General features: G+C 35.0%; 7 protein-coding genes across 9 annotated transcripts; 2 read left to right on the forward strand and 5 right to left on the reverse strand.

Moving 5' to 3' along the window:
• Positions 1 to 13,075: 13,075 nt before the first annotated feature.
• Positions 13,076 to 16,371, reverse strand: LOC149415478 (uncharacterized). The gene is made up of 2 exons (XM_089642426.1): positions 16,208 to 16,371; positions 13,076 to 15,587 (listed from the first exon to the last, which is right to left on the reverse strand). The coding sequence occupies exons 1-2, from the start codon at positions 16,217 to 16,219 to the stop codon at positions 13,449 to 13,451; spliced, it is 2,151 nt and encodes a 716-aa protein (XP_089498552.1). The 5' UTR covers positions 16,220 to 16,371; the 3' UTR covers positions 13,076 to 13,448.
• Positions 16,372 to 52,202: 35,831 nt separating this feature from the next.
• On the reverse strand, positions 52,203 to 59,300 carry LOC149415479 (uncharacterized). The gene is made up of 3 exons (XM_089642222.1): positions 59,181 to 59,300; positions 53,975 to 55,840; positions 52,203 to 52,402 (listed from the first exon to the last, which is right to left on the reverse strand). The coding sequence occupies exons 1-3, from the start codon at positions 59,298 to 59,300 to the stop codon at positions 52,376 to 52,378; spliced, it is 2,013 nt and encodes a 670-aa protein (XP_089498348.1). The 3' UTR covers positions 52,203 to 52,375.
• A 4,174-nt stretch (positions 59,301 to 63,474) lies between these two features.
• Positions 63,475 to 68,323, reverse strand: LOC149415480 (uncharacterized). The gene is made up of 5 exons (XM_089642224.1): positions 68,302 to 68,323; positions 67,946 to 68,102; positions 67,738 to 67,849; positions 64,297 to 64,423; positions 63,475 to 63,605 (listed from the first exon to the last, which is right to left on the reverse strand). The coding sequence occupies exons 1-5, from the start codon at positions 68,321 to 68,323 to the stop codon at positions 63,475 to 63,477; spliced, it is 549 nt and encodes a 182-aa protein (XP_089498350.1).
• A 4,667-nt stretch (positions 68,324 to 72,990) lies between these two features.
• mldr (mitochondrial ribonuclease P catalytic subunit) lies at positions 72,991 to 78,838 on the reverse strand. Its single transcript, XM_089642427.1, has 5 exons — positions 78,611 to 78,838; positions 76,000 to 76,816; positions 75,233 to 75,610; positions 74,871 to 75,063; positions 72,991 to 73,145 (listed from the first exon to the last, which is right to left on the reverse strand). The coding sequence occupies exons 1-5, from the start codon at positions 78,714 to 78,716 to the stop codon at positions 73,005 to 73,007; spliced, it is 1,635 nt and encodes a 544-aa protein (XP_089498553.1). The 5' UTR covers positions 78,717 to 78,838; the 3' UTR covers positions 72,991 to 73,004.
• Positions 78,839 to 79,616: 778 nt separating this feature from the next.
• On the forward strand, positions 79,617 to 85,162 carry crn (pre-mRNA splicing factor crn). The gene is made up of 5 exons (XM_089642668.1): positions 79,617 to 79,750; positions 79,838 to 80,023; positions 82,564 to 82,679; positions 83,244 to 83,400; positions 83,561 to 85,162. The coding sequence occupies exons 1-5, from the start codon at positions 79,712 to 79,714 to the stop codon at positions 85,103 to 85,105; spliced, it is 2,043 nt and encodes a 680-aa protein (XP_089498794.1). The 5' UTR covers positions 79,617 to 79,711; the 3' UTR covers positions 85,106 to 85,162.
• On the reverse strand, positions 85,096 to 99,713 carry Naa20A (N-alpha-acetyltransferase 20 A). Of its 2 annotated transcripts, none has more exons than XM_089642670.1 (6): positions 99,487 to 99,713; positions 91,995 to 92,086; positions 91,782 to 91,897; positions 90,897 to 91,026; positions 90,626 to 90,762; positions 85,096 to 85,323 (listed from the first exon to the last, which is right to left on the reverse strand). In XM_089642670.1, exons 2-6 carry the CDS (start codon positions 92,045 to 92,047, stop codon positions 85,238 to 85,240), a joined length of 522 nt encoding a protein of 173 aa, XP_089498796.1. In that variant the 5' UTR covers positions 92,048 to 92,086; positions 99,487 to 99,713; the 3' UTR covers positions 85,096 to 85,237. The 2 variants fall into 2 exon arrangements, with proteins under 2 accessions (XP_089498796.1, XP_089498795.1); XM_089642669.1 differs by lacking the exon at positions 99,487 to 99,713 and adding an exon at positions 92,483 to 92,596.
• On the forward strand, positions 93,381 to 121,264 carry e(y)3 (PHD finger protein enhancer of yellow 3). Of its 2 annotated transcripts, XM_089642666.1 has the most exons (15): positions 93,381 to 93,518; positions 93,675 to 98,174; positions 98,280 to 98,745; positions 101,639 to 101,766; positions 103,729 to 103,836; positions 104,027 to 104,126; positions 105,228 to 105,357; positions 106,410 to 106,582; positions 108,617 to 108,849; positions 109,282 to 109,429; positions 110,630 to 110,843; positions 110,968 to 111,156; positions 112,143 to 112,332; positions 116,317 to 116,426; positions 117,493 to 121,264. In XM_089642666.1, exons 2-15 carry the CDS (start codon positions 93,703 to 93,705, stop codon positions 118,281 to 118,283), a joined length of 7,452 nt encoding a protein of 2,483 aa, XP_089498792.1. In that variant the 5' UTR covers positions 93,381 to 93,518; positions 93,675 to 93,702; the 3' UTR covers positions 118,284 to 121,264. The 2 variants fall into 2 exon arrangements, with proteins under 2 accessions (XP_089498792.1, XP_089498793.1); XM_089642667.1 differs by lacking the exon at positions 116,317 to 116,426 and having other exon boundaries at positions 117,493 to 117,764.
• Positions 121,265 to 123,145: the final 1,881 nt, after the last annotated feature.

Consider the following 123,145-nt stretch of genomic DNA (forward strand, 5'->3'; position numbering starts at 1 on the left):
TGGGACCTTTATGGGATATCCTTCGGTCATATTTCTCTTCAATAATTAAATATTACAATTTTAGGTTTTACTCAATAAATTATTCAAAAAATTCCTCCAAGACTTGTAGAAAAGTCAATAGATGTCGCACATTAAAATTAAAATAAGATATGTTTATCTAAAGACACTGTCTAAATTACATGGCAAGGCAAGGGTCCTGGGTTCGAATCCTAGATGTGACAGTATCTTTTTCTGATTTTTCTGTTTCAAATTATCGTTTAGGAATCGCTTATATTGTTTTCAATAATTAAATAGTTTTCTCAAAACTTGAGATAAACAGATATTTTTTTGAATTACATGAGCGAATATATGCGTCATTTATGAGAAAGCAGGAGAGGTTATGACAGGCCATATGTGATTTTCATGTACCAAAGAATTTCGTGTAATTAAATTGCACTGTCATCGTGATTTCCCTACGCGACATTTTTTACCATTGTGTCACGATTGGTTAGTTGTGTGGTCTTTGTTTTCTTTTTAATCGTGTCTAAATAATTAATCAAACCAATTCCAAATGCATCTTGTTTTAATGCTAAAAACGCTCGGACATGTATCATTTTGTTATCTATTTAATACATTAGTTGAAAATGCCTCTATTGATGATTGATTAATGGTCGTTTAATCGTTCATCAAACAGGGAATAAATAGTTTTTCAATTTTATGCGGCGGGTTTTAGTATCGCCGCTACGGAAACCATTTATTGGATAACCAGCACCTCTGCCATATGTCACCCCGAGTGGTTTGAAACGTTTGGTAATTTAGCAGGGGTGCCCGGGTTCATCAGGTGAGGTGTGTCCAGCATGCGCCTGCCCATCAGCTGCGTGGCTTGCCGGATCGGGAAATAGTTTGGGCTACCTCTCTAACTGGTCTCTCTTGATCCATCGCACATCACACACCAATCCCTAGATTCCTTATAAAGACCCTCGACACATAGTTAGATTTTGGTGCGGGGTATGTTTAAAATGTAAGAGATCCAAGTCCTAGAATTAATTCATAGTTTAATCTTGCTCACTCGACCACCAATTTACAATCTGTATTGTGGGGGTGCACTTAGAGTAATTGACGTGTAAAGTGGACAAATAAATTGTTACCGAGAGATCATTTAACCTCTGCTTTAGAAAATAACCAGATGAATTACTCATTCTAACTAAGTACAGGAAGTTACATTTACAAAAACACCAATGGAAAATGTATCTAAGACGCTTTCTAATAGTTTTAAGCACAGTTTCTGCACCCATATAATCCACAGAATTATCTGTGTGAATTGTAAATACCAGTTATTTTACGGATAGCGTAAAATTGACTTTCATTGATTCTTTCTCATTTTTTTGTTAGCTATGGAAACGGATCATTATTGCATTCACGCATGTCGTTCAAATTCAATATGGTAAATTTATTATACTTTCGACATGTTACGATTAAAAACACGTCATAAATTAATAGTAAATCATTAACTTTAATTGAAACGGGTTTTTGATAACCATGTGAAATGGCGCGTGTATATAAAAATGATCAATCAAAAGTTGAATTCGAAACCCGAATCCGTATAAACATCAATATTCTTGAATGTTGATCTCTCGCCAGTGCGGTTTTGAGAGGATATAAATAATGCACTCTGAAATTAGGCATTTAATAATAATAATAATAATAAAAATTTAATATAATAATAGAATTTATTCCAGAATGTATGCAGGGGTAGTGCAATGCAATAATTCCATATTTGAAATAATATAAAACAATTAGACTAAGAAAAATAATAATAATGCAAAGGTGATTCCGATAGGCACAAAAAAGCGGAATTTAAGGGAAAAAAGATGAAATATAAACACAAAAACGAATGTAAGCAGCCGTTTATGGAGGATATTTCGACATCTCCCGTCTCCAGAGGGCCATCAGAGGGGACTACATCCAGGCAACCATGGCAGTGATGATTTTGTTACTAGATTGGCGCAGTCTGCGCCATAAGCTTCCCATGTGATGGTGGAGAAGCGCTCTGAAAGAGTGTAGGTACTCGTCCCTCCAGGAAAATTTCCGAGGCGCTGCAGTTCCTCGGTAGGCGGAATAGTTGGCGATGAGCATTATTGTAAGCGACTTTTAGCTTATGCCATTGGGATGCAGTGTAATCCACCCACAGTTCTGACGTGTACAGCGAAGTGCAAAATTGAAAAGTATCTTTTTCACGTTTGTACTGCAAAGGTGAAAACGCCTTGACAGCATACCTGCTCTAACGGATGTTGCTCTTCTTTGCCTTTCCATATCCTCGATGTCTTTCAAGTCGTCTGTGATAATATGTCCAAGGTATTTTACGCTACGACTAACATCCATTTTCTTTCCATCTAGCCGTTCTGAAGGTGTTAGCATGTTTTCGTTTTTGCATTTGAAAACCACAACTATTGATTTGGACGTATTATATACAAGTGCTAGAAGAACCATATCATCTGCGTAATTAATACTGTTTACACATTATTAAAAATTGTTGATATTACACATACAATTAAATCACAGAAATTTACATGATCATGCGGCCTTTCATCTTCTTTACGACGCATAGGAGACCCAAAGGAATATGATATCCATCAATGCCTAAATTCATCTTTGGGGATGCTGTGTGGATGGTTTTTTTAAGGAGAGGATGTTCTGGGAAAGTAAAATATATGACCGATTGGTAAGAATCTAGGGATTAGTGCACGGAGAAAATTTTATCAAACTACTGTTAAAAATGTGACTGCATGACCATTTCCTAGTAAAATATTAGTCATTCGGAATAAATCTGAATACGTGTTCACGCAGGTGGCCTTGTCTGATTAAATATAATTGACCATATGTGAAAATATTATTATTTTTAAGAACACGTATTCCGACTTCCTCATAACATATTCGTGCTTTACTGGTAGTTTGTTATGAAATTTCTCAATTTATTCGTTAAACCCTCCAGTCCCGTTTTTAACGGTAAACGAAAAATTTGACCAGTTTTTTTAATAAATTAACAATATTTAATACCTGTAAATTTTCTCCGTGTATGTCCAGGAGTGACGAACATACGAATCATCTCTCCCACTGCGGAGCAAGGCGATGGGTCGAGATATTCCTGATAAAGGGGTCAAAGGATCTCCCTCAACCGGCCTCACCCGATCCGGCCCGTCACGCAGCCAGTAGGTAGTCGCATCTGAAGCCAAGACCTGGGTAACGATTCTCCAAACTAGGCCGCTCGCAATCGGCGTCGAAAGTACATACGTTGGTTTTGGTTGACGTTCTTATTCTTGATTCTCGTTGAAGGTACAAACTTACATACGCCAAACATCAAGTCATTCCATTCGAACAGCTAGTGGATCGAACCACTCGTTGTTCAAGATTAATGTATAGATCAATATATTGATTATACAGATGTCACCTGTGACATAGAAAAACATGTTTTTGAGGAAAACGGCGCCATCTGTTGGACTTAAAATCAAAACGCCATATTGTTTATCTATCTGCACACAAATGGCGTGGAACCGGAAGCTTTGAAAAAAAAAAATTTTTTGTAAGTTCCCATTTATTACTACTTGCTTCGGGATTATTAACCTGTTAGGTACTTATTTTAAAAATATTGATAGTTTCTGCGAGCAAAGTGACATGATCTATATCTCTAAATTTCACCATTTAAATCAATTTGTTTTCAAAACTGTCTCAAAAACATATTTTTCCCAAGGTCGCTGCTACAACCAAACTAACACAGCTGACACTCCGTCCACCCGGTGCAACACAAAAACACATGAGAAAAAAAGAGAGATTGCATTTCAAAAGAACTTTTTTAATAATATATTATGTGAACAAATTTATGGACTATGATTGATCATAAATTTTCTAAACAAGGGTGCATAGTCAACACAGAGAGAAAATTTCAAAGAGATTAAAGATTTCTTAGTCAAGCGTCAAAAAGTTAAAAACACACAGCGATTACCAAATCAAATACTGCTTCTTTATGGCAATGTTAACCACCAATCAGTATTCAACTAATGACTCAAGGTCTTATGAGATAAGCCGATATTATATTGGCCACACGATGACTTTGAATTTTACAAGCATAATAATTCATAACGTCTTAATGACGGCTTTTGAAGCCTTACTCAGGTGAAAGTGTGTGACAGGAGGCTTGGTTATGTAATTCGCTGTGAATCATTTGGATGAATACATTAACAGATATAAAAAACAGTTTATCAAAACAATATTATATTCCTTTCTCACAAATTTAATTTACTTATTCCAAATTATGCTGTCTCAGTAGAAGTAAAGTCACAAGGAGGAAATCCATTGGTTTTATTTTACCATATAATACTTATGTACATACTGATTAAATGTAAACTGTCGATTTCCCGAAAATGAATTAATAAATAAATATAATTGATACTAGAACAATATTAATCAAAAATTAATTAAAACTATTTTGTGTGAATGAGAACCGTACTCGAAACCTTCCGTTCCCGGGTGGTAGTTTTACCGATTCTGCTACAGAACCTTCTTTCCAGAATGTCGCTTTTAGCAACCATGTAATTCTGATTTGACTGAAAAACTTTTTGAACATTTTTTCAGTGTGAGGTACCTACATATCATTATTACTTTTATAAGCAAACCAGAGCTGAATTGCAAACTTACTCGTACATAGTGACAGTCAATAGACTTCATTTTTCAGAAAATCTCGACTTTTTTATGGGTTAAGCTTAAAGCTCCATTGTAATTTGTTACTAATTATTTAAATGTTATTAGAAATATTCAAATAATATCTATCATTTATTGACGCAAAGAAAAAGACGACTATCTAAAAATGCCTACTTATTTCAAATTCGTTTTCTATAAATGATTCTCACGGTTATTATGTCATTTTGGTAGGACTTTTAAAGAATTATCGACGTTCATAAATTAACGACCCACTGCGATCAAGAGCACAAAACCAGTTTACAGTTTACGTCGGCAGCATGAGAATCGAGGGTTTTTCGCATTTGTTAATTTTTAAACCGCATGTAAGTGGTAACAAATTACAGCTTGTCTTTCTCTTCATATTCATCTTATTGCTGCCCCTTCCTTTAATTAGGCAATTGGAAAATATGTCATCGGACAGCAAAATGGCATCTACATTTTTATTTTCATACGCCGAGTATACGCAGGAATCGCTGGTTAGGGTACGTGCTAATACACCCCATATACATTATTCTTCATCATCACGGCGGCCAAGGTCGGATCTAGCCTCCTTCACAAAGTAATGTTCTCCACTGACCATTTGCCTCCAGTTCTTACCACTTTGCTGCAATGCCCAATTTCAATCAACATATTAAACGGTTAAAATTGTACTAAACCGCAGGATATACAGTTCATGAAAATAATGTTAATCAAAAAATGTAGTGTGTTCAATTTCTAGGCTGGCTAAGTCCTACATCACAACACAAGTAACATTTTCCACTTCCTGTGGTGGTATTAGGAATTTTTCAAATATCGTCAGGTTATTTGTAAACCGGGAATGTTGGTCGTTCTTTTATATTAAAAAATTTAAAAAAATAATATATAAGAAATTGTGAACATGTAAATGAAACCATCAGATTCTCACGAAAAATATAAAACTAACACACTTCTATTCTATTTCTAAAACAACAATAAAATCTAATAGGAGTGGGTTGAAATAAACATCTCGAGCTAAATTTTTGAGGTGAACCAGTGGAAAAAAATGATGCATAATCTGTGAAAAATGGCTTAGGAATTCGCGAGAGCAACACGCCATAATGAGGTTGACAAAAAATGTATACAAATAAAACGTCAATAACAGATTGAATGGCTTCCCACTGTGTGTAGTAAGTTTTGTATAAATTAATTAATAATTATAATCTGTGTTTTTGATTCAAAGAGAATGTTTGAGGAAAGAGAGGCGCTGCCCACTGTTGCCACTCTCTCCTTATTTGTAGATCAACCGGAGATTGCTTTTGTATGGTCCACAGAAAATGATTGCAATAGTAAAAGGATAAATAATGATTGCAATTTTTTAACTTCTTTCTGCTGTACTTTTAAACCGTAGTTCGGCGTGCAAAATGGCCATTTACATTTTTGGGTGGGTAAATGACATTTGCGTTGAAAAATTATATTTTTTGAATAGATAATAATACACACTAGAAATTCCTAGAAGAAGAATATCGTTTGAGGGGGAGATAAATATATACGATTGTTACAGCAAGCAGGCTAATATTGAAAAACGTTTATATTTAATAGGCGTAAGCGAAAATATTTAATAAAGCGTGCCTTACTTAAAAGAGTAAAAAAATATTGTCGACAAATGTATTAAGTAGCATTTAAAGAAAAATGACGAATTTTTTCATACTCTATGTGTGGTTTTTATAATTTTCAGAGCATACATTTACTCCGAAAATTATACAATTGTATAGAGATAGTTATAAAAATAACATATATTTTTAAGAGCTTAAGAACTTACAGTGTTCAAGATAAGTACGCTATAATATATGTTATTTCTATAATAAGGTAGAAAATCGGAATGCGAAGTCTTATGTAGTACCGTTTGGTTCTGTCACGTTTAGCACGCGCTCTGTCTCTCTTACACTGCCTGACATCGTTATATCACCATTTAATTTGTTCGAAAATTTTCGTTTCTTTATTGAGATATTAACAACATTTAACCCAAAGTTTCGCAAACATCGTTCACCCATTCTACTGCAAATCGCATCTATCGCACAATGGGGTCCCGTTTTTTTCAACCTGCCCAACAAACGCATAACTTTCATTGGCTCCGCCGCTTTGATATTCGGTGCAGTTTGGTCGTACCTAGGCAGGAATGAGCAAACTCCCATGTATCTCCTTTTGTTTATATTACCTATCTATTATCCATTCAAAGAAAAGCAATCCAATTAACGAAAACGCCGAACTCCCTGCTAAGAACTTCACAGAATAGGTATATAAATTACGAGTCAATCTAATATCTGTTTGGCAGGCCTGTGTGAATTGAAATAATAATCCAGGTGCAGAATGAGAGTTACAAGTATGACCAACATATATTATTACATCGGTGTATGCCCCTTAATTCGCTTTGGCATCATAAATAGCACCAAACGAATTTATATACTTGTACCTACAATACTAGTAGTTCTGTTAACATCAGTTCTCGCATCCAATAAAATTATATTTCTTAGTATCTCTTATTTAATAAATCCTTTAAATCACAAGATTTTTAGGTGCCTACTTACTGGTCGTTACATTTCACGTAAGATTTTTTTTTTAATTTCAAGCATAGATTTATACATATAATTTATCAAAAAAAACTTCTCTATCACAATGACAATTCTTTTTATAAACTTCTTCAGACGAATGGGTAGTAGGTACCATACCTATTGAAAAAAATGCTAGCGAGAAATTCCAAATAAACAGGACAATTTCACAAATAAAAAAAGAATTTATGTAAAAACTTAGTTAAAGTTAACCATCTGGTCAAAGTAAGCTTTGCTTGAATAATTAAGTGGATGTAACAGATTTTCGATAGCGGAAATGGAAATTTAAAAAGAGACGAAATTCAAAATAGCAGATCTAAAACATGACTTCGCTACGCTCAATCAATTATCTTTGTAAATTAAATAAATGCACTTTTTTTAATAGGCTATTATGTTTTAGCCATCTCGTTTCCTTGTGAAAATGATATGAACGATTAAAATCAACACACCTTTATGTTTGATGTGTCTGACAGGTTATTACAGATAACTTTTGACATTACTAGTATTAACTTACGTATTTCTAGTTCTAAATGGCAGAGGTGTGTTTAATCTGCAGTCAAACAACATTTACTTCATCATCTTAAGCCAATGAGATGAAAACTGCAGAAATGCCAAGTTTCCTTTTAGGTTAGTTTAGGTTGTTAGATGTACAAGGAAATTATTTTACACATTTTTGTATTTAATAGAAAGCAAGAACAAAACATTACAGCACAATACAATTCAAATTCGTATTGATCCTCATTATATTTGATATATTGACGTTGCTTGCCAGGTTTATACAGCTTTTGCCAAATCATATTACCAGTAATTAGCCTAGTAAGGTAGTTGAAAATTGTAATATTTTTAAAATCTATTAAATAAAATAATAGAAAAAAAACATATATATAAATTGAAGATAAAAAATAATGAAAAACAGTTTTTTACTACCCAGTCGTAACTTAATACATGGTAAACATAGTAATTCCGGTTGTTGGTGCATGGGTAAGTGAGTAGTGTGAAATATTATAAATATTGCTAGCTACTTACGCAATCGTCGTCAGTATGTCAGTTACGGACACCATATCTCTCACGAATACAAAACTAACTCCGGGATTCCCCAGGGATCGAATCTAGGACCCCTTCTCTTTGTCTTATTCATCAATGACATTGGCAACACTATAAACCACTCAAAATATCTCCTTTTTGCTGACGATATAAAACTTTTCAAAGCAATCAAAAGTTACATCGATTCCATTCTTCTGCAGAACGATCTTGATTCTCTTGTCAAATGGTCGGAACTGAACAACTTACCCTTCAGTATTCAGAAATGCAGTGTCGTTACATTTACAAGGTCCAAAGATACATTCCTGTTCCCCTACCACATTAATAAACATGAATTAACACGTAAAAATGAGATTCGAGACCTTGGCGTAATGTTTGAAGCAAATCTCTCTTTCAAATCCCATATATCTGATATTGTCTCCCGTGCCAACAAAATGCTTGGATTTGTTCTTCGTAATTCAAGATCATTTACCAACGGAATCGCAATCCGAAGAACGTATGAAGCACTTGTTCGCAGTATCTTGGAATATAGCTCCATTATTTGGGCCCCTTCTGAGCAAAACCATATTCTCGAAATAGAAAAAGTACAAAAGAGATTCATGCGTTACCTATATATGAGGGAATATATGTACTATCCTTTCCTGTATCCATCCTTATTCTTAGCAGGAATGCTCGATCTTAATACATTAGAAGCCCGCCGAAAAATATTTTTAGGAAAACATTTTTTTAAGATAATCTCTGGAACTATACATAATCCACCTATTTTGAAAGAGATTAACTTATATGTCCCAGACAAGTATACTCGTGGAAGGTCCCATACCCTTTTTTTATGCTCCAAAAGCGAGGACTTCTGCCTATCAGAACGCCCCAGTCAACAGAGCGACTGAACTGCTCAACGAGTCTGCATTGACCATCGACATTTTTAACGTAACCTACAGGCAGTTTAACAATTATCTTTTGACGTATGTCACAAAGTAGTGAAACTGACCTTTTTATGTGTTTTGCTATACTTTTTGTCTAATTTGTAATCTTCTCCATAATGTATTGGTGAATAACCGTTTTACGGAGAACATGAAAAATAAATAAATAAATAATAAATAATAAATATTTCAGCTTGGTGCGTAACATTATTCAAGTTAATTAACTTTTAATTTTCAAAAATTTCTCATCATATCAGACAAGTGAGAAAGTAGGTACCAACATTATTATATAAATTAATAATTCTTTATTTGAAATGCGTAATTGTTTTGTTCAAATATTTGACAGATGCTTTGATAATTTAACAGAGTAAATATACGTTACTGAGATACTGCGCATGGTTTAACTGAACTAGGTCCGATGGACAGACTTTAGCCTCCCGTTCGTAAACATATTATTTATAGCCATCCTTTTCATAAGCGGTGATAAGTTTACTAACATTAAATAGTTAAATTTCTTCTTTGAAATGTGTTATTATAATTATGGGCTTCAGCTTCACAATTCCCACAGTTATAATATTTTTTCACGGGTATGCTAAATCTGTAAATAGAGGTTTAAAAGTAAAGCTTAGGTTTTAAAGTAGGCACTTAAAAACTAGCTTTACGTTTCACCATACTGCTTTACCTGATGTAAACACAGTAAAGTAAAACAAATTTAGTAAGCTTTCTCAATTTGTTTTTAACTTGGATCGAGAATAGCTGGAAATATATATCTTGATACAATCAAAGTTTATAACGCCAAAATTCACCCTTCAAAAGGTTTTTTGCTGATTCATAAAGAAACAGGAGTCATTTTAAGGGGAAGCCACAAGCCAAAAATGTATATATTCTTGGTATACCTTATATTGTAGGTAATAGGTATTAAAATCGCTTGACAAACGGAGTCTGGAAACGTTCGATTGCAAGCACAAAACTGTTTATTATTTATTTTGTAAATAATTCTATAAGAAAGCAAAAAAGTTAATCTAGTGAAACTGTTGGAGATAATCTTAGCTATAATACTGTTTTTTTTTAATTGTTTCCTTTATGCGTTCATGCATTTCTTTTGAGAAAATATTTTTTTTAGTAGTTTACATTTATATTTTTTATTGAGTAATTTATTTTTTTATTTGTATTCTACTGAAACGAAACGATAGAAAAACCTTCAATTTATCTAAAACATATTTATTTGGTATTCATAATGTACACCAATTCGTTATAAAGATTAATCAAAATAGTGATTTGGCATTAAGCTTCTCCTTAAGGAGGCTTCATTGTATGTATTGAATAGATTGTGACGCAATACACAAAATGAAAAGGACACAAGTTGCAAGTACAGTCATTCTCTCGGTAGCTGTAATCAAACCTGTATCACGATGATGTAAAAGTATTCCCCATAACAGGAAAGAAGAAAGTGGAATCCGGGCTCAGAAATTCCGTCCAGTTATCTCTTTTTTTACCTGCGTTTTTACTACGACGATTTTTTGCGAGACTGATTAATCGACGTCTGATTATTTTACCGATGATTGAACAACATCGATGGATTCGGTCGTCGAGGGGTTTTACCCAATATACTTACCAATAAACCTATATACTTATCACTTTACATATTGTGGTGATCTCAACTGCACCAACTTGTGGTGGACTGGTTCCTCTCTGTATTACTTGTGGTAGAGATTTAATTGATCTTCTTTGAATAATTCCGGATCGGTAGACTGATAATTCTAGAGTGTAGGTACATTGACTACTGTTTATTATCGCACTACTGGTACAAGTTAACTGGATGAAGCTTACTGGTAAAAATATATAATACGAAAGCAGACATTCCCATTTAAACATCTATTTAATCATGCTATCTCTTTCATACGTTTAAACGTACGTTCATTACAATTTAGGTTATTTTTAGTTTCTCTTTGTATCTGCCGTGCAATGTTATACATTCATCAAAAATACAAAAAAATAAACAGATCTCAGCTGAATTCAATGATAATTTCTCGAAGGTTCTTTTTTAGATTTTCATTTTTATCACGTTTCAATTCTAAATGGTTGTCTTATATGCCAGGGCGATACTGAGAGTATATATAGGTACATATAATTATTTTTAATTAATAAATTGTTAAAAATCAAATGAATTTTACTTGCGCACGTCGGGATTTGAACCCTCGATCGCCAGACGAGAATCCGTGATCAAGGGATAAGATCACGGAGGCCGTCAAAAGAGCTAGCACAGGAATTGAACCCACAATGCCTGGGTAGGAACCCAAAGCATTTATCTATTAGTTCTAAACACTATATGCATTATGAATATTACGGAATATCGGCGAACAACTAAATAAATAATTTCTATAAAAAAAAATTTATTCAGAGGTACTCCGTGATTTTCAGAATGTAAAAACTCATTAATCTAGTGAAATTAAACAATTTCTATCTTATTAAAGCGTAATCAAATAGCCGTTGATTGTTCAAAATTACTGCAAATAAATAAAGCTGAAAATAATGTTATATTGAAATAATAAATTAATTTAGTACTCTCTTTTTGGTTTCTATTCCACGTAATGTACTTATATCGTCACATAAAGTATAATTAGGTACCTGCATTAAAAATAATTCATTTAAATACTTTCTACCGACTTACGCATATCCCTTCACATTTTTACTTTAATAGACGATTAGAGATGTTATCTTAATGTTTAGTTTAATATTGTGGTGTAAAAAATGTTCAGAGTGATAGTACTTAACTGTTAAACAGCACTTTTTATGCGCAGTAGAGATGGGCCTGAAAACACCTTACGAAATGGAGAATAATTTTGTGGGTGTAGGTACCTCTAATTACAATAATGCCGCTGTAAATAAACACAAACATAATACTTTATCGTTTTCAAAACTAAATAAGGAACAAAACAAATGAATTCAAATCAATAAATCATCATGCAGAATCGAAACACTGTATGAAGACGTAAAGACAATAAAAACTACAGGCCACCTCAAGAGGGAATCCTAGTGAGGACGACTGTGAACACAGTGACACTATTTTTACACTTACTTACATATTCCTACATAAACTTGATGTGAGTACAAATTTGTCTTAAATAGAAACTAATAAAAAATTAATTTAAAAAGTAAGTTTAGTTATCATGTAAGAAGAGCCAGGAATTAAAACTTCATCTTTTCCATCTCCTCCCCCTCATTATTTCCTGCAGCCTTACAACATACTTTAAATTGGAGATGTCTTAGTCCACCCGGATCCGGCCAGTTGGGACTTGGGACTCTCGTGTACTTTCATCTAATCTACTCGTCTTTGTACTTAATTACATTAAAATTAAGACAACAAAGATTTTTTGTAAGTAAATGAATTTAAACTAGTAACCATTTTTAAAACCTTTCCAATTTCCAGTAAATGAACGAAATCTCTACAATAAGCTTTGAACATTACTGATTTTTTTTAAACTCACCATTAGGATAAATTATTCATCAATGCTTATATATATTTTACAAAATGTATATGAATGATTTCAATATACACAAACCCTCTTAATTTTACACAAATTATAAACAGTTATTTACTCTGCATTAATGGTTGTTTGTTAATTGTGTACAATTAAAAAAAGCTTATTCTTTAAGGTTTTAAGTAAGATCCAAAATGGGTAATTATTCAAAATACTTTCCGGAATCTTTCAATTCTCTTCACCTTCAAATAAAACATCTGTTTTTCAAACAATAACAACTTTATTACATTTTCTGTAGTAATATCAAAAAGTATAAAAACCTATAGTTAAATATTAAATAAATACTAATCACAATTATCATCTAACACTTTATAATAACAGCCTCATACTTTATCCATAACAGATGTGTTAAATCTAAAACAGTACTTTGTCGAATAAATCCACAGAGAACTTCATTCGGGTTTTGAATTGATATTCTTTAAACGTTTGTGTTTAGGCGCAAAAAGCCTGGTGAATTGATTGGTTAAAACGTGAATGAACTCACACTCTTATAAACGCTTATTAGAAAATGAATTACAGGCTAGTGACTTTAATTTCAACCGGTTTTGGTTTCATACTCCCCTAAGAAAGTTACAAAACTGGTGTTGTTTTTTTAGCATTCAATATGCTTTGTAAAATGCATTCACAGATAGTTACTTCCAGCTAATTATGTATGTGTGTTTTACAGTTTACATTTTACTCTTTTTAGCGTCTTTAACTGAGATGCTTCTGCTGTACTTGATGGTATTGTACTTGGTATCGCTTTGAGCGTGCTGATTATCTTCTGAGAAGGAGTATGAGCCTTGAGGAGCACCGTAGGTGTCTTGAGGGATGCCGTATGAACTAGAAGGAGAACTGAAACTATGGCTGGACGCACCGTACGAGGAAGCCGGAATGCCTCCATGGCTGGAGCTTGAGAATGACTGCGAGCTGCTGGCAGAGGGTAATTCTAATTTACCAGCTCCGATGCCTTCAAAAGATAATCCGGAAGAACCGGAGTAACCATTTCCTGAAGAAGAATACGATGGCACTCCGTAACTAGCGGCAGGTGCACTATAAGAGGCAGGAGACCCGTATGATAAAGAAGGAACATGGCTGTTTGAAGATCCGTGAATTGTCGATGAAGAGTATCCTGATACTAAAGCATCACTGCCTGCTGCTGGATGGTCATATCCTTCTTGGTTTTCTTCTGTGGAATATCCAGCACCACTACTATGACCTTCGAAGCTTGGGGAAGAACCTGCATGGCTCTGAGAAGAATAGTCTGATGAAGATGCTGCCTGGTGGTATGATGGTACTCCGTAGTTTGAGGAAGGTGACTCTTGCCCACCTCCGGACAGATGACTAAAACTGATTGCTGGTGCTGAATGTCCCGCTGATGGAATATATGAAGAGCCACTAAGAGATGGACTTCCATGCGACCCTTGAGATGCCTGTGAGACGAGTGAACTGAGGTCAAGGCCAGCATGGCCTCCCAATCCTCCTAATCCTTTGGGGGTAATGAACACTGGAGTTCCAGCTAAGAGTTTTTCGTGGTCGGCAGGTGATAGACCAAGCTGAGAAGCAGCACTTTGTGAATGAATGGGAAGATTGTAAGAAGGCGCATGAGCGCCTCCGCCGGAAGAAGCGTGTCGGGGAACACCATATGAACTTGAGGGAGATGTTGCAGAAGATCCAAGATAAACGGATGGCTTGAAATCACTTACTGAGGGCGCTCCGTAAGATGAGCTTAATCCAGACGAGAGACCAGCTGAATGTCCTGAAAAGAGTCCAGAGTTGTGTCCCGAGGAGAGTTCAGACGAGATCTCAGAATGACCGAATATTGGTTTTCCGGTGTCAAAGAAACCTTCAAATGAATGCTTTCCTCCCAAACCACCCTCGCCGGAAAAGGAGTTATGTCCTCCAAATCCACCGGAAGAAAACGAAGATAAAGAGTTCAACCCACCGTGAGATTGACCACCGAAACTGGGAACGCCATATGAACCTGATGGGGAACCATACGATTGAGAAGGAGAGCCGTAAGATTGAGAAGGAGTGCCGTAAGATTGAGAAGGAGAACCATGTCCTAATGAACTTGAAAATCCACCTGAAGAAGAGTAAGCCCCTAAACCTTTAGTTGCTGAATACGATGGAAGAGATGGGACATGAATATTTCCACCCAGGCCGTGAGAAGAGCCACCAAATGAACCGCCTAGGGAACCTCCTGAAGAACCGCCGTGGGAACCGCCGAACGAACCGGAGGAGAAACCAAAGCTAGGTTTAGATGCAAAATGGGGTACAGCAAACGAAGACTGGCCCTGAGCACCGCTAAAGGAGTGTCCGAAGGTCTGAGGGGAAGTGCTTCCAAGGGAGTGTTCTGCAAACTGCTGACTTCCTCCTGATCCACCTTGAGCTTTAAATCCCTTAATAGAGGTGTATCGGGGGTATCCTCCTTGACGGAATCCACCATTTCCAATTCCAGAAAACTGTTGTTGTCCAATGTGGGAGATTCCGGGGAAGGATGATCCACCTTCAAAGCTGGGAGAGTAGGATTTCAGTCCAGGGAAATGCGATTGAGAACTGGCGCCATGAGAGTCTCCGGATCCAATTTGGTTAATAAACTTCTGTCCCCCGAAGGAGTATCCAGAGCCAATGTTGAAGGAGCCTGCACCGGGGTGGTGCAGCTGTTGGGAGCGGACAGGAGAGGCGTAGGAATATGCGGACAGGGCTGCCTCCCTCTTGCCCTTATTCTCGGTCATCATCTTCTTTATGTACTCCGGTATGGGCTTCTTTTGGTCCTTCTTCGCCAATGCGCAACTCACGCAGAGAGCGGCAATAGCGAGGATGATCTGAAAACAATACCTTGATTAGCGACAATTATTTCAATTTTAAGAATTAACTGATTTGAAGGACTTCTTATTTTAAATCTAAGGACGGGTTGTTTCGGAGAATTTAAACAATTAATTAAATTTCAACGCTCAGTTTCCAGTTCTGTGAAAGATTTGTTCAAGTTCTGTTATTATTTCAGTTCTGTCATGCAACTAGCCTATAATGTCATAATGATATAATATCTGTCAAAGTTCTGCTTGAATAGGACTTTCACAGAACCTGAAAATGAACATTGAAATTTGATGAATTGTTCAAATTCTCCGAAACAACCCGTCCTAAGTACTGAAACGCCCCAAGAATCTCGTTAAAGAATTCAAATGGAAAAAATATATTCACTATTACAAACATTTCACTATTTACGATAAAGAAATTAATTCCAAAATTAAAGCAAATGAAACATGTTGAATATTAAGTTAAAATGTTTAATGAAAATCAGTTACCAAAGGTCATTTAAAACCGAATGAATGCGAAATGACTTTTTTGGAATTTTGTATAAAAATACAAAAGTCGAGTCAAGAACTATAATCAACTCCCCGTATATACCACGAAATAAAAATCACATATTACAAACTGGACTTACCGCGAACTTCATATTGTCAGCGCTCAAAACAAACACTAAACTTTAACTGCGACTTCCGCAAACAATCGGAAAACTGTAAAATGTTCGTGTTTCTCCTTCAACTGTTCAAGCACAAGTGTCGTTCCTGCGACAGTGTCACTTCTTATATTAGCACCACCGAACAATTGAAAAAATAATACCGAACGCGACCAAGGACCCGAAATGAATGATGCACTATTTGGAAATTTCACCAAATTTATAATGACGGCCGGAGACGCGTGAGTGCCGAGCCGAGGAAGTAACAATCTCCGGCGATAGCAGAATGCTCTGTATTACTAAACTGCCGGAATTGCAATCATTGAAAAGGAACAAGACACCACGCCAACGAGTCATACCATCACTTTCACTTTTCAAAGCCTCCGATGCTACCTTTCAACGTTGTGGTCGTATTTTGCAGCATGCTGGTTGTCTGTCGGAATAGCGGGAAAGAGATGAACGCTGAGAAATGAATTGGCATACGTCAAGGTTGCCAAATTGGCAATCTCCGCATTGGAAAGAAAACCATTGTGACATAATTTTGTTTTGTTTCTATTGAAGTCAACCATTAACGATGTCAATGTATCGGGCAAATAGGATGAGGTCTTTGCAACATTGTAATTACTTGGACGATTTTGAAATTGATCCACTTTTTAATGAGTACCTAAACTAATCTGGCACAAACCGAGCTAATGAGGAATTATTTTCAAATCATACGTCATTTTAAGCAAACATACTAAAAGTTGTAAAAATGCACAATGATAGAATAAACCTAGCCCTTTATTGGATTGCTAAACACAATTATTTTGATTCGACCTAAACTTGTGTACTAAGCAAAAAATATATTACACTAGTATTTTTTGATCCCGCTCAAAAGTCTATATGTAACTGGAGCAAGTGGAATTTTGTTATTTTTGTTTCAGAATATTGTAAGGTTGAATAAAGTGGCTTGGAGAAAATATGGGGGTTAGATGAAGGCTGAATAGTATAGGTACCTAGCTATTCAATTACGGACCCTAAGAATTGCTAAAGCCATTTCAAGCACCTTTTCAATTCAGAATTAGCTTCTCTATAGGGCGATAATTAGAGGATCATCCTCGCTCGCATGAGGCGCAAATATGAAGTATTTTGATTTATTTTATTAAGTTCTCCAAACGTAAAAGGTGTTTTACAAAATTTTATATTTTATTTATCCTAGGCGGATCTTAAGAGATAAATCTTAAGCACAGAGCCAAAGAGTTGACGTCCAGTGGTCTTATAGTAGATTTAAAAGGAAAACATTGGATAATTAACGCCTTTGCCGTCACCCTAGGTGGTTCGCTGCGTTTGATGACTTAACATAGGTGCTCGGGTTCAAGGGGTGAGGTTTATCCATGTCTTGGTAACAGATGCGTCTGCTCACGTCTGCGTGGCGGGCCGGATCGGGAGAAGCTGGTTGAGATATAACTTTTTACCTCTCCAGGATGGTTTCATACATCTCTCGGATATTCTAACCCCCAAACTCCTACCCAACCCTCATACCTTTTCCTTCCAAGAACTTCATCTAATTCCTTTACTATACAGCTGCCCCAAAGATGACTTAGGCTCTGATGTAAACAGTTTTCCTCATCACCTTCTCTGTGGAGACAATATAAAAATAAAATAAAATACGCAATCAAATAACCAAGTGAATATGGTTATTATGCAAACATCCCTTCGAATGTAATATAATCGATCTGTGCAGGAATCTAACATTCAACCTACCGACTCAAATTTAAAAATAGTTTATTACTACGTTACAAAACTAAAAAGGTTGCGCTATATTAATTTAAAGTATAATATATAATCCAAATCAAGATAGGTAGTTAATAGTTATATGTCGATTTGATATGCAAACGAATTGAATATTTAAGCTGTTGAACATGCAACATGTACAGTATTAAATACATAATTATAATGCATTATCGAATGCTAATCACTGCGTTAGATCACTTTGAAAGTAAAGAGAGAAAATAAACTTCTTTCGAATCACTTTAAAAATACATTTGAATTATTACATTGAACTCGAGACATAAAAAATGTATTTTTAGAATGGAAACTAGCAGTGGACGAAAGTAGACTAAACGCAATTGAAACGAGATCCCTGAGGCGTATATGTGATTTAACAGAAAAGGATAAGATGAAAAAAATTATCTGTAAGAAAAATAAACGCAGAAACTATTGTAAAGAGAGTAGGAAATACGGCGGACAAGCGAATGGTTAGATACATCGAGGACACCACGGAAAGACATGTCATGATTATTGAAGCAAATAAATCATCTATTTTTTAAATAACTTAATGAGTAAAACCTCAAATTGTAATATTTAATTATTGAAGATAATATTAGCGATTTATGAACGAAAATTTGAAACAAAAAAATCAGGAACGGCAAATAAAATTATAGAACCTAGGTGTGACCGTATCTTTTTCTGATTTTTCTGTTTCATATTTTCATTTATAAATCGCTAATATTGTCTTAAATAATTCATTATAAAATTATTTTATGCTGCTTATTAGTATAAATGCGGGCTTATTGCCAGGTGGTAACATTGCAGTGATATTATATACATTTTTTTAAATACTGCATCCTTAATTACATATTAGTATTCATATAATTATTCGTTTTGTATAAATAAATCAAGTACTTTCTTAACTTATTTTGTTTTAAATAAGTTATATTATCTTATAAATTAATAAATTTACTCTGGTACATCAACGACTTTTGACTTCTACACGGTGTCCGGAAAATAGTGGTATTAGCGAGACACTGGTAAATCAAAATCACAGAGAACAATACAAAAAAACTTTTCGATGAGGTGGTGTTTTTTTTTACTATTTCCTTTTTTCGACAACTAAAGGTTTCAAAAACTTTTTGAGCTGGGTCTGCGCTTTGACGCATTGCAGCCTACAGTAATCCGACAGCGACCATTTTTTTCAAACTTACACAAAAATGGAATGGAAGAAATATATATGTATACAAAATAATAAAATACAAGGAGTATTTGCCGAGACGGAGTTGTGAGGTTTTTGATCCGTTCTACCTACCCTTCAGATAAAATGGCGTGGTGTTTAGCAAATATTGGTGCCACATTTCATCAGTGCTATTTTAGTGCCATAATTTGGCAGGCAGGTATGGGTACCGCTGCCCCGGGAAGCATTCATTGGATAACCAAAACCTCTGCCATATGTCACCCCAAGTCGTTTGCCATTTTTGGTGACTTGACAGTGATGCCCGGACTTATGGGGTGAGGATTGTCTACCTACTGTGTGGCGGGCGGGATTTGGAGAGACTGCTTAAGGAAGTTATGTTTATTTCTCCAGCAGGACTCCCTTGACCCATCGGTTAGCACCGCAGTGAGAGGGATGAATTCACTGACCCAGATTCTTACCCACCCCTCATACCTGTTTCCTTCTCAGAACTTCCTCTGCTTCGTTTCTTTAAAAAAGCTCACCACACAGAATATCAAATATGACTTAGGCCCCTAGGGAAATCATGTTCCTAAAGGTCTCCTGTGCTTGTGTGGTACTAATGTAAATGAAAAAATCTGTCGACGGAATCCCGAAAACACTCAATCTGAACTGCAGCCATACCCGTACGAAACACAAAGAATGCAAGTTAATTGAAAACAAATTTAAAGTAATAGTGAAAAATAGCTTTATAAAAATCTAATTCTATGTGATTGAATGAAATGAATAAAAAAATGTAATAGTATTATACATACAATGAATAAACGAGCTTGTTTTGTATTACAGGTAGAAAGGAATACGAAGTGACAGGTTGTAAAATTTGAAAGGGAGAGTAAGTTTGTATTTTTATAGTTACCGGTTTGACTGGACAAAAGTTAAAAAAACATATGGTTTTTTTTTGACATGCTATAACATCGATAATAATAATATAATGAGTAGTGGTAATCATTATGTGCAAAGTTGTTATTTATCTCGTCGGATTTTAGCTTTCGACGGTTGATCTGATATTTTTTATTGAAGATTGAATTATGTGTGTATAGCTATGGTTATGTGATAATTCCTCAAATGAATATTGCGTATAGATTTATTCACGCACTACGATTCCGCACACAAAAAACTTATATTTTCACACAAAAAACTCCGAAAACTTATATTTCACACAAAAACTCCGAAAACTTATATTTCACACAAGAAACTACGAAAACTTATATTTCCCACAAAAAACTCCGAAAACCTTTATTATCACACAAAAACTCCGAAAACTTATATTTCACACAAAAAACTCCGAAAACTTATTTCACACAAAAAACTCTGAAAACTTAAATTATCGCATAAAAAATATTTAAAAATTACGTTTTCTCTGTGTCATGTTTTAAATAGAATTTATTTTGATTTTTCAAATTCAGATGGGTAACATATGCAAGTATTTTTTGTTTTTTTATTGTTGCAGCTGTTTCGGCTTTTAAGGCCATTTTCAAACTGTCATTTTCAAATTAAAGAAATAGTTGTTAGAAAATAATTTAAGTACATATCTTTAAACTATCAAAAATTAACGTGAATTATTAGAAGTAATGTTATTTAATGAAAATTATAGTAAATAGCATAATATATATTTATTTTTTGGAATAACTTTATTGCGTAAAACCTCAAATTGTAATATTTCATTGAAGACAATATTAGCGATTTCTAAAAACTGAAACAGAAAAATCAGAAAAAGATATTGTCACATGTGCTCCGGCAAGGCAAGGGTCCTGGGTTTGAGTCCTAGATGTGACCGTATCCTTTTCTGATTTTTCTGTTTCAGATTTTCGTTTAAAAATTGCTAATATTGTCTTCAATAATTGCATAATATAATATGTAATATTCTTGATTTTGGTGTATGAGCTCACCCATATATGGCACTAGATTAGTCTATTGGGCTATCCAAAGGTGGCGTTAGCTTTCGAGAATAACAGGATTATAAATAAGGTGAGAACCTCAAGGATATTATTCCATTATACCAACCGCCTGCTAATTTTCATACATAGAGCCATTGTCAATATATCGCAAAAAATTGTTTTTATGAAACCGGAATGATATTGATGAAAAAAGTTTGTGAAAAAATCCCGAAGATACAACAATGTGAACATTTGAGTTTTTAATGTGCGCAATATTCCATGTCAAAATATATCTTTCGAATTTTCCGTTTGCGGAATCATCGTGTGACGAATAAACAGAGTGTAATATTCATGTACGGAAAAATCCGAACACCATTCAGATGTCTCTGTTACTTTTACTGAAGCGGGTTGGTTATTTTTTACTGAATTAAGTATGGTAGTAAAAGTCACTCAGAAGAGACCGTGCAATTTATCACTTTCATTTAAATAATTTCAAAAAGGCTCTGAAAGCGACTCTAATTTTATGTAAGAAAAATTAAATTAATGTGCCGCTAAGTAGGTCTAACGATAGAACCGTCGTATTAATATTAAAACTTATTGATTTAATCTTTTATTATATTATTGCCGGACATAGCCAGAGATTTGAGTTGAAAAATGTGAAACAAACGTTATGAAATTTTTAAATCACTCTCAGCTGAAAATTGTTGCCTTGATGAACAAATATCGTGGAGCCAGAGCTCACCGTTTGAGAGATTTGACAGATATAAACAAAACATCACCATTTTGTGACTGAATAGCCAGGTTCTTCCCCATTTTCCCCTTTACAATCTCTTTCCCATCCCCAAAAATTTGAACGTTCCCGTGAGCACTTAGCCCATAGGCCCATTGTGCTATTTCCCATTTTACCTCAATCCTTTGTTAAAACAAAAATATCAGAGTGATTAGACTATTTTAAACAGTGAAGATTACTTACCATAGCAGTGACTACTTAAATTGGCTGTTGTACACCCAGAACTGTACTCTGTCGGCCTTGCATTCGAACATTTGTATTATGTATTGGCAATTTTTAGTTTATTTACAAATGAAAGTAAAAAATATTCCTGGTAAAAACTAGTGAGGAATTTTGGGAACTGTTAAAAGCAATTTAGTTGGAGGTAGATCAAGACCTTATGCGACGCTTAGCAGTTTAGTACTGAAACTATAAGATGGAAAGTACTACAATTGACGTACTTTTTGCTTGCCACATTTCTACAGTGCGTCTGTATACATATTATTTTTTTTACATTAGCAACAACCCAGTCCCTTTAATAAAGTTCACTAGGGTTGTTATTGGGTACGTGGCTACGTATTCTGGTTCCACCGTGTATCTCCCCAGGTATCTGAGCCTAATTCCCACCAGGTGAGGACATTGGCACCATAGGCGAATTGAAGTCTCTTCATCCTCTTCACATTACCTGCATCTATTGGTGTTTTCCACTCCCAATATCTGCATGTGTCTCCTGAGATGGCAGAGTCCCGTTCCCATAACCTTTAGTATCACTTGTTACGAATGGCTGGGAGCAGTTGGGACCTCCGGGCGGTACCCACATAAAAAATAAATTTGTATATTGTACGAGTATCATATTTTACTAGGCATTTATAATATTACGTAAGTACTACTGACTGAAATTCTGTGTGCTTGAAGCTGGAAGTTATTGAGCAACGTCCTGAACAAATAAAACGATATCTTCTTCTTGCCGAGGATCGTGACTCCCACGCCAATTATCCTGATGATAGTTGTGACCCAGGTTCTTTCCCTCTCCGCGCTCCTGCGCTTGAAGATCTGTGGACACCGGACGCTGCTTGTGTAACTTGATCACTCCAACTTACCGGCAATATTTATCTGCGCTGCCTGGTTGTTGTGATGGACTGTTAATTTCGGTGGAACTCAGCAACTTTTAGGTAGTAAAGAACAATGAATAAGTTGATAATAATGATTTCATCGATACCTCAGTTACGAAGTGACAACTCAAAAACGTTCAGTTTTGAATATGAGTATGAAGAATTGCTCAGAATACCGATATGTTCCAGTTCAAAAATGAAGCAATTGGTAAACAGTTGTTATTTTAAAATGGCTGTGGTCATTATTACTAAATGTAATATCCAATGTATTATATATTTTATCCTTCCCTAAATGATAGTAAAAACCCTATCAAACTTCGTTGCATAGTATAAAAGAACTAGGCGCACAGACTGACGCGGATAGTGACTTTGTTTTATACTATTAGAGATGCCAATGTATTGTCACGATTTCGAATTTACTATAAGTTTATCAGGAAACGGCCTATAATCCCATTTTTAGTTCATTATGATCTGGGATATTCCGGGATGTTCCCGAACGTTCCAGACTATTTCCGAACATTCCAGAAAGTTCTGAGTGTTCTGGAATGTTGTGGAATGCTCTCGAATAGTCTCGAATGTTCTAGACTGTTCTAGAAGTTACTAGAAGTCAAAACTTTCAGCCCTTATACATATCTTCAAAAGCACGCCCTTCAGGTAAACCTTTTTCATGGACGGGGGATAGAGGCTACCACACCATATCCCTTGACCGTATCGGGTCTCATGATATTTACTAGTTTAATTAATTAAATAAGCAGCGAAATCATTAATTTTAATCAATGTGTGATGTTAATAACTAAATAAATAATATTTTGCACTGCAATAGTTCGTGCATAAACCTTGATGTGTTAGTTTATTTATTTAAAACCTGTAAATATTATTAATTCATTTTCGCATCGTTAATCATAATCATTTACTATTTCGCAGAAGCGTCAGTTCGAACAGTTCAAATTATTTTCACGAAATCTGACCACACTTTTCAAAAGTAACCCAGTTTCGTAGACTTGTTTATTTGCGTTTACTTTATATAAATATCACGTTGTTTTGCTTAAAATTATGATGAAACGATGGTAAAACGCGAACTCGGTATTCATAAATACTAATCTATGGTAACGGATACTGCAACACATAATAAATCATCTTCTCTTTTCGTAACTCCCGCGGCTAGACCCATTGAGATTCTATGGTTTTTTTTTACTTTTTGTGACAACACAGAAGCTCAGATTACGAGACGAAGAAAGGCGTTACGAGGTCAAATTTAACCGTTTGAGGGCCAAAAAAATTCATACAGTTGCTTGTAAAATGCCACCAAAAAAACATTATTTTTTATGAAACTATATATTTTTTTAAAACCCCATAAATTCTTTGAATTTTCAAGGATTTCGATGATTTTTTCGGTGTTTTATTAAAGAATATTGGTTTAGAATCACGCGGAGGAGGATCCCGAAGTCCAGGCGTTTCGAAAAAATGAGAATTTTACGTACAGACGTACGCGCAAATCAGAACACGACTGACGCAATCGACGGAAATCGACGATCGGCAATCTTCTTTAAAACACGAATCGACGAAAATCGACGATTGGCACCCAAACGGTTAAGAAATAGTGCAAATCTTTTATCATATATCCAAAATTACGTATTTATATATATGGCAATAATATCGTTACTGTGATAAATTAGCAGCTAAAATAATATAGTGCACAGCGGTTTGTTTATAAATTAGACACAGAAAATGAACAATAGAATATATTAATGTAATGTATATGTATTATTTTTTTATACATCAACCCCACAAAGCGGAGGCTCTGAGGAAAAAAATTGCCCTGAAGGCCAATGACATCTTTGAGGAATTCTGTATGGAGGTTTTTTTTAAGGAAAGGAAGGAGAGGAGTTCTGGTAAGGTAAAAGGTATGAGGGTTGGGTAGGAATCTAGGGATCAGTGTATCCAGATGTGACGGACGTATGAATATATCCCTCGCACTGCGGCGCAAGGCGATGGGTCGAGAGACAGTTGGAGAGGTCAAAGGGTCTCCCCAAACCAGTATCTCACGATATGACACGCCAATCAGTTGGTGGGCAGGTACACCCTGAACACTCCTCACCTGATAAACACGGCCACCCCTGATCTGAAAGCCTCGTGGTCGAGGGGTGAGGCTATCGACTAGCAAGCCGAAGTTCAGTCCCGGCGTGCTCAAGATATTATTTGAGTTATTTGTTTTATTTCACAATTCATTAATTTAAAATAATATATACTATAATTGTGGCACGTTCCAGATACTCTCAGTATTGTCCTGGTGTAAGAACACCATTCAGAGTTAAAACGTTGCTTGAAATGGATTTAGCCGTGTTTGGTGACCAGATCTGATTAGCTAGGTACTCCTCCACCTTCCTCTTTCCCAACTCCTTCCTCTCTCCACTCCCTCCAGCCTCACAACATATCTCAATTGGGGATGCCATAATCTCACTGGCTCCAAACGATTGGGAGCAGTTGGGACTCTTGTGCGGTATTTACATTATTTATTTTTTTAAACAATTGTTATATCACCAATCGTGGCGGTGACCTATAGCAGAGGTGTTGGCTATCCAATAAATTGTTCCCGGGGAGACGGTATCCAAACCCGCCTACCAAATTTATACAGATTGTAAAATTTTAAAGTGTAAAATACATAGTTATAATATGAGGTTCATCATAAACGTACCAATCTCATTCTGTCATATTTAACTGTATCATACTTCGAATAAGAACTACCAACATTATCATAATTTTTCTTACCGTACATTTGTATTGGAAGCTATATTTATGTATGATCGCAAGATGTAATCTAGACAATGTCTTTAGATTAATACATCTTATTTGAATTTTAATGTGCGACATCTATTGACTTTTTCTTCAAGTCTAGGATGAATATTTTATTTTTTGGAATAACTTTAATGAGTAATACAATATTAGCGGTTCCTAAACGAAAATTTGAAACAGAAAAATCTTTTTTTTTTTCGTATTTGTAAAAAGCATCAACTTTGTTGCTCGTCATAATTTACTCAAACACAAATTTATGTGTTTTTTATTCTTTATTATTTTTTTCGTTTGTATACTACTAGTATTTTTACAACTATCCACTTGTCAGACAACTTCGTAAGATACCGAGATTGAATTCATTAGCAGCTAATTATTTGCACGGGAAAGTTAATATTATCATAATGAATATATGCACCTAATATACAATAGTTTTCCCGGCTTTTACACATCCCAGTAATTCCAAGTGAAGATTAGATTTCTCATCTTGTTCTCTCAAAGAAACTCTATGTATCAGGTTTTCCATGTCGCAAATTAACATTGGTATTAAGTTAATGATATATATTATTGACATTCAGATATCAATTTACATAGATGATCTTGAACTTAAAGCGATGAGTGACTGACATGAATCTCATAGATGCGGTGACAATTAATACAGTTAAATCTAGCAAAGGTGTAAATGTATTTATTATGTAAATTCAAATCTGAACCATACAAGGTGTCCGGGAATAAAGTGCACAAACTTCGGGAGAAGATAGTTTCAAGTGAAAAAGATGGCTGACTTTTTCTAAATTCCAACGTTTTAAGGTAATTTTTCATTTATGGAAAAAAACAACGGAATTTTGAAAAAAGTTACTTGACTTTTTTTTTTCTACCACCATATAGAATCACCTCCCGAAGTGTGTGCACTTTTTAAATTGTGTCTGGAAACTATTAGTACAAGCGAGAAATTGGTACATCACATCTGGATTCGGTTTTGTGTTATAGTTTGTTTTGTTGAAGTTTTTTATTTTCGAGTAAGTCTAGTCCCAAACCTTGTGATTTTTTTTAGGTCTCTTTTGAAAAAAAAAGTTACTAAGGGGTTACCATCATGTCTTTTTAAAGGCGTAGAAGCATAGAACCAGATTCTTTTTTAAGGCGATGCACTACGTAGTAATGCAAAATCATGTGTTTTTGGTTTGAAAATTTGGTCGCCTAGAAATGTTTCAGATGCTTTAATTAAATACTGCGAGTAGAATACATCTTGGCCTTTGAAATAATCGAGTATTTTTTAGATAAGTCTGTTTATAATCACAGATAAAAATAATGTATAAGGCCAATGAAAACTGCTTTAAAGTTCAAAATCTCCTACTTACGAACCCATTTTCGGTTATCATTTTATTGTATAGTGTGGAAAATTAAGTTATTTATAAAATGATCGGAAAAAAATTAAATATTTATGCCTGAACATCCACAAAATAAAATAAAAGGCACTTTTTGGCCATGTTTTTTTCTTGCATAAATCAAAACAGGCGGATGGTGTTAAGTGGGAATTTAAACCTTATCGCCATCTACGTAAGGAGTGTTATTGATAACGGCTCGATTTAAAATATTACACGACGTAGTGCATCGCCTTAACTCTATAGTTCCCAAAAGTCGGGAAAGCCGAAGTTTACGGCTTGTACCAGAAATTTCCGGACACCGTGTATACTGCGGAAAACATGTGAGATGTAGTAGTTAAAACGTTTGAGCAGTAAGCTCTCGTGGAATTAACGATGCTTTTGTCTAGAATGCTATTTTGTTCTCAATGTCATTTCCAATGTGAGTTATGAATGGAACTGTATATACATATGTGATGAATAATAATACTAATATTTCATGATGAATTCCGTGGAAAAGCGATTAACATTCTCGCCTTCGATTGCAAAGTTGGCGGGTTCGAAAACTGGTGTGCGCCATTAAATTTTGTTTAATATCGTGATTTATTTTTGGGGTATTATGCCGTATTGCACCAAAAAAGGATGTAGCGCAACGAAATTTGAAACCACATCAAATTTTATTTAATTCAAATGTGTTAATAAAATAATATATTTACGACATGTTCTAGTGTGGCAGATACTTGCAGTATCGCCTTGTTGAAAGCCCAGTCCTGTTTAGTGACCATATCTGAATAGCTAGGTATCCCTAGCCTTACCATTCTATACCTCCTTCACTTCTCACTCCCACTAGCATACCAAACATACCCCAATTAAAAGAAATTGCAAGTAATTCAAAATAGAAGCATGCGAGCATTTTTTTTATTCATTTTCGGGAAATCGACAGTTTACATTAATCAGTTTGTACATAAGTATTGTATAGCTAAAATAAAACCAATTATGAATTTCCTCCTTGTGACTTTACCTCTACTGAGACAGCATAATATGGAATAAGTAAATTAAATTTGTGAAAAGGGAATATGAATTAAAAAATTTATATAAAACAAAAGATTAAATAAAACGAAAAATTTACAAAACAATACATTTATAGCCATGGAGAGAGGTTGTAGATATAAATCAAATCATAATAGAGATATACACAATAGAGACACAAACATTATTCACAAACCATCAGAGAAATATTCTTTAATGGACCTCTTCTATTTCGTAAGTTCGCAACTGAAAATATCAACCGTGGATAATACGCTATTCTATTCTATACGCTATTCAGTCAAGAATTCTACTTAGAGAATTGTAGTAGGTATTATAAGATAATTATTATGCAGTAAAAACTAGGAATGTTAGGTGTGAGACAGCGAATAATTTACAATACCCTAATATTTATATTTAAGCTAAAAAATAAGATGCTCCCGAAATACATGTTTAAGAATGTAAATTTTAATTTCGAAATACATGGCTACCCACGAGCAAGTGTGGAGATTTTAGATTTTCAGAAACAAATTTGTCGGGAACCCAAAATAATCTCTATTTTAAATGATTTAATATTTTTAATGAGCTACCGACAGATGTTAAGAAGCTAATTGCCTTGCTGCATTTCGTGGATTATGCCTAAAACTATAAAGAATAAGTTTTAGATGCATTGTAAAGTGTCCTTAATGTCATGGAAATAAGTTTTTAAAAGGTTTATACTAAATATTAAAAAAAAAAATAGAGATGTTAAGGTTCTTCTAAATTAAAACAGGACACTTGAAAAAGAGGTTTATAATTTACAGAAAACAGAATTCTTGGGCGAAAACGATTATCATAATTACAATAGTAAAACAAGAATTTTATTGATATACAAATAAATCACCGATCCAAATATTTCCAATTTTGCAAAAGATTATTAATTATTTTACGTTATAGGTAGGTACCTACTTTATCGCTTTTCTTAACTATTCTTCCCCCATCAGTTCTGATTTTTGGAATGCCACTTAAATTCAAAGCAAATTTGATTTCGTTGAATCAGATTTCATACAGGGATAACTAAAGCACGTCACAACAGACACCAGTATGTTTGACATCTGAAATAAAGCTATCATTCTGATAGTTTTAGATGACAAACAATTTTTGTTTTTCTAATCTTTGTAAATCCAAGGGTAAAACATAATTTATTATTATTTATTTCTACCACATGACATAAAACCTTGCAAAATCAACTGTTATTTGTCGAAACAACAGATTTGTTACGAAACATCTTACAACACAAATACTGTTGTTACAAAAAATAATATTGTCTACTCTTTATTGGAAAATTGTTTATGATGTCCAACATCTCATTCTAAATTCTGAATGCGGGCAGGTACTTTTTTGTATCATTTTGACCATCGGATAAATCTACAAATAATAATAAATGTATATCATTGTGAAAGTCAAATTCTTAATAAATTAAATCGTTTTCACGTTTGGCAATTCCCCGTTACATTTTCTGATATTGGATCATCTGGTATAATATATGTACAACAGTCAGGTAGGCTAGACACCTACTGAAATGCCTTCTGGCGCATGGCTTGATTTGTTTATGTACCTACAAAAATTATAATAATAGAGACACACTATATGATTATAAAACATCGTTGGAAGAGTACATATATTTCATAAGATGTATTGCGTAAATGAATAATAATGCAGTTAAATATAAATATTATATAATTTAAAAAAAAAAATTACTACGCACAAGTGTCCCAGCTGCTTGGAGTCTATGGGACTATGGCATCCTACGGGTATCTGCAAAATTTTGAATCTCACTCGAGCTTTTCACCACGGTGATACTACTATTTCCAGTATCTACCTGTCTGTCTGGTGAGAGAATTCAAAATCAAAATATTGCGTGAAATAAATTTAGCTATGTTGGTGACCAGACTAAGTGGGCGTAGGACTAAAAATTATTCCGCTACATAAGGGGCCGAAGACTGACAGGTCTCCCGGCCAAAGGGAATAATTGAATATTGGGGAACCATTTGTAATCCCTCTCTGATCCCCCACCATTAGAAAGAACAAGAAGAAACCAGATCTGAGTACGTTCAAACTTCCAAACCTTCATCTTCCACTTCTCCTAACGCTTCATCGAGCCTCACGACATTCCTCCAGTGGCTTGTGGCTTTAGCTCTGTTTGTTTTACACATCTGAATAGCCAGTTACTGTCCAACCTTCATCTTTCTTATCCCTCTAGATCTAGTCACGAAACACAACTGAAGCCATTTAAAGCAACGTTTTAATTCTAAATGGTGATCTTTTACCAGAGCGATACTGAGAGTATCTTCCACTCTGAAACTTGCCGCAAATATACCTTATATTATTTTCAATGATTAAATTGTGAAAAAACACAATCAAATTTGAGCCCGCGACCTCCGGATTACTGGTCATTTGCCTTACCCCTCGACCACCGTAGCCATCTTAACTAAATGGTGTACCTACACTTAGTACCCACCATGTATTACGACATGTTTTACAACTTTCTTTAGACTTAAAAAACCCATGAATGAATAAACGTTCCCATTTAATGCTTACATAAATATTAACGTTAACAATCTCATAGAATGGAAGATATCACTGGTATCTTTTTTATTGTTACGTTGATAAAAATATATATAATTGAGTCATCTCTATGCATTTCTTTTTTTTAGTGTTGGAGTGCGTAACTTTTTACTTGCGTCGCAATGAAATTTGGTACAGTTATTCGTGAATATTCAGTTAAATATTATAATTTGTACCGAGAATTTCGGCAAACTCTCTCGTACTGACAGCGATAAACTTTCATACGGGTTTTATCCAAATACTGTTTAAAATTGCAGTAATTAGCTGTGTTTTTTAGTATTGTTTTTGAGTATTTCATTGCTTTGATTCGTAATTACGTATAGATTGATAGTAATTCGGATTGATGCAAAACGTCGTGTTTTTAATGAATTCCAATTATTTCAATAACTGGCTAAATGAAAGTGAGATTACTTTGCAAATTTTTAATTTTGACCATATTATCTAATAATATAAAAATTTTGATGTGAATTGCAATCGATATGCACATTGCACATGTTGCATAGATTGTGTAGTTCAAAAATATGAATCATACGTTTGTCGTTAAAAATTTTGTCTTGTAACTGAATGCAATTATAAAATTTCTATCTTTATTATCACGTTCGTGCATAATGCATCATAATATATTTTATTTAATTTTAAGTACCTACTTGCAGGAAGTATATTTTTTAGTTTGTAACTCTTCTGATCAGTCGGATGTTTAAAATCCCCATTTTATGTTGTGAAAATAATGCACCGAGAAAAATGGTTAAGAAAGTGGTAGCATCTAGCATAACTTCTTGATAAAATATTAGTCATTCAGAATATATCGAGAACACGTGTTATTTTTCTAATAAATATCATGACGTTTGTTATTATTTATATTTTTGAAACTGACAATTCATGGTGGAATTCCATTATAATATATTATAATAAAACAAAAGTTGAAAAAAGTTTCATACTTGTTTTATTATAATTAGAGATACCCATTCATAGCATTAACTATATTTTCGCGAATTAAAGCGATGAATGGTGTTTTTAGCGATACATAAAAAGATTTTTTCAGTCGCTATAATCTTGTATTGACAGATCGTAGAACCAACATGACACACTCTACTGTAGAAACATGTGCCATGTTGAGTTTCAATCAATAATACAATAAACATGTTTCAAGTGATTTTGCTAATTTAATTGTTTTTCCCCTCTTGCCGACTCCCATTCCTTGACGTTATCCTATTTAGCGCTAAACGCTATAAAAATGAAAAATTAAAGCTATAAAAGCTATTTTTTCAATAATTTACATACATTTCATAAAAATTAAAGCTATGAATGGGTGTCTCTAATTATAATATATCAATATTTGTATAAACACGTGTTCCGCCGTTATCATAAAACATTCGCTTTTAACTGATACTTTGTTGGGAACTCAATTCATTCGATAAAGGCCTGCAGTGCTGTTTTTAACAGGAAGACGAATAATTTGATCAGATTTTTAATAAATTAACAGTATTTCATATCATAAAGTTTTTACAATCAGTTTTCGATATTCTAAAGGGTTATTTTTCATCATAGTAATAGGTACTAAAGTACACATTTTTTAGGGTGTAATAATTTATTTCTCTCAATAAGCCCTTCAAACACTTAAATGCGTGTATGAAAAATAAACATTTATCTTATTAAATGTTAAAAAATATATATTAATAAAATGGAGAACTTGTGTAGGATCTGAATTGTTAATAAAATGGAGAACTTGTGTAGGATCTGAATTGTTAATAAAATGGAGAATTTGTCTAGGATCTGAATTGTTAATTTATTGAGATTTGATGGTCCAAGCTTATTTATTTATTTATACGCTAACAAACGCTTTTACACAAGGGTACATGATACACGAAATCTGTATCTGCAGTCTGCAATATAGGTGGTATATTTATATATGAATAAGAATTAATGTTTTATATCAGAAGTAATAGCATCAATAATGTAGGTAATAATGGAGTAATTTCACAGAGTTAATTTTGATTTTTCCGGAAAAACTCAATGTTCGTCTTTGTTCATGAACATGGCGTTGTTGACGTCATGCAGGCCAACGTCGGTGACCGCTGTCACCAGCCAGTAGCGTTTTCTACATCATAATTACGTTGTAGCGATTTCGAACCGTTTTGGAATATGCGTTATTAGATCGGTATTATAATAAATATTTAAGAATGAAAATATTAAAATTACATATTTTTGGTACAGAATCAGAAAAATAAATTTTAAGTCTTCTGTCTGTGGTTTGTGAAAATTCCAGATTATAAAATGGAACAAATTTGGTATACCTGTGTTGTGCATGATGATAAACCTATATGAATATAAACCTGTCTTAAATGTAATTTTTTCGGAAAAATTTATAATCCAACCTTCATCTTTGTCATCTTCTTTCACTCCCCACTTCCTTCAGCCCCACACTGGCTTCGGGCAGTTGGTAAACTTGAGAAGCACCCAATTTTAAAAATAGCCGTCACGGGACGCTTGGTGGATGTGAAACATCGAAAAAAATTTTTTTTCAAAGAAGTTAAAATGAAAATAAACAAGTCTTTATACTATTAGATGGTAAAACAATTATTATTAAAATATCCACAAAATAACACAATGTAAATTTATAATTCATGATTTGAGATTTTCACGGCCAAAAGTATTATAATGATTTATTTTTGGGTTATTATGCCGTGTTACGCTTTCTCTTTCATCATCATCATCAGGGCAGATGTGTAATTACACACCTGCTCTGATGATGATGATGAAGGAGAATGCGCAACACGGCATAATACCCGAAAAACAAATCACTTTAATTATAATTCTTAATAAAATATAGTGAGAATAGAAGCAAATATACCGCATAGAGTTTTGGCAGCCGGGCAGAAAGAGCCGACGAGTCACGAGGGTGGCCGAATGAAGCGTCGTCCCGCCTTGCCACGTTTGCTAATCAAGACTCAGTTTTACCCTCCTTAGGCGTACCAAAAGATGTTTCACATCAAAAACGTAAATATTTTCAGTATAATGTATGACAAATTGATTTTCACACATTAATTAGTCCGAAACATCTGATAGTAAATATAAATTAAATTATTATATCATCATAACGGAGTTCCTTTCATGCAACATTCCCACTTAGCTCTTCAAAGTCATCGTGTCAAGTGCAAGCTCATCTCCAATCCGATCATTTTAAATTGCATGCTGATCGAAAGCGAATTGCATAACGTACGTAATTCCGTAATTGATTAGGTGATTTGGCCTGCAACGGTAAGCGTGCCGGAAGAACGTAGGTACCATTGGCGTTGGTCGTGCCCGTACGTGCTGGGGAAAAGATGCCACACGTAAGGCGTGGGAATAAGAACAAAAGCATATTATTTATAGATGAAGGTAAGTTTACGTATCCGTGTGACTTACGTAATTTGTAATAATTTCGTACACGTAACCGTCGATTGATGAATTGATAAAATACACGCGGGTAAAATAAAATAAATAGCGATTTCCTTGAAGATTGACTGCATGGTGCAACGTTGTTATTTTTGAGCATGCTGTGTGGGGAACGTTTTGAAGAGATAAAAAGAGAGAGGAGACACCTGGGTCATGAAGAGACTGTTGTAGCGGGGTTTATGAGATGAGGTTTGTCCAGGTCTTGGCGGTGGATGTACCTGCCTATAGGCAGGTGGAGAGTCCACTCCACCCATCTCCTTGCTCCGTAGTGGAAATAATGAAGTCATGCGTCCGTCACTCCTGGACCCACTGTCATCCAGATTCTTACCCTCTCTAAACACCTCTCCTCTCCTTCCCTTTCTTAAAAAGATCCTCCACCCAGCATTCCCAAAGACATAAGCCAAGAGGAAAAATATATTCCTCGGGGACTCCTGTTATTCCAGTTCAAGATAGTGGACGTGTTTTATCTCGCCGGAGTTCGTATTGTCGCGGTTGCTACTGCGAGCTGTCAAATCGAAATAATTTTATTATTCCTATTGGCCTGAAGAATGTTTGAAAAAAGAATTGTCTTTGAGATGGTGGCATTTATTTGGACAAATTTTATAATTCCTTATATAAAATTTAAAAAAATTTACGAAATTCGTTTTTTTATTATTTTACGGTTTATGTAATTAAGTAGGTAGGTATTTATGTAACTTCCATTTCCGATTTTTTGTCCGGGTTAAATCTTCCCCATAGGAAAAACTATACCCTTCCACACACCTTTCCACAAATGATCATCTAGTCAATCAACATTATGGAAGTGCATTATATAAGCAAAATAAATACAAAACAATACAAGAACAAAACGTTAACCCACCAGAGATCAAATGGGAAAATACTTCACCGACTCCAGATATTTTTATATCAGAGGGTTCGGCTCGGTAGAACTCCTAACAGGGCCTATAAATCCTACTGATCCCTCAACATAAATATTTAAAAAATCTTTCGTTATCCTACATGTATTCAAAATGACCGACTTTTGCATCTTTATGTATAAATTTTTTGATAGATCTAATACGCCTAAATTTTTAATGAGAGAGCTAGGTATAATGCCAGTAGCCGAAATAACGAATGGTAATATTTTTATAGTCTGAGAATGCCAAATTCTTTTAATCCATTTGACAGATTTTTGAATATTACAGGAATTTGGAATAGCGACATCAATAATATAAGTTATTTTTTTTAATGTTGTCATGTAAAACTATATCGGGTCTATTATGACTAATCGTTCGGTCTGTTAGTATAGTTTTATCATAATATATTTTATAAAATTCGTTTTCTAAAAATTAATTTGGTTCGTATTCATAATATGGTATTATATTACGGCAGTCAATCAAGTTATGTTTAATTACCAAACTTTGGTGAATTATTTTTAAAACTTGATTATGTCTAAATGTATACACGGACGGTGCTAATATAGAACATCCCGATATAATATGTTATATAGTTTCCGGAAAAGCCAAACATTTTCTACATAAATCATCAATTTGATTTGTTTCTTTGATTATAAATTTTATTAAATTTATGATTTCAGAGTCAATTTTTATTTTGATTTATTAGATAGGAGAAAATTAGAAACGTCCTTTTTGGACAAGATGTCTAGACAGGAGAAGGTGAGAAGTGTTCAAATATTTGTCTGATTATTCTTATCCCTAGTATTTCTTAAAATAAATCAAAAACAAAATAATGGTTTTCCTTGAAACAAGTAGAACTTTTTCAAATACAGCTTTAGATGAGAATTATTTCTCACTTTTCCTGTTAAAAGAAGAGGCTGTAAAATAATGTATATTTGTTGATATAATAATTTGAGAAATGCGGTAAAGGCAGACCCAAATGTCGCGATCAAAAATTTATACGATGGAGTAAATTTAAGACATCATTATTTTTTTGTTCGAAAAAGACATTTATTATGTGACTTGTCATAATTACAATATAAAAACTTGGATTTTTTTAAACCACTTTATTTTAATAATTGAGCTACCGGTTTCGAAAACGACCTTCATTCATCGGAAGAATATTTTACGAATTAATTGTGTCCAGTTTTAATATTCTCCTGGTGAAGGGAGAGTACATTCTGAGCCGGTAGAACATTATTAAAATTAATTGGTTTCAAACAAAATTTGTATATTTATATTGCAAAAGAATTTCACTTAGTAAAACACCTTAACACTTACGACCACCGTTCCTTCACCAATTTAAATATATTTAGTCATAAGTTTGATGTAAGATTATTAAAAAAAATACGTATTTTACTTAGAAAACATCACTTTATATAAAATTTAATATTTTAAGTAATGCTGCTTTCGAAAGTTTAATGTGAAATCACTATTTTCGATTAATCTTTATTTATTATCTTAATACCAAAAAATACTCTTTGAATAATCTGAAGCTTTTTCTATCGTTTGGCTTGAGTATAATTGAAAATAAATAGTTAATTACTTTTTAGAATAATAATATATTAAATAAATAACTTTTAAAAATACAAATTATTGCAATTTTATCATTATCTGTGACAGTATTACAAAGGCCCTGGGGAAAATATTTTCTTCTGGGCCTCCTTTGTACATTATTGGTTTTATATACCTACTATGTGCTTTATTCACATTATTATTTTTATTTTAAAAATAAAGAGCAAACATTCCCGGGTTACGAATAACTAGACAATATTTGAAAATCTACTACTACCACCACAGTGGAAAATGTTGCTTGTGTTGTGGTCGAAGACTTAGCCAGCCGAAGAATTGAACACACTACGCCTTGCGGGTAGGGTTGCCAGATGGTATCCAAAAGGAGGACATGTCCTTCTTTTACATGTTTTGTCCTCCCCTACCTACTATAAGTCCTCCTTTTTGCTAAACATCGGGCGGGACTGGCGGGAGATTTTTTAAGTATTTACAAGACTTCTGAAGATTAGGTACTTGATGGAATGGGTAAAACCCTTGGAAGATTTCAAATGTTTTGAGTGGATGACATTGCTGAAAGAGAACGAAAACCTAAAATATGATGATTTAGTTTCATGCATTGAGTTCTTGAACATCAGAGGTGTAGAGATTGACGATGTTAAGCTACCTATATCAATTTTGTAATTTGATTTCATTTCTTAAATCAAAATCAGATGAAGATGAAGCATATTATGATTTGAAGTTGCACGAGCAGTGGACAATCTAATTCAAAAGTGTTGAAAACATTGAATGTTTCCCATAACTGCTCAAGATCTGCGAGTTTTATTTTTATGTAAGCGCACATAATGCATAACTCAGTGGAGCAAAGAGAGGAATAGACTAAGTGTGCAGTCAGTCAAATCTTTAATTCTTACTCAATACAACTTCAAAAACATGACATGTGAAGATATTTATAATTATTTGTTAAAAAACCAAGAACTTCTTTCCAAAATTGGCAGCTCAGCTAAATATGATTAAAATAAAGTAAAATAATATGAAAAATTCGTTTAATTTCTGAATGTCCTCCTTTTTTACAGAAAGTTCTCCTTTTTAGACCCATCTGCCCTCCTTTATCAAATTATCATCTGGCAACCCTACTTGCGGGACCCAAACGCGATGTCAACCCAGTCACCGATCGGTGGATTAATTAACATTAATTACTTTACTTCCCTTTCTTAGATATTAAAGAGTAATTATTGTTTAAAACCTAACAAAGTTATCAAACATTTATGCAAAGAACATAGTATATTCGTTTGACGTGGTTTTTCTATCCCCGGTATTCGCGGCGCAGTGCATTTACTCGTAGATGCGTTCTACAAGCTCTGTTTAACAGGCGTAATTAAATAGGCAAAAATAGCTCTCGACATTTCAGCGTTTGACTTGGTAATGAAAAGAAAAGTTTGTCAATTACATTAATTTATTACCTTTTCAATACATTAACGTGGTTGCAGAAAATATATGTGAATGTATTTTAATTTTATTTTATTATTTAGATCAAAAACTTACATTTTTATGTTTGAATTCTGTTTTCAAGGTTATGAGCAACTAAAACATTTGAATACCTATTTAAAATACTAGTGACTCCGGACAGACGTTATCCTGCCACAGACCGTCTTCTATGTAGCGAAGTTAAAATTTGTGGTTGTAAAAATGGTGTAATATATAAGAACAGCGCCACCTATCGGCTCCAGAATTATCCTATATTTCAAGCTGGAATCAACCATACACATTCACAAAATTTCATTGAAATCGGTTGGGCGGTTTCGGAGATTAGCGTGTACGAACACAGTGACACGTGACTTTTATATATTAAGATGGCGAGGGACCGCTAGAATGGGAACGTTGCTTGAAGTAGCTTTGGACATGTTTATTCACCGGATTTGAATAGCTAGGAATTTCCCAACCATTCTCTACCCATCTCCTTTCGACTTCATTCTGCGTCGTAATATTTATTCCAAAGTCCCATTGGCTCCGGAAAGTGGAACTCTGTCTTTGGTTATTGTGCGGTAATCACAAAAAAATGTCAAGCGATGGAATAATAGACAAAAAATATATTTTAGTGTGTCAAAAAAATTTGCAAGAAGTGATGGCCAGAACAGGTAGTGCGGCTTTCCATCTTATCTTCATACTTCTGTAGAGAAACGGCGGAATATTGTGTTAGTTGTTTATGATGTTTATTTACTTTGCTTACTTTTATTTGTTTTATTTACTTTATTTACTTTTTACTTTATTTACTTTTTTTACTTTATTTACTTTTTTTATTTTATTACTTAATTTTTTACTTTATTAACTTTATTTACTCCATTTACTTTATTTACTTCATTTACTTTAATTACCTCATTTACTTCACTTACTTAATTTCCTTCATTAACTTTATTTACTTAATTTCCTTCATTTACTTTATTTACTTAATTTCCTTCATTTACTTTATTTATATCATTAACTTTGCTGACTTCATTTACTTTATATACTTAATTTACTTAATTTAATTCATTTTCTTCATTTCCTTTTTTTAACTTTATTTACTATAAAAATAATTTGAACTTAAAACAATAAACCTACCACAGTTAGACGATTGAAATCAAAAGTAGTACGTTAATATATCAAATGTAGATTTACCTAATGCACACTATTTAACGTTAATATTTCCGTATCATATATGTCAAAAACAGACATTAAAATTATCTAATTGTTCATCCATAAATCATTAATTGTTTCAAAACGCTGTTTAACAATGAAAATATTGTGTGTTCTAGAAATAGATTTATCACTTTTAATAGAATGGTTGCACCGCAATGGCATTAGTTAAGAGCTGATAATCTGCCGCCACGCCTTTCCTGCCGAACTCAACATCTAAACTATACATTTATTACATCAGTTCAGATAACTAAATAATGGAGGGTGTGTGACATTTTATTTACTTTCTTTATAGATAGTGCTTACGTGCATCATGTAACAGGTCGAAAATATTGAACGAAAGCCATGGAATTAATTGGCTATTTCAAATATTTCTAGGTCATTAACTCTCTCATAATCTGAGAATACAAATGGTCTAGTCAGGCGGGTAATATACATAATATACATAGTATTGTAGCGCCCTTCGTGGCAGCCGGACGCTTCCTCGCGTCCTCCAACCGCTTTGTGTTTTTTTTAGTATTTTCAAGGGATGAGGCAACATCCCTTTGGAATTATTTTTTAAATCATTCAATCAACATTTTAAATTAACTTCACAATTAGTAATCAGAACTTTAAAGTAACGTCATTAGAGTACAGTGTGTTAAAAATGAATAATCGAAAATTCTGCTAAAAAATATTCGAAATTCGCTGAAGTAGAACTTGCGATGAGGATCGGTAACTGTAGGCATGACAGATGTTTTCAACGGAATTCTTGGAAACTCTGAAGGCCCTAACAGGTGTTTCTTTAAGCCCAGGGTAATTTATTATCCCGACCGTCGCTTTTATTTCGGGCACAACGCACCACTAACACAATCTCCAGGAACAAGATAACATGGAGATGAATGATGGAATTGCCGAACGTCACACCGGTGCTGCCAAGGTCTGTTATCTATGTGAGGATACTGTATCAGCGCTTAATTAGCAGCAGACACATACCTGGATGGATGACGAACCTCTTGCTGGCACTGTTGGTGGACGCGGTGGACCGAATGTCACAATATCCTGCTAATATCCTCCTAATAATATCCTGCTAATAAGCAACAGACACACACCTGAACGGATGACGTACCTCGTGCTGGCACTGTTGTTGGACGCTGGTCGCTGGTCTTTCGCTGCACCAGCTGCTCCAGATTCCTCACCACCTAGGATTCTTGCTGCAGAGTCTCCATCTTCTATCTTCCTGTCACCTGTTTCTGTACTTTACTTCATTTTATTTAACTTAATTTCACTTTATTTTTGTAATGCCTGCATCAACTGTAAAGCGCCCCTGAGGTGATATCTCAAAAAAGGGGCTCTATACAAATTGTCCAACAAATAAATACCTACATGTAATAACTTAACAACTCGAAATTCATTAAGCGCCTGTTTTGCCGAAAAATAAATGAAAAAGCAATTGAAATTCCTTCTGAAATAGAAGAAATTAAAAACAGAAAAATATGAGCGTTTGAGAGTTTTGCTGTAACAAATAAATAAATTAGTTATCTGCATTGTAATTACGATATATTATAATATTAGCGAAAAACCACTCTCTTCGTTTTGTATTACTGTAAACAGTCTAATAAAAAAAAAATTGTCAAATCTGGTATTATTGCATAAAAAGTACAAACAATATATTATTAGTTTTAGTTGTTGTAATTTCAATTTAAAAATTATTGTTGATAGCGCTGTAATCGGAGGCCGTAATATTTGTGCCTTTTCATTGTTTATTTTCCTATCTCAAAGGCTAGATCTGCAACCTCCACATCTCTACAATCTCATAGATCTCCGAGTGAAACACGGTAAAAGTATTTAGTAGAGGTATTTGTAATTATTGGTGTAAATATCGGATTATTCGACGTTCTCTCGAAGCGGCGAGATCCTTTCTAATCGAGTGAACGGGCGCGGGTTTGCCGCCAAAATAAAATAACAAGATGGCCGCCGTGGGTGACAGCTCGTGGCAATGGCCTCTGTTTTTGGTCCCGTCATATTAGTATAACGGAGAAGTCGATGCCGATGAGAAAGTTCTCCATTATTGTTACACTTATTCTTTCTTTTTACATTTCATTATGTTGGCGGGAATGCGCTCGACTTGTGGCAGGGCGGGGCCTTCGGGATTTGAAGACAATGCGCCGATGCGATGGTCGATGGGAATATCATTTATTACGTTATTTGTCGTAATTTGCATACAATGTGTTATATGATACGACTGTGATAAACAATACTGCAATGATAAATCGTACACCTTTCCAATGAGGTAGGTACAGAATGACATTAAGATTTTTCATTATCTCAGTGGGACATCCATCAATTTTGACAAAGTAAAAAAAATATTTTTATTCCGATTCGATCAAATTTTAAAAATATTGTCGTGATATGTCTGATCTACCATAATTTTAATGCAATGTGCTCTATGGAACAAACTTCATTGATTTATTTACATCATCTTTACAGTCTAGAGATGGGTAAATATTATTAAACAACTAATATTATACTAATATATATATATTTTTTTTTTAAAAGAAAGACAAACATTCCCGGGTTACGAATAACCTGACAATATTTGAAAATCTCCTACTACCACCACAGAAAGCTGAAAATGTTGCTTGTGTTGTGATGGAGGACTTAGCCGGCCGAGGAATTGAACACATTACGCCTGAGTGGGACCCAAGCGCGATGTCAACTCGGCCACCGACCGGTCAAAATACTTCTGCACAATAGATCGGCAATGAAAAGATAAACCAACTGTTGTGTTTCCTCCTTCCTATAATTTATGAGTTCAATTGTTCCTCTACAGGCACATCACCTCAGTATATGTATATACCATAATGTTGAAAATCGAGGAACAATTATTAAACATCCTAATATCGGTTGTCGGTACTCGAGAGTTAGTTTCATAAGCAGTACTTACATACTAGTGAAGTACATTAAATAAAATAAATATATATAAAAATGGACTCTTTGTATTGGAGTTTCTTTTTAATTCCATCTCTGCTTCTAATCATTATCATCTAATATAAAAAACCTGACGGAAGCTACAAATCACATAAAGTTTAAAAAAATCAATTACATCGGCACACGGTCCAATGACTACAATTATTGTGAACGTCCGACAAAAAGTGCTCTGGGAATCTCAATAATAATAATTGACGGAGATAGTTATTGGTTATTGTTATTACGAAACCAGAAATATCATACAACATAGCAGGACAAGACACAGGTGATATCGGGACAGGTGATATCGTAACGGAGATGCAATAATGATTCTATCTTGCTCGCTATTTTTTTTTGGAAAAGGTGAACATTTTTATGTTACGACGTTTGAATAACTACTCGTATAATAAAATTAGAAACGAAAAACGTTACTTGAACAATGATGAAGAACTAAGCTACACAACGCTTTGGACCACACGGCTATATACCGATTCCCGCTACCTTGCATCTATTCTGCTTCAGATTATTCTTTCAAATTCAGTACAAAAAATGTGTATCGCTATTTTTTTAAGAATCTCTTAAAATTATTGCTAATCCGGTTAAAAATGGGATTACAGGCCTTTTAGTAAATTCCTAATATATTGGAACACGTGTTCATGTACCTGCATTTGCCTTATAATATTTATGAACACGTGTTCTGACATCGTGATAATATATTCGTATTTTACTAAATTTATCAAGAAATCTATTAATTCATTAGTTAAGGGCCTGCAATCCCGTTTTTACAGGAGTACGAATAATTTGAAGAGATTCTTATTAAATTAGCAATATTTTTTATAGGTAAGTTTTCTCCGTGTACACCTGCCAGATTATTCTTTACACGAATTTTTATTACATAAAATATATGGTTTATATTTGTAAGCAGGTATTTAAGTGGCTACTTACACATCTTATGATTTCAGAAGAAATATTGGTTTTGATTTATTAAATAAGAGAAAAATAGAAACACACTATTTTGTCTTCTCTTCACAGAACTACTAGTTAATAAGTGTCTAGACTGCACAATGTACACAAAAATCAGTCACGTACCTAGAGCTACAAGCACAAAACAAAACCCTGCTTTCATTTTCTCTCCAAGGTGAGTTTTTCATTGTGATGATTGTTTATTTTGGATTTTTGCTTCAGAACGCAGAACCGAACGCTTTTTCACTGTCAACCAATTACCGATACAAAATTTCGTTTTAAAAAACTGCCGTTCACAATATATTTACAAATAATAGATCGATCGGTAGAAATGATTTCAATCAATCATCGTGTTTATGTTGTTATTACTCTGGTTGGTAATGTAGGCACTTACAATTATTAATAAAAAAGTATTTCAATTGAACTGACATGTATTTACGATTTCGCTTTATCTTTTTAATTTATTTTTTAAGGTAAATACCGCACAAGAGTACCAATTGCTCCAAACCGTCTGAAGCCAGTCAGAATGGGGCATCCCCGGTTGGGATATGTTGTGAGGCTGAAGGTAGTGGGGGGAGATGGGGAAGGGTAAAAAAAGGGTCACCAAACACGGCTAAAGCCATTTCAAGCAACGGTTCACTTCGGAATGGTGGTGTTACACCAGAGCGATACTGAGAGTATCTTCCCCTCTGTTATGTGCTGCAAATATATTTACTATATATTATTGTAAATAATTGAATTGTGAAATAAAACAAATCAATCAAGTAAAATTTACTGGCGCATTCCGAATTTGCAATATGCAGAAAATTGCAATTGAAAATGTGTTATTCATTTTAGCTATGATTAGTTTGGGATCTTAATTTGTAGTGAACAATGTTTATTTTGAGGATGGAATATTTTCAATATTCTGAATTATTTGAAAATCAGGATTTTGGGCATATTTGGTTGTTACACCCTTGTTTTCTAATATCTTTGGTTACACTCATTCAAACAGTATTTTAAGTAGTCATTGGTTAAACCAGTATTACAGAAACATTGTTCGATTCCGTCTTTTTGGTATTCCGAATTCTCATGGTCGATGAATTTAAACTTTTATAGTTCCCTTTTCAGCCATGACAAGTTTCTTCTTTAAAATAATTTCTAAGCTTAAGAACCGAGAAACGATGACACATGTCCTTAATAAAACATGTTCCAGGGCTGTGTTATACTTTTGCATTGTATATTTGACCTGAACGCGATTGTATCAACCTGTGCAGAAAGGGTTCACACATAGATTTAGATTAGGTCAATAACTCGACGTCTTAAAAAGTGGAGGTTAGATCACTCTTGCGCTAGTGGCCTCTTTTTAACATCTCCGACTGGATGAAGCAGTGAGAACCCCCCACCCTTTCTCCCACAAAACAACCGATAAGAATAATAATTAGTGGCAAATGTAAAATCGGTGCAAATTTCTGTAAAATATGTATTTCTTTATTTACATTAAAATACAGCTTTCTGATTATTTAAATAAGTATAAATTTCTATCGTACACGGTGATTTTCCGATGATCAATAAAGTTGGTTGGAAGAAATTACCACTTGGAAATAAACCCGCATTTTTGGGTGTACCTATAGCATTCACATGGGGGGGGGGTTCTATACTAAGAGGGCGTTCAGCAAGGGAGAAAAGGGGGATTGGAAAATTTGTGAGAATGTTTTTCGGGACCCATACTTACCACAACTTATTATTCACATTGATTAAAGAGGTCTTCCAAATAATATTGTTGTATTTTCCAGAAATGAAATCTAAGAATACCTACTATTATGCTGAGTTCGGTGGGGGGTAGACCCCCTAAACCTCCCCCCTCTAATATACTTAAAGGTATATAACGGGTTAATAAATAATTAGCGACGTCTGCCATACAAATTTATAATACTATAAAGCTCAAACAATATTAATATTAATTCTTAATTCCTTTTTATATCCCTAATTTATTTCATGTAATTCAATGATAAACCAAATGTACCTATACGTTTGTAATTCGTCGTCAATATTCTGACAAGGGTATGCTAATCCCGCACCTTTTTCAAATCTCGCGGGATTGAGGGATAAAATTCAAAAATCGCGCGGGATAGAAAGATTTTTATTAAATTAAATTTCAATAATGCCAACATTTCGTAAACTTCAATTATCTTTGATACTAACATATTACAAAAAAGGGAAAAGGTAACATAATAAATCATCTTTCTTACTAATTATATTATAAGATATATTAAAAGGGTAACATAAAAAATGTTTTAAGAAGACTTTGAATTAAAAAAAGATCGTAAAAAAATATAAAAATGTAACCGTCAGTGACAGGACTGTCAAATGTTTTGAGATCAATCATATATAAGTATTATTATACAAAGACATTGACAACATAATGTAATAAGCATTTTAAGAAGCTGATAAAAATATATATCGTAAAAACATAGCTATGGCACAGTGTAGACATTTCGTTACAAAATTGTGCAAATCAGAACAGCATGTTTTTTGTCTAAATTTTGTATTTTTTAAATCCCGATAAACCGCAGGATTGCGGAATTACGAAGTTGCGTGATTTCGGGATTGCAGGATTGCAGAACTGCAAACCCTAATTCTGACTCTTGACGAGAACTGGTTCAAATAATGATACATTTGTTCGTGCAATGCCTTCATCGGTTGTCACTGATTCCTTCAATCTACTTCCGCGTCATATATTCCCATGAAACGCCTTTATTCGCCCATCAGATATTATTTAAGTGGTAAAACAACAACTATTGAGCTACATAAATGTCTTAAATAATTAATCATTAACTTCAAAATACACACGCGATATTGAACAGGAAATCCGTGAGGACTTTTAAGGGCTTGTAAAGCAATAATTCCCGCCTACATCTTTCAACGAACAGATTCTGCTAAGAAGGAATGGGTTTTATTCATAGACATATGAATATTAGTAGAGCTGCCCTAAGTGATTAAAAGCGTATTATCCCCACTCACTATACCGGTTCCATTGGAGCCGGCTGGGCTCGCGTATGGCGTGACGTCATCATTCTTGTGCGAACTATGGTTGAGGCATCATCGGTTCATTTTACGAAATAACACGGCAAAATGTTGACTTGTGCTATGAAAACTTGTAAAAATAGATGTGAAAAAGAGAATAAACCCAACTGTCGTATTACATTCCATATATAAGCATTATTTTACTTTATTTTAAGCATATTCACATCGTATAATATAGATCAGTTTTAGAAACATATACTATCACATCGAGAAACGTCTGGACGCGAAACACAAAGCTGGTTGGTTGCTGGGAAGTAAATTATGAACATTTATAAAAGTGTCTTAACTAAATACTTAAACGAAATATTCGACTCTGAAAATAGAACCGAATTTTTTTGCCGAATTTGGACTTCGCAAATTTGTTCATAACGTGGCGAGTAATTTGCGCTCCCATGTAAAAATTTCTATTCATTCAAAAGCAGATTTTACTTTTAAGAAGTAAATGGTGATATTCTAATGCGAGATGCCTATTTACTGTCAGATTGATTTATTGACGAATCACAGTCAGTCTTACGCCCTTCGTTCTTCAACATTTGATTTTACCCCTCGCCATTATCTTCTCGTCTATTAATTCCTATGTCTGTGGTTTTATTGTATTGCTGGAATATTAGGAGAACTAATTACATATACGTAATATTTTTTTTGGAATAACTAAAATTGTAAAATTTAACATTAAGACAATATTAATTTCTCTCAAACGAAAAATGTGAATAAGAAAAGACAGAAAAATATTTTGTCGTATTTATGAATTGAACCAAGTACCTCCTTCTTGCCGGGGAAGTGCTCTGACCACTAAGCTATTATATGCGACTGAATCTCTTCTGTTTCACATTTTTCGTTTCAGAATCGTTAATATTGTTTTCTACGACATATATTTCTTACTGTGATTTAAATACTAAATAATTATTTTTTCTAGTGGAGTGCCGTGACTTTAAAAAACCATTAATAACAACATTAAAAATCACGACGAAAAGGTTTAAGCTTCCTTTGATTTATGCAAAAAAATATATCATATTTTATTTTATTTTGTGAAGTTCATTTACAAATATTAAAATATATTCGTACATATTGAACTATATCCGAATTGTAAATGGAAGATTTTACACTTCAGGGAATTTTTTATACTTATAAATAAGATTTGTTTAATATATCTGCCTGATAATTTATTTAATTTGAGGCCTATCTTATAAAAAACGAGATATGTTCTACTCGCAGTATATAATTGAAGCATCTGTAATATTTCTTGCATCACTTCGAATTGCATCGCTCTAAATTCATTACTTACCTATAGGCTACTATCAGACGAAGCTGATAGTAACAGTCATTTTTCTAATAGTAAAAAATACATACGGATTAATATCACAAAAATAGAAAGTATTACATAATATTTTTTGTTTATAATTGATATTTTAAATCAGTATGTAAATTACTACGCGAACAGAAAACAGTTTAATTGATCCGGAAGTTCCATACAGAAAAAAAAATTGTCGAGTTTCATAATGTTTCATAAATCTTACCGATCGACAATTTTCAGTTGATTGTGAAGGGGGTTAGGAAGTTATCTGGCTATTCAGATGTAATCAATAAACATAGTTAAGCCAAAGCAAAGTTTCGATTTCAACGGCACTCTTCTTATAATAGTCCTTTACTATCAGGACTTCTGGATTCTGAAAATCGTATTCCACACTGTAACAAGGTCTAAATATTGCACAGGTATTATATTTTAACTTGTTTGAGTTGATCGAAAGCTTTTTAAATACTTCTATTTGAATTTTGATTTTATTTTCTTGATCGAATTAATAAATGAATTAATGAAATGGAATCTTGGAAATGGAAATTAATCCACTTCCAATCGAGTTGAAACTCGGTATGACATTATATATTTAAAAAAATTACAGCAGTTAATATACGAAATAAATGTTAAAAATAATCGGTACTATCCAATTAGAATTTGGCTTAGGTTAGGTTAGGTTAGGGTGTTAGGTAGTTAATTAGGTTTGTAGTTAGGTTTGTTGGATGAGGTTAGGTTAAGTTAGGATGTTGGGTAGTTAGGGTTGTGGTTAGTTAGTTAGGTTTGTTGGCTGAGGTTAGGTTAGGTTAGGGTGTTAGATAGTTAGGTTTGTAGTTAGGTTAGCGGTGTTGACTCTAGTCTCTGCGGAGGAAGGTTCAATTTTCAATCAATCCAAAAAATAATAATTTCAAAATTGCTACTAGTTGGCTAGGCGCGACTAAATCGTAAATTAAAAATAGATGTATTGTAGTGAAAAAAAAATTTTTTACACGTGATTTTTTTTATAAGTCCATTAATTCACATAATGCATTATGATTTATGTCATTGTCTTTTGATGTCCGATAAATTACCGAACTTCTAAATAATCAGACCAGAAAAGATTGCCGATAAAAATAAATAATACGAGTTGTTATTGCGCCAGTGTTTTTGTTTTTACCCGGTTCGCCCATTGCCTAAATGCCTACGCAGCTGGTAAAAGAAGGGGCATCGACAACACTATTGATTATTTCATCTTGCTCGGGAAGGATATTGTGAAAGTGGTGCAGTTCATCACAATCACCGTTCGTTTTTTTAATTCACTTTCTAAAGGGCTATCGAGTGCTGAAATTGTCAAGCAGGTTCTTACTCTTACGTAGCAATTAATTTTTGTATGTTTTTTTCTAAGAAACTACGCAGATACTTGTGATATATTTTTTTAATTACTATGATGCTTCTATCATAACGTCTAACCCAAGGCTGCCCAACCATTTTAACAGTTGGGCAAAATTGACGATTTTAAAGTCACTGGCGGGCCACTGACTACTGACGGTTACTATTTTTGTTACCTAAGCTTTGTTAATGTCTTGTTTTATGCAACAAACAAACAAACATATTGAAATTTTATTGTCGTTTATTAAAATAATAAAATGAATAGTATCTAGGTACTGCCAAATAACGAAACAACATTTTATGTAACAAAAATCTAAATCCAAGTAATTGGTAGAATCAATGTGATTTCTGACTTTGTTTTTGTTATAATTTTCCTATGTTAGGAGTCAGTTCAGATGTTGACAGTAGCAACAAATCGGACATATGTTGCCCAGTTAGAGATGTGCGGTATTTATATTTTAGAAAATGAAGATTAGAAAAAAACTTTTCACAAACATAATAGTACGTTCTTCTCCAAATTCTTCTGAAGAAGTTTGTGAATTTGAAAATATTTTTTCTGCAAAAAGGTTTTTCAGTGCAAAGTGATTTTGCAGTTCAGTGAGTTCCAACTGGATATTGGCAGGATAACTAATTATTTCAGTCAAACTGATTGTGAAAGGATTAACAAAAAAAAATTAATTTTGTTTTGTATTTTCAAAGTCTTGGAATCTGCTTTCAAACGACTGTAATAAGCATCTAATTTTAGCTTCATACTTTTTGGTGACAATATTGAGCTTCTCTTTCAAATCTTTGAGTGTGCGAAAAATTTATTGTACTCGTATATTGAGTATGGGGAATTTACGTCTGTGGAGAGCTTTTGAACGTGTGTAATTTATGTAGCGTATCATTCAACTTTATGTCCTTGGCACACAACGCCTCCTGGTGGATGATGCAATGATACGAAAATATTTTTTGATCCAAGTAATTTTCAAATTGGCGGGTATTTTTAAAATGGTTCACGCGGGCTACTTATAATTCATTCACGGGCCACAATGTGGCCCGCAGGCCTGGGGTTGGGCAGCCTTGGTCTAACCCAAGAATGTAGGGTCAGCATTTCAGGAAACTCGGGAATATTATCAGGAAACTTCCCCTATAGAAACTTGACAAACGTTAATTGTAAAACCAAATTAAGGCAATGCGCCTGACCTTGAAATATACGCGTATAATCTCCACAGAAGCGTTGACCTAATATAAATATTTAGGTGTGGCTTCCCAGCTTGAGAAGGCACGCACTCAAAAAGCACTTGTAAATTTTGTCAAAAATGGTAATTATTAAATAATTACTTAACATATTTTTTGAAAAAATCGTTTTTTTTTAAAGACATATTTGTATCCACAAAACCTGTATTAACGACACCACCAAATTCAAATTGAAAGATAAAGATTGTCAAGCTGTATTTTAATGTTGTCCGTCGCAGGCTAATAAGATCCTTGTTTTTAGTCCCGTTAAGATTGACAGATACTTTCATTATCGTCGAAGAGAAAGACATAAATTCAGAATCAAACGTTACTCGAGATGGCTTTAACTCTGTTTGGTGACCAGATTTGAATAGTCAGGTGCTTCCCTTACTCCCTGCAATACTCTCTTCATCCTCACAATACTCCCCCAAATTGGGTTGCAAAAGTTCTGCATGCTTGAGGAGTTTGGACCTTTACAAAAAGAATTAATGGACAAATTCGCAAGTTACTGTTATTCTATGTTACGTGCTAGAATAAGGGCAGCTTTTTACTTTCACGTATTAATAACAACGCCTGACAAAATAAATATAAAGACAAAATGAAATATCTTCAAAATATTTAATTGTATTTAAATGGCGTGCCGGTTGATTGAGTCGAAGTTCTTTGTTCGAGAATAATTCTTATTACAGCCATCCAGTTCTTCGAATTACCTTTCCACTTTTTTCTTCTTACGCAACGACTTCTTCGAAATTTCAACCGGAACAATATAAAAATAATAATTGAATAAGACTGATTCAGAAAGTTGGGTTTATTTATGTGATTTTTTTAAATATATATTTCATTATCAATATCAACGAAGAAGTTTTTTTTTCAGTCGTTTAAAATACTATTATTGACAGCTAGTTACTTTTACAATGATAATGTAACGAATGTAACATATTTTAAAACATTTCACACTCCACGGACCTCCACACTAACGGCCATTTATTTTTTATTTTTTATGTGAAACAGCTCAAGAGTCCCAACTACACCCAACCGTCTGGAGCCAGTGAGACTATGGTATCCCATATTAGGTTGTATTGTAAGGCTGAAGGCAATGGGGGAAGTATATAGGGAAGAAGAAGGTGGGGAAGTATCTGGCTATTCAGATCTGGTCACCAAACACAACTAAAGCCATTTCAAGCAAAGTTTCAATTCTGAATAGTGGTCTTACACCAGGGTCATACTGACAGTATTTTCCTTCTGGAACGTGCCGCAAATATACTCTATATTATTTTGAATTAGTAAATTGTTAAATAACAAAAATTAATCAAATAAAATTTACTTGCGACCTCCGGCTTACTAGCCACTAGTTACTGGTCTAGATCCTTACCACGGAGGCCAGAATACAGCTCTTGCATAACATAAAAAATACATTTGTCTATCGATATTTACGTTGTATTTTCTAATTTACATTTTCTTTAATGGCGTATACCGAACATCTTACAACTTGTCTTTTAATTATAAGGTATTTAGTAAATATAAGTTAGAAGTTAAAACATGGAAATCCATAGAAAAATGTATTTATTTTAAGGTTAGCAGAACAGCCTTTCCTATTTGTTTGCAATTTATGACTTATATCTTCATTTTCTTAATGATAAACTAATGTTTATAAGACAAGGTTTCTTATGCATAGCACAAAGGTTATCAAATTATTATAAGCAATAATTAGTCGCCTGAAATATCCATAAATGTAATAAATATAATAAGCAGTAATTGGTGATTGAAGTACTAGTACATATTGAATTATTTAGCGTGTTGAAAATAAGCCGACGTAGCTCAGTGGTCACCTGACCGGACATCAGAAGGTGCGGGTTCAATTCCCGTCGGCGGCATATTTACTCGGGAGATATTTTCAATTTGTATGGATATTTCAGGCGACTAATTATTGCTTATTATAATATTTATATCTTCGATTGAATATTATAATACTATATTTTTACAAGAAATATGTCAAAATTTTGAAGAGCCGTAAAATACATTTATTTGAAAAGATGATTGACGTCTGTCTGGCTTAAAATTATTACAATATTAAGGTATTTATAACTTTAAAACAGGTTTAATGGATTTGAATTTCAAACCAGATCAGAGCGGTTTTTGATATCATTGGATAAGGGTTCGTGAAAGTTATTCCTTGTCTGTCGGTCACATCCGTTCAGGCAGGGTCCTTGAGGCCCTACCCAAAGTCGGGGCTCCAGATGGCCTGAAAAAATTAATTATATTATTTAATATTAATTGAGACGGGGAGTCTGATTTTGATTTGCCAGTTAGATGAATTCGTTATTCATTGAAAGTTCCGCAGTATGCTGAATACTGCATAAATTAGATCCCTGAGACATATGTGTGGTTAAATTTGATGTAAGCGTAGTAAGACAGGGACGCTTAGAAGATTTGGGCATGTATAGCGACGAATTAAGGAAAAACGGGTGTAAAGACACGATCGAGGAACCAAATACTTGAGTCGGGCCATGTCAAGAGTCAGAATAACAGAACGGTATGTATGAGGCCATGTATGAATGTGAATGAAGCAAGTAGTGCATACCAAGACCAAGTTGTTGGTGTTCAAGCTCTCTCGATTGGGAAACGTCATGATGCTTAGTTAGTTAGTTTAGATAGCCCGGTTTTCCAAAGATAAAACATTGAATACAGTATCATGTAAAATAATTTATATCATTAATTACAGCAGAGCAGCGGTTTTTGAATAATATGCATCTATTAAGGACGGATTGTTTCAGACTGAATAATCCATCCAATTTAAAGGTTTAAATTCAAGTTCTGTGAAAGTTCTATTCAAACTCTGTTATTATTTCACCATGCACCGGATGTTTTACAGTTGAATCAGACAAAACTGATTCGGAAGCATCAATGAATAGATCCGTTGTCTACTGTCTTGTCTCTACAATAAGAATTTTAAAAAAACATACAAATGTATTGCCTATTGGGTTTGTACACGTAGGTAGGTAGGAAAGTTATTTTTTATTACCACCCGGATGTAACCTTCAGTGAATCAGTAAATTCTCTTCTTGATGCAGTATAAAAAGGTATGATGGCTTCGTTGTAACTTGCTTCACTGATTCAACTCTCATCACTAAAAAAATATGTTTGTTTTTTCAACGATCAAATTGTTACCATAGAGTGACTGTCATGTTTACGTAAAATACACACAAAATAAGTAATTCAAATCACGGCAAGAAAATAATGTCATTATATACTTAACGGCCCTATATACTAGCAACAAAATTCTTGAAAAAACATTACGAAATGTGAAATTCAATCGAAGATCTAAAATGCAACGCTGATAAACGATTTGTAAGTTTTTATTTATAATTTATTTACGCTAAATGCCTTATTATGAACTGATTCATGCAGTCAACTTCAAAGAAGGCCTAATTTTTTTATCTAAACTTAATTCGAAATTAAAATCATGCATTTAATCGAGCTGCTTTAAATTAAATTCATGATTTTAATTTTGAATTTAATCGAGCTGCTTTTTCGTTTAAATTCGAAATTAAAATCATGAATTTAAATGAAAAAGCAGCTCGATTGAATTCATGATTTTAATTTCGAATTATCATTGTTTTTATCTAAACTTAATTCGAAATTAAAATCATGAATTTAATCGAGCTGCTTTTTCGTTTTTTCGCGATTCTCAAATCTTCGATTGAATATCAAATACCACATTTTTTTACAAAGATTTTAGCTTCTGTCAAAACTATAAATAACAATGATATTCATTTGTAATATCGATAATAAGGATTTAATAAAAAATTAATACTTCATGTGATGTTCGTGGAAAAAGAACGGGTCCAGTTGAAGAATTTTCTTGCGAAGGCTTAGATTCCATGACAGCCGATCCTGATTCCAATCCTCCAGGCTGAGATTCCCACACAGGCTTTGACTCTATAACAGTAGGTTTAGATTCCCCTCCAGTAGGCTGAGACACAACAGTAGGTTTAGATTCCCATCCAGCGGGCTGAGAAACAACAGTAGGTTTAGATTCCCATCCAGTGGGCTTAGATACAACAGTAGGCTTAGATTCCCATCCAGCGGGGTTAGATACAACAACAGTAGGTTTAGATTCCCATCCCTCGGACTGAGATACAACAACAGTGGGCTTAGTTTCCCATCCAGTGGGCTGAGACGCAACAGCGGGTTTAGATTCCCATCCAGCGGGCTGAGATATAACAACGGTGGGCTTAGAGTTCCATCCAGTTACATGAGATTCCGCATGGTGAGAGTCCCATGTCGGCGTCGGCCCCACAGTAGTAGGTTTAGATTCCCAACCAGCGGGCTTAGATACCACAACAATAGGATTAGGATCCCATCCAGCTACATTGGATTCCGCATGGTGAGATTCCCACGTAGGCGCAGGGCCCTCAATTGTAGGCTTAGATTCCGAACCAGCGGGCTTAGATGCCACAACAGTAGGTTGAGTTTCCCATCCAACTATTTTATGAGATTCCCATCCAGCGGACTTAGATACCACAACAGTAGGTTGAGTTTCCCATCCAACTATTTTATGAGTTTCCCATCCAGCGGGCTTAGATACCACAACAGTAGGCTTTGATTCCCATCCAGCTGCATTGGATCCGGCATGCTGTAATTCCCAACCAGAAGCGGGCTCTACAACGGTGGGCTTAGTTTCCCAGACGGTAGGCTGAGTTTCCCGTCCAGCTGCATTATATCCTGCGTGCTGAGATCCCCACCCAGAATTTGACTCTAAAACAGGCTTTGATTCCCATCCAGCTGCATATGATCCTATATGGTGAGTTGCCTCTACAGCAGTAGGTTTTGATTTCCATCTAGCTGCATTGGATCCTGCATGCTGATATCCCCATCCATAATTTGACTCCACGACAGGCTTTGATTCCCATCCAGCAGTATTGGATCTTGCATGCTGATATCCAGAAGTTGACTCCACAACAGCAGGCTGAGCTACCACAACAGTTGGCTTAGATTCCCATCCAGCTGCATTTGATCCTGCATGCTGATATTCCCACCCAGAAGTTTCCTTCACAGTAGTAGGCTTTGATTCCCATCCAGCTGCATTGGATACTGTGTGCTGATTTCCCCACCCAGAACTTGATTCTGTAACAGAGGGCTTAGATACTACAACAGAAGGCTTAGATTCCCATCTAGCAACATTGGATTCCCACCCAGATGTTGACTCCACAACGGTGGGTTTATAATTCCCTCCAGTGGGCTTAGTTGCAACAACAATTGGCTTTGTTTCCCATCCAGGTGTACTGGGTTTCGCATGGTAAGAATTCCATCCAGCTCCATTGGATCCTGAATACTGATACCCAGAAGTTGATTCGACGGTGGTGGGCTTCGATTCCCATCCAGCAGGCCTAGAATCCAAAACAACAGGCTTAGATTCTACAACGGTATGCGAGGAACCCCATACAGCAGGCTTGACTACAATAGGATGAACCCATCCAGTTGACTGGGGAGCCCAATCAACGTACTTGATATCCCCCCACCCTGTTTGCTGTTGGCCCCATGAATTTGACTTCACGGGGTGTACGGGTTGATGGGACATAGAGGGATAGGAATTATGGGGGGCGTAAGGAGGGAAAGTCCATCTTCCTGTTGGTATCGCTGAAGTTGATGTTATACACGCCACTATGAACAGTGATACCTAGAAAACAAACAAAATACTAATTAATTTACATTTAGGTCAGATCCAAATATCATGAAGATATAAATTAAAAATATTTCAACTTTACTTATAAATTAAAACGCACACTTTAATATTGTGTACTCAGAATGTTCTTTTGGGAACATAAAGTGACTCCTGTTCTATATTATATATTATTTTTAATGTTCTTGTTTTGTCCTGTACTATAATGGCACTGTTATTGATTATTTGTTCTCTTATCATCCTTTTGTATGTTGTCCATTATTTTTTTTTTATATCATGTTAGATATTATTATTATCCTTTGCTATAATAGCGCTGTTATTGTTAATTTATTTTTGTTCTATTATCATCTCTTTGTATCTACTGTACATTTCATATGTCATGTTAGTTATTAGTATTGTCCTGTACTATAACAGCACTGTTATTGTTAATGATGTATTATCTTGTCATTGTTTTGTATACACTGTAGATATTTATGTCATTATTTGATCGGTATTATCTAAGGCGCACTGTATAAGTTAATTTAAGAATATTACCACAGAATACTAAATAATTATTTTTATTATAGTAAAGAGCATTTGAAGTGAAATAGCACAAAAAATTGCCATGGAAATGTAATATTTTTTTTATTCAGCGTAATCACAATTTTCATTAAATACGTTACATTTAAGTTTACGACATAATAACTACAACGTCACTTCAACACTTTTGATGATTATTAGAAAACTGTTTGACTTCTTAACAAAAACATACAATACAAAATTATTATAGTCGTAAGTACCTTCCAGCAAGTAACAAAAATGTCTAAAATTATGAATGAAAAATAACGACAAAGCACTTCTTTGTAAAACCGAGAGTAACTTTAACATTGTATTAGATCAGAATTCTTCGCTTTCCCCGTCTAAAATACATGTAAATATTTCTGTACAGTTTAAGATTAAACGTTTCTTCACACATAAAAAATAAATTACAATAGATAAAAACCTCATTAGGGTAGAGGTTTTTCCAGATAGAAAATTATTGTGAACAAAATCTTTTTTTACCACAAGACTGATGAATTTTGACTGCAGTTGGAAATTCTTTACATTGTGCACTTGCATTATTTCACTAATCGACGGCTTCATCAAATAACTATTTTTGAAGGATTTTTTAAGGACAGGAGAAAGGATTTATTTTATCTACACTACGAGTGGTGGTATGGCGTTTAAATATTCAATGTATTTAACAATCATTCAAAGAAACATCTTTAGTGTGAGTGGTGAGTGTAAGTGGATTTTTTATTAATTTGCTACTGGCATTTGACGTTAAAAATATTTTGGGTTTAAAGGTAACTGATTAAAATGGAGCTATTATCGTTATTATTACGTTAAAAATATTTTGGGTTTAAAGGTGAGAGATTAAAATGAAGCTATTATCGGTACATTTATATGTAGCAGTGTGACAAATGGGTTATCTTGACAACCCTCCACAAAAGCGACCATATAAAAATATTACGAAATCTGAGATTCAATCGGCCATCTACGTAATATACGATAAAATACTATAATACGATAATCTATTGATTTTCGTATTTCTTATTATAGCGCAATTAAAATGGCAATCCATGTGTGCATACAAATCTGGGAAGTAGTGCTGTAGTTTCGAGTTATGACGTAAACTTTCGATTGAATCTGTAGAAATCGTAATGTTTTGCAATGTTTTGTTAGATTTCAAATTTTTGATGTGACCGTCTTCCGTGCTTACTTATTTCAAAATTAAAAGCTGTATTAAAATTGTTTTTAAAACTACTTACAAAGTAATTCATTGCAACTTATCTCTGGAGCTTTAAAATTGATCCTGGAACTACTGTAAAAGCCTTCCGAACCTAGACTGATTAACAGGAAACGCTCCGAAGGCTTTATACGAAGGGACTGAAGGTCAATAAGTTATAAAACTTACGTTGTCGGCTTCACAGTATAAAGAATCCGAACAAGTTATTTTTAAAACTGTTGCAAGGGTATGAGTCCAACGACATATTTGTCTACGCACTATGGCTGATTCAGGTACCCTTGAGAAGTGCTTTCCGTTTATAGGTGTACCTTTAGTTGGCGGATGTCAATAACATTAATCAGTGCAAAAACCACTTTAACCATTTGGTTGCACTTTTGCAAAAACAAGATACCCTCCAAACCCCAGGTTCCGTTCTTTCATTCGTTACATTTGTGGTATTCTGAAATAATTGGTACCTGCCTAACAACATTCATAAAAAAGGCGAAGGACCCATACAAAAAATAGTTGGCAATTAAATGTAGAAATTTAGTAACCCATCAGGTTTTAAATATTTTTACCTCCAAGTCCCAACGACAGGGTGAAAATTCACGGAATTTCGGAATGCTCCCCAGGTATCTAAAATTTGACAATTCTTACATTAATATTACAATATAATACGTGAAAATGTTAACATTTTTATTCAAAACGTCCATTTTAAATTACCTTTACATGATGTAGAATCATCTCATTTTAGAAAGTACTACAAACTAATTTCTGAACACCGTGAATACATAATGTGAAATATAATGTGTGCCTTGACCTTGACAACAGTTGCCAATTAAATTACTGCAGCGTTAAATTTGTCTACATTTATTTGCCTGACTTTATCAACGCATTCCTTTGACGCGCGGTCTTTCTAGGGTTATTCATGATTGAATCGTTTTTCTTTTTTTATAATAATTCGATTATTCATTTACGGTTCTTGAATTCGACCAACACTTATCTGACGGGCGTATCAATTAAAACAATTTATAATCACGTGCGTGAGAGCATTGTGCGAAAAATCGCAAATAAATAAATTTCATCAATATGTATCTTTCTTCGAATTCCCTCTAGGTAAATTCCAATCTCGATAAATTTATGAAATATTTATGTCCTTATAATATTGTGTGTTGTGTGTAATATACATTTTGTGCACAGGTGTGCCAATACAACGTATAGGTAGGTGATAGAATAATCAAGCATGGGTACCTATAAACAAGGGCGTAGCTATAGCATTCAATCGATGAGTTCCATTATTCACCAAACTTATTCTTTATACATAGATAAAAAAGATGGTGCAAATAATATTGCTGTATTTTCTAGGAATGTAATCTACGGGTACAACAATTTTTTCCTGCGCAATACTGAGGCCGATGCCTTTTAGCCCTTGCCTACAAACCTGCAATGTATTAACTATCTTCATGGTAGAGCGGTAAACTTCGGACCCAGAGGTTGCGGGTTTGAAATCCGGCTTGGGAAAATGTCTTTTGTATTATACATAATATCATACTCCCTTTGTCATTCGGATCGGGAATCTATCGTATCAACAAGGCGCCTCCAGGCGTCCCTGTCCTGTGCTACTTCCGCAGCATCGGTCCATATCAGACCCAGGCTCTCCTCGCACAGCACCAAGAGTTGTTTCTCCCAACTGAGCCTGGAGCGGCCCATTGGACGTCTTCCCTTTGGAATAACAACTTATGCAACTACCAAGGTTCTGCAGTTCCTTCACGACGTTTACTGAAGGGAGGGTGCACTATCTGCCTTACTTCGCCACCTGCAGGACCAGAAGTCAACCAACGTCATTGCGTGGCTGCAACCGAGTGACTGAGCTCTCCACTCAATAAACGATGGATGCAGATGATGCGGCGATCTCCCTGGAGGATGATCTATTCATTTTTATTTTATGTTATCATTAGGTACCTACCAACTATGTTTTTCGTTTTATTTTTCTTTTTTTATGTAATACCTGTATATAATATCTCATCTAATATGGCAGACTGGGATTGTACTGTATTTCCAGTCCTGCTGTATTTAAAATAAAAATAAAATAAAATAATTTAAATGGCTCTAAGAATTTTCAGCGGAATTTGATCTTCTGGAATTCATACGTGACCAAGCCACCTGAATTGCGACTCGATGACATCGCGATATTAACTGCGTATCAGAGAGGCAACAAGAGTTGATAAGCCGCTCCAACCAAGCAATTTCCAAGAATTATTAATTAATTGGTTGATATAGTACCTACTCTTATTTTTATTCCTGAACTAGCTGAAGTCCCGGGGTTTGCTCGGGCTTTACACAGAGTTTTTGTAGTGTACATTTCTCTTCTTCTGAAGGTCATGTGTGCGTACTTTCACTGTCCGCATTCTTGCTGTACACTGATCCTTGAGGGAGCGAGATAAGCTCTAAGGACGGGTTGTCAGAATTTGAACAATTCATCAAATATTAAAGTTGTTTCTCAGTTCTGTGAAGGTTTTTAATTTTAATTTTTTTTTGTTTATATTTAAAGAAAGACAAACATTCCCGGGTTACGAATAACCCAACAATGTTTGAAAATCTCCTACTACCATCACAGAAAGCCGAAAATGTTGCTTGTGTTGTGATGGAGGACTTAGCCAGCCGAGGAATCGAATACGCGACGCTCGGGTGAGACCCAAGCGCTATGCCCACTCAACCACTGACCGGTTAAAGTTTCAGTCGGTTCAGATTTGTGAAACAACTGTCCAGTAATGACATAATAACAGAACTCGAATAGAACCTTCGGTGGACTTTTTATTTTATTTATTTATTTAGTTAAAAGAAATTTACATTTCACTTTCTTAACTTAAATAAGTACATACAACATTAAATAAGTACTTTTCAAATTTTGTTCTGATAACTTAAGATTAAAAAGTTTTAAATACATTTATACTCTCCGTTTTAAGGTTATCTGGAAGGAGATTGTATATTTGTACACATTCGTGGCCAATGCCTCTTTTGCCACTTTCAGTCCTTACAGTATTTGTGTACAATTTGTTATGTTGCCTAGTATAATGTTCGTGTACTTGTGACGTTTGTTTAAATGTTGTGTTTGTGTGTATAAGTCCATTTTGGATTTTGTAGATTAGGAGGCATATGTTGTATTCGTACAATTTTCTTATTTTCAAGAGTTTCATTTCCTGATATAGTTTTTTTGTGGGAAACGGGAACATTAAAATTTGATGAGTTGTTCAGCAACCCCTACTAAGAAATCTGTATGGCCATCAGAAATAAGTACCTAATACAAATGAACGCAATCGGGCGATAAAATAAGTGACAATAGTGTAAAAAATATATAAAAAGACGATTATAATATCACATACCATGAAAATAATTTAAAAAAAACTCAATTATTATTCAATTTCTCTTTCCAATTGGAAAAAAAAGTGAAAATTGTTCACATAGGTACCTATGAGTATCGTGTACCTAACCTACCCACCACAATGTGATCGATTATTTATTTTTACATACATCTGTGTATTTGAATTTCTCTTTTGTTTTGGTGAATAAATTAATGCGTATCTTGGAAGTGGAAATTAACCACTGAACAGAAATTTATTTAGTCGTTGAAATTAATCCACATGCCGACTTCCGATAGAGCTGAAATTTGGCAGATAGACTCGTTGTCAATGACAATGCAACCTATAAATTTGGTGGAAATCACGCGTACACACGCTTCTCTGAAATTAGAAATCATAACAGAAGTTAATATATTAAATAAATGTCTATATGTCTAATGAGGTATGTACAGGATGCGCCCGCCCACCAGCTGCGTGGGGTGCCAGATCAGGAGAGGCTGGTTTGGAGAGGTCATTCGTAATTCTTCATTGTAATTCGTCAGTCACTCCTGGACACACTGATCCCTAGATTCCTACCCAACCGTAATACCTTTTCCTTCCCAGAACTTTCAATCCTTCTTTTCCTTAAAAAGATACGCCACACAGCAACTCCAAAGATGATATAGGCCCTGAGGGAAATGATTTTCCTCAGAGCGGAACCTGTGGGGTTTAATCAGGGGGGTATAGCTCCGATCGAAAATTGAAACTGTGAATGTTGTGACGTCGTATTGTTGCCTAACTATATCCACCAATGAAAAACTCTGAAAGTCTCTGGAATAAAATTTCAGAGATTTTCATTGGTGTATAGTATGATAAGTAGGCTCCGAATGAGAATTACACTGTCTATATATTGGCATATCTATGGTTTTTAATGACTAATTTGTTCCATACAAAAAGCCCGAAGATATCGATCTAGTGAGTGCTTTATTTATGGGGAAAATGTAAAAAAAAAAAAAATATGTTAAAAAAAACTTTTCTAAAATAAAATAAGCCCGTATAATATGCGAAAAAATAAGATTATTGTCAAAATAATTTTTAATTTGTCTTTGTAATGTGGATAAACAATAATAATACAAAAAGGGGATTGTTGTAAAGAATGTAAATAATAAAAAATTCCTTATGTATGTTTGCTTTAATTTTTTTATGAAAAATGTTTATCATAGCGTGTTGTAAATGATTTTATTGGATTCGCTGGGTTTATTCTCTAAATTCTTATGGGAATCTGACAAGGCCTAAATTTCTGTTACTCTACATTCTCTTTTGGGAGTGCTACCATTTCGCGCATATGTTGCTTGGATTATTATTGGTTGTTCGACCAATACCAGTACCTCCTTCACGATTGATGAATTCGTCAAACTTAACTCTGTTACAAAATCCGACGCGAGGCGGTGCGCGGGCGAAGCAAGATGAACGCGTCACTGAGATTATTAGCAGCGATTACAAAAAAATAAAAAAAATATGCAATTAACGGCACCAGCGATCATATCATTCTAAAATTATTGCGCAATCTAAGATTCAATCGAAGAACTAAACTAAAATATCACAAAAAAATTCGACCACTCTGTCTTTAGTGACATTTTTATCAAAAAATCTTCTTATTTTGTCATGCTTTATCCAGTAAATAAATCATTATGTCGAATAACTTGTTGCTCTTAGCTTCATAGAGCATCCTTATAGTCCCATTAAGTTTATATTTTAGCAAATTAATTTTTATAAATAAATCATTGGGCTGCTCTGATGATTTTTAAAATCTAAATAACAATGTTAAAGAAATGATTACCAATTGTTAACACAAAATCAATAAAGTATTTTAATGACTTTTAAAAGTGAGATAATGTGCGGAAATAAGATAAACATACAAATTACTAATTATCGAAATGATTTAATTTAAATCGATTGAAAAGAGATAGCAATTGAGCTAAAATTTCGATTTGACAAAAATTTGCTAAAAGGTAGAAACTATGCCTTGTAGTATTAAATCATACCTAACACAAAACGAATCCAATAAAATCAGCGGTGATGGTGATGATGATGATGACCTTGACGAGACCTGAAATTTTCGCTTTACTTTTCTTCGAAATATCGCTTTATTTTTATGGAATTTTAGGTAAAAGCGGTGTTATTTTTTCATTTTTTCTTCGCAGAAGTATACATATCGTGTTAATTTACTTGAAAATGTGAAAATTCGCGTTATTGGGCCGAAATTTGTTAATTTCGCGTTATTCTCGTGAAAATGGTAAAATTCGAATAGGGTAAAAATTTCTAATTTTGCTTAAAATTGACGAATTTCGCATTAAAAAAAATCCATGTTACCGCAAACGCGAAATTTTCAGGTTTATAAGTTTATATTGATTAGTTATTGATCGATCAAGGATCGGGGATCAGCGATCAGCGATCAGCGATCAGGGATCGGGGGTCAGCGATCAGCGATCAGCGATCGGGGATCGGGGATCAGCGATCAGCGATCAGGGATCGGGGGTCAGCGATCAGTGATCAGTGTCCCCCTGCTGGTTGGCGTCCTTCAGCACTGCCTCCATCCAGATGGAGATCCTGTCGGACACGGCGAGCATGAAGCGGGCCAGACGACTCTTGTCGCGCCGAGATGGTTTTCTTTCACCTACATTGCACCAAGGAGAAACATTTTAACTCTTACCCACTGAATAGACAATACACACTAGATATGCCTTCCACGTGAATTTGAATAGTAACCGATGTCGCCAATGACTTAGTATCTTTTGGTTTTAGCCCATTTAGCACTCGCTCTGTCTCTCTTACACTGCCTGACATCGTATGTGAGACTTTAGGTCGGAACCAAGAAACACGCCCATATCGCATTTCTAATGTTCTATATTCCATACGCACACACAAATAAAATGTCTTAACTTGTATGTCGCCTTACGCTGTTGTTTCTTTATATTTAGAGTAGGTACTTTAAGTAAAATTAGCAAGGCAGTATGTCAGACATGCAATGTTTACACCAGCTAAGGGTGAAATATATCAGAAACTGTGACATCTAGTTCCTACCCAACTTCACTCAAATTTTTTAGAAATCTTTTCTCCTAACGAGCAATTATTAAAAAAATATGGAAGAGACAATATAAGGCTTATCTTATTTTTAACAGTTAAGTGGATAATTCCAATCTCCATAGATCATGATGGAAACAATATTGCCTGCGGAAAAGACTTCGGATGAGGTTACCTCGACGGAGTCCATTATAAATTAAATGGAATCAATATAACAATGTGCAAAAATATCAAAACTTATAATATTAGAGGTAATATAATATTTCATTGATGGACATACTAACCAAGAATATCCGCCACCTTCCCCAGAACAGTGTCGGCCACATCCTTCACACTGAGGCTCCCATCCTGCTCATGAGAGAGCATCTGGTCCTTGTGCTCCACCATCCATTCGCACAGGTGAGAGGCTACCTAAATTAGATCATAGAAAGCAAATCATCTAACCAATTTTTAACATAAAATATATTATGTAAAACAAGTCGCCGCACAGCATGGGTCAGCCCTGCACTGAGTTTGGGGGCCATTTTTGAAAGCCATTAACATACAGGAAAACAACAAAAACATAAGAATGTTTCTATACTGCGAGTTCCAGTGCTTCCTCAGGCCGGGGGCCTCCGGGCTCGTGCCCCGCGTGTACTTTACAGACGGAACTGACTGCCAACGGAGCCGTGCCTGAGAACTGAGCCACATGTAATGAGACAGGCGTACGAGATAAAAATTTAATTTCCTACACAACCTTTACACTGACCAAGCCTCTATTTGACTTACGTTTCGGTACTTTGTTATTAGATTTAAGTACCTACCTTCTTGGTAAATAAATAAACATCCTTGTGGTATGTTTGAATTTCAGAATTTATTTAAGATTAGACCTACCTAACTAGGCTAATGCCCATATTATGGAGGTTACATAAAGAAAAAAGAAAAAAAAATAATAACAATAATAGCAAAACTAACAATAATAATAGCAACAACAAAAAAAATTATGTATTTTTGCTTTGTTCTCCTTGCTTAATATTGAAACACTTTTATGGTTATTCCAACAATCCGGTTCCTACTTAAACTGCCCTCTCCCTTGTTTTTATTTCATTTCCTGAAGGTCTTACATTCGAAAAAAGAAGCAAGAAGATTTGAAAAATAGAAGGCCAAAAGCAAGTGTCTTTTGTTTGAATTAACGTTATTTTCGTCATTGTCAGTCGTTGCATATCGTTGCATATTTGTCGCCCCCTCGTGATAATTATCGGAAAACAGTATAATTTATCAGTCCCAATCATCATACATTAAATAAATATTGTATATTATCGAGAGTGATCAAAAAACCATCCATGTTGATAAACAATAAATATTTGTGATACAAAAACCGTCCATGTGGTGAAACAATACTAGATGTACATCTATAAACTATAGTGCCCACAGAACATTCAAGACCAACATCAGAACATCCAATTGAAGCAACAACATTCATAAGGTAAAGACCTCCTTTCCCACTCCTATTTTTCCTTGTGATAAACACGATTGTTTAATCTTATTTTCTTGTTATAAATTACAGTCCATTCGTCGAGTATCAATCGATTCAGTACGCAACACTCCCTCTCATGTCCAGTCTTCCTCGAATACTTACATCCTTCACGATCTCTACCACTATCCGTTGTCAGTACGACGAGCTCCTCCCTTGCTGCAGGGGAGATGACCCATCCTCTTAGGGTGTTGATGATGAAAGTCAGGGTTTATCGATGTTAAGAATAGGGACAGGGAAAGGGTCATTTTTCACACCAATTGGTTAAGTGTATTTTTTTTCAGTCATACAAAGATTTCATTGAGGAAGATTTCCGATTCTTTTCTTCCTCTCTCTAACAGCCATAGTATAATTCAACTTTAATTATTTTTTTAAGATTGACCACCATCTTGGCTGTCAGTTTTGGTCCGTCATTGTTCATTATATTATAGGAAGGCATTGGAAAAACAAGTTTTATCCCACCGAGTAACAAAAAATATTGTTACATTAGATTCACACTTTGTCCCTAAACCGAACTACTATCACCATCTTACGAAAAGTTAAAAAGTTTAACATCAAAAATCATCAACTACAATGATTTAAAAAAATGCATCTAATAAGAGGGTATGTAATATATGAACCTTCCGTGCTTCCAGTCAACCCTTCTAATATTACTTGGATTTGTCTCTTCTAATGTTAGAATAGTAATTTTCTCTTAGATTTAGCAAACAGCCTATAATATTAATAATACCTCCAACTTCTGACATTTCCTGTACATTCTGATTGCAACCAGAGGCGGTTCCTTGGTACGTGCATTTGTGCATTGCACTGCTTGTCTGCAATCTCCACTTAACAAATTACAACGACATCTGTGCCCCAGTGATCGATGTAAGAAATTCGTAATTCCCGTCAGGTCATTATTTGAGCTATCTTCTAGTAAAAAAATCCCGCGCAAGAGCAAGCGGTCGTGCATACCCCGATATGCACAGAACCAACTTTTACCATACTACTAAAACAGCAGCGGGCGGTATCGAGACAGCCCGAAGTAGCCGAAACGGTGACATGAGCGAGACAGATTACACTCTTAACGTCAAATTACGTGTTAGAGCAGTGCAGATACATAACCCATCCGTGCATTATCGAAGTGCTTTGACGGCGAGTGAATTTTGCATCACTTTGATCATGCGTAATCCAATGCGTTTGGAATGGATTCGCTTAGAAATACTAATGTTCAATGTTAACGCAAAAACATTAACACATTGGAACTCGTTTGCGGTGAAATCAAACGGTTTCGCTATATTTTCAACGATGAATTGAGTGTCCTTTATTTTCGAGATAATTTTGTATTATTTAATCAGTTATTTTACAAATATAACTTAGAAGATAGAATGAATTGTAGTAGGTGTTCCCATTCATCAATTTGCTCCACCTAAATTACAGACTAGGTACATTTTAAAAGTGAAATGCACTGCTGGTAATTACAGTCACGGGCCGCGTCTGATTGCAACATGCTACAATAGCGCCTCCTAGCGGCTTGAGTTGTGCGCATGGTTTTCTTTCATACATATGTTAACAGATTTTAAGTGCATGTAATAATTTTTTTAATTTACGTTAATAAATTAGAGAAATCAAACAAAAAAAATTAGGTAACCACGTACGATTTTACAGTATTTTTGTTCTTTTAAAATATATTATAGTGGCTATTAACTTTGTCTTTGATGGCACAGTAATGTAATAACATACATATATATTTGTAAGAATTTTTAATTTCTTATTGGCAGATTTCACATGTACTTAATCAAAAACATTTTATTTGCTAGGATTTAACGAATTCATATTATTTATTTTATTTCACCAACTAAATTGTCAATGTTTTTTGGCATCATGAAAACGACTAAGCAAATGAGTGTTTTTGTTGTTTGTAATTATTACATCCGTAAACTGCACACACAAAACTTACTTTTTGGGATATTTTTATCAATATTGATCAAAATACAAAATTAGGAAGTGTAAAACACCGCCACAAAGTATTAAATAAATTCAATTTGCCGCCAAAAGTAATGTCAAAGCCAATATGCTACACTAGTGCCTCTAGCGGCCAGCGTTGTTGATATTGCCACTATTTCAGTGGAGTTGGACTTATTATTAATATTATAGTGTATTTGGATTTGTTCTGCCTGATTGAAGGACTAAGAACCAAAACAAATATATACTTATTATTTTCATTGAATACCTGGGCTGAAAAGTCCGATAGCCACTGTCTCCTCTCCGTAGGGGGCAGCCTTTTTTTCTTCTTCCTACTAAGATTTTGAGAAGAGCGGTGGCGAAAATATTCTTCAGTTTGCCTGAGACCGACCAAAGCATAAATATACAGAAGTCATCAAACACTGTTATGTAAGTATAACAAATATTAACTATGTAAAATAATGAATACAACTAACTCAGGTGTAACAAAGTAACTAGCTTCCAGGGCCCCCTTGATGTTATTGCTGTAGAGGGGAGGCAGTTGGAGTCCCTTCTCCTGCCACAGTTCCTCGAGGCGACGCTGAGATGGCTTGGCCAGGACTTCTGTCCTCGAAGGCCTATCCAAATTCCTGGCTGAAATATGAATCATAAACCACCCACATTTTAAATAACACATCTCACTTAATAAACAAATGTACCACCACAATATTCTGTGGACAGCCAGGCGCAACAATCTATCCACTCTGGAAGAACGAGGCGACAATTGTCTGTCCGCAACGTATCCTAAGGTACTTTGAAGTGAGAGCTTCAACTCGGAGAAGCTTGTGGTTACTGGCAAAGTAGCAGAAACACATGGGTACAGCGCAGGACTGCGAGGGGTGGAGGAACCTGGTTCGCCAAGACAACAACCACCCTACAAGACCTCAGAACAGGCATAACTTCATCATGTCATCATTTTTTTTAATTTTACCCTTTTGTAAACCATATGCAGCCACTGTTAATTACTAACCCTTGTGTAAAAAAATTGTATGTTTTATTTACCCCATGGGCGTATAAAGGAGTAAATAAATAAAAATGACATTTTTCTGCAGGAGTAGGCATAAAGGATGAAATGCCATACAACTTTGCATTCGCGCACTCTCTTTGCATTGTTCGTATTCATGGAATATTGCATACATACTCTTGTGTTAATTCGATTCTTGACATGTCCCAACTCAATCATTTGATTCATTTGACCGTGCCATATTTTCCCGTGACGTCGGAAAAGTTAAGTTCATTACAAGATATTTAGTGAATTTTAATTAAAACATATAAATTGATATATTTATATTAGGGTAGTAGATGCATTTCCAGTAAAGTTGCAGAATTCCGCCGCACACTTAATACGCAAATAATTATTTAAATAAAACCTCATTTTAACATAATTACTACAAGAAACAACCATTTACATCGAGGGAGATGGATAAACACAGACAATATTGGTTATTAGGTTCTTAGTTTGGGTTATTGTAATAATTTAAGCGTATTTACTAACCTTCAAACTTAATCTATGACAAATATGAAATCATAAAAAAACAAGAAAAAACATTGTGATCGGAACTTGTGAAATATTGATCTTTGATTAAAAAAAAGGAACTTTAAGAGGAAGCTTAATGCTAAATCACTATTTTGATTAATCTTTATAACGAATTGGTGTACATTATGCATACCAAAAAATATGTTTTAGATAAATTGAAAGTTTTCCTATCGTTTCGCTTGAGTAAAATACAAATAAAATAATAAATAACTCTATAAGAAATATAAATGTAAACTACTAAAAAACATATTTTTTCAATAGAAATGTATGAACGCGTAAAGGAAACAACTTTTAAAAAATACAGTATTATAGCTAAGATTCTCTGTGACAGTTTCACTTGATTAACTTTTTTGCTTTCTTATAAAATTATTTACAAAATAAATAAAAACCAGTTTTGTGCTTGAAATCGAACGTTTCTAGACTCTGTTTGTCAAGCGATTTTAATGCCTATTACCAGCAATATAAGGTATACAAAGAATATACATATTTTTGGCTTGTAGCTTCCTCTTAAAGCATTTTTTTTTTACCATCTCCCCCGACATAAATAGGGTTATCGTAGTAATGAAACTGAAACCGAAAATGAGGCGAAATTCTGCAAATTTACTGCATTTAATTTTTTTGTGTTCAACGTATTTACAAGAATTTGGTCGCTAGTTTAGAAGACCGTTAGCTCTTAGTGTGCTGCCGCAAATTTTTTGCTGTGCACCATCTGATTCTATTTTCGTCGTAACTTACTTGTTTTTTGTAAAATTATGTTTTTGTAAATTGTACCATCTTACCAGATAATTTGTTTATGTATTTATAAAAACAGTACATAATCTACTATACATAGTATTTTCAGAAGTTCTATTCAGAGAAACGATTATTTAAGCGCATCATCAAGGATACACTGGCGTTTGACAGGTTAAGCGCAAATGTATGTATCTTTGTTCTGCCACATTTATGGAAATATGACGTGTCCAAAGTTCATATATATGCTTGTAAAGAATATATTATTATGTCATTGCCAATGACGTTACACTATATCTAGACTTGTTATTATCTCACAAAATGAAGCAAAAATGTGGCAAGTAAGAAATACTCTTGTTTCCAGTAGAAAATTCTATTCAAACGTTGTTAATGTATAACAAAGATAGACACTCAAAAAATATATGTGTATGAACGAAATGGCCTGGGCACCTTAAGCAGTCTCAATGCTGAGCCATAATAGATCAAGGAAAGTAGGCAAATGGTGGTGTTATTGATACTTGTTGTTTCTGCTTATCTGTATGTTGTTTTACCGCAAGCATATAAATAAAGAGAATGATTAGACTATTTATTCTACTAGTTTAGTTGGCGACATCACTGACTTCGTAATTTGGCTGTTGCGCACCGAGACCTCTACTCTAGTCGGCCTTGTATTTCTCTATGATGCATAAAATCTTCAGACGGGAAACATCTGTATTATCTATCCATCTATAAAAATAAAATGGTAAATGTTTGTTTGTTCAAAATCTTAAACTCAGAAAGTTCTTCATAGATTGCTTTGAAATTTTGACACAACGTTGCATTCGAATATGTGTGTTTTTATATACCTATATTATATAGATGTCACATGTGACAGGTAAAAACATGTTATCTGTTGGACGTAAAAGCAACACACGCTATTGTTTCTCTGTTTGCACAGACAGACTGAGCCACAGCAACGCGTGGCGGGGTACAGCTAGTTTATGTAAATCGAAAAAATAAGTAGTTTTTGTGTATTTACAAATGAATGGCACTTTTTAAAGCAATTAACTTTGAGGTAGCACACAACCTTACGCGACGCTCGACAGTTTAGTACTAAAACTATGAAATCGAAAACACTACACTTGACATACTTTTTGGTTAAATTTTTACAGCGCTTCTAGGGTGTCCGGAAACTCGTAGTACAAGCGGGAAACTGGTGAATCTACATCACATTTGGAGTCGATTTTGTAGTATATTTTTTTTTTATTTGAGCTTTCGTTATTGAGTAAATCGAGTTTGAAGTTGATTTTTTTTTTTTTTTTTTTTTTTTTAATCAAATTCTTATAAATTATTACTGAAGATCAAAGTACCCAACTAATTAAAACTATTTGAAAGTAAAACAAATGAAGAAACTCGGATTTGAAGCATTATTTTAAAATCACCCTTCATTTAACCCGGTGTAATCATAAAATATTTCTGCTCTGCAGGGTTAAAACATCTGTTATTCAACCCTAAACACCAGAAAAAACTTTAACCCTAAAATAGCCGAAAAATATTTTTTTTTGGTTTTTTTTTTTTTTTGAAAATGCTCAAATCAAAAAACTTTATGTTTTTTTGGGTTCCCCATGTGGTGTAGATTCTCCAGTTTCCCGCTTGTACTACGAGTTTCCGGACACCGTGTATATATATTGTAACGTCATTGGCCATGATACTATAAAAATAGGTAAAGGTGTTTTGGTAAACTTGTAAAATTCCGTTGCATGCAAAGGTTCTTTAAAAAAACAACACTTGATTTCTAACAACTATAGTCAGGGGTTTAAGTAAACATGCACAAAATAGTTTTTAAACTGTTAGTTTGGGTTATTTTAATAATTAATGCGTATTTCATAACCTACACATTTTACTTTGAGAAAAAATGGAACTTTAATGCATATTTTACCATGTCCCACAACATAAATAGGTATTTCTCGTAGTAATTAAGTTGAAACCAAGTGCTATTTATAATTTTTTGCGTACTAAGCGTGAAGCGGAATCCGACAAATTTATCAAAAATTAAATTGCACTACATAATATTATAAAATAACATTAACCTCTTCTTGCCCGTATTCGCATAGTTGATACCGGTTTTACAAATGAAAATGATGTCGATGAAGCCATTTTATTTTTTCAATTCTTGGACAGGTCAATAAAAATTTTCAACTCAGTGACATTTTGCTTTTGTTTTACAATATTAGATAGAAGGATTTTTTTTAACAAGATTAGATTCATAAAGTAGGTACCTACCAAGTGCTTAGTTATTATATTCTCCCAAATGTTAATTAAATTGCAGCTGACCATCCTTATGTCTGCAGGCAGTCAAGAGAAAAAGATGTAAACATTTTTTTAATACTTAGATTTCTCCTCAAAATCCAATAGCATTCCCCCGACTGCAGAAGTTTCAGTCTGTAAGTTGGTTAACCTGATCTGCTCGTTTATAGCATATATGAACCATCATCTGCTAAAGTAGTCCTAGAGAGAGATAGTCAGTGACAACATGGTTCTAATATCTTTTATTTCATACACAAGGCGTGTGAGAAGGAAGATTTTTCGTCGATGACCTCCCGCTGGGACTACTGTATCACCATATGAAACTAAAACACATTTCACAGATTACATATGTGCGGCATTATGTGATAGATTGCATTGAAATGACAATGTAAAGGTTAAGACTTCTTCTTTATAGATAACTGAAAACTGTCTAAGTTTCAACGATCTTTTTTCAAAAATCTTTTTCATAACCACTCGAGAATGTTTGGTGACATATATATATAAATTTACCATATTATTTAAATAATACCATTCCTCAAAATATTAATATGGAAACGTATGAAACTGTTAACTGCGGTTTAAAGCCAATGAATCCACCTAGATTTCACCATTTATACCTCATTTTTAGGTTCTTAAATTTAGCACATTATGGCAAGCGATCACTCACACGTTTTTTCTAACTTGGCATAATATGCCAAAAATCGCTTGAGTGGTTATTGAAAAATTGAAAAATAGGACAATCTATCTAAGTTTTTTACAGTGAAATGAATATTTCAAAGTTTTATATTTTGGAAATGACTTTATCTATAAATTCAACAGGAAAAGCTGTGCAAATATCATGAGGTCCATAACTCACCGTTCAATAGTTTTTGCTGTTTCAATAGATTTCCAGATTGATGATGAGAAGTATAAATAAATGTACAATTCATATTTTTGATAATTTTTTATGTTTTATTTTTAGGTTGAAGACATAGCCAATTTTCTGGTAATTCAATAGAGTCGGTATTTATTTGATTATCTGTATTATTAAATGGGATATGCCACCCTTTAGTCTTATGTGCAACCGGTATATATTTCGGAGGTTCCTAAAACAAATTTTTAAAAAGTTAAAAACACATATTTTCTATTAAAATCAATACAAGTCTAGTAAAGTCGAAGAGACAAACATATCCAGCCCTGCAGAAAGGGGAAGAGAATAAAGATAACTCGCACTGTTAAAAGCTATTAAAACTATTATATATTGACAAATATCAATATACATATCTTTAACATACATATTGAAACTTTTCCACTTATTTTACCGTTACCACTTTCAGCCTATTATGGCCATTATTGAAAATCATGAACATTAATCTTTAAGTGGTTTATATACACAACATTTGGGTAGGGGTTTAACACAGGTGGTACAGGATGGTAAGAGTGGTTAAAATAGGTTAAGATTGGTATTATCACAACATTTGGTGGAGGGGATTAACAGGGGTGGTGCAGGGTTGTAAAGGTGTTATAATAGGCTGAAACTGGTATTTACACAACATTTGGTGAAGGGGATTAACAAGGATGGTACAGGGTTGTAAAGGTGTTATAATAGGCTGAAACTGGTATTTACACAACATTTGGTGGAGGGGATTAACAGGGATGGTACAGGGTTGTAAAGGTGTTACAATAAGCTGAAACTGGTATTTACACAACATTTGGTGAAGGGGATTAACAAGGATGGTACAGGGTTGTAAAGGTGTTATAATGGGCTGAAACTGGTATTTACACAACATTTGGTGAAGGGGATTAACAAGGGTGGTACAGGGTTGTAAAGATGTTATAATAGGCTGAAACTGGTATTTACACAACATTTGGTGAAGGGGATTAACAAGGATGGTACAGGGTTGTAAAGGTGTTATAATAGGCTGAAACTGGTATTTACACAACATTTGGTGAAGGGGATGAACAAGGATGGTACAGGGTTGTAAAGGTGTTATAATAGGCTGAAACTGGTATTTACACAACATTTGGTGAAGGGGATTAACAAGGATGGTTGGTACAGGGTTGTAAAGGTGTTATAATAGGCTGAAACTGGTATTTACACAACATTTGGTGAAGGGGATTAACAAGGATGGTTGGTACAGGGTTGTAAAGGTGTTATAATAGGCTGAAACTGGTATTTACCCAACATTTGGTGAAGGGGATGAACAAGGATGGTACATGGTTGTAAAGGTGTTATAATAGGCTGAAACTGGTATTTACACAACATTTGGTGAAGGGGATTAACAAGGATGGTACAGGATTGTAAAGGTGTTATAATAGGCTGAAACTGGTATTTACACAACATTTGGTGAAGGGGATTAACAAGGATGGTTGGTACAGGGTTGTAAAGGTGTTATAATAGGCTGAAACTGGTATTTACACAACATTTGGTGAAGGGGATTAACAAGGATGGTACAGGGTTGTAAAGGTGTTATAATAGGCTGAAACTGGTTTTTACACAACATTTGGTGAAGGGGATTAACAAGGATGGTACAGGATTGTAAAGGTGTTATAATATGCTGAAACTGGTATGTACACATTTGGTTGCGGTGATTAACAGGGGCGGTACTGGGTGGCAAGGATGGTATAAGAGGCTGAAACTGGTAATGGTCAAAAAATAGGAATAAGATAGAAAAGAATAGGATAAGGGAAAAAAGTATAAAATTGTTTCGATATATACATATCATTATGATGGAATTCCACCACAAATTATTTTCAGTGTCAAACATGAAAATATTAAACCATTTGATATACATATATCGCGAAATTCTAGAAGAGTAGGCACTACAAACCTTAATGATACATCTTCCCGAAGATGTTAGATAGGTCAAAGACATTTGGCTCTTCTGCTGCCATCTTTTGAAAATAGTGCGAAGCCTGTCATCTTCCAACAGGAATCTATGTCCGCGCATGATGTCTCGTGATAAAAACCTCGTGTGACTGCCGCTCAGAGCAGCCAGAAGAAGGAATGGATCATCGTGAGACCTGTACAGATAAAAACCATTACAACAAGTAATTGTGTGGATGTGCAAGGAAAAATAAAATAAATAAACTCCCGGATTTGCTATGAAATGAAGAAGAAATTATTGTCCTATGACATTTAATAAATTACACACAGAGCATTTTTCAACAGGTTGAATTAATATGTACTTACAAATCGTCAGTCAGAAACAGACAGGAATTATGTTGGATATATCTCAAATCTATCTTAGACCATTTGAGCATGTGATTACGTCCAATAACCACAATCTTTTTATTCTCGGCCACAAATTTCTTCACAACAGAAACCAAAATACTAGATTTGCAGTTGTTTGGGATGGAATAGGCCACATTGAGACCGTCCACGGCAACATCAAATGGCGCATTCCTTTCCAAGAAATTTAAGAATGATTTTATTTCCTTCGGTGAAGATTTGATGAATATACTTTTGCCGACCATAACTTTACTGTAAAACGCTTTCTTTAGTTCATCGTATTCCTGGTCTGTCACGTATATCTCACCAAGTTCGCTCTTGCATCCATGACACTTCCCACTAAAATAATTAATCATTTAGATTTGAAAGAAAGTAAACAATAATACAAGTTAATCAAGTAAACAATAATACATAAATAATATCCTGAAATACGTATCGTATGAAAAGACTGATTCATTCAACAACAATATTGACTTTGCAGAGGTGGTGTTGAAAGTGATCTATATATACTATAGGTCATTGTACCAATTTTACAAAAAGAGGACGGCTACTGGTAATATTACGTGAAAAAGGTTTGCTTTCAACGCTATTATAATACATACATTCATAGTAAATATGTAGCTTATTATTATTTTATCAAAGCGAATGTCATTTGAAATAATAAAAACTGTGATTTTTTTCAAATATCATTCATGAAGTTTAAAAATATAAAGACAATAAATTCTTACTTTCTATTTATATGAACAATTTCTGCTTTCCAGTTTAAATGGGAAGTGAAAACTGTACTCAGTTGTTTAACAACACTGGGACCAACATTCCAATCATTTTCTCCGCAGAAATTAAACATTTTTTCTAAATTTGAAAGCAACGCAACTTTATCGCTTTTAAAATTAGACGTGCAATAGTCAATCCAGGACGTGAACACATTATCATAGGGGCTTCTGAGAACTACCGGCATACTATTGATAAGATTCCATCCTATTTTAGGTTCGTTGTTTTTGAAAGCGGCTACGGCGAGACTGCAATACGCAGCTGCTCCAGGAGTGGAAGATATTTTCACATTCTCAATCAGGTTCAGGCCTTCCCTCCAATCATCAGTCAAAGAAAGAGCAACAATGCAGCATTCACCAGTTGTGGCATCGAGAACTTTATACTTATTTATCAATTCTTTGCATGTGTCTTTGATGTAAGACGTTTCTTCAGGACTCAGTTTATTTTGCAAACCAAAATAGTAGTAAAACTTCATCAGTTTACCAATGGCGCCGAGATTAAGTGACCCACCGCTATCCTTAATGTATTTAAAATAATCTTTTCCGTCTTTCCAATAACATTTCACAGTTAAATATTGTATGATCAATGCGTCCACATTCCTATCGGTGGCATCTCTACTGGATTTCACAAATGATTTTTTTACATTTTCCCAATTTTTTGGTGATCCACCTTTACCGAAATCGATGTCTTCCAAAAAGTCTGATTTATAAGAATCCCAAGTCGTGGAGTATTCATTGATTGACGAATGAGCAGGAAATCGGAATAGATTAGAACCTGAAAATTTAAAGAACTTGTAATGTTTGTAAACATATTATTATTACATGCTATTGAATTGATAAAATTGCGGTATTTTGCCTTGATAATAATTTTTTTTACTATTCCACCTCATTCCTAATAGGCGTAAATGATTATAAGCAATAATTAGTCACCTGAAATATCAATACAAATTGAAAATATCTCCCGAGTAAAAATAAATACCGCTGACGGGAATTGAACCCGCACCTTCTGATGTCCGGTCAGATGCTCTGGACCACTGAGCTACGTCGGCTTATATAATACGGCAATTTAGTACTTCAATCAACAATTACTGCTTATTATATTTTTTCACCTTGATCTTGTGAAACCAAATTTAATCTTGTTAGTACAATGTGTACAGTTGGCAGCATTTTCATTAAGATAAAATGTATCAAAATACAACATGGTGTAACTGAAAATGGAAAATAACGCTTATATTATTTCTTTTAAATTACTACTTAGATGCATTATATTTCCTCTTCCCTGTAATTAATAGTTGTTTATTATTGTGATTAAGTTGAAAGTAATAGTTATTTCAATAATCTATGCTTACTAAGAATGAGGCGGATAGCAAGGTGTACCAAAAATTTGCTGTAGACACAAACGAGAAGCTGGTAGGTGACTGTGGTGTGTGCAGAGACTTATATTCGAAAAACTTGTTGATATTTTAAAAATACAATTTTTTATATTATATACCTGAGCTGACATGAATATTTATAATGGTAATTGCAGTGTTTTGAAAAACTACAAAAGGTAAACTTGTCGAATTCCGCTGAATGCAAAGGCTCTTTAAAAAAACAACACTCGAATTCAGCTTAAATAGAGAATGGAGACAACTATTTAAATCGGGGTTTATTATATATGATTAAGTAAACATAGGTACACAAAATAGGTTTAGTTTGGGTTATTGGAATACTTGGAGCAGGTGGATCAGTTTGTATATTTAGGAAGTATGTTTACGGGAGATGGGAAGGCTAAAAGAGATATTGAAAGAGGATAAATGCAGGAAACTCCATTAATGGAGGACTGAACGCAGTTGGCGCTAACAAAAAATTGTCCAAAGAAGCGATGCTAGCAGTCCACAATGGAGTGCTGGTACCTACCCTGCTGTATGGAAGTGAGGCATGAAACTGGCAAAGAAAGGATGAAAGTAGACTGAATGCTGTAGAAATGAGATCCCTGATAGGTATGTGGTAAAATCATGTGAGAAATGTGGAGAACCACAAAGAGTACAAGGCTGATGTAAGCGTAATGAGTAAGATTAAGAAAAGGACGCTTAGATGGTTTGGGCACGTAGATCGATTGAGCGAAGAAAGGAGTGTAAGGAGAATATATGATGCAAATGTGAATGGTAACTTAAGACATGGTGAATCAGATACTTCAGTCGGGCCATGTCAAGAGTCAGAATAATAGAGGAGTATGTACGTGACCGATTTATTTGGCGATCCGTCCTCTCTGCCTACCCCTGCGAGTAAACGGCGTGATAGTTAGTTATTTTAATAATTTGTGCGTATTTCCTAACCTTCAAACTTAACTTTCATTAAGAAAAATGTTAATTTAATGCATCTTTTACCGTTTCCCACTATTGTAGTAATTAAATTGAAACTAATCCTTTTTCGTATTAAGCGTGCAGCGGAATTCGACAAAATTAATCTACAAAATAAAGTACGTGAAATCATCCCTAGCTCACTCCTGAGCATTCAATAAAGGCTTAAACAAATTAATACTAAATCTAACTATATTAAATTAATTCCTCCAATCTTTTGTAAATACCTTGAATAATATTATTCACTTTTCTTTTACAAATATGTTTGCTAAAACATAACGCAGTCGAGTGGTGCAAGGTATTTTTGTATAAATGAACGGCGATAGAAATCATTTTAAGGGGCTTATTATGATCACAGAAATGGAAGAAATAATATCTCAACTAGTTTATGCTAGGCACTTTATTACTTTCCTTATTACATCAAGTTTATTGAGTTATAATTAGTGGTTATGTTTTCAAATGAAAAACTCATAGATTTGTGATCTCGGAACTGTCAAATCAGTAGTGTGTTACATACTTGAATCGATATATTTTTAAATAATCGATATAAAGTTGGACAGATGCAAAAATCATTTTCAATTTAACTCTTCTTTTGTGTGTGAGGAAAGGCGAAATGCTTTACCCTTTTTTGCGCCACGATTTTTTCACTAGGCTCTGCCACACGTACACTTCGGAGCGGAGGTACCACGCGACGCTCCAGGCCGCCGCGCAGAAAAGTCTTACTACGGACTGAGCCGAAAACCGTTACCATACTTTCGGACTTTACTTTTCTGCGCGGCGGCCTGGAGTGGCGCGTGGTACCGCCGCTCTGAAGCGTACGTGTGGCAGAGCCTATTGTCTCGTCAATTTTCTGTACAAATTGTTTTTTGCCGTCATTTATGTTTTTGGTAATTATTTACCTACGACTACCGTTTGAGAAAATATTCCGTACATGTTAGGTTAGGTTGGATTAGGTAGAATTAAATCACAAACAAGTCTATACAAACCTAGCGTAGCCCACAAACTACTTGAAAACTGGGATATAACTCTAAAGGGGACGCGAGCAGGCGTTATTAAAGGGGCAATTTTTTGTAGTAGTAAAAACGGTAGTCGTAGGTAAATATTTACCATGTTTTTTTCCGTGTATGCTGGATTGTGTGATTTTGTTTAATTGTTTCTTAAACGCACCAGTTTAATTAAATACGTCTATGAACATTGTTTTTTTTCTATGGTAATAAATAAGTTTTACCAAGTTTGACGCAGTTTGACGTTGGTTAATCGAAATACAAAAGCGAACGTTTTTAGAGATTCTATTATTTGCTTTATATTTATAAATTATTTAAAGTAAAATGGAGACGAAGTCGCAAAAAATGCCCAAAGTGGCTAAGGTTCGCATAGAAATTTATGAATTCTTTGCTATTTCATTTCACTTAACCTCTCCATACATGTAACTTTGTTTTCATTTATTGTTTTAGGTGAAAAACAAAGCGCCTGCTGAAATTCAAATCACCGCCGAGCAACTGTTGCGTGAAGCCAAAGAGCGAGATCTTGAAATCCTTCCCCCGCCCCCTAAACAAAAGATCTCAGATCCCGATGAACTCAAGGATTATCAACATCGCAAAAGAAAGGCATTTGAAGACAACATAAGGAAAAACCGTATGGTAAGTAACTGGTGGATGTAAATAAGTAAATCACTTAACACAGATGGATCACATCGAATATGGGGCTCTAAGGTGATTCATGACAGAAGTCTCGACATGGGAAATCCAAAATCACCACTCTCAGCCAGTATAGAATATTTTTAAGATTTGTATAGCGCCGTTTTTGGGTGAAATGCAGATCACGCCAAACTCTGGGAATTGAATAAAAATGCACTTTCTAGATGAGAAAAGTGTGTAGAAACTCATTAAAAAAAGAATTAAGGCGCGGAAGAATAAATTGAGGGAGATACAGCCGATCAAAGTTTAATAAAATTGCACTTCGCGATCTGAGGGTAATATTCGGTTTATGGGAGTATAACCGAAATTGAACTTGATTTAGACTAATTTAGGGCTGGGGAATCCGAATCTGAAAGAATTAGGTGGGGGTCGGCACTATTAACTGAGTTATAGGGTTTTGAAACTTCGTACGCGATACATAGGAACCATGTTTTATTTATCAATTATGACTTAAGAAAATCAAATTAGCAACTATTTACTTTTGAAATTTCAGTAGTGCCAACCAAAAAAAGAAAAGTGTTGCCATATAATAATAATATTTTTTTACAAAATAGGTTAGGTGTTTAGTTTGGGTTAGAGTAGGCAGAAGAACATGGGAAAAAGGTATTAGAATTAAATCACAAACCAGTCTATACAAACCTAGCGTAGCCCACAAACTACTTGAAAACTGGGATATAACTCTAAAGGGGACGCGAGCAGGCGTTATTAAAGGGGCAATTTTGTGTAACAGGAAATAACATGGAAAAAAGGTATTAGTATTAAATCACAAACCGTCTATACAAACCTAGCGTAGCCCACAAACTACTTGAAAACTGGGATAAAACTCTAAAGGGGACGCGAGTGGGCGTTATTAAAGGGTCATTTTTTTGTTATAGAAAATCACAGTTAGGTTAGGTTATATATATACATAAATTAAGTATTTACAAGATTTTAAATAATAAACTACCAATCTGGCAAATGATATTTAATTTTCAGAATTTTCCATGCATTGATATTATTATATGGCAACACTTTTTATTTTTTGGATGGCACTACTGAAATTTCAAAAGTATTAAAAGTTTTTAATTTGATTTTCGTGACAAAATATGGCGGCGGACTGTCCGAATATGGTGATAATATCAGATCGCGAAGTGCAATTTATTAAATTTTGATCGGCTGTATCTCCCTCAATTTATTCTTCCGCGCCTTAATTATTTTTTTAATGAATTTCTACACACTTTTTTCATCTAGAAAGTGCATTTTTATTCAATTCCCAGAGTTTGGCGTGATCTGCATTCCTCCCTCTTTTTTGTTCAAAATCATTATTAAAAATTATTATTTTTCTGACTCTGTAGCCAACATCTCATATTCTCCATAACTTTCTCGTCCTAATTAGCGGTGTGTAGATTCAGCTGGAATAAGTTCTTGAACCCGAGTCCTTTGTGGGAAGCGGATTCCACTTCAACTCCCTTTTCAAATAAACTACTACCAGAGAACTACGACCCGAATGCCTCTTCGTATGTACCCAGCGCTCGGCAGCGTGGCTTCCCGTCACCTACGTCCCCCCGCATTCGCCTCACTCGCGCAAGTTCTCGGTTAGTGGTGACACACCACTCACCGAGAACACGGTCCGGACCCTCACTAGTGCGAGTCCTGGTCCAGATCCGAGACCGAGTTCTGGCTGGAACCTGGAACCATGTATTATAAAGTTCATACCCAAGAACTCGGAACCCAGACCCACTCCTAGAACTCAAGTTATTTTAAAAGAAAGCACTCTTCAGAGGTCTCTGAAAAATCGTAGAACCTACTCATCTCCAGTGCTAATGCTCCACGTCTCATATTCAGAAAATTTGTAGTTGTATTACATTTCCAAAAGAAAATTGATTATTATAACATGCGATATTTTTTTAACCACTTAATTCTAGGTTTTTAATAAAAAAAAAAATTTTAACCCCTTCAGTAATCATTTAAAAATTAAAAATTGAAAAAAAAAACACCTTTTTTTTCAATGAATTTTATTTACTCAAAATATATATCCTCATATAAAAGCCATTTCGGGCCCAAAATGGGAACTGAATATTGATGTTGTGGTGCATAGTGTGAAAAAATAATTAAAAATTTTCTTTAGTATGAATTCCGAATTCTGGCACATAATAGCCGCCCGAGTATACTCGGGCGTGGTCCTTAAGAGGTTAAATCAGTTTTTTTAAAATGTTTTATTCAAAGTTTATGCATTTTTCAATTAAAATATAAATAAGAACGAAATAAGCAGCTCAAAAACACGACCGATGCAGTTGAGCTGCAGGCAAATTCAAATTGAGTAAAATACATTGCTAACTTCCACGAGAGTTACTCGTTACTTGTGTTACCTAAACATAGAATGCTGTAAGTCGAAACCAGCGAGAGTCACTCGGGCTAGCAGAAATTGGAACGCATCTAGCGCGCGAGCGTTACTTGTTTAAAAGCATGAAGCGGTTAATTATGGCTCATTTTAATCTTTGCAGGTAATTAGCAACTGGTTGAAGTACGCATCATGGGAGGAATCACAGAAACAAGTGCAGCGGGCGAGATCTATCTACGAAAGGGCGCTAGATATGGATCATCGAAACATCACCCTTTGGTATTTTTTTTTGTTTTAAACTTTATTAAAAAAATAATGCTACATAATTTAATTTAACCAAATTTTATACATAAGATGTACCACCATAATAAAGCTAGGCTTGTGTGTATGTGGGATGTGTCATTTTGCTAGCAGTTTATATTTTCAGTGTGTTGTTTAGCGTGAATTTTAAAATCTTTGTTGTTATTTATATTTCATATACTTTCTGGTAATGAATTCAAAAAATTGGCTCCAAGATAATTATAGTTGAATTGCCCCATTGTTTATTTATATTTTGGAGCTGGGAGTATTGACGTTGTCTGAGTAATCTATTGTTTTTAAATGGTGCATTTTTATTTAGAATATTATCTTTGTAAATTTGTAATGTTGCATGTTAGAAGTATAATGTATTTGGTTTTCTGACTTTAAATTCTTTAAACAGAAGTTCTGATGATAAACTGAAAAACAGTGTTTTGTGCATATTAAGCGTGTCTCTATTTTCTGTACATTTACCCAAGTTTTCTCCTAACGAATATATTTTTTATTATGCTAATAAATCTATGTTTGTAATTTCTTGAATTCCAGGTTAAAGTATGCCGAATTAGAGATGAGGAATCGCCAAGTGAATCATGCTCGCAATCTATGGGACCGAGCAGTCACCATCCTGCCTCGAGTAGCACAATTCTGGTACAAATACACCTACATGGAAGAGATGCTGGAAAATGTTGCAGGGGCGAGACAGGTGCGCTTAGTTTTACTGATTAATTTCAATCTCTGCCCCTTTTCTGTAATAGCTTCAATAAGTTATCACGCTTGTTGCTCTGGCCTGATTTTAACACCAAATGTGTATATATTTAATAATTACATATTTTAGTTTGTTTTTTAAATATTTTGTATTGCAGGTGTTTGAGCGCTGGATGGAATGGCAGCCAGATGAGCAGGCTTGGCAAACTTACATCAACTATGAACTGCGTTACAAGGAAATCGATAGGGCTCGCCAAATCTATGAAAGGTTTGTGATGGTGCATCCAGATGTTAAAAATTGGATCAAATATGCCCGTTTTGAAGAAAACCATGGATTCATCAACGGATCAAGAAAAGTTTTCGAAAGAGCAGTTGAGTTTTACGGTGATGAAATGATGGATGAAAAATTATTTATCGCTTTTGCCAGATTTGAAGAAAATCAAAAGGAGCATGACAGAGCCAAAGTTATTTATAAATATGCCCTCCAACATATTCCAAAAGAAAAAACTAACGATCTTTACAAAGCCTACACAATTCACGAGAAGAAATACGGCGACAGATCCGGTATTGAGGATGTTATCGTCAGCAAGAGGAAATTTCAATACGAACAAGAAGTTAAGGAAAATCCCACAAACTACGATGCGTGGTTCGACTACCTCAGACTCATTGAAAATGATGGAAGCCTAGAAGAAATCAGAGAAACTTATGAAAGAGCTATAGCGAACGTCCCACCAACTAAAGAAAAACACTTTTGGAGGAGATATATTTATCTCTGGATCAACTACTCTCTGTTTGAAGAACTGGAAGCTCAAGACATTGATCGTACTAGACAAATATACAGAACATGCCTGGATCTGCTACCTCATAAAATTTTCACATTCTCAAAAATATGGCTGATGTACGCGCAATTTGAAATCCGGTGTAAAAATCTAACACAAGCGAGGAAAACCCTGGGCTTGGCTCTGGGTATATGTCCCAGGGACAAACTTTACCGCGGCTATATAGATTTAGAAATCCAACTCAGAGAATTTGACCGCTGTAGAATTTTGTATCAAAAGTTTTTGGAGTTTGGTCCAGAAAACTGCATAACTTGGATGAAGTTTGCCGAGCTAGAGACATTACTGGGAGACATAGACAGATCTCGAGCTATCTACGAATTAGCCGTGAATCAAACAAGATTGGATATGCCCGAACTGCTTTGGAAAAGTTTTATCGACTTTGAAGTTTCTCAGGGAGAAACGGAAAGAGCGAGACAGTTGTACGAAAGACTAATTGAGCGCACCGTCCATGTAAAAGTATGGATGTCGTACGCCAAATTCGAACTCAATGCAGAAAACCAAGATAATGTCAATAATGACATGGCTCGACGCGTTTACGAAAGAGCCAACGACAGTTTAAGAAATATACAAGAAAAAGAATCCAGAGTTTTATTGTTGGAAGCCTGGAGAGATTTCGAAAATGAAGTTGGAGATGATACAAACATTAAAAAGGTGTTTGAGAAAATGCCCCGCAGAGTTAAAAAGAGACAGAAGATCATCTCAGAAAATGGAGTGGAAGAGGGTTGGGAAGAAGTTTTCGACTACATCTTCCCTGAAGATGAAATGGTCAAACCTAACCTCAAGTTACTGGCTGCTGCTAAGAACTGGAAGAAGATAAAAGAAAAAGAGGTTGCGGTAGAAGAAACTGCCTCAAATAGTTCATAAATACTTTATTTAACTTAATATTGTTTACACACTGTATCATTTTATAAATAAATCAGATAGAATGAAATGCTCGGAATTTTTCAGTGTTCATATAACATACTCGGGGTTTCCATCCCTTCTCTTCCTCGGCTGTCAGTCCACATCCTCCGGTCTGACGGGATGCGTCAGGGGTATCACAGACTTCTTCTCCACATCCCGCGAACACGCCTTCCGCATATCTGAAACAAGAATAACAAATGCATTACCACATACGCAAACACATTACCAATACCTAACTACTAGTTGACTGAGCGTAGCGGTATTTTAACTTGACCATTTGACATTTCACCTGTCTATAAATTTGCTCGTTACATTCCCGTTCAAGATGGTGGCCATGATGGATGCGACGTTTATATCCTGTGAGAGTTTGCATGATCGCAGTTACTACTACAAGCTGTCAAATAGGAATAATCAATATTGACAAAGTTTGAAAAAAGAATTTTCATTGAGATGGTGACATTTCTTTGGACAAATTGTATATTTATTCATTATCTTTTTCTTTTCTAAATAGTACAAAACAAAGCCGCTATCCGCGTCTGTCTGTTTGTGCGCTTAATTCTTCTAAATTACGCAACTGATTTTGATAGGGTTTTCACTATTATTTACAGATTTTTTTTTCCAGTAGGATCATATTCATTATACATGCATATTATATTTAGAGAAAAGTCAATGTTTTGTAATCAAGTTGTAAAAAAAAATATTTTCTAAACCTTATGAGATCAAAATAATGTACAACAGAATTGTATATCTTAAAAAGGCATACAGAATAGTCCGTTATGGTATATGTCTATCGTCAAGAGGATAACTCCCAGGAACGCCAGGTACACGTCAGCTAGTAATATATAAAATTTCAGTCTGCGTATGTTTGTGCTCGCAAAACTCGAAAAGTAGTCAACCGATATCTTTGAAAATTTAAAAGTTTGTTCTTATTAGTGCCAGGGGTATTTAGAGAGTGGTTTGAATGATAGAAGTCGGGGATGCCTGAGGAATAATTACGCAATATCTTTGCACCAGAATGAGAAACGGAGATGAATTAATGTCAATGCAGTGTAGTTATTTAACAGTAACATTGTGGTATACAGTAGTGGATGGTGGAAGAAGTTGAAGAAATTGATTTATTAAATAAGAGAAAATTAGATACATACTAGTAGAGCACTTTTATTCGTTGATCTAGCAACAAGGGAGATGAAAAGTTAGCGACTGTTTGGTGTTGCGATTTTAATATGAAATGATTATAATACGAATTTTAGAGGTCAATGAGCCTTATGTTCAATTGGTATTAACCCTTTTGTACTCCAAATTATTTTTATGTGGTATACCATAAAATTATTAAAATTAAAATTATTAACTCTAAAGTTGACTGCCCGGAGTTGCTGAACAAAATAAATTTCCATGCGCCAATTCGATACAGCAGACAAAATACCCTTTTCTACATTGATAGATGCAATACCAATTCCAACCAAAATGAATTTATGCAAAGGACATGTAACTACTATAATAATAAATTTGCAAATATAGACACTCGTGCTGACATATTCACTGCTAGTTACTATCACTACAGAATTTCATTGTATCACATTCTAACTCATATTAACCACTGTTAAATTGATTGTACCTAATATTTTAATATTACTTGCGTGGCAACTTTTCCTCATCCCTCTCCTCCCCTTTCCCGTTCCAACCCAAGTCTATTTAACCCAATGCCTGCCCAAGCAATATACTCTGTCAACTATCACACGCCAAGCTATTTCAGCCTTTTTTAAGTTCTCAATTAAATTAATCTTTACGGCATTCCCATTGCCATTGAGGGCTTTGTTTATACTAGATGCTCATTACTGATATCTTTGGTACATACTTGATAAGATATTTGAATCCTCGAGTGTGTCCCGTTATGTATTTTCGACATAAATAATAAACACCGACAGAATAATTGAGTGCGGTGAACCGCCATAGTGCTGACTCACTAACACAAATAAACAAAGAGATATAAGATAAACACTCACATGTCATTATGGATTGTATCGAGTCGGCAACGATTCTCCAACTTTTTTCACATTTTATATTTGATATTGCACTAAATTGTACTACATTTTATTTACACAATGTTTAAAGATTTAAAATTAATATTCTTTTTTCTCGTGGAATATTGTTGAGCATGGCCAAACACATAACGGTACGTTACATTCGCCACACATGTACTTCGTCGCTTTTCTTGTTTTTGGTCTAAGTTTAGTGTTAGAACAAACATAACAGTTTTTATAAGGTTTTTGGGTTTTTTCCTTTGCGGGTATAGGTATCGGCATATGTTTTACTAGCATTTTGGCAGATAACCGTAATGGCACATCTTGTGACGTACATGGACCAACTTCAGGGTGCGATGTAGTATGATATTTTTCTAATAATTGTCTTATCACATATAATTGGAAATCAGGAAAAGTAATGTTTTTGGAAGTAACGGTTTTGTGCATAATGTACGAATTCAGTAAAAATAAATCGATTAAATGAAAGAAAACTTTTTTGTACCACTTAATTGATTTTCTAAGCGAATTTACACTAGTTATCATCATATCCGCTTTATCTACTAAGCCCATGTTTTTATTATAATCTTGAATACAATTTGGCTTCGAAACTACTTCTCCAGTTCTAAAATTTATTTTCCCAGTTGGAGAAACTTTATCATCATGAAGCGTCGTTAACATGTGAATTTCTCTTTTGTCGTGCCATTTTAATGCCATCAGTGAATCGGAATACTGAGAAGTAATTTCCCCTTTCTTCAATTTGTTGAATTTTGGCATGTTTTTACGGTTTTTTCGCACCGTTCCACATGCGTTAGTTTGGTGGTCATGCAAAAATTTAAATAATATTGGACTAGTGTACCAATTATCTACATATAATTTGTGGCCTTTACCGAGGTAGTCATTTAACATAGTGGTGACAACAGCTCCTGAAGCCCCAAGACATTGATTGTCAGTGACATCCGTCCCATCTCCACAGTAAATAATTATATCTAAAATATAACCTGTCTTCGAGTCGCACAAAATAAACATTTTTATTCCAAACCGATGGCGTTTGGATGGAATATATTGTTTAAACTTAAGACGTCCTTTGAACTCTATAATACTCTCGTCAATGCAAAGATTTTCGTATGGCACCATTGTTTCTTCGAACATTTTTCGAGTGTGATTGACCAGAAGTTTAATTTTATTTAATTTGTCACCAGCAATTTGAGAATCAGGGTCTGACATATGCAGCATACTCAGCAATATCTGGTAACGATTTCTTGCCATCGTCTTGCCAAATATATTACTTGTCAGAAGGGGATCTTTTGACCAGTGCTCTTCTATCGTGTGGTGCTTATTTCTGGTCATTAGCATTGTCACTGCAATAAATATGTAGAGTTCATTAACTGATGTATCTTTCCACCTGCGAAGCCGTGAATGTTCAGAAATAACTTTATTTCTAATAGTCGCTTGATAATATTTGTTTGTCTCCTTGACAATTTCGGCCATTATATTTGTATTTAGAAAGTGTTCAAAAAAATTTATTTCCGGGGAATTTTCTGATAATAATGGGGTCGCGATTATTCCAGATGGAAAATCATTAAATTGATGGATGATTGGTTTAAAATTTCCGGAATTCACAGTCCAATTTCCTGACGAAGTTCTTTGGGTAACTTCAGTCTCCATAGGCTCATCTTCATTGTCACTAAGTTGCGTTATAATATCTGAGTCATCATCACTTTCCTCAATTTCAGAGTCAATATCGAGGACGAATTCTCTTATCTCTTCTTCATTGAGATCGCGTCTTGACATATTTAGGGATATTAAAAATAAAGTTTCAAAAATGATTTTATAAAAGTACACACGAAAAGAAATATCGAACTAAATTAAAAAAAAATACGCAAACTAAATTCTCAATTCGGGAATAAAAACTCAAGTCCACATTTCCGCCGAATATTAAAAAAACTTTTAGAACCACACCACAGAGAACGTAATAAGAACCACGTGATATCCACACACACGACGCTGCGATGGCGGGAGATTCAAACGACTGCGTCAAGAAATCTGTTGACCTTTTTTGGATGCTGTTTTTCGTAGTATAAACAATTAAAATTATCATATTTTACAAGAGATGTCGCAAAGAAACAGTTCATAATATTTTACAAAATAATATTTAGCCCCATCTACCGTTAGAACTTAGAAATATCATCTTCGAAACATTCATACTGGCGATTTACGTGATACGGCGTAGATGGCAGTTGTGGCACGGATCGTTCGTACGCCGATACGCGTAAATGGCAGCGATTGGGTTAAGTATAGTTAAAATCACTTTTATTTATTGCTGTTTATGGTAGGCATATTATAGGTTTATCGTTTACGGGTTAGTTTTATGTTTCTATATATATATCTGTGAACATTAATAATTGGTCTGTTTTTTTGTTATTCTCTTATGTATATTATATTACTAAGACTGTTTATGTTCCTCAAATAAATAAATAAATAAACACCAGCAATTCCATAGAGTGTAATGTAAAAATATGAGGAAAAATTACGATATTTTTAGAAAATTAGAAAAAAATGTTTTTTGGTAAGGCAGTAAATAAAATGATATAGGTATGAAGAAATAAATATTTATTATCATTTTAGATCGTTAATAAAAGAAAAATTTGCATATTCTAATCTTTTTTTAACGTGTGGCAATTTAGACAGCAGTCGCCCAAATGCATACGTGGCTTGTTAGTACACGAATCATGGTACTCACTGGTTTCCCGTCTACCACATTTTACTGCCCTTTTCGAGCAAACCACACAGTCCCTCTTGGGACTTTTTCTTAAAATTTGAAGTTTTCCATTGAGCATGGTCTCCGATGGAGTGAGAATATTTATTGCCCAGTAAAAAAAACATTCAAATAAAATGAATGCATTATTGTTATGATTGAAAAACAGAGCAAAAACCGTAACCAATCGTAAGTGGGTACTGTATACAACTGAATAGAATCATGTGTATGCCTGTAAAAGGATCGTTTTATTTTTTAAACAATAAAATGTATACCCATCGTTTCTGTCGCCGCTGCGGCGCCATCGGAGTTGTTAGAATGTTTTCTATGTCGCCGTGGCGGCGACAACGGAGTACAAAGAGTTAAGGTGTATTGCTAATAACTCTGGCTTCTCATAAACGACGCATGTATCAGAAAGAGAGGTTACAATTTACAACGGATTTCTCAGGTAGAATATAATAATATAATACATAGGACCATTATGTCTACAATATGAACTTGGGAAATGTCTGACTATTCAAATCTAGTTACTAAGCATAACTAATCAATTTTGATTTTGAGTGGTATAATAAAACAAAGTAAATTTGTTTAATTTAAGCATAAACATTTGTTTAAATCCATTGCTTTGAAACCAAACAAAATTAAATTATTCTGTTTTTATAAAGGGGATACATATTTGTAAGTGTATTTAATTAGATTACATACCATACGCGTCCTCATCAGGGTCCCCGGAGTAATACTCCAGTACTTTTCTGTACACAATGTAGCCCAAGTCCGTATACATTGTGATGGCAACAATGTTACTCACTCTTACAAATAAATCCACAAAATATGTGTTTTTCCTGAAACATAAACAAAATGATTAAAGTTGGAAAAAGCAAGTGATTATTTGGCACAAGAGTTGTGTTAATGTGTATTCTATTTTCGTGTAATGTATTCAATCATTAAAAGCTGCGTAGAATATAAAATTCAATACTTTTCAGACACTTCTTCCAGAAACTTCATCAGACTAGCGGCCAGTCCAAGTCTCCGGTATTCGGGGGCCACTGTCAAGGCGGTCACATGGCCGTGCCAGTTTTCCCCGTGCCCTTCAGCCTTCCCCATTACTAAAAAAAATCAAATTCCACCATTTGGATACGGATACATCCATGGTGGAGAGGTTTATATATAGTTATCGACTACCATAATACGGACATGTGTCTAGTGTGATAGTCGAAAAGCATGTAAAAAAAACTCTATTCAAATATATTTTACAAATAATTGAAAGCAAAAAAAAAAAAAAGAAGTTCCCGTGAGTACTTAGGCCACAGGCCCACTGTGGTATCTCCCATTTTACCTCGTTCCTTTAAAAGTCACCTGGTTCCTTTTATAAGATCACCAGGATTATCATTGTATTTGTGGCTATGTCTTTTCGTTCCACAATGTGACTTCCCAGGTCTCATCTCTCCTCTCTAATCCCCCTTGGTTCCCTGAAGGCCCCACGAAGGAAGAGAGCCTCATATCTCCTCTCCACTCCTCCTTGGTTCCCTGCAGGTCCCACGAGGGAAGAGGGCCTCATCTCTCCTCTAATTCCACCATTTAGTAATTTTAGAAAGTCCAATTCACCCATAGTGCCAATCACCCTCCTTGGCAGGACGAAGGGCTGCCTAGGAAGACTTATGGAACCAGGAATCATTGCCGAATATCCAATGAAAACCATGTTGAATTTTAATAAAGGGTCTGAGTTACTCTCTGTCAGGGGCATAAAGTACACATGGATCTATGGTCTGATTAATTATATTCAGACTCTCACAGCTACTAAATATAACGCCAGTTTAGTTTTTTATTGTGGAAGCTTCAGATATTAAAAAATAAAACTAACTGTATCCCATGATTTCGCCGCTTGGAGATTCAGCAACTTGGAAATATTCTGGCCAATGGGCCAAGTACTGGGTATAGAACAATAGCCCATAAGTTTCCGTTAGCGGATCTAGATTGCTGTAAAAATCAAAGTTGAATCAATTAGATTAAATGTTTCGGCTGAATTATCATTTACTGAATTAATAAACATTCATTTTCCGTCAATAATACTTACACATTATTAAATTTCAGCATGTCGTTACAACAGAACGGTCGTAGAGTAGTCATGTTATCGGATTTTAAAATTTAATTTATGTTCAGTAATGCCTGGAAAATAATGTTATTTACATAACTGCACAATACTGGAGAATATATTACGCAAATGTGAATGGTAGCAGAAGTCGGGGACGCCCGATGAAGAAATGGCACGATCAAGTGAATCAGATACTTGAGTCGGGCCACATCAAAAGAGAAGAGTATGTATGAATGTGAATGAGGCAAGGAGTGTGTTCCAAGACCGAGTTGTTTGGCGGTCCGTCCTCTCTGCCTACCCCTTCGCGGAAAAGGTATGTTGGTTAGCTAGTCTTTAGAGTCGATTTATGGTCTGTACAATCTGCACATAACCTCAGACTAATGTTTACGTGTTCCCGGCTTATTTGAAATTTGAGAAGTTTTATATATTTAAGAACAAATGTTGTTAAAAATTATATTAGTGTTCCTTACTGATCACAAAAACGTTACTGTGTCTAAATTAAAGTATATCTTCAATTTGAAATGGAAACGTGAAAAATATTTCTAAAAGCAAACTGTCAAAAAACATGAGAAATGTCGAAAGTTGAAAGCATAGATATACCCATAACCGATAAATACACCACTCACGTTGAAAGTTGACAAATGAGAAAAGCTAAAATACAATGCGTTCAAGCTCAAACTGAAAAATACAAATAGCGATCACAAGATATTTTGCTACCTTATGCTGAAGCTGAAAATAAAGAGACCTAAACATCATTATACTATGTTTATATTTATAGACACACGATAAATATTATTTATTTTGTTTTTTATTGGTACTTGTGATAAAAAAAATATGTATATTTATATGTATAATAATATATGAAGCTTAATTACTAGCTACATGAATTGAATTTATTTTTTTCAAAAATAATAAACAAAAATATGTATAATTCCGAAAACATGTTTATCAGGGCCATGCAACAAGATAAACTAACAATCAAACATAATTATCGGACGCATTTCACAATAAAAGAAACTTGCTTTTATTTTTAAATTATTAAAAATTACTTTCACAAGTTTCATGAATTGGCTTGTAAGCTGGAATTTGTTTTAGGAGATGCTTTACTTTTACCAGATACATATTTTAATTTTTTTCCATATAACGCGGAGATAAGGAAAATGGTCCAAGTTCGACTTAAATTTTTAACTTCAATCTAACGAATTCAGCCAAATTCAATTAACTGTGCCATAGGTAGGTACAGCCGTAGTAATAATAATATTAAAATAAAATATAACGTTGTCCACAATGACGCGAGGCGAGATCGAGAACCGTTGGGGTGGATGCACTGGGGCGATACTGGCTGCCATGTTTGTTATTTGATGGCTCCGGCCATGTCCTTGGCTTGAAAAATGGCGTTTACAAGCTTTTTGTTTGCCGGTTTTCAGTTTTGAATTTTTATTTGTGCAAATCTTGAGTTCCCGGAGTCGTCATAAAGTTTTTTTAATATGAGATTATACAATGCGTGTATGTACAAATTTATCTTTATGTTTAAAACACCGTTATATTCATGCGATCCATTAAAATTGTGCATTTTGTCGGGCTTGTCAAGTGTAATGTTAGGTTAGTTGAAAAAAATATTCGACACAATATATTTCTAATTAACGGTTTGTTTATTTGCAGCAATGGTAACTTTGTCAATCAACAGATAATGGAAAGTTGTGAGGATGATGCGGGAGCCATGCAGGACGCTGCGCGCCAACCGCCGACGCGGGAAAATACGTGTGAAAAGTTGTCTGGCGAGGTCAGTGACGAAAACTATACTGAAGTTCAGAACGTAAATACAAGCTCCGGGTCTTCAGCCGCCATGGAAGCCGAACCCGTGCGAAGTTCTTCCGCGGCTCTCAGCGACCTGGACGACCGCCTCAGTCCGCCGCTAGACGGGGAGACCTGTCACAATACGGAAACTATACTGAATATGATTGATGATATAATAGACGGACCCAAACCAGCCAAACGGACCAAATACCTCGCAGATTCTACCGATTCCAATGAAACTCTGCTTGTGCGGAGTGAAACTAATACAGCTCTAGATCCTGTTGCACCTGTAGAGCCCTGGAATTCGGCAAACAAGCTATCCAAGCCCAAGTATGTAGCTTCTGTTAGTTCTGGAGATGGCAGCAACAAGTCCGCAACAGATTGTTTAGAAGAAGGGAACATTTTAAAGCAGAATATCAACCTTATCATGGGGAGCTCAGACAAAACACTACAGAAAGAATTTTGTAAACCCCTGGATATACAGCCCGATTCAACTAAATCTGAAAATATGGTCAATGTAATTAGCAGTTCCGATAAGACTGCGGTGATAGTGCCTGTTCAAAATAATAATAAAATTCTAGAAGAACATAATGTAAGAAATAGTGAAGAGAGTGGTGACTTAAGCAATTCAGGAACTGTAATTCCTGAATTGGACAATTGTGAGCGTGAATGGACTTTACCCGATAGTGTTACGTGTAAAACGGCAAGTCCGATATCATTTCAACAAAATGAAGTTATACCTTTAGATAGCAATACTGTTCCTAGTGAACAGAATGCAGATTGCTCTCCCAATAAAACTTTTCCTGGCCAAAGGCGGAAACTTATACGACCAACATCTAATATTCTCAAGGCCGCTGAAACAGCCAAGCCTCTTACAACGAGTGTTAACTGTGTCTCCTTGCCTGAGAAGGTTAGTGTTCCTTTAGTGGAGCCTTTGAGAACAGCTGAGCCTGTAACAACAGCTGAGTCTGTAAAGATTAATGAAGAGATATCTCCTAGCAATGCTACTGGCATTCTCACCATCAACACTAAGCCAGTGGATGAAGAACAGGAGAAATTAGTCTTGCATGTTTCCCCTAAGAAGGTGAAGTTGGTGCGGAATTCGAATCTCCGGAACCAACCGCAGATTAGCCAACTCCCCCTTCCCAAGCAACCGGTTATCACTGAGCGTGTGCCCCCATTGTCGGAGAGGTTAAGTTCTCCGGTAGTTTCTGAGCATCCTGTCGTGTTTCCCAGCCAATCTGATGAAACCAAGGAGGCTACTAAGTTTACATTACTACAGCAGAGATTATCTTCTCCGGTTGATACTGCTGTAGCACCCAGCAAACCTGATGAATCCAAGAAGAATATTGTGTCTACAGTAGTAGAAGAGAAATGTTTACAAGTTAGAAAGTCTGATGAAATGATTCCCGATAAGTCTTCCGAATCTCCAGCTCCTGTTGAGGTTTTTGAGCGCGTAATGCTTGCGGAAGACCTAAGCAATAAGAAAAAAGAAATTGTTTCTGTTTCTCCACCAGTAGTTGAAATAAATTCTGTTAGCTCTGACATGACCAACTCGTGTAGTTCTATAATTGTCACCAATAACATGGATGAATTCAGGGAGGATCACAATATAACTCCTGATAAATCTAATGATGTACTGGATGTTCGAAAGGTATCTCCGTTAAAGCTGAACCGATCCATCCTAGAAGAATCTCATGTTCCCAATGTTAAATCTAACGCTTTAATCCATAATGTTAGAGTTGAACAAAGCAAAGACATTCCAAATGATTTGAACTCTGAAGAACCAATCAAGAGTATTCCCAAATTAACTCTGAAGTTGGGCCCTAAGCCAACTAACGAAGACACCAAGCCCAGTAGTAAAGCACCAAAACTTAACATCAAGCCTATCAAACCACCAGAGTCTAAAGTCGAAGCAATCCAGAAAAATTCTAGATTTATTAAAACCAATGAAAGCTCAGATGTTGATATGGAATCTCATAAAATCCCCAATGTGATGAAGTTGACAATCAAACCCATCGTCAAACCACAAGAAGAAGACAGTGCACAATGCCAAGATGAAAAATCATCTTGTTCTAGCGAAGTCTCGGAGTCGGATAGTTCCGAGAATGAAATAACTTCTAAATGCGTGCAATCTCCAACTGTTGAGACAACGGAGTGTGAGCTGATGGAGAAGGCTTGTCCCTCAGTTCCCAAGATAACTATCAAGTCCCTATCCACAGTCCCCAAGGTTGATGTTGACTCTCCCAAACAGAAGCCTGCCAAGAGACCTGCCCCCTGTGACTCTATTCCCAAAGTTACCATCAAACCACTTATCCCGCCTCCCATTGAAAAAATGACTATAAAGTTAAATAAAAGTCATGATACTAATGCTGAGAATAAGTGTGAGATGGAAACTTCAAGTCATTTGGAGGGCATACCCAAAATGACAATAAAGATAGGGAAATCTCCCGAGTGTTCCTCAGAGTATGTTGAAAATAACTGCGAAGAAGAAAATCCTCTTAAACTGACAATAAAACTTAATAAGGTGCACGAAAACTCATCAGAAAGCAAAATTGATACACTGGGTGACGCTTCAAACATTCCAAAATCATCGAAGAGGACAAACCAGAAGTCAGAGGCTTTATCAGAACCTCATGTTCCAAAATTGACCATTAAAATTCCTCAAGAAAATGAATTGAGATTATCGGAAAGATCGGACTCTCCCACTGTACCCAGAGTTACAATTAAACCCATTGTGAAACCTGACGATCATGTATCAGTACCTAAAGTCAGTATTAAACCCATTCCTAAACCAACTGAAGATTCAATCTTGTTGCACTCTGTAGAAAGCGAACCTGAAAATACAACATCGCTGAAGATGGTGCTTAAGAGTCGCAGTAAACCCGATGATCCAAGTTTGCCAAAGCTAAATATCAAGCCAGTTGTGAGGGCTGACGCTGACACTCCCACCCTGAATGACAGATATGAGAATGCCACTTCCACTAGATCTTCTAAATCACAGGAAAGGACTATTAGCGAGATAGATATTTATAATCCTCTTAAGTTAACAATCAAACCCATTCTTGAAAATATTGATAGACCGCTGGAAATAATTACTTCCTCACCTTCTAAATCATCACCCAGCTTCCAGGAAAGTGGTTTGGACTCCCCTCGAATAATACTAAAAATTAATAAAACGACACAAGGATCTACGTCGGAAATATTGACAGAGAAGTGTCATAAGAAGACAGATTCTGAACACAGTCGCAGCGACACGGATTCTCCCAGCAATGTGGAGCAAGTCGTTCCAAAGTTAACAATCAAATTAGCCCAAGAACAAAGTGTGGAATCACATTCAAAAGAAGAAAGCTGTAGAGAACCCGTAGAAAATGAAAGGAATTTGAATTCTCCACTAGGACGTATCAAATTAAAGTTTACTAAAGAAGGCAGCCAAACTAAAGTAGTAAATCAAGACATTGAGGATTCCGACGAACCATCCAAAGAGAATGTGGGTCTCATATGGAGGGCTGGTATCAAACGGGCGCCTACTCCAGAAGACTCCTTAATCAACAACTGTCCAGATGTTGATAAAACCTTTGAGTCAAAAAGGCTCAAGTTGGATCAGCTTCTTTCAAATTCAAATATTACGGTCACTAAAGTGTCGAAGAATAAGTCTCAAACTGATCCTGCAGGCAAAATGGATTTAAGATCAAACACTTCTATATCTGTTTTGGCGCTAGGTTCAAAAGAAGAGAAAATCACATCAGAATTCAATAAAGTAAATAGCAGCCATAGCATCTTGCCCAAATCATCACACTTGCTACTTGCTAACAATGGAGAGTCGAAACTTCAAGGCATTCTAACTAAATTACAAGCAAAGCACGAAGAGAAATTGACAAGTTCAATAGAACATTTTCCTTTTTCAAAAGCTAAATGTGTGTCGGCAGTAGTTGAAGCTGATTCAAATACTACTTCAACTGCCAGCTCCGATGTTTCCGATGCCAACCGTCTCACTACGGATAGTCCCATCTTCAACAAAGTGGACGGTGATATGATGGCTTTGAATGAAGGATCCAGTTCTCAGGAATGCATGATAGTCGATGATCTCTCTCAAGACCCTCTGGACATTGGTAGTATAGCCAAATCACATTTTGTTCCTGTAACTAATGCTAACACCGGAGCAACAAATTTGAAGAACAGCATTGTCAATATAATGGCTCAATCTCAAGTAGGTATCGCTGTGGCTTCACAGTTTACGCCTACTCCAAAGAAAAGGGGACGTCCTCGTAAGATTCCTTTACCCGATGGGGCGACTGCCAAGTCTCCGAAGATGCCCACTCCAGCCCTGGAAGAGAGGCCTGTTAGAGCTACAAGAACGCCGAGGTATTTATCTAACTTCATGCATACTTTTCTCACGCACTTATCATGGGCAATAGTAATAAGCTATATCTAGTCAATCCCTCCATTTAAATGTCTATCTGTTTCCAGGGATCGTCCCATAATCCTGCGTACTCCTCGCACACGAGGTCGCGGTCGGGGGTCACGGCGGGCTTCAGCTAACAGAATCTCACATGATACCCCACCGGAGCCCCAAACCCCCGTGGAGAAAGCCCACAGCTTCTTCCTCAACCTGAAAGCGGAAGGACCCACCTCTCCAATATCCACCCCCCCTTGCCAAGTGACCATTCCTCGCCTCGCCGAATCCATCCAGGAAAAGATGGAGGTTGATAGTGTTAAGGAGGATGACGATGCAGAGACAGAGAGTTCTGAAGAAGTGTTATCAGAGGAAGTGGAGGAAAGCCCGATGGTTGGTAGGGGAAGGGGCCGAGGGAGAGGATCGAGGGGAAGCCCCAGGAAGTCTCGTGGAGGGGGTGGACGAGGCAGCAGGGGGGGGAGGGGAAGCCGTGGAGGGAGGATGCCAGGAGGCCTGAGGGGGGAGGAGATACAGCTGCAGGTTTGTCTACTATTCATTACTTGTTAGTATGCTTGCACGACTTGTTATTTTGGAATGTGTCAAAATTGGTCATATAACCATATACATATACCACGTAAATATTGACTGGTGGAATGCTGACGCACATTTCTATATTTTTGATCATATTTCCTGTGTACATGGCGGTCAATCTCTCTGTAGCTGGAGTATAATTCCTGACTTACAAGATATCGCTTTTATGTTTAGCTTATTCAATCTCAATATCTATTAGGGGTATAATAAATTGAAAGGATGGTTGGTACACAAAACTTTGCAAAAACAATTATACAACTATGACATCTGTGTAGATTATTTCGGCATTATCACAATTGCATTTCTCATAAGTAGAAATCTATTAAAACATTTAATCTGTTTGAAAAGAAAATATCAATGTTGAGAACAAAATATTTGCTCTCTTCGATATAACACACCAATATAATGATCCTGAAACTAATACTAACTATTCTATAAGATACCCATATATGTATAAATATTATTTGCACTATATTATTTCACACTCACTCGCATCTCTCTAATGATAAAACAGATTCTTACCATGCTTTCTAACGCGTCTTTGTTTTAATAATGCTACATTACGCTTCTATGAATATGTTGAAACCTTTATAACCTCTCTATGATGTGCTGTCACTTTAATTCCAAACAAGCAACGCTTACAAATGTAACCTGTACTATTTATATATTTTAATCTCACATTTTATTTACCTTGGAATTTCGGTATTCACAGTGGCAGACAAACAATCATCGTCACCTCTGTCAAAACAATGGGCAAAAACATCATTTTAATCTCCACTGAAATTTGATTCCCGCGCACTATCACTTGCATTTCTTAGAACATAGAAATATAATAATAATATTTATTATTATTATAGTAAAAATACACTTAGAAAGAATAAGATGGAGTATCCTGCTTGTTATACATTCCTGCCTTATCCTCCCAGAGTGTGTGTGATGTGTGGTGTAATGCGTCAAGTCAAACCCCAGGAGCACATGTGTTATGAGAGTTGTGTATATATGTGAATTTGTCTATTTTTAACCAGTGTGGCATGTGTATTGGTGTGAGCTGGGGCATAGCTTCCCTGCTCCCAACGTTTTTTAGTACACTTAATAGTTTTAATCATCTATTTCTCCCTCCAGCTGCGAATTCACTCATTTAAAAGACTTGAAATGTAAATCACTAGTGTAGTTTTGCATAAATTCAAAATTTTCAGCTGTTTCTATAAAGAATTGGCATTTCTTATATGTTATTTGTGTCAAATTACATTTCTGGTTATTATTTATATTTGATGGTAGAGACTTTGGTGGTAGTTTTAGTGTATTAGAGTTTTAGACTTATTGAAAATGAAGATGTACTGCAATATAACCTGTACCTTGAATGTGGTGAGTTTGAACTATAAATATTTGATCAATCCTATCTATTATTAATTTCACAGTTATGCCCCGAGAGTGTATAATTTTATACCTGTCAGATTCTTGAGCATTTCTCAAACTTCAAGAGTAGTGATATCTTTGACATGCCTCTTATGTCATGTTATAAACCACACTAAGACATAATTTATTAATGAAATAAAATAATAATAACTTTGTTTATTTCCACGAATTTATTTAATTTATTGCGACCAACCGGTTTCACTTAACACAAGCATCATAATTACAAAATAAGGACAGATTTAAAAATTACCAGTTTTAATTATTTTTTTAAATTGTACCTTGATAATGCTTGTGTTAAGCGAAATTTGTTGGTAGTAATACATTTTATAAAATCATAATTATAAACAAAGGTTTTATTATTTTATTTCATTACGGCGATGCACTACGTAGTAATGCAAAATCATGTGTTTTTAGTTTGAAAATTTGGTCGCCTAGAAATGTTTCAGATGCTTTAATTAAATACTGCAAGTAGAATACATCTTGGCCTTTGAAATAATTGAGTATTGTGGCAAATTAAGTTATTTATAAAATGATCGGAAAAAAATTAAACATCTATGCCTGAACATCGGCAAAATAAAATAAAAGGCATTTTTTGGCCATGTTTCTTTCTTGCATAAATCAAAACAGGCGGATGGTGGGGAATTTAAACCTTATCGCCATCATTATTGATAGCGACTCGATTTAAAATATTACACGACGTAGTGCATCGCCTTAATACGTTAGTGCTTTCTACCAAAAAAAAAAAAAAACTTAATTTATTATGGTCATGATAACAATATACTGTCTCGTTATCAACGTGTTTTTTAAGCATTTTATAGTTCCATTTACATATTCTTCACCAGATTATGTATCATTATTTTTCCGACTTTTGCTTTCACTAAGTAATACTTAAAATATATATTTTTAAACTTGCTAATGGAGTTAATGATTATACTTTTATAATTTTTATTTTTTATCCTCTTAAATTTGGGTTTTCATAACATTATTTATGACATCAATTCATTAATAAATTTAAATATAAATAAAATTTGCTATAATTAAAATTTTTCACATTTCCAAAATGTTTTTTTTTTTTTTAGTTGGTAACTCTTTAAATTATTTTTGACTTTTGGTATATTGGCATACAGAGCTCCGGGCCAAAAGAGCCCCTTTCTCTTTCATAATGAATTTACAATATAATACCTATTTTCATTTGAATGTTACAGAAAAAAATCTTTAAAGAAGCATGATTTTTAGATCGCGTTTGTCGGTGTCAAGAGAGAAGTAAACAAATGAAACAAAGCAACATTCATTTTAGATTTTTATACCTGAAGCCATATTGGGTATTGGGTATAGAAGGCATTCAGATATTTCCCAGTTTTGTTTGTGCATATATTTAGATTTGTTTTATGTTGTTGGTTGACCTTGTCCCTTTGGTTGCTTTCAGGATGCCCTTCCATTGACAGAGATTAAACGGGGAGGCAGGAAAAGCAAATTGGAACCCACTCTCACTCCCGCACTTCAAGTCTTTGAAGAGGAGACTTGTATGATCGGGGACAATGGAACTCCTCAAAGGTATACTACTATCATAATCACATTCTTTTTTTTTTTTTTTTGGTACAATATTTTTTACATTTCAAAGTTTTCCAGTAATGTTGGCCTCACTGGGTGGCTTGACATTGACATATACTGGAAAGTGGTTATCATAAAAAAAATTCCAAAATTAGATTGTGTGATTTCTTACCTGTTATTACCTCCGTGGCAGAGTGGTAAGCACCTTAGCTCTGTACCCCGAGTTTGCAGGTTTTTAAAACCCAGCTTTTAACCTATTTTCTATGGGTTTAACTTATATATAACATAGCACTCTTTTTAGGGTGAAATGCCTAATACAAAAAAAAAACTTATATAATTTAAGTTAAATTGTTTAACATATATGCGCCCTTGAGGTGATTTTGCACAAAAACTGGTGCTATACAAATCATCCAAATATTATTGTTATTATTACTATGCACTAGTTCCAGAGTGGAGGATGCTCTCAGTATCTCCCTGGTGAGAGAGTGAAAAAGTTGCTTTAAATGGCTTTAGCTATGTTTTGTGGTCATATCTAAATAGTCAAGTATTTCACAAATTACTTTTCTCTGCTCTAACTTCTTTCATCCTCATTCCATTCTTCAAGGATGCCATAGTCTCACTGGCTCTGGGCAGTTGCAACACTTGATTTTTAACAAATTCAAAAAAAAAAAAAAAAATTTGAGAAAAATTGCACAAGCACCACCCTTGTAATTTTAAATAAATGGGATTACCCCTTAGCAATCAAAACATTTCATTTAGCTTCTATTCTTGAAGTGAGGAACACGTATAAAGTGGCGAGTTTGGCGTTTAGTCATAAAGCCGTACATTTATTTGTAGTATTATATAATTTGTCAACTTGTAGAAGATTTATTTCTCTTTTTGTGTATTACTCTTTGTGCTGATTAATTTAGTGGATTTTCACTGAAGAGGGCAACTGTTGGTTATTTCACATATCTATTAGTTATTCTTGTTCCTCTAAGCTTTCTTTCATTTCAGTTTTCTCCTTATCAATGCTATTCATTACATGCAGTTTTGTATGGTACAACTTATTTGTTATTATTTCCTATATATAATACTAGTGGACCCCACAATGCTTCGCTGTTGCTAAAGTCTTTCTCGGGCGTCTCCGACCTCTTCCACCATTCACTACTGTATACTCCAATGTTACTGTTAAAAATTACATTATATCGACTTTAATTCAACAACTTAAGAGACATTGCATTAAGTATTCCTCGGGCATCCCCGACTTCTTCTATCATTCAAACACTCCTGGCACTAATAAGAACAAACTACTGCTTTTCGAGTTTTTCGAGTACAAACATATGCAGGCTGAACTTTTAAATATTAAGATTTAAAAATAGGTGAGGTGTATCCGCCGTTACTGGGAGTTATCCTTAGGAGATATACATATACCACTGCGTACTTTTCTGTTGTCCTTTTTAAGATATACAATTCTGTAGTACATTATTTTGATGTATCTCGTAAGGTTTAGCAAACATGCATTGTAGTGCCGGAAAAAAAATATTTTTACGACTTGATTATAAAACATCTACTTTCTATAAATATAACATGAATGTATTATGGTTCCATGATAACTCCTCAAAATGACAATTCAATACACCTTTTAAAGGTGATATAAAGTCATTAAAAGTGATGAAACAAAAACTAGGTTAAATAGTTACATGTGCAACCTATTTAACCTAGTTTTTGTTTCATCACTTTATTTAACTTTATAACACGTTTTAAAGGTGTGTTGAATTGTCATTTTGATGAGTTATCCGGTCACCATGTATTATATATGTAAACCTTCCGGAAGAAATTCTCTAAATGATAGTGAAAACCTTATCAAAATCCGTTGGGTAGTTTAGAACAACTAAGCGCACAAACAAGACAGATGCTTTATTTCATATTATTTAGAGATGACCAAATTAAGATATGAAATAAATGTTTGTTGATGTGTTTCAGGAATGTGGGATTAATGGACGAAGAGTCTCAGAGTTCCGTCTTGAGCGGAGTTACAACGGAAAGTGGGAAATGTAAACGGACACGATTAATGGACATGTTGGATGAAGGGTAAGCATTATTTATGTTATTCAAGAAATATAAATTTGATATTAAAACATGGAGATCGATAGAAAAATGTATACAAAAAGGTAGCAGAGCTGCATTTCCATTTTTTCATTATTTTATCATTCGTAACCACAATAAGAATCACTTCATTATATGTGTGTATTGTTTGATAAATATATTTGTTGTTTTACAGTCATAAAGAATGGACTCCTGCAGACGTAGCGGAGTATGATTGGCCCCCCGAAGGCACCGTCTCCGGAGAAGTTCCTCAGACAGTCATGATCCAGGAGCAGGTAACCCAATTTCCCAATTTAATTTTTCCCCCAGGATAATAAATCCAATCAAAAGTGCTTTATTTTTCATTGTACTGATGTAATCCAATCTTCAGACGTCATTGTATAATCTAATATTGATGGCCTACATAGCATAATGGTCCATGGATTTGATTTAGTTAGGAAGTTGCAGATTCGATTTATATCACAATAGGGAATTCTCTTCACACCAAAAAATCACTTATTATAAATTATTCATATGTAGAAACACTTCAGACACAAGAATACATAGTTTTTATAATTTTCAAAAATCATTTATTAAAGTTATAATGACTTTAAAAACAGGCGCAAACTAAATATTTCAATGCAGCTAAAAACGCCCGGTGATTGATCAAGCGTTCAAGGACGAACGATGACGTCACTGTTGACCGGCCCGAGTAGATCCTGCAAATCGATGGCGGCAGCGGCGGCAAAGGTGTGATGTAGCACTTGTGACGTAGCGGTCAAGATGGCGCATGACCGTTTTCAGAGCCGAAATAGCACGCAATTTTTAAAACAACTACAAAAAATTGAAAATGCATTTAAAAAAAAAGAAAAAAAAGAGGCACATAATAAAATAATTATCTTTATTGAAATAAATTATTTACAAAATGCACGAGAATTCCCTATTGCGGTGCTTTTATGAAAATGATAACCACTGAATAGTTAATACACAATAGAATACACATGCCTTCCAAACCAATGTCACCAGTGACTTAGTACCTTTTGGATCTAGCCCACTTAGAATGTGTTTTGTCTTTCTTAATCTTGCGTGCATTGTATATCACCATCCTATTTAAATTTTATAACGATGATAAATCACAGTTCTGTATTTGACATTTAAGGCCTAATTGGCCAGACTTTTGGATCACTAAATAGTACTAAACACGCCCACATCAAGAAGAAAACTAGAAGTGCCCTCTATACAAATTTGAATGGAAACAAATGTCACAAATTCTATGACTATGAACAATATGTTTACTATTGTGACTACTCAAATTAAGCATTAAACTTTTTGCTTTGGTATATCGGTGTACTTATAAAAGTGCCAATCTTGAAAGTAATATTATTTTGTGTTTATAGGTGGCGTTGTACTTGGGAGTGAAAAGCTTCAAGAGAAGATATCCAGATCTGAAGAGGAGAGCTCTCAGTGCAGACGAGAAAAATTACATCCGTGATCGAGGTCTCATTTCAGAAGCGTTATGTGACCTAGGTAAGATTTTGCTCATATTTACAAAATAAACATAGAAAACCTCAATATTACTTGGACAGATCCACTTGCTTTTTAACCATTGATAGCGTATGCAAAAAAAACACAACTTAAACCTTTTGAACGCGTTAATTTGCTCCGTTTTATCTATACCCGTACGCGGTACATATTTTCAAATACCTATGCACGCAATTAAATGTCAAATTATAGCTTTCTGGCATGATTTATTGGACTATATAGACAGAACAGATTATTCTCCACAATATGAAAACAAATCCTCGTGTGTCAACACTCTTAGATGTTTATAAAAACAAAAACATAAAATTTCATACAAAGACATACCGTATCTTTTAAATGTGGTCCCGCCATTCACTCGGTGTCCTAAATAAACCACTCTCGGCGTGTGTGTACTTAGGCCACTGCGTTGATAGACACAAGTGGGACACCATGATCACTTATCATTTTTAGTTATGAAAAGTTGTGAATGACATACTAGTACTAACGCCATCCGTTGACAAAAATGTAAACTAAAGGACTAAAAGGCGCGAAGAGGCGCACTTGATTATCGATCTTTTTTATGAAATACAATTTTATTTTTGAGAAATTCTTGTAGATGTCAGCATCGTGATAGTTCTACGAATGTCCAAGTAAGCAAGAAATACATTTATGACGAAAGAGCTCTGGAATATCGGCCGTCAAAGTTTCCGTATCAACTGTTGATACAGCCGCGTGTGAGTATAGACTTTTTGCCGTAACAACAGTTGATACGGTCGCGTGCAAAGAGTTAAGTGATTGAGGTTTCCGGGCATTCGGCTTTCGATTAGGCTAGGCTCATTCAAAAAATCATATCTCCGAATGTTAATACGGAAACAAATATAAACTGCTTACTATACCAAAGCCATTGAATCCGTTAACCGTTTTCATCATTTAACCATTTATAAAATCGCAGCGCCCTCAATTTTTGTTCCTTATTAATGTGTCATTGGCCTGTTGTCTATCAACTTAACCTAACATTGTTTTGTGTAGGTTCATCTAAAATTAAATTTCCATTTTAGGTGTGACGGCGGTAGATGCGGGCGAAGTGCTGGACATAATGTTTACAGACTACCCCAGCAAGTACGAGGAGTACAGACGCCACCTGAGGGAGAGGAAAGAGGCGCGACCGCCACCGCCCCCGGTCCCCAAACCCGCCCAGCCAGCACTTCCCGCCACACAGAGATCTAAACTGGTGAATATACTCTATATTACCCATTTTGTCTGTTATTATTGTGCGGTGTCCTATCCTCTCCGAATACTTTCCACATCAACTTGAAGGCTCTGCAACATCAAGCAACTTTTATGATAATTTCTTGCCATTTAAAAATGCAAAATGGTTTTTAGAAAAGCATTTCAAATGCAAAATACCTATTTTCAAAATGCATTGAAAATGCAAAATGGTTTCTGAGGTCAAACAATTAAAATAATTATAGAATTTTTAAACAATTTTTTCATTTAATAATGGACATCAATGTAGAACAAACATATTACATGATGGTAAATCCAAAAACACCACGACTACTGATTATGAAACTACAAAAAATGTTGCCAATAATGTTGCCAACGTAAAAACATAGAAACTGCTATCTAACATTTAATATTACAGCGTCATGGCCCCATGTTCAGTATTTTTTGTAATGGTATCACTCAATTGCCAGGGCTCCTACCAGGGAGCAACTTGACAAATGTAAATTATCTCTCATAGCGAGGTTGAGGAACGACTGATATTTGGGGCTTATGAAAAAAATATGAGTGGAGATAGTAGGTAGAATGTTGCAAAAAAGCATTTAAAATGGAAAATGCATTGAGAAAAGCATTTAAAATGCAAAATGAAAAATACCCATTTTGCATTTCCATTTGAAATGGATTTATTTGAAATAAAGCACATCTCTGGTCAATACTATGTACATATTAGCTAAATTACTATACTACATTACCAACGCTACTATAATTTGTAGGATTCAACAAAGTGCTGGTATAGATTGCACTTAATTCTATAAATGGAGTCAGTAAATATATCAATAGGACCCCATACTAAATGGCAACAGCCCAGATCATGCATCCTATTGGTTAGTGAGTGTGTCTGATAGTTGGTTGTGTATGTATTGCAGAAGAATGTTACATTGTTGTCGGTCTAGTTTGTCGTGTATTGCCTATACTGGTCGATGTATTCCCCTGTCTTGACAGTGAATTCTCTGTGACCCGCTACCTAAATGTCAGAATTTCAAACCCCATTAATAAATATTAATAAATAATTACATGATTTTTTTTTTCAAATCTAGACAAGTTTGGTGGAGTTATTGCAGGAGATGGTTTGGTCGTGTTGTGAATTTTTCTTATACATTAGGGCAATCTTGACAGGGGAAACAGCAATATTGACAGCCAACACCTTGCCCTGCAAGACTATTGACGGGCAAGACTCGGCAATCTTGACAGGGGAAACAGCAATATTGACAGCCAACACCTTGCCCTGCAAGACTATTGACGGGCAAGACTCGGCAACAGGCAATAATAGGCAATTTATCTTATTCATTTACCAGAACCTTTAAATGGTGATCAAAAATTAGTAGTGCTACCCTAAAAGGTAATTATTCTTCATCATATTCTGAAGAAATTTAATGTGAAATCTTGTTATTATTTTTTAACATTTACACATTTTATGTGTACTTATCGAAGAAGCACTTTGTTAGACGTTAAATGAAAATAAAAACAATGTGGATAATTTTTTTTTTTACATTTAAAGAGCAGAACTCCGGATTTGCTTTGATTTGTAACTGACTGTGGGATAAAATTTTTTTTTTAAAGAAAGACAATCATTGCCGGGTTACGAATAACCTGACAATATTTGAAAATCTCCTACTACCACCACAGCAAGTGGAAAATGTTGCTTGTGTTATGATGGAGGACTTAGCCAGTCGAGGAATTGAACATACTACGCCTGGGTGGGACCCAAATGCGATGCCAACTTAGCTATTTTATTTTAATTAATAATTCTGTACATATTTGAAATGTGTATATCTTTTGTTTAAATTTTCATTGCCTCTAAAATTGACAATTTTTGTTTTTGAAACCCAATGATCCTGAGGCAAATATTTTTTTTATAAATTCTTTCAGCTTCACAAATCCTACGATTATAATATTACGTCATTTTCAGCTCTTGCTCTAAAATCGGTGTTAGTCAGTGTAATTCATGACGAACTGTGCATGAATAAATATAATTTTGCAGGAGAGTCTAGAGAAGGCGTGCCAGTCGGCGGCGGCATGGAATGCGCGACTGAACCGTGCGCGCCGCCTGGAGCGCCCCGCCTCCCTGGACCTGCAGACCCTCACGCTGCACCGACCGCGCCGGCCTCAGGTCCCGCGCGCCCCCAGCCCCGCTAGTGTGTCTCACTACCCCGTCGCACTGCTGCCGGGGCAGTACACCGACCACTACAGGAAGTACTCACCCGAGGAACTTAGGTACGCTCTAAGATGTTTTTTACTATTTGTTTCAAACTCCCATCACATTTAATGACCATCAAATAGGATGTCAGTGTTATTTTAGATTTTATTAAATGACCGCCGAAACTGCTCCCAGCTAAAGTCATTTCAAGCAACTTTTCGATTCTTACATTTATACTTTTCAATTACAACAGGGCGATACTAAAAGTATCTACCACTTTGGGACATGTCGCAAATGTACTGTAAAATGTTTTTTATGAATTAATTGTGAAATAACACAAGTTAGTTTAGTTTTATAATTTATTTGCGTGATCCTGGTTTTGAGCTAATCATATTCATATCAGATCAAATTCTGATCTGAATTGAATTTGATTTGCTTAAAACCAATGTTGTATTGATACAAATGAATTATTTTTCAAAAATAAGTAACAGCTTTCACCTTCATTGTAGATATTTCCCATTAAACACCGTGCTGAATGTGATGGCCAGTCCGAGTAGAAACGAAGACTCCTCATCATCCAGTTCTGATGATGGCTCCGACATCAGCAACTCCAGCGCCGACGACTCAGAGAGTGAGACAAGCGAACGCCACTTCAGGGTAAGTAGTTTTTTGACACCATCATTCAATTACAAAAAACAATTATTTTAGATAGGTTTTGTAAATAGTACTTAATAAAACAATTCAATAAGGTAATGGTTTTCAATAAAACTAAAAAAAATAATAACAATTTGTATTGTGTATAATAAGGAACTCCAGTCCATTTATTTAAATCACTGATGACCTAACATAAATAACTATATTTTTATAATTAGTTTTAATAGTTACAAAAATTTTCAAAGTTTTCATGTTTTGAGTCTCCCAAAAACGCATCAGATCTATGGACGTAACCCCCCGTGACATCACCAGTAACCAGTCTCAAAAAGCCAACTTTTTTTTTAAACCTGCTCTGTATTTTGTATGGTAGTCAGGACATTTTTTTATTCTTAGGACGGGTTGTTTCGGAGAATTTGAACAATTCATCAAATTTCAACGTTCATTTTCATGTTCTGTGAAAGATTTTTTCAAGTTCTGTTTTTATTTCAGTTTTGTCAAGCAACTAGCCTACAATGATATAATAACAGAACTTGAATAAGTCTTTCACAGAACCCGAAAATGAACGTTAAAATTTGATGAATTGTTCAAATTCTCCGAAACAACCCGTCCTTAAGGTTACCCGCTTTTAACATTGAAGAACACTAGGTAAAATGAAATGTTAGCATTTCGTCACTAATGTTATTGTATTGAACCAAAGTGCAAAAACGCAACGATGACCGCACCTTATAAACAATTTACCGGTGTTTAAAAACCTGCATTACAAATATTTGATAGGTTCAAATGTGAATGTGGATCAGGGTTGCAGAGACCTTAAAATTCCCACAAATTTCTTTAACTCCAAAATGAAACAATTATATTGAAATTACTATTTATATTGTATTTTCTAGTCATTTTCTGATTTTCTTCCTCCGCGCAAAGAAAGGTTCCCCCTGCAAAAAACCCAATTCTTTGAAATTCCCCACAATTTGGGAAATTCTCCAGAAATTGACAACCCTGATGTGGATATTTTAGACCGTATATTTTACTACCGTAGAATGGTTATGATGTATCAGCATATTCGGTTGTACCAACCAAATGGTGTATTTTATTCTTTTTTAACTTCTACGTACAATAATGTATATTTGTAAGACATAATATTTTTCCCGGAAGTTCCTTGTTGCTTGATATCCTTCAATGACTAACAAATTTGAGTCCTCGTTACAGCGGAAAGCCGGCTCCTCCAAGTCTAAAGCGCGCCCGTCCGCCTGCCCGTCCCCCTCCCACCCTGCAGCCGCCCCCTCCGAGGAAGCCAGCGGGCCCCCGCCTCCCCCTGCCCCCGCGGAGCCCCAGCGCTGCAAAATGTGCGCCGGCACAGAGCACTGCAACAAGAGGTACCCCCATGAGGCATTCATCAAGTGCGCCACCTGCCACAAGAAGGGTGAGTCTGATTCTTTATTTACATTTTCTGGTGCCGGGGCTTAAATCTTAAATAAACAGTTAGCACAAATATTGAATTGTAGTTTGTAACAACAGTATTCTGTATGCAATTAATGATATTTCAGTACACCCGTGGTGCCTCGAGATGGTGCCGTCGGTGGCCAAGATGGTGCGGGAGTACCCCTGGCAGTGCGCCGACTGCAAGTGCTGCGCTCGCTGCGGAGACCTTGCTGATGATGACAAGATGCTGTTCTGCGATCTCTGCGACAGAGGATATCACATCTACTGCGTCGGACTGAGGAAGGTCCCAACTGGTGGGTTTTATTCTCCTCTTGACTTTTCATAACATTTTGGAATTTTACAACTGTCCACTGAAGAAATAAACGGATAAAGTGTGTTGTGGGCGTGTCTGGTGTACCCAAAGTGTTAAATTTCCCTCCATAAAACTGATAAAACTTATCGAAATTCTTTCTAGAGATAATCAATTTTAGCTTCTCTAGGGTTTTCTTTCAAATCTATATATGGTACTCTCTCAGTAATCCGCCACTCGATTATCCGACAACTATTATAATCAGCCGTTATTTTTATTAATAGATAGCTCAAAATCGAGCTCGCAATTCCCCGGTATTCGTATGTCAAATTCAACAGTCCGCCACATGCCTACAATCCAACACCAACCTTTGACACCAACGTATTGGGCTATCTCCACACTCACTCAGTTTCACCAACTTCAAGGGTGTTATAGGCCATCATTTCAAATTATTGAGAGAGGGAAGATGAATTTATATAATATTAATTTTGTTTAAATTGGCAAATTTCAAAATTATAACAAAGATTGGAGTCGAATTCAGAGTTAGAAGAGATGAGATGTTGAATTGAGGGGAGACAATTAGGTTCATTATTGTTATTTTAACACATTTCTGTTAGTCCTCCATGTTCTAGCAAATTCTGTTTGTTTTGTTCTGCCAAGTTTTTTTGTTTGAATAAGTTTTCAAAATGGAGTCCTCTCGCAAGCGTGATCATGACACTTTAATTTTAAACCTAAAAGTAGAAAGATCGATAGCGGTGTTAGTTTGTTGTTACAAAATACTTGTTTTAATTTGTAGCATATTTTGTATGTATACACTATAATCTGCCACTTTCAGTAATTTGACACTTTTCTGATTTTTCGATTGGTGGATTAGTGAGAGTACTGTAGATGAAACTTTGTGATTATCTGCTATTTTTGATAGGCCCCCTCGATATTGCAAGCAAAGTTTAATATTTTTGTATGATAATTAATATAATAAATAATTTCCAGGTCGCTGGCACTGCGGTCACTGCGCCCTCTGTCGGTCATGCGGGGCTCGCAACCCCTCGGGGCCCCCCGGGGCAGAGCCCCCCGTGCCAACCACCCCGGCCGGTCCACCGGACCAGTGGCACCACCACCTCAAGAAGGGGCACAACGGACAGAGGGTTTACTCACACACACTCTGTGCCCCCTGTGCCAGGTAATTCATAGTTTTTCATCTAAGAGTTGATGTCTGTGAAATATTTGGAAATGAAAACTTGAAACGCATTTTATATTAATTTTTTTGCTTGCGCAGTTCACATTGGTATTCTTATTAAGCACCGTGAAAGTATCCATTGTGATTCTTTTTTGTGTTTATCCCAGAAGAGTCCCAACTGTCCAAAGCCAGCGGGATTATTGCATCCCCATTTGGTATATTGTAAGGCTGGTAGAGTTTGACACTCAATGTGAACAGCCCTTTATTCAATAAATTTTCAATGAGATATATTTTCTAATACGTAATGGTCATCATCAAATTATGTTCATTTCTATACTGTGCTACCCAGTTTTATTTTCAAATATTTACATACTGGAAAAATGTTGGGAATGTCCTTAAATACTAATTACCTGAGTTCTTCATCATTGTTTGCTGATGGATATTTTTACTGTACAATATTTTTGGTTACATTTATTTCATCAATTTTCATATTGGTTCAATCATAATTATTATCCTAATAAAAAAATTGCTTTGCATTATCATTTACATTTACAAAGCTTTTTTTATTATCATCATCTGCTGGGTTCTTGTAACTAAAGGCATGTGTCTACAATATACTTAATTCATAAATATACTGTGACGTTCAAATGAAAAAAAGTTATGAAGCAGGCGGGTGTAAAAATGTACACAGAAATTGGGATAATGCATTTAATTTTAAGCTTTTTGTTTGCTTTTTATTTAACTTTGAGAAGATGAATGCATTGATATTTCCCAACTTTTTATAAAATAATTGATTTTTAGTTCTGTGTAAATATTTTTATTGAAAACTCAACATTATTTGGAAAGTTTTTTTGAAAGAAATTCTAATTCATTTTATGAATTCCCAACTTGTGAAATTGGCCTCAACGATTTTTTTCCCTCGTGATCTGTCTAAACTAGTTCCCGTGTCCACCAGCATTCAAGTTTTTCTGTTTCCGAACATTCCTGCGTTTAATTACTTCATCTTCACGGAATTTGTTTGTAAATTTTCTATACAACCCATATAATTTTGCCACTTAAATCTTAATATATAAAAATCACATGTCACTATGTTCATACAGGTGACCGGGTATCTAATCAAAATGATAGTTCAACACACTTACTGAAAGTGATATAAAGTCATGAAAAGTGATGAAACAAAAACTATGTTAAATAGTTACCTACGTAACCTATTTAACCTAGTTTTTGTTTCATCACTTTTAATGACTATCACTTTTTAAATGTGTGTTTAATTGTAATTTTGATGAAATATCATGGAACCGTTCGTACACGCTAATCTCTGAAACCGCCCAACCGATTTAAATGAAATTTTGTAAATATGTATGGTTAGTTCCAGCTTGAAAGATATGATATTTTTGGACCCTTTTTTGGATATGATAGGTTGACGGTGTTGACGATATCGAAAAGAATTTTCAATGAAACTTTTATTTATATATTTATTTCAAATTTATCATCCAAAAATATATACAACCCCAACTTTTAACTTCCCCACCCTAGTAATTTATACACGGTGTCCGGAAACTCGTAGTACAAGCGGGAAACTGGAGAATCTACACCACATGGGGAACCTAAAAAAACATAAAGTTTTTTGATTTGAGCATTTTCAAAAAAAAAAAAAAACCAAAAAAAAATATTTTTCGGCTATTTTAGGGTTAAAGTTTTTTCTGGTGTTTAGGGTTGAGTTTCCGGACACCCTGTATAATTAAAATTTCTACTATGAAATTCCGTTAACTCGAAATCCATGTGACTTTGAAAACAAAATTTCGAATTAACAAATTTACACGTAATTCGAAATTCGTAAGGTGAAAAAAAAAAATTCGCCGAAAAGTGAAGTTCCGCAGCTGTCCTTTCAAATTCCCGTGTATTTAATCCAACTTTTGCACCTGTTCACTGTCGCGGCCGCCCCTCAAATTCAGATAATTGAAATAAAATTGTAAAAAGACAACATGTAAATCGAAAAATTGACGCAGGCCTGTCAGATTCAGAATTACAAAATAATAATACGAATTAGGACAATGTTATGAATAACGAATTTCTAATTAACTTTGTTAACCACTATTATTTATAAAAATTATTATTATATTTCAAAACCAAAGGTTTCTTTTCTTAGTATTTTTTTTTATTTGGTAAGTTTGTTATTTTTATTTAATGCAAAATGATGACACAAAGTGAAATTGCAATTATTGAAGTATGTAGAAAATTATTTTTTCTAGGGGCTTTTCTCTGCAAAATTTGAGCAAAGTTTTTTAGAATTATCAGGGTTTGAATAAACATGACCCTCAAATACGAAAATTAATTAAAAAAAATATCTTTTATTTATTTATTTATTAAGTTAAAAGAAATTTACATTTCACTTTCTTAACTTAAATAAATAGTTTTCTAATATTGTTCTAATAACTTAAGATTAAAAAGTTATTTTTTAAACACATTTATACTCTGCGTTTTAAGTTTATCTGGAAGGAGATTGTATGTATCTTGATGTATAGTGAGTCTATTGACCGGTAAGTGGCTGAGTTGGTATCAATCATCAAAAGTTTTGAGCCCAATTTGTCAGCTAGCTAAGTCCTCACGACACAAGCAACATTCCCCGCTTACTGTGATGGTAGTAGGATATTTTCAATATTCGTAAGTTGGGAATAGTTGTCTTTTTAAAAGAAATAAAATTAGTTTCTTCTGTGATGTTTATGTATTTTGTGGGTTGAACAATCTCTAACTCCTGTTTTGTGTTAATTGGAATCATTCATCATGGCTTGAAGGAAGAGAAGTGGGCTTTATGTTATTATGTGTATAATATTGTGTGTTGACTGACTTGGACAATATCCTTTATATGAACCCCTTACCTTTTCTGCTATTGCAAATCAATGTTTACAATTAAATTATTAATCAAGTTTTTCAGTAGCTTGCAAATTCTAACCGTTTACTTTTTAGAGTTAATTTCTTACCTATCTTACGATGCTACGCAAGTATTAGATTTGTTGCTACATATAATTTTATTTAAAATTTCAAGATAAAACATTGTGGGAAATTCATAGTCACTAGGCTTTGGATGGCAATGCCCGTGGATGTGAAATGATAATATATATTACCTTGCACTTACTTGCACTGGTGATGGGAATGGAACCCGTAAACTCTTACTCAAAGTGAAATGCCTAGTGGGAGGCGCGGTGACCGTCCCACTTTCGATGATTTTTCAATAAATAAATCTGACAGTATACAGGCAACTCGCATTGTAATATCACCATTCGGTCCTCGAAAATAAAATCTTGTTACTTTTACATTGTAAAGAATTACTAGTTTTTTACAATGGTGCGCAAATTGCTGGCTGCATAAAAAACTTAACTACATATCCAAAATCGGGTAAACAAAAGTTCGGACTTGTTTCCAAAATTTAATATTTTGTTATACTATTTAGTTCGACATTTTTACAAATGTGTTATAATTTAGCCACCTCACTGAATTTTAGCGTCGCTACGCCAGGCAATTTCTGTAAGAACGAACATTCAGATCCTGCGCAGAAAATTTCCACTATGGACAGCGCTTTAAACCTTTGCCTTACTTTAGCAAACTTTACTTTTCTGCGCAAGGTCTGATTATTTCAATGTGCGCTCTTCGGTGGTCAATGAACGACTGATGTCATAGTTTATTCAAAGCATTCATCTCCTGGTGCTAAAAATATGGTCAAGTGGTTTGTCTCGAGTTCCTCGAAACGATACCCAGATTACATGTTAGGGCAAGCCTACTCATTGGAATATCTATGGTGGACATTATACATATAGTGTAAATAATATACCTACCGAAGAGACAGACGGAAGATAAATGTTGTACAAAATGATAAAGAGTGTAATTGAGTAACAGTAGGGTAGGAAGGTTCATATAAGGTATGGGTTGCGTGTCGTGGCGTTGTTGTTGTGTGACGGGACAGTATGTGACGGTGGCGTGGGCTTCCAGGGCGTGGCGGGCTGGGCGCTTCTGCTCCGTGTGCGAGCGTTGCTTCATCGGCCGCAAGGGCGCTATGGGGCTGGTCATCTGCACACAATGCAACCGGAGGTTCCATCAAGGTGAGCTCATCAAACCATCCATTCATCCGACCAAACACCCTCAATCAAACAAACATGTTGGAATCTTATACTGTGTACATAAATATATATATTATAGTCCTTCTGCTGTAACCTTCTCCGTTGTAACCTCTCTCTCTCTCTCAGTTTCATGATTCATTTATGAGAAAGAGGAAGAGGTAACAACGGTGGTACTCCTATTATACATGGTGTTCCGAAACTCATAGTACATGCGGGAAACTACATCACATTTGGAGTCAATTTGTCATATAACTTTTTGGTTTGCTCTTTCGTTTTCGAGTAAAAAATGTTTAAGGTCAAATTTGAAACTGTCGCTAGGGGGTTAATGTCAGCTTTTAGATGTCTTAAAAAGTGTCAATGCGTGGACCCTGCTCCTTTTTTTTACCCTTTAATTGTTTTTTAAAAAAATGAAAATTTTCAGAAATATTTTTGAGTTCTTTTTGCAATGTAGATTTAACAGTGTCCCACTTGTACTACAAATTTCACATCCTGTATAAGATTCTGAGTTATAATATACTGACTTATATTGAGATTTATCCCTTATTTCTCGGGTCCTTCCAACTTCCTGGAGATGTGTTTTATCAATGTTCCCTGCTGGAATGTGTTGCATGCGGCTTTAATTCCCACCCTGTATACCTCTACAGCAAATGCACACTATTTAATTCTTACTCTAATACGATTCTAAATGAATCCCTAATACATGTAATTATTACAAAATTAATTGAATGTTTTAAAACCATTTTGAAATTTACTATGCAACTTCAGTATCTGAATCAACCCCCAAGTCCTCTGGGTAAATAACATTCTCCCTTGAACATAATATTTTGTATATTATAATATGGCACACGGAATAAATAGCATGTTGACGTACAAGCATATATATCTTAAAGCTTTCCATCTTAACAAACACATTCATAATTCACCTCATTCTGATGGTAGACAAAAGTTTAGTGTGGAATCTTGTCTTTAATTTATTGAAGCATGGAGCATTGTTTATACTGTGATGTATTCTTTGAATGTTTAATACAATTTGTTGTGGGTTGTTTAGAATGTGTGCGGCAAACAGGAAAGCCGCTGGACGTACTGGACTTCACATGCACGGACTGCCGAAGAGGGAACAATCCCAAACACAAGCGGAGAGGGGAGCGCACCCCGCGCCGTCACCGTCTCATTCCCTCGGCTGACACCAGCAACCACAGCATCATCACAGACTCAAACTCCTCGCTCCAGGCGGCTTCCTCCATGGACCTGGCCCTCGACAACTCCAACTGCGATTCTAACTCTATCTCTGATATCCCCGTGAAGAGGCAAACAGCGGAAGAAACCCCTGCAGACACTAACGATGACTCTTCCTTGCCCACCCCGGAGAAAAAACTCAAACTCGAAGATCAAGAAGACTTGATCCCCGCAGATTTCAAGAGTGCCAGTAGACGACTTTTCGGGGAGAAAGTTCTTTCCGGTCAGTCTACTAGCAAGGAATCACCCTCATCTTCGTCTTTCAAGGGTCAAATGCCTAGGAAAAATGACGAAAGCAAACCGTCCGTAGAGCCTAATACAAATGAAGGCAATGATCTACTCCGCAATTTAGTTAAGTGCGAAATAAAAGAAGAAGCAATGGACGCCACTGAAGAGCAGCCAGGGAAAGTGTCAGAGAGGTTGGCTCCCGAGGTGGCTTTCTCCTCGGTGAAGGGAGAGCTTCATTCGGAGAAGTCCCAACACTCGGAAGACTGTGCAATGGAAATGACGCATGGCAGTGTGTGTTTAGCAAACACTAGGATAGAAGAAAGAGACAATGTGTGTTTGAAGGTTCCTCCCGAACACGTGGAAGGAGGGGCTTGAAAACTTTTAGTTTTAAATACATTTCGTGTACTAAATTTCACAGCAGGTTTTCGAGGTGTGATATTATGTAGTTTAATTCTCCGCATAATTTTAAGTTTATTTTGAGTGTTTCTTCGCCAGCCGGATTGCAAATTGCCTTAAGCAATTTAGCTTGACCCGGTGAAATGGAGTGCAGAAACAGATCATGGTAAAACAGTAAAATATGCGGATTCCGCACCTTGTCGATATTGTGTTATACATTTTGATATCGACAAGGATTTGAACGATGCTACAATGTTGACATTGAATTCTTTAATTAGTGGTATATGTATATATAACATTTTAAGCAAAATGCGATTTCTTATTGTAAAAAGTGCACCTCGTCATAAGACACAAGTGAAGATTGTATCTGTTTATTAGGCTAATGGCATCTAAATAGAGGCGGTAACTCAATGAAAGTGAGAATAATACTAGCATCAATCCACTGGTATGACTGCTCTAAATATAATACATAATATGTTGTACTAAAGTTGATGTTTTGGAAGAGAGTTCAGTTGGCCGTGAGACGTTTGCCTAGATTCAACAAATCCAAGTAGAGAATGTTTTTTAAGATTATATTATTGATAAACGATGCCAATAGGTTTATTTTAAATATATTTTGCGAAATCAAAGTATGTAATAGAAAGTTTAGAGCCGTTGAATAATGTCAAATTATAAGCTATGTAATACAATGTTTTGTTAACATACACTTAATAAAAATACAGAAGGCCCGTATTGTTAAAACATACAACCAACCTAGTGCGCATTATTTGTTCTCAATATGATAAAAAACTGTAATAGATACTACTTATCTCACTAAGACTTGTATGCTTGAAATGGTGCCTAAAGAGTGAGCATTTCAAATATCAAGCAATAACCACCACCATATATCTCTAGTGACCTTCAACTACTTAAAGAATACACTAGACTTGTTAGATGGTCCGACTGTGGGGAGATTGGCGTTCAGCGTACCCGTAGTTAAGGACCAGTGCATTTGAACTTGTGATAGGTTAATGGCGCTTACGACGAAAACCGAGACCACTTTCATTCTTTTCTAATCTCGGCAATGTTATTGAATTAGGTTCATTGTTTTCTATTATTTTTATACATTATTTATCATAGATTAGCCTTATCATGTGATTCTGTTATTATTTTAAGTATATAGTCGCCTAAGCAAAACATATTATTTGTAACAATGGCATTATTACATTTTGATAAATGTTACATGTTTTTTTGTATTATATTTATTTTACTGCAGTGTGATTTTGTTTCACCCGAGAAACTCTAGAAACGGAGGAGTCTGTTTGCTTCCAACGTTGAGACATTGATTATTAATTCTCCAATAATATTTTATTTTTGTGTATGGAATATTTTTTTAATATTAAATTTGTTTAGCAAGATCAAATGTTTGATGTAATCACCATCAAATAAGCGCATAAGTATATTTCCAAAGATATTATCAATTCCTTTATAAGCATTAATCTTCCTTTTATGGATCAGGTGAAATAGGATATCTACTTTAATTTTCATTAATGGCCTTTCTTAATTCATTAAACAAATAAAACATTCTTTGAAATACTTAAAAAGTGTGGACACATAATTTAAAATATTAAAATTTAGAATTAAATTTATCAAGTTTCTTAAAAAAATCGGACAAAAGGGCAGATGAATAAGTATGTATATCAGAAAATAAAGCAAGTATAATTTGTTTACATTTTAATAGAGTCGGAACAATTTACAGGAATGTTAAAAATATGGCAATCAAGATTTATAGAAAGTTGCATTTCTTATTTTTATGAATGAAATATAAAACCTTTCCACACACTAACTTTTGTAGCAGCTAATAAATTACTTGTGTTTTTGACACGTAAACTAATAATTGATAATTATTCACAATTTGATATATTTTTAAGTGCATTAATAATAGTGGTTATATTTATTTGAAAACATCTCATCTGGTAAAAGTATATGAAATTTTGTTTATTTTCCAGTATAAATAGTTTATGCATTTAGTTCAAGATTATTTAAAAAGTTATTTGGTAATACGGATCTCTGGTTAATTGGGGTCTCGAGGGAATATAACCCGATCTAGCATATCTTTTTTCATGTTTCTTTTTGTTTTCTGTCTGCGAGCTATTTTTATATTGGGTGACATTTTGATGTGGTGGTACCTTTCTAATTTTGGAGTAATGTTGGCAAGAATGACAAATATAAATAAAAAGAAGTGTAACACATTCAACATGACATGAAGTATGTATAAAGGAGCTTTATTGAAGCGCAGGTCTGAGCAAAGAGCCCGTTAAGAGTAGTGGTTTTGAAAATGGATATTAAATTATTACAATTGGATATTGCATATTATACTTAGTTAAATATGTACGCTGGGATGTGGTATGTGGTGACTAAATAAGTGTTTTCTACTAACAATGCTTAAATTTAAGTAGTGTTATTTTTATGTTAGAGTAGCAAAAATCATCGAAAGATTTTCAAAATTATATATTTAATTTCTTCGTAAAACTGTAAATAGTATTTTTGCTTACTACATGTGTAGGAATATAATTATTGTGTATCCGTATATAAATTAGAATAGTGAAAAATAGAGACTTAAAAATATAAAACAGATATCTGAAGAATACTTGGAAATAAATAACATTGAATCGTACAAATCTGTTGTAAACTGTCTTACAAGAATAAATCGTAATCCCACACTACAAAATTACATGTCGTCTATTATTCAATTGGTCTTCCAGTCTGGGTGATAATAGCCAACCTCCCGTAGAGGAGATGGTTAGATAGGGGCAGACAAGAAACTTCAATCAATACATCGAGCCAACTTGCTCAATCTGTTTCTCACCAGTGAGTCACTCGGAGGAGTGGCATTGGAGGTTATACCGCCTTTAGGATCCTCCGACCACTGCCTGAATACCGCCTCTGTCCCGTCCTCTATGAATAGTCAACCTGACAAACATGAAAATAGGAAGGTATGTTACTATAGGGCAGCAAAATAGAACAGCATGTGGTCATTCTTCAGCGTCTTTCCATGGAGTGCGGTCTGCTTTAGCTAAGAGGACTCAAGGTGGGAAAGATAATCACATCAGCGATGGATTGCTACATTCCCTTCTCTCAAATTCTCTGGAGCGGGCACAAAGCCGTTTTTTGACCATAGCTGAGCCTAAGCAGTTAGACTCAAAACACGGCACTTTGGAAAATTGGCTCCTAGGATAGCCTTTCGGATACTGAAAACGGGCAAAGGATTGCAAGAGAATTCTAAATAGAGCTAAGAGCGACCACAATCAAAGAATTGCCATAAAGCTGGCAGACTGCCTCACTTGCACAGAGAAATTTCTGCAAAAATACTTCTCCACCTCTGACCAAGCCCAATGGTCGGCTGACTGACTCGGCATATTTGGAGGCGGTACTTGGGAGCATTTTGGAGAAACTCTAACCGTCAGGTTGGATATCTCCTAAGCCTTTGATAGGGTCTGGTACCAGGTACTTGTCAGGAAGTTACCATCATATTGGTTCTATAAAACCCTGTGTCGTTGGATTGAGGACTTTCTCAAGGGAAGAACAATTCAAACCGTAGTTGACGGTTCCTCTTCCTCTCCTCACCAAATCAATGCAGGGTGCCACAAGGATGGGTGCTCCACCAACTGGGTCACCAACTCTGTTTTTGTTGCACATCAACAATCTCATTAAATGTGCACCGATTCATTGCTATGCTGATAGCACCGTTCATGAGGGTTATCTTTTTGAAAAGTCCCCTTCCACTTATAATGTCCGAACAGCTTGGGAAGTTTTGAGACAAAAAGTTGACCACCACCTCTAGAAGGTTCGTTCGAGGTAAGGCCTACCTGGTCAGTTTCAACGTCTCAAAAACAGAAGAGTGTCTGATATTGGCAAAGAGTGAGAGATCAGTCACTGTCTGTTGCAATTTGATGCGAGTAAATCTGGCTTCCAAGAAACTGGGCGTCTTGTATAGGACTATCAGATTCTTCAATAGTGACCAGCCGTTAATCCTATGCAAATCTCAGGTACGCCCAGCAATTAAATTTGTAAGTCACCTCTGGGCTTGAGCCCTACATTACTTGTTTCTGTGCAAAGGAGGGCGGTCTGTTTGATTGACAATCCGTTGTTAACAGACTGATTGCCACGTCTAATGCACAGACGCAATGTGGGCATGCTGAGTCGTTCTGCAACTCGTTTTTGTGTAAGTCTTCCTACTCTTTCATATAATGCGGGCTTCTTCAAGACCCTCGTTAATAAATCCCTTTCTACAACCTTTACCTTAACCCGCCCGATAATGCTGCCTAACCGGGTGGTGACATATTTCCACTACTAGATGTGGGCAAAATTGAATGAATGAATAAATTCAATCTTGTGACACACTAGATCTGATTCTCAATTTCTTTGGCCTTGCATCCTACGATTTTTAATGGCACCATAAATTTTTCATTTCTATTTCAATGAATAATCGATAAACCGCTGCCAACTATTTCCGAATTCTGAGCATTTCTTTCACATTAACTTATTCCGTATTCAGCTGTGACGTCGTAGTCCTAACAGGTCCCGGTCACATGTCTAACATCACTGGTCTGTCGCTATCGGGTTTGTCTCGAATGCTCAAAACCATATCCCAATCTTTGTTTCACTTATTCATGGAATCAAACCATTCGTCTTTTTCAGTTGTGACGTCACAGGTCCCAGGACCCAGTCTGTCCTCTGTCCGCAACTGTCAATTATTCTACTGCCAGTACATTTCAATTAATATAGTAGTCTTTACTCGTTACTACTTCCGCAGCTCACGAGTTAGTCAATTCACTGCAAGGCAAAACATAAAACACTTG

This window comes from Hesperophylax consimilis, chromosome 18 (assembly GCF_061612785.1).
Source record: "Hesperophylax consimilis isolate HC1 chromosome 18, BYU_Hcon_1.0, whole genome shotgun sequence".
In the NCBI taxonomy this organism is placed as follows: Eukaryota; Metazoa; Arthropoda; class Insecta; order Trichoptera; family Limnephilidae; genus Hesperophylax; species Hesperophylax consimilis.

Excerpts from the sequence above, each read along its gene's own strand:
- LOC149415479 (XM_089642222.1), bottom strand. The coding sequence starts at position 59,300 with ATGGGCCGCTCCAGGCTCAGTTGGGAGAAACAACTCTTGGTGCTGTGC. Across the intron at positions 55,841-59,180 it reads GGGACGCCTGGAGGCGCCTT|GTATCACTGTTCATAGTGGC; the intron begins GTTGATACGATA and ends TTTGTTTTCTAG. Across the intron at positions 52,403-53,974 it reads TTCCACGAACATCACATGAA|GCCATCTGGAGCCCCGACTT; the intron begins GTATTAATTTTT and ends TAATTTTTTCAG.
- LOC149415480 (XM_089642224.1), bottom strand. The coding sequence starts at position 68,323 with ATGTGTTTCTGCTACTTTGCCA. Across the intron at positions 67,850-67,945 it reads AGTTACTTTGTTACACCTGA|GCAAACTGAAGAATATTTTC; the intron begins GTTAGTTGTATT and ends GGTCGGTCTCAG. Across the intron at positions 64,424-67,737 it reads TATCGGACTTTTCAGCCCAG|GTAGCCTCTCACCTGTGCGA; the intron begins GTATTCAATGAA and ends GATCTAATTTAG.
- mldr (XM_089642427.1), bottom strand. The coding sequence starts at position 78,716 with ATGATTTCTATCGCCGTTCATTTATACAAAAATACCTTGCACCACTCG. Across the intron at positions 76,817-78,610 it reads AGTGAATAATATTATTCAAG|GTTCTAATCTATTCCGATTT; the intron begins GTATTTACAAAA and ends TTAAATTTTCAG. Across the intron at positions 73,146-74,870 it reads CGGGAAGATGTATCATTAAG|GAACCTCCGAAATATATACC; the intron begins GTTTGTAGTGCC and ends AATTTGTTTTAG.
- crn (XM_089642668.1), top strand. The coding sequence starts at position 79,712 with ATGGAGACGAAGTCGCAAAAAATGCCCAAAGTGGCTAAG. Across the intron at positions 82,680-83,243 it reads CATCGAAACATCACCCTTTG|GTTAAAGTATGCCGAATTAG; the intron begins GTATTTTTTTTT and ends CTTGAATTCCAG. Across the intron at positions 83,401-83,560 it reads ATGTTGCAGGGGCGAGACAG|GTGTTTGAGCGCTGGATGGA; the intron begins GTGCGCTTAGTT and ends TTTGTATTGCAG.
- Naa20A (XM_089642670.1), bottom strand. The coding sequence starts at position 92,047 with ATGACTACTCTACGACCGTTCTGTTGTAACGACATGCTGAAATTTAAT. Across the intron at positions 91,898-91,994 it reads ATGCTGAAATTTAATAATGT|CAATCTAGATCCGCTAACGG; the intron begins GTAAGTATTATT and ends TGATTTTTACAG. Across the intron at positions 90,763-90,896 it reads CTGGAAGAAGTGTCTGAAAA|GAAAAACACATATTTTGTGG; the intron begins GTATTGAATTTT and ends TTTATGTTTCAG.